The sequence below is a fragment of the Malaclemys terrapin genome, chromosome 13 (assembly GCF_027887155.1).
Source record: "Malaclemys terrapin pileata isolate rMalTer1 chromosome 13, rMalTer1.hap1, whole genome shotgun sequence".
Classification (NCBI taxonomy): domain Eukaryota; kingdom Metazoa; phylum Chordata; order Testudines; family Emydidae; genus Malaclemys; species Malaclemys terrapin.
In genome coordinates this window covers 27,182,265-27,293,886 of record NC_071517.1, presented here as the reverse complement: position 1 = coordinate 27,293,886, position 111,622 = coordinate 27,182,265, and the positions used below count along the sequence as shown (strand labels likewise).

General features: G+C 46.9%; 3 protein-coding genes across 6 annotated transcripts; 2 read left to right on the top strand and 1 right to left on the bottom strand.

Annotated features, from left to right (window-relative positions):
• The first annotated feature begins 16,561 nt into the window (after positions 1–16,561).
• On the top strand, positions 16,562–19,131 carry LOC128848336 (syncytin-1-like). The gene has a single exon (XM_054048310.1). It carries the CDS (start codon positions 17,018–17,020, stop codon positions 17,930–17,932), a length of 915 nt encoding a protein of 304 aa, XP_053904285.1. The 5' UTR covers positions 16,562–17,017; the 3' UTR covers positions 17,933–19,131.
• Positions 19,132–20,105: 974 nt separating this feature from the next.
• On the top strand, positions 20,106–74,080 carry LOC128848283 (butyrophilin subfamily 1 member A1-like). Of its 4 annotated transcripts, XM_054048192.1 has the most exons (12): positions 20,106–20,310; positions 29,653–29,750; positions 30,283–30,393; positions 38,243–38,590; positions 51,733–52,014; positions 52,879–52,995; positions 55,724–55,744; positions 60,407–60,427; positions 62,245–62,265; positions 62,378–62,404; positions 68,683–68,927; positions 71,567–71,647. In XM_054048192.1, the coding sequence occupies exons 3-12, from the start codon at positions 30,294–30,296 to the stop codon at positions 71,573–71,575; spliced, it is 1,191 nt and encodes a 396-aa protein (XP_053904167.1). In that variant the 5' UTR covers positions 20,106–20,310; positions 29,653–29,750; positions 30,283–30,293; the 3' UTR covers positions 71,576–71,647. The 4 variants fall into 4 exon arrangements, with proteins under 4 accessions (XP_053904167.1, XP_053904163.1, XP_053904164.1 ...); XM_054048188.1 differs by lacking the exon at positions 68,683–68,927 and having other exon boundaries at positions 71,567–74,080; XM_054048189.1 differs by lacking the exons at positions 20,106–20,310; positions 68,683–68,927 and adding an exon at positions 23,170–23,278 and having other exon boundaries at positions 71,567–74,080.
• A 14,330-nt stretch (positions 74,081–88,410) lies between these two features.
• On the bottom strand, positions 88,411–104,580 carry LOC128848268 (E3 ubiquitin-protein ligase TRIM39-like). The gene is given in 9 exon segments (XM_054048165.1): positions 88,411–89,207; positions 89,210–89,695; positions 91,277–91,405; positions 94,008–94,067; positions 96,583–96,698; positions 98,809–98,831; positions 99,160–99,390; positions 100,260–100,355; positions 104,136–104,580. Coding segments are annotated over 9 exon segments (1,692 nt in total). The 5' UTR covers positions 104,553–104,580; the 3' UTR covers positions 88,411–89,073.
• Between the last annotated feature and the right edge of the window lie 7,042 nt (positions 104,581–111,622).

The window sequence follows — 111,622 nt, the reverse complement described above, 5'->3', positions numbered from 1 at the left end:
CACAGTTAACAGTTCAATTTTGCATTTGAGTTCCTTCAGAACTCTTGGGTGAATAACATCTGGTCCTGGTGACTTATTACTGTTTAGTTTATCAGTTTGTTCCAAAACCTCCTAAAAGGACACCTCTATCTGTGACAGTTCTTCAGATTTGTCACCTAAAAAGAATGGCTCAGGTGTGGTAATCTCCCTCACATCCTCTGAAGTGAAGACCCATGCAAAGAATTCATTTAGTTTCTCTGCAATGGCTTTATCTTCCTTGAATGGTCCGTTAGTGGGGCCACTGAATGATAGAGATGCTGATTGTTTAGCAGGCTTCCTGCTCCTGAAGTACTTAAAAAAATATTCCCATTCTGATCATCTAGTCTGGTCTCATATTTTTGAGCACAAGTCAGAGAACCTCCCGCAGAAACTCCCGCATCATACACTTGTGGCAGAGTTAGAGCAGATCTCTGAGAGATGCCCAGTACTGATAAGACTCCAAGCGATGGGGAACCCATCACAACCCTTGGTAGTTTGGTCCAATGGTAAATCCTTCTCAGTAAAACATGTGAACCTTATTTCTAGCTTAAACCTGTCAAGCTTCAACTTCCAGCCATTAGATCTCACTCTTCCTTTATCTGCTGGATTAAAGAGCCTCTCACAGACCTGCCTTCCCTCTGCAGGGCTCATAGGGTCAAAAGGCAGAAAAAACATCTTAGTAACTAAAACCGTCAGCTCTGAGTCTGAGCTCAGAAGAATTCACTTTGACAAATGAGGGAGATCCCGAGAACTCAGATGCTCCAACATGGCATATGGCAAACCAGGACAGAGATTAGATTGAAGAGGGGGTGCTCTCAGAGCAAGAGGGGTGTAGAGATCCGGACTCATCCCTGCAGCGCCTTCTACTGGTCGTCCAGGGAATTAGCTCACCAGCCTCTGGAGCGCCCTCTGCAGGCCGGTGATCCACCTTGTCCTCTGCTGGAAGCAGCTCTTCGGCCCCTTTCCTCCAGAGCACTGCCTCCAGGCCCCACCCAGGAATGGTATCTGGGGCCTCTCCATAATAAACCCCCACGTACCCAGGGTCCATCATCCCCTGTCTCGGTTTCTCCACCTTCCAGGCAATAGTCCCGCCTTGCCCCTTGTGTCAGGGGCGGACCGCTTATGTCCACATTCTCCACCATATGTAGAGATCTGGACTCACCCCTGCGGCACCTCCTACTGGTCGTCCAGGGAATTAGCTCACCAGCCTCTGGAGCGCCCCCTGCAGGCCGGTGATCCACCTTGTCCTCTGCTGGCGCCCATATCCCTCCCAGGACCCGGTGCCCCTATTACTGGGATGCTGCCCCCTGGCAGTACCCCATAGATCTGGGTCTCCCCTCCCTGGGGAACCCCCACCCACTATCCCCACCTTGCCTCAGCACTAGGCTACTGCCAGTCACCAACTAGCCCCCGCTCCCTGGGGCAGACTGCAATATAGGCCACTCATCACTGGCAAGGAGGGTTTGGACCTGCTGCCTTATAGATTCATAGATTATAGGACTGGAAGGGACCTCGAGAGGTCATAGAGTCCAGTCCCCTGCCCGCATGGCAGGACCAATTACTGTCTAGACCATCCCTGATAGACATTTATCTAACCTACTCTTAAATATCTCCAGAGACGGAGATTCCACAACCTCCCTAGGCAATTTGTTCCAGTGTTTAACCACCCTGACAGTTAGGAACTTTTTCCTAATGTCCAACCTAGACCTCCCTTGCTGCAGTTTAAACCCATTGTTTCTGGTTCTATCCTTAGAGGCTAAGGTGAACAAGTTCTCTCCCTCCTCCTTATGACACCCTTTTAGATACCTGAAAACTGCTATCATGGCCCCTCTCAGTCTTCTCTTTTCCAAACTAAACAAACCCAATTCTTTCAGCCTTCCTTCATAGGTCATGTTCTCAAGACCTTTAATCATTCTTGTTGCTCTTCTTTGGACCCTTTCCAATTTCTCCACATCTTTTTTAAAATGCGGCGCCCAGAACTGGACACAATACTCCAGCTGAGGCCTAACCAGAGCAGAGTAGAGCGGAAGAATGACTTCTCGTGTCTTGCTCACAACACACCTGTTAATGCATCCCAGAATCATGTTTGCTTTTTTTGCAACAGCATCACACTGTTGACTCATATTTAGCTTGTGGTCCACTATAACCCCTAGATCCCTTTCTGCCGTACTCCTTCCTAGACAGTCTTTTCCCATTCTGTATGTGTGAAATTGATTTTTCCTTCCTAAGTGGAGCACTTTGCATTTGTCTTTGTTAAACTTCATCCTGTTTAACTCAGACCATTTCTCCAATTTGTCCAGATCATTTTGAATTATGACCCTGTCCTCCAAAGTAGTTGCAATCCCTCCCAGTTTGGTATCATCCGCAAACTTAATAAGCGTACTTTCTATGCCAATATCTAAGTCGTTGATGAAGATATTGAACATCACCGGTCCCAAAACAGACCCCTGCGGTACCCCACTCGTTATGCCTTTCCAGCAGGATTGGGAACCATTAATAACAACTCTCTGAGTACGGTTATCCAGCCAGTTATGCACCCACCTTATAGTAGCCCCATCTAAATTGTATTTGCCTAGTTTATCGATAAGAATATCATGCGAGACCGTATCAAATGCCTTACTAAAGTCTAGGTATACCACATCCACCGCTTCACCCTTATCCACAAGGCTCGTTATCCTATCAAAGAAAGCTATCAGATTGGTTTGACATGATTTGTTCTTCACAAATCCATGCTGGCTGTTCCCTATCACCTTACCACCTTCCAAGTGTTTGCAGATGATTTCCTTAATTACTTGCTCCATTATCTTCCCTGGCACAGAAGTTAAACTAACTGGTCTGTAGTTTCCTGGGTTGTTTTTATTTCCCTTTTTATAGATGGGCACTATATTTGCCCTTTTCCAGTCTTCTGGAATCTCTCCCGTCTCCCATGACTTTCCAAAGATAATAGCTAGAGGCTCAGATACCTCCTCTATTAGCTCCTTGAGTATTCTAGGATGCATTTCATCAGGCCCAGGTGACTTGCAAGCATCTAACTTTTCTAAGTGATTTTTAACTTGTTCTTTTTTTATTTTATCCGCTAAACCTACCCCCTTCCCATTAGTATTCACTATGTTAGGCATTCCTTCAGACTTCTTGGTGAAGACCGAAACAAAGAAGTCATTAAGCATCTCTGCCATTTCCAAGTTTCCTGTTACTGTTTCTCCCTCTTCACTAAGCAGTGGACCTACCCTGTCTTTGGTCTTCCTCTTGCTTCTAATGTATTGATAAAAAGTCTTCTTGTTTCCTTTTATTCCTGTAGCTAGTTTGAGCTCATTTTGTGCCTTTGCCTTTCTAATCTTGCCCCTGCATTCTTGTGTTGTTTGCCTATATTCATCCTTTGATATCTGTCCTAGTTTCCATTTTTTATATGACTCCTTTTTATTTTTTAGATCGTGCAAGTTCTCGTGGTTAAGCCAAGGTGGTCTTTTGCCACATTTTCTATCTTTCCTAACCAGCGGAATAGCTTGCTTTTGGGCCCTTAATAGTGTCCCTTTGAAAAACTGCCAACTCTCCTCAGTTGTTTTTCCCCTCAGTCTTGATTCCCATGGGACCTTACCTATCAGCTCTCTGAGCTTCCCAAAATCTGCCTTCCATTGTCTCTATTTTGCTGTTCTCCCTTCTACCCTTCCTTAGAATTGCAAACTCTATGATTTCATGATCACTTTCACCCAGGCTGCCTTCTACTTTCACATTCTCAACGAGTTCCTCCCTATTTGTTAAAATCAAATCTAGAACAGCTTCCCCCCTAGTAGCTTTTTTAACCTTCTGAAATAAAAAGTTGTCTCCAATGCAGTCCAAGAATTTGTTGGATAGTCTGTACCCTGCTGTGTTATTTTCCCAACATATATCTGGATAGTTGAAGTCCCCCATCACCACCAAATCTTGGGCTTTGGATGATTTTGTTAGTTGCTTGAAAAAAGCCTCATCCACCTGGTTAGGTGGCCTGTAGTAGACTCCTAGCAATGACATCTCCCTTGTTTTTTGCCCCTTTTAGCCTAACCCAGAGACTCTCAACACTTCCGTCTCCCATGTCCATCTCTACCTCAGTCCAAGTGTGTACATTTTTAATATATAAGGCAACACCTCCTCCCTTTTTCCCCTGTCTATCCTTCCTGAGCAAGCTGTACCCATCCACACCAACATTCCAATCATGTGTATTATCCCACCAAGTTTCAGTGATGCCAACAATGTCATAGTTGTATTTATTTATTAGCACTTCCAGTTCTTCCTGCTTATTCCCCATACTTCTTGCATTTGTATATAGGCATCTAAGATACTGGTTTGATCTTTCCTCCCAGTTTTGTCCTGACTCTCCTTTCTCTCTGCCAATATAGCCCACACTCCCTCTCGTTTCCAACCCATCTCCCCGGTCTCCATGTTCCCCACTTACCTGTGGGCTTTGCTCACCTGTCCCTGTCGAACCTAGTTTAAAGCCCTCCTCACTAGGTTAGCCAGTCTGTGCCCAAATAGGGTCTTCCCTCTCCTCGAAAGGTGAACACCATCTCTGCCTAGCAGTCCTTCCTCGAATAGCATCCCGTGGTCTAGGAAGCCAAAGCCCTCCTGGCGACACCATCTTCACAGCCAGGCATTCACCTCCATGATGCATCTGTCTCTGCCCGGGCCCCTACCTTTGACAGGAAGAATTGAAGAGAATACCACCTGCGCTCCAAACTCCTTCAACCGTACTCCCAGAGCCCTGTAGTCACTCTTGATCCGCTCAGTGTCACACCGCGCAGTATCATTTGTGCCCACATGGATGAGTAGCATGGGGTAGTAGTCAGAGGGCTGGATAATCCTCAACAATGCCTCCGTAACGTCTCGGATACGGGCCCCCGGCAGGCAGCATACCTCCCGAGATGAAATGTCAGGGCGACAGATGGGTGCCTCCGTCCCCCTCAGCAGAGAGTCTCCGAGCACCACTACCCTATGTTTCCTATTCGTAGTGGTGGCAGCAGACTTTCCAGCCTTAGGGGTACGAGGCTTCTCCTCCTTTACTGTAGGGAGTGATTCCTTCTTTCCTGTATCAAGAAGAGCATAACGGTTACCTATAACCACGGCAGGAGTGTTCGGAGCAAGGGTGGAGCACTGCCTGCTGCCAGAAGTCACCAGCTACCAGTGTCCACCCTGAGCCATCTCCTCCTCCACCAGTGGTGTATCAGCAGTCCTGTGTACTGGGACAGCTACCTCAGCTGTCTCCACATGGACACTGTCGAGGAATTGCTCGTGGATACGGATGCTCCTCAACCTAGCCACCTCCTCCTGTAGCTCTCCCACCTGCTGCCTGAGAGATTCCACCAGCAGGCACCTCTCACATTGGATGGTCCCCGCATCCTGGATATCAGCAAGAGGAAATTGCAAGTTACAGTCTTTGCAAAACCACACCAGGATCTGGGTAGAGGCATCCATGCTCAGGCGCTCTGTCTGGCTACAGGCACAGGTGGAGGAGACAGTAGCAGTGCTGGCACAGGTGTTGCGGGTCTTCCTAACCATCGTAAGCCTCCCTCTGTCAAACTCCCGTCTGCAGCCCCCTGGCAGCTGAAAGGGTTGTTTAAGCAAAAAGTTATGAATGTAGTTGCTTTATAGGTATTAAGGGGAATCAAGAGAAAACAGATGGAACTGGCAAGGGACCCTCGCCCCCTTCCTGCTCTCCTTCCAAACTCCCTTGCGAAACTCCCTGTTAGCAGCCCCTGGTCGCAAAGCTCCCTGGTCGCTTGTGCGCTGCTTTATAAAGCCCTGGCCTGTATGAATGCCCTGCCCACTGATGAAGGCTCAGCCACTTACCAGAGGCTTCTAGCTTTCAAACCTTCCTTTGAAGCTCACAGATTCCAACTGCCAGCCACAGCACACGGTCCTTCAAACAACCAAAACAAACAAACAGACTGACAAACACAAGCTCAGCACACAGCAAGTAACCCTCAAACACAAACACACACACACTACAGACAGTCACTTACCCCAAAAGGGTGCTGTATTGCTCCTCCTTCACCTGGAGAACTCCCTTGCGAAACTCCCTGTTAGCAGCCCCTGTTCGCAAAACCTAGCCCTGGGCTGCCCTCTGCAACCCCCAGTACCCCTTGGCCTCCTACCAGGCCGCAGCCTGGGGCTATCCAGGCTGGAGCTCCCCAGCTCCTCAGCCTTTCCCCAGCCCTGCTCCACTACAGGTATCCTGTCTAGCTTCCTGCAGCCAGGCCCTATCTGAAGGCAGAGAGAGACTCTGGCCTGAGTTCCTGGCTCCCTGCCTTTATAGGGCCTGCTGAGGCTGTCTGGGGCATGGCCCCAGCTGCAGCCACTTCCCCTAATCAGCTCAGCCTTCACAATGCCTGCTCCCTGGGCTATCTCAGGCCCTTCCAGGCCGGAGCAGGTGTCCACCCTGCTACACCCCCTACCACCCCCCCCAGATCACCACCCCTGGGGGTAAGGGTGTCTCCTGGCCTGGACCAGTCGCCCATGCACCTCCAGAGCCGCCAGCTTCTTTTCCGAGTCTTCCAGCTGTTTCGGCAGATGGGACTCCTGCTTGATGATGGCCTCATACTTTTTCGCGAGGTCCACCCCACTCGCTTGAGCCTCGCGGAGGGCTCGCTCTGCAGCCTCCAGCCGCACACGCAGGTCAGACTCCCCCTGAGCCTCCACCCTCAGGGTCTGAGTCCATTTGGTCTTCTGTCCCACGGCCACCTGGGTCCCGGCCTCTTGCTGGACCCCCTCGGTCTGGGTTTCCCTATTGGCAACCAGCTCAGTGATGGTCTGGGTCCCGACTCCCTGCTGGGTCCCCACCATCTCCACCTCAGCCTCTGTCACCTTCTCCAGGTCCAGTGTGGCCCCTCCCAGGCCTCCAGGCCCCTCCATTGGCCGACCCTCAACTCCCTTAAGAGGGCAGTGCCTTCTAATGTGGCCCGGCTTCCGGCAGCCCCAGCAAACTTTCCGCTTCTTGGCTGTCATGGGCCTTTCAGGATCCCTCCAAGGTCCCGCCCCCTAGCTAGGGCTGACCCGGACCCTTTGCCTCAGGCCTGGGCATGCCCACCACAGGTGACCTTCCCGCCCACAGGCCCAACATATCTTCAGCGGCCTGGGTTCCCTCACCCAGCTGGAGGGACTTGCCGCTTTCCCTGTTCGAGGCGAGGCACCCTGCCTCCAACCTCATAGGGACAGTCCCATCTTATATGTCCTCTCACGCCGCAGGCGTAGCAAGCCCTGCGCCCTCCTACAGGCCTCCTGCCCTCGGCGCGCCGCTGCTCCCGCCCTCCGTGGTTTCTTCTTAACTCCTTCCCCAGGAGTTTCCGCAGGGACCGCTGTTCTTCTGCCAGCCGGCCGACCTGCTCTTGGAGGGCCCATAGCACCTCCCACAATTCCTGTTGGGTCTCCTGTAATCCCAGCAGCTCTTCGGCCCCTTTCCTCCAGGGCACTGCCTCCAGGCCCCACCCAGGAATGGTATCTGGGGCCTCTCCATAATAAACCCCCACGTACCCAGGGTCCATCATCCCCTGTCTCAGTTTCTCCACCTTCCAGGCAATAGTCCCGCCTTGCCCCTTGTGTCAGGAGCGGACCGCTTATGCCCACATTCTCCACCATATGTAGAGATCCAGACTCACCCCTGCGGCACCTCCTACTGGTCGTCCAGGGAATTAGCTCACCAGCCTCTGGAGCACCCCCTGCAGGCCGGTGATCCACCTTGTCCTCTGCTGGCGCCCGTATCCCTCCCAGGACCCGGTGCCCCTATTACTGGGATGCTGCCCCCTGGCAGTACCCCATAGATCTGGGTCTCCCCTCCCTGGGGAACCCCCACCCACTATCCCCACCTTGCCTCAGCACTAGGCCACTGCCAGTCACCAACTAGCCCCTGCTCCCTGGGGCAGACTGCAGTATAGGCCACTCATCACTGGCAAGGAGGGTTTGGACCTGCTGCCTTGACCTAGCCCTGGGCTGCCCTCTGCAACCCCCAGTACCCCTTGGCCTCCCACCAGGCCACAGCCTAGGGCTCCCTAGCCTTTCCCCAGCCCTGCTCCACTACAGGTATCCTGTCTAGCTCCCTGCAGCCAGGCCCTTCTCTCTCAGAAGGCAGAGAGAGACTCTGGCCTGAGCGCCTGGCTCCCTGCCTTTATAGGGCCAGCTGAGGATGTTTGGGGAGTGGCCCCAGCTGCAGCCACTTCCCCTAATCAGCTCAGCCTTCACAATGCCTGCTCCCTGGGCTATCTCAGGCCCTTCCAGGCCGGAACAGGTGTCCACCCTGTTACAAGGAGTCATTGACCACTATATGCCGGAAGACAAGGCAGGAGCGAGAGAAAGCAGGAGGGTCTCTGCCTTGCCTCAAATGCTGACCAAACCTCAGAGTCACTAAAGGGGTGAGATCAGACACAGGGGGTTCAGGGCAGTTTGTCTGAGGACAGTTTGTTATTTTGCGAAGATCTATAACTCTCCAGTGCTTTTCACAAGTACAAGTGCCGTGGGTGGCAGGTATAATAGGCCAGGGGAGGCTAAGCCTCCCCAAACAGGATGCTGTGTATCTCCCTTTTGAGGCATGCTGCCAATCCGCTGCCTTTGGAGCACTGCTACTGAAAGGAGGCCTGGGCCATGGCCCCACCCATGCTCTGTCCCCAGACCCCACTCCTTCTCTTCCCTCCCGCACTCCACCCCTTCCCCGAAGGCTCTCATCACCTGCCACTCGCTATTCTCTCCTCTCCTTTGCCCCCTCCTCCAAGGTCCCCACTATTCACCACTGGCTCCTCTCCTCTCATCCTTCCCCCAGTGAGCGGTGAGGTCTTGGGGAAAGGGACAAAGGAGAGGAGGAAGCGATGGCAGTGGGGGCTTCGAGGGAAGAGACAGAGGATAGGAGCAAGTGGCATGTGGCAGGCAGGGGAGTCTTGGGGAAGGGGGCCCAGTGGGAGTGGGGCCTGGGGTGGAGCTAGATGGAGTGTGGGCAGGGCCTCGCACCCAGCCCCCCCAAATGCCAAAGTCACATGCCACCCATGTCCTTTGCTTAGCCAGTGTTCCCGGCTCACCTGTGCACACAGAGTGAGCTGGAAATCTGCCAGAGCGTGTATACACAACTGGGAGCTTGGGAGGGCTGAGGTGCTGGTTCTGGGGGGCTAAGCCAGCTCGGGTGCAGAGGACACACCCCAAAGAAGGGTGGCAGACATGGGGTCTGCAGCTGGGAGTGTATCTGAGAGGCCCAGAAGCACCTGAGATCTTGGGGTTAGGCCCACTCACAACCAGGGATGAAAATAACTTAAAGGACTTACCGGTACTCCGGAGTCCTTTGGAGGAGGCGGGCCCTCAACCGGAAGAGGGGTGGCCTCTACCAGAAGAGGTGGGGCTTTTAAATCCGCAGGCGCTTTAAATCAGGATTTAAAGGGCCCAGGGCTCGGGCTGTGGTAGCAGCAGCTGGGAGCTGTTTATTTACCTTCACGGGGAGAAAATACTGGGCATTCAAGGGCTCTGTAATCTAGCAGACAAAGGCTGGACAAGAATCAATGGCTGGAACCTGAAGTCAAACAAATTCAAATTAGGAATAAGGCACAATTTTTTAACAGTGCTGGTAATTAACAGAGACCCAAGGGGCTGGATTCTCCATTCCTTTATGTCTCCTGGTCCAAACTGGGACCTTTCTGGAGGATGTTTTAGTTAAACACAAGTTATTGGGCTCAGTAACCAGGTGAAATTCACTGGTCTAGTGTTACACAGGACGTCAGACTAAATCCAGGTTTAAAATATATGAATGTATGAATTTCGGCTGGGCTGAGATCACCCGAGGCCTCAGTCCTGGAGAAACAGCATGAATAATACCACACTCAGTAGGTTGTGGGTAAAGTGTGCCCATCCCTAGGAGCTGTCCTGCAGGTCCTTGAAAATGCAGGTAGAAGCTAGGGAAGAAAACCCATGAGTTTGAGGGTTTGAGACTAGCACAGTGCTTCCAAGGGGACAATGAATGTTCACTGGCCTCTGTGATTTTGTGTTCACATTTAGAATAAAACATTGATCATTGCACCATGACCTGAAACAACAAGAACACACTGTTATTCAGTAGTGCTGGGGCCTGGTTTTTCTGCTCCTAAAAACGGACAAATAAGTGTGGTCAGTGCTCACAGCCAAGTTCGGTTCAGTGTTTCCTCACCCACCTGTGCTGGGAGTCTCTGTCACCCTTATTGTGTCCGTCATTGTGAGCTCCCTGGGCCAGGGATGTCTCTTTATTACACATCTGTGACTGGGGTTCCTAGGCACTAACACATCATCACTGATACTGATAACCATTAACAGCAAACAGGGTATAAACAAATGTGCTGACTGTACTATGACCAGGCTGGTTCATTCATCACTAAATCCCCTCAGAGTAATAGAGCACCACCCCCCGCTCCTGAACTCCCCAGAGAGGGACCCCAGGGGCCACCGGCACAAATGTGGACAGGGGAGCTGGGTTGGGCAGAGGGAAGGTATTGGAGGGATTTACTGAGCTCCCGGAGACAGAAACGTCCAGCATATTGTGGGGAACAGGAGAGGGCAGGGAGCCATTAGCTCAGTTGTAAATAGGGCAGAGATCTCCTGCTTTAACCGCTGGGCCTGCTGCCTTTGCCTAGCCCCTTTCTAGCAAGGTCCCAGAGAAAACGCACATGGTGACAACACAGCCTGGCACACCCACTCCAGCTGCCTCCCCACCTCTTCCCCTGGACACTGCTCTGCCTTGTTCCTATCGAACGTGGCAGCTGCGTTATAGACACACATGTTACATCTCAGCAATAACGCCTGTGTGCCCAGCACCATGTGTACCTGTTGGGCTCCCCGCTGAACCCCTCTCCCTTCCCTCCCTCCCTCCTGCTGTTCTCTGCTACCCCCGACTTGCCCAGCATGCGCCCATACACATCACAGTTGTGCAGGGAATATGATGCTTTGCAATTTGTTATTTTACTGCAGTCCGGAGTTATTTCCAAAGAGCATTGTTTTTCATTTACATTATATAGATAGAACTAGCTACCTCCTTCAAATCTATCAAACCTATCTTACCATTTGTTGAGTCTCTGTATCCTCTCGAAAATTTTCCCAGAGCCTGGGTGTTTCTACTTTACAACTTGGTGGTTATAACTCCCACTAGGGACATTCCTGAGGTGGGGGTGCTTTATCAACAGCAGAATATTATTTTTTTCAATTTTAGTGGTGAACTCCCTGAGTTTCACCAAAGGCTGGTTTACTATGGGGAGGGGGGTTAATCAGATCCCAGGCCTATATCCTGATGTCCCTGCCCTCCAGGGCATGCTGCCCAGGGCAGGTACAGGGTTTGGGGTTCCCCACAGTAGCCCAGCTCCAGCTTCTGACCTGGCCTGTGGAGGGGACCTCAGGGGGAGAGGAGGAGCATGGGGCAGAGCCCTGTAGTGAGGCCCACCCCAGCCCACCCAGCCCTGGAAAGAGGCTGGTGCCACCCCGAGCCTTGGCCAGGTGCACAGCAGTGCCACAGGGAATCCAGGACAAATGCTGTCCCGGAGTCATTCAGCACGGGACTGGGACTTGAACTCTGTATGTCAGGACTGTCCCATCCAGTTTGGGATGGGTGGTTACCCTACTGAAATAAAATTATTCTACTTAACTGCCAGGGGGCAAATTTGTCACGTACACATGGAAGATATATAGCATAGCTATGCATAGTCCTAACTCAGGAAGTTCCTTCGAGAGGAAATGTAGCCAAACTCCAAACCTGGAGACAATGGAATTTTCTGTGCCTGCATCCTGTAGATAACTAACTGCTTGGTTTGCAAAATAACGCAAGTGGGGGAGAAGTAGATGAACAATAAGGGGTCATGAGAGGGGTAGATATATGTAGCTTGCTAATTATGTATGCTAATGATGGCAAATTTTAACCAATTTTGGAGCGATAGATTATCATAAGCAACTGCATATAATGCTTTGGTGTAAGTGTTTTCTTTGTTCTTGCTGACTTATGAGCTCGAACCCAATTGCAATTGAAATAAACGGATCGTCCCTCCTGGGGCTCCTTGCTTGATTAACTGTGTCCGCCTCTCCTTATTCCTCAGCTGGAACGGACAGGAATTTCTATGACAGTTTTGGCGACCATGAAGGGACTTCTCCAGCTCGGAACCGCTTCGGGGCCCCTCCCTCGAGAAGGACCAGTGCGCGCCGAGGTGAGTTTATCTTGGGTTGTATTGTCTTGGAAGTTGGCCCCCGGCGGGGACGATAAGGAGGACTCTGAGAGATGGACCACAAGCACCGAGACAGATCACGTTGGAAGAGGCCTCATCAGGAGACGGGTAAATTGTCTCTGTTTTGTGTTACGTGTACACGGGGGTCTTAGACCCGACGATTTCCTTGGGACAGCCTCGGTGAAATTACTGGGACATCTGTCTGGCAGTTAAATACTCTTAGAGTGCCAGCCCAGTATAAAAACAAGTTTTGGATGACAGGAGATTACCCAGGCAGGAACAGAGGCTGACTGGATAGCTGGGTGGTCTCCCCGGGACATAAAGGAAACTGTCACTGACTCCAGGGCTTTGTTCTCGGTAACACTGCGGATGGTGGAGAACTGAAGCAGGGAATTTAGGAGTCACTTAGACCTGACATGGGAAATTGTCAGGGGAAATTCGATGCCGGCACACTTCTGGGATGTGTTCTCAGGAATTGGGGAAGACTTTGCCTCAAGACCTTGAGAACCATCCTGGAAGATTTAAGACTAGAACAAATGAATTATTTGTATTTGTTTTATAATGCTGCCCCAATTTGCAAAGATAAAGAGTGCACTCTCATGTTACAACAAGCTAAACCTCCTCCTTATCGGCAGTGTAGAGTAGAGGAAAATGAATATAGGCCAGTTCCCCCACCAGCTGCGTCCCCTCAACCCCTTCCCGTTCAGGTAAATCAGGTAGTCCCAGGGCCCGCCTCTGCACAGGTGCAGGATCTGCCTCCAACCCTATCCCGACCCCGAGCCACATTGTATCCTGATCTGCCAGTGGCCTATTATACCTGAAGCCATGTTTGCAGGCGAAGTCTGCCCGACTCCTCGACTGGCTCATGGGCTTGGTCTCCCAAGTTTGTTCCTGGAGACGTCAATTTCAAGCTCATTAAACAAGAAGGACAAGACCCTCTGGCACTCCAATTGCCCTTAAGACAGTACCCTGTTCCTACCGGAGTGGGTGAGGTTGTTGACCGCTATGTCCACACTCCTTTCTCTATCAGTGACCTATTGAATTGGAAGATTACCATCCCAAAGGTCAGGGACGACCCAGAATCTGTATATAGGACATTTGAAACTATTTTTGCCACTCATAACCCTACGTGGCAAGATATTCATGTTCTTTTAAAAACCCTACTTTCTGAGGAAGAAAGGAAACAAGTGCTCAGTCGAGCTCAGGAGTCTATAGGTGATTTACCCCCACTGCCACCAGGACGGAATGCCCTGACAGCAGGAGATGTAACTGGGGGCGATCCTAACTGGGATTACAACAATGCTGAAGATCAATATAAGTTAACCTCTTTAAAGACTGTAATTTTAAATGGAATCAAGAAGGCTGGGCAGAGAACTACTAATTGGAGTAAAGTAACTTCTGTCCATCAAGGCCCAGATGAACACCCCTCAGACTATTATGAAAGACTGATGAAAGCTGCTAGGTTGTTTGGGGGTCTAGATCCTGAAGCAGAAGCAAATGTGTCAGTGATAAGAGGATTGTTTAAAGACCAGGCTGTGGAGGATATAAGGTGGAGATTAAATGATGTGGAAGGATTTGCAGGGATGCCTCTCTCTCAGATAGTGGCTATTGCCACCAGAGTGTTTAATGGGTGAGAAGCCCGATGAAAGGCTGAGAGGGTGAAGGAAGAAAAAGGGAATATAAGAATGTTGGCGGCTGTATTGAAGGGAGCAGAGCCTAGCGTCAGCAGAGGCCGAGGAAGAGGACAAGGGTTTGTTGGTAGAGAGGGACCCAGTAAAGAAATTTGTTATTTCTGTCATCAAGAAGGGCACATGAAGAGAGATTGTAGACTGAGAGCCCAGGGACAATTTAAACCTCCTCAAGATGTCAATAAGGGCCAAGGTCCAGTTTGGACACCGCCTAATCAACCCTTCCAGGGAATGATGCAGGATGAGGGACTTTATGACTGACGGGATGAAGGGGGTTCCACGTTGTTATGTTGCCCAGTGTTTTCCTTATCCCGCAATGATCCCCTAGTTCCTTTGATGATTGGAAGAAAACAGTATAATTGCTTATTAGATACAGGCGCCACCCTTTCCACTCTTACTGATTTGGATCTTCCTAAGAGTGGCAAAATTGAACGTGTTATGGGAATTGAAGGAAATCCTTTCCGTTGTCAGATTTCCAAACCTTTAAACATACACATAGGGTCCCTGTCTGAGGAACACGCCTTCCTACTTACCCAAGGACCAACCAGTTTATTGGGATGCGATTTGCTGTGCAAACTTCAGGCTACTATTCACTGCTCTGACCAAAGCATTCTTTTGAGCCTGCCGAATGACTCTGTCATTCCCTTGATGGCTCTAATGAATCCCGAAACGCCTTCAAATTTAGCAATGCTTCCCAGGGATTTGGAAAATGCTGTCCCACCTTAGGTATGGGGAACAAAAAACACTGACGTAGGATTACTAAAGTCAGTTTAGATACGTGTTAGGACAGACATGGACCCCGCTCGCATTCCCCAATACCCTCTCCCATGAGAGGCAATAGAGGGACTGACTCCCTTAATTGAGTCATTTTTAAACCAGGGCATTTTACTTCCCTGCCACTCACCTTGTAACACGCCCATCTTGCCAGTAAAAAAGCCTAAACCTGATGCCCAAGGGAACACTGTTTGGAGATTTGTACAGGACCTCAGAGCTATAAACAATTACGTAATCTCTAAAAAAACAACAAGGAGTCTGGTGGCACCTTAAAGACTAACAGATTTATTTGGGCATAAGCTTTCGTGAGTAAAAACCTCACTTCTTCGGAGACATCCTGTAGTTCCTAATCCTTACACTATATTGACCGCTATACCTCCAACCACAAAATACTATACTGTTCTAGACCTGTGTTAAGCATTTTTTAGCATACCCGTCCACCCTAATTCCCAATATTTGTTTGCTTTTACCTGGGGATCGTCCCAGATATCATGGGGGCGTCTCCCTCAGGGGTATGTGGAATCCCTCGCTATATTTTCAGCTGGCTTGCACAAAGATTTGCAAGATGTAATTCTCCCAGGACAATCCATGTTGCTTTTGTATGTGGATGATCTTTTATTATGCTCAGAAACACAAGAGACTAATAAGCAGGACTCGATAGCACTTTTATGTGCCTTAGCAATGAAGGGACACAAGGTGTCACCCTCAAAGATTCAATATTGCTCACAGGAGGTGAAATATTTAGGGCACATACTAAAACCAGGAAAGAGAAGCCTTGCTCAGGAAAGAATAAGTGCCATTTTAAATGTACCCCAGCCCAAGACAAAGAGACAGTTAAGGGGGTTCCTCAGCATGGCAGGATTCTGTAGGTCCTGGATTCCTGGGTATGGGGAAATGTCAAAACCATTAGTGCAGATGACCACTAAGGATGAACCTGACCCAGTGAAATGGACTAAAGATGCTATCAAATCCTTTGAAAATATCAAGACAGCCCTTGCATCGGCACCTGCCTTGGGATTCCCGGATTATAGGAAACCTTTTACCTTATTTGTTCATGAAAGGGCAGGGATGGCCTCTGGTGTTCTTATGCAAGCTTTAGGATCTGAGCAACGGCCTGTGGCCTATTTTTCAGCATTACTGGATCCCGTTGCAAGAAGAGCAGTTGGATGTCTTAAAGCCCTAGCTGCTGCAGCTTTGTTAGTTGAGAAAGCTCAAGAGTTGGTACAAGGACACCACCTAGTGGTAAAGTTCCACATGCTGTTGCTCTCCTTTTAAATCAACGAAATACCCAACATTTTACTAATGAAAGATTGACTAGAAGCAGCTTACCTACATTCACAGGTACGCCTGCCATTTCCAAGGACAGCCCCTGGACGTGAATGCCCACTTGTTTCAGCCCGGTGATTTTGTGCTTGTGAAAACTTACAAGAAGCAGACACTCCAACCTGTCTGGGAGGGGCCGTTCCAGATCCTGTTGACTACTCCTACTGCCATCAAAGTAGCTGAAAGAAACTCTTGGATTCATTACACCCGAGCCAAGAAAGACTATTCTGTTTCTAACATTTTGCCTCCACAGGTATCCATAGGAAATAAACCTCGTGTTCTCTCTCCAGAGGATCAGTGGATGGTGCAGACCTTGCCTGGACTGAAACTTAAATTCACTCGAAAGAGAACTCCTGGATAAGGTCCCCAGAGAGGGAGCAATGCTTGTTTGCCGACCGGCAAGGCCAACCCGAAGGAGATGACTACAGGGCAACCAAGGCCCTAAACAACTGATATCAGAGTTTTCGATGGATATAGAAGATTGGACTGTATTATTTGGATTGGCGTTTATTGCTCTTTTTTCTTTTATTTGTTGGTATTTTAACTTATTGTGAAAATGTTTCCTCTGTTAATTTTGTTGTTTTCCCCTTCCTGTTCTTATGAGCATAATAATTTCATTAGATTTAGCCATGTGGTGAGGAATAGAATCCCAGAATGGAGGAATGACTCATGCTGGGTGTGCACCTTGGTGCCTCCCGATGCAGAACGAGGACTTTCTTTCCTTCCTATCCCTTTGACGGCTGCAAATATTACTCATTCAAATGTTACTCTCCATCGGGCTACAACTCGTACCTGGCAACAAGAAGGTATAAGCCCTAACTCCAGGTATTTGTTAACCTTCAAGGTGCAGGGTGAGTGGTGTCTCCTGGCGAATGAGCCAGGCCTGTTTTTAGGGAACAGTACTTGCAAATACTGTGTGGGCCTGGATGGTGACAGAGAGTGGGTCACTCCCTTTGTTTATTGTTTTGACACCACTGACGACATTGACCGCAAAAGTATTTGCGCCAATAGTCTCTGCTATGAAAACTGCACCATGGTATGGGAAAACTCCGATGGAAAATGTCTGTATGCAGGCAAAAATGTAGAGACGGAGACATCTCCTCGAAGCACGGGCCTATTGGGTTTACGGGTCGTTATACATTCCTGTTACAAAAAGCGTTGGGAGTAACACGGGATGCACCTCCAGGCCCTGTTCCAGCAGGGTTCGGTTCTTACTGGGTGTGTGGGAATAAAGCCTATCATACCCTTCCAGTACACTTCTCAGGTTCTTGTTATCTTGCCTGGTTGTTACCCCCCACTCATGTTGTGAAACAATTACATGAAGGCAAGATTAGAAATGTAAGGGACACTAGCAAACCTCAAGCTGAAGAGGATGCAGCCCTTGAACCAATGACGTGGGCAACATTTCCTAGTAATCGCAGACTTAGGAGAGGGGTTATAAGACTCCAGGGTATTTTAGAAATTATAGCTAATGAAACTGCTACCATAGTTACAAATCAAGCTACTGAACTTAAGCAGCTTAGACAGTTAGCTTTACAAAATCGTATGGCTTTAGATATTCTATTAGCAGCTCAAGGAGGAACTTGTGCCCTTATAGGCCAAGAGTGTTGTGTATTTGTGAATGATACCTATAAAGACACCTTTAACAGAGCAGCCCACTTAAGAGACATCGCCCGAGAAAGGTCTGATGAAGGTAGCTGGACACATGATTGGTTTGATAGTTTATTTTCCTGGTTTTCTTCCCTAACAGACTGGCTAAAGGGACTCCTGAAAGAAGGTGTTATGATTTTACTGATGATTATGTTTATTTTTTGTGTGTTTAAACTGTCCATGTGCATAATGTCTAAATGTGCTAGGGCAACTAGCAAACCAAAGGGAATATTTCTCTCTTTACAAGAAAGACAGGTTTTGGCAAAGGCGGGAACCATGCCAGATACCGATATTCTATTCTGACCCCTACATATTTGCTCTAACACTCCTATTGCTGTGAAAAGTCTGATCATGAACCCATTATATGGGTCATGATCAAAGGGGGGAAATTGAAATAAAATTATTCTACTTAACTGCCAGGGGGCAAATTTGTCACGTACACATGGAAGATATATAGCATAGCTATGCATAGTCCTAACTAAGGAAGTTCCTTCTAGAGGAAATGTAGCCAAACTCCAAACCTGAAGACAATGGAATTTTCTGTGCCTGCATCCTGTAGATAACTAACTGCTTGGTTTGCAAAATAACGCAAGGGGGGAGGGGGGAGTAGATGAACAATAAGGGGTCATGCGAGGGACAGATATATGTAGCTTGCTAATTATGTATGCTAATGATGGCAAATTTTAAACAATTTTGGAGCGATAGATTATCATAAGCAACTGCATATAATGCTTTGGTATAAGTGTTTTCTTTGTTCTTGCTGACTTATGAGCTCGAACCCAATTGCAATTGAAATAAACGGATCGCCCCTCCTGGGGCTCCATGCTTGATTAACTGTGTCCACCTCTCCTTATTCCTCAGCTGGAACGGACAAGAATTTCTATGACACTACTTTATTAGACAACACTCTTTGAATGTTACTGCCAATGCTTGCTGAGGTGCCTTAATCCCTGAAGAGTAGACAAGTCTCCATCAGGAGCCTATCTCAGCTGGAATTGCTGAACAGGGCTTCTGGTGTGAAGCAGGAGTGCTGAAGGTCCGCAGGTCCAGTCTCAGGAGGCAATGAAGCTGCGTGTCTTACCCTGGGGGAAGAATGAGACCTCTAGGAATCTGGCACATCAAAGGGCTTCCTCTGAGAGACTGCTCCAAACCTGGAGCATATCACCAATCCTATGGATCCATGAGAGTAGGCGAGGGGACATTAGGGCAGCTCTATGCAATGACCCCTGCTTGCTGCAACAGGAGGGCTCTGGGGGATCTGTTCATGTAGTCCCAGTCCTTGGCTCCTCTCCTTCCCAAGGAAAATGGGTTTCTTCCATAGGCATTGGGGTGGGGGGCAAAGGGCCATTGCTTCCATAGGCTTTTGAGAGGGGAGCAAGGGAGCCTCCTTGGGGGAGCTCAATCTCCTGGGCAGGCTGGCTGAGTCATGGGACACTTCTGGCTGGAGGAGATGAGGCAGGAGTTAAAATAACTGGTGCCCCCTGACAATTCTGACACCTCCCCTAGAGGAAAACATGCAAGACCAGTTCTGTTATTTACTATTTGCCTTTCTGTAGAGTAATATACCAATAAAATACCCCTCCAAAATGCTCTGGGTGCCTGAACAATTCATAAGGGTTACAAAAGCTCATGACGCCCACCCAGCAGGAAAACATTATCCCACACAAATGATGAATGAACTCAGCCAGCCAATAAATCGGAGGAGCCCTGTTAGTCCCCCAGGAACAACCCTCAGCCTTCCCCCGTAAGTCTATCAAATAAAGAAGGGCCTGTTAGGCTCAGCTGAAGGGGCTGGTCCTTTCTCGTATACCCTGGAGATAGGGCGTTTCTGCTTAGAAGCCAGCTCTGGAGGTATGAGGATATTGGTTGGGTTACAGCACATGCAGTGGGAGCATGCCCTAGTCTTAACAGCACAGGGTGCGGGGACTTTATGTTGGTCATGCAAGGAGGGAAAGCCTCTCTGTGCCCTCTGAGCTCACACTAAACACCTGCAAGAAGGCCAGGCAGAATATGGCTCTTGGTGTTTATTGCTCCACTGTGAAAAAATGTGGCCTATTTCTCAGAGAGTTTGTTTTATTTGTACCAGAAAACTTGTGAATTACTTGGAACCCCAGGGAGGCCTTTCTTGCCTTGGCCAAGGACTACTACTGAGGTCTTACTATTAGCTCTGCACCCTGGTACACTGCTTCAGTCAGAAAAATGTAGTGCTTGTGGGGGGCAGAAAGCCTTGGCAGAAAATACAATTGACAGAAATATAATTGATTGTTATGACAGTGACTCAGAGGGAGCTGGGAAAAGCCTTAAAAACTAAAACTGTTGCCTTCCAAACCAGGGAAAATTGCATTTTCTCTCCCTTAAATTGTCACCTTCCTGGGACTGTGTGTGTGTGTTTCTTTAAGTCGTATATCTCTGCCTACCATAAATGGGATTCCTGTAACTTTGGTTTCACTTTCATTTGGAAGCTGCTGGACGCATAGAGAATGTTTCAGTTCAGCTAAAATTGCAGTAAGTTAACCAGCAGTAGCTGTATGAACAGACTGGAGTCAGACGTGCCTGCCTAGTGGGAAATACAGCTGTAACTACAGAGAAGTTCACTTGTAATGCAGACCTGGCAGTTCTGAAGCTGGGAGCCCTTCCTCTGCCGCTAGCCTGTGCACTTCGCTGTAGGATCTAGCAGGCCGGTGAGTGTCAGCCCTCAATTGCTCTGGGTGAGGCTCTATTATTCTGCACAGGAACTGTTCTTATGGCAGGGAGTCCATCCAGGGCTCTCACTTTCCTACTTTAAATATTGCTGCAGAAATGTCTAAAATGCTCAGAGATCTGCGGCCCTTTTCCATTATCCTGTAATACAGGCTGAAATAGTGTCTGTTTATTCGCTCTTCTGCATGAAATCTGGAATTACATTTACACTTCTGCTCTGGTGACTTTCCTGTAAGCTGTCATCAGAGGAGTTTGTGCTCTCTCGTTCTCCTTCTCCATTGACTGTGTGTATTTGCCATTAGCTCATGCCACTGAAGTTCTGCTCTAAGAGATTAGAAAGGAAATGGTGTAGGCCAGATTAAATAAGGCTGCTGCAGGGAGGGCCATGACCTTTCTATGCCAGGAAGAGGGGAGAGTTACCCAGACAGAAAGCTGATGATGTTACTTCTGCTGCTGTCCTAAGGGTTCTCCCAGGAGAGGATTCAGCTTTAACACCTGCTAGAGCCCCATCAGCAGTAGTCGTTGAGTGCAGGGGCTGAGACAGTGCATTCCCTGGCTGCCCTGGTTGTACCCACTTCCCTGGGCTGCACTGACCCTCAATGGCTGCCTGAGCGTAGGAGAAATTAGAGATCCGCAGTGTACTGAGGTCCAACTGTGTTGGAATTACCAGCCATCGCTTTAAGGGCCCTGGAGGAGGGGTGGAGGTAGGGTGACCAGACGTCCCGATTTTATCGGGACTGTCCCGATATTTCCTTGTTTGTCCCGCGTCCCGACCGACGTGCAGTCGGGACACTGGACAAACAAGGAAATGCGCCGGAGCCTGGAGCCCGGAAGTGCTCGCACCCCCCGCTCCCGCCCCGACTCCACCCCCTCCTCCTCCGATTGGCTCCCTCCCCGAATCCCCGCCTCTTCCCCGGGCTCACCATTCCTCCTCCCTCCGCAAACGCTGGAGGAAGGCCCGGGAGACTCAGAGGGAGCGCGGGGCTGGGGTGAGTAAGAGTCCGGCCTGGCCCCGAGCAGGCAGGACTCAGTTGGGTGGTAGGGAAGGGAGAGGAGGGGGGCGGCCCGTGGGGCCAGGCGGCAGCTGTTGTTCTCCCCCCCGGGCAGCGGGACACGGGAGCAGCCGCTGCTGCAGCTCCCACTGCCGCGGGGGAGGAAGCGGCCATGGCGCTCGGCGGCTGCGGGGGCCCCGAACCTCCCGAGCCGGGGCCTGCTGCAGGGACCCAGTAGCGCGCATGCTGGGCCCAGCCCCTGGCCAGTCGCGTCTGGGCTGCTGCCCAGCTGGTGCTATCCTGCGGCGGCCCCAGGGCGGAGGCATCGGCATCCCAGCCCCGTTCGTTCCCCTGCGGGACCCGAGCGGGACGGGGGGGCTGGGGCCTGCTGCCCCCGCTCCGGGGCCACCGCGGGATAGCACCAGCTGGGCAGCAGCCCAGACGCGACTGGCCAGGGGCTGGGTGCAGCGTGCGCGCTGCTGGGTTCCCGCAGCAGGCCCTGGCTTGGGGGGTTCGGGGGCACCAGAGCCGCAGCCGCCGAGCGCCATGGCCGCTTCCTCCCCCGCGGCAGTGGGAGCTGCAGCAGCGGCTGCTCCCGAGTCCCGCTGCCCGGGGGTGAGAACAGCCGCCGCCTGGCACCGTGGGCCGCCCCCCTCCTCTCCCTACCACCCAACTGAGTCCTGCCTGCTCAGGACCAGGCCGGACTCTTACTCACCCCGGCCCCGCGCTTCCCCTGAGTCTCCCGGGCCTCCCTCCAGCGCTTGTGGAGGAAGGGTTGTTTTTTTTTTTTTTTTGGCCCGCCACGCTTCCTCCCCCCCCCCCGCGTCACCCTCCTCCCGCGTCCCGATATTTGACTTGGGTGATCTGGTCACCCTAGGTGGAGGGAGGGGGAGGAATTCCATGGTCCCATTTGCAGGCTAGAGGGCCCTGCAGCAAAGCATGTGACTGTGCCAGCAGTCACTTTACAGACAGACAGCTTAATGCAGGGGTCTCAAACTCAGATGACCCCAAGGGCCACATGAGGACTAGTGCCCCGCCCCCACTCCACCCCTTCCAATTAGGCCCCGACCCTGCCCCACCTCTTCCCACCCCTTCCCCGCCCCATTCCAATCCCTTCCCTGAAGTCCCCACCCCAACGCTGCCCCCAGGGGGTGCAGAAAGGGTGCAGGGTGCAGCAGGGGCTGAGGGCAGGGAGTTGAGGTGCAGGTGGTGTGCAGGGTGCTCAGGGCAGGGAGTTGGTGTGTGGGGTACAAGAGGGGTGCGGCAGGAGGTCGGGGTGCAGGGTGCAGCAGGTGACTCAGGGCAGGGAGTGCAGGAGGGGTGCGGGATGCGGCAGGGGGCTCAGGGCAGGGAGTTGGGGGTGCAGGAGGGGTGTGGGAGGTGGCAGGGGGCTCAGGGCAGGGAGTTGAGGTGTGGGATGTGGCAGGGGGCTCAGGGCATGCAGGAGGGGTTCAGGGTGTGAGCTCCAGCCTGTTGCTGCTTACCTAGAGTGGCTCCGGGGTGGCAGCGGTGCTCACTGGGGCCAGGGCAGGCTCCCTGCCTGCCTTGGTCCCCAGCTCCAAGCTGCTCCATTCCAGGAAGCAGCTGGAACCGTGTCCCTGCAGCCCGAGGGGGAAGGGCTCAGGCTTCCCTGCTTGTGCAGCTCTTGCCACTCTTCTAGGTACCTCCCATGAAGCTCCCACTGGCCGTGGTTCCCTGTTTCCGGCCAATGGGAACTGTGGGGTGTGGTGCCTAGAAGGAGGCAATGCCGGAGCCCTCTGCCTCCTTCCCCCTCCCCCCGTCCCGAAGGGGCGTGCTACAGGCCTGCTGCTTCAGAGAGCAGCGCGGCGCTTGCAGCATCAGGAGGCAATCCCACGGGTAGTCAGAGGGGCGGAAGGGTGCGGGGAGCGGCGAGCTTGGCGGGCTGCACACAAGAGCCCCACGGGCCACATGTTTGAGACCCCTGGCTTAATGTAAGGTGAGGAGAATTGTAGCTCTCTGTTTTAGGGGGCAGGCAGCTTTGTTTCTCTTCTTAGTGTTGTGTTCTTGTGTGTTCTGAATTCTAAGAAAAAAAATTAAGTTTTTATTTAACTTCTCTGTGTGTGTGCTGTGAACACAAGAAGTGCCAATGTAACCTGGATTCCTGGTAAACCCTCCACCATCAGAAGCCCTTATGAGGATATCAGCTGGCATAAATCAGTGTGAGCCCTGGAGGAGAGCTGGAGACATAGGCAGTTTTTGTTTAAAGGCAGCTTTTGCATCCTCTCTAAATTCCAAAAGATAAGTCAGCTCAGCATGATTGGGGGGAGGGGGAAGGAAGGAGGGAAGTGAGATCGAATTTGTGGGAAAATCTGGAGTTATTTGAGCTAGGGCACCTTACAAGTGAGCTGATTTCAACAACCCACAAGTCTTTGAATGCTTTTTAACCTACATCATAGGAAAAAATGTAGACCCCTCCTGGGACTCCCCAGATCCCCAAGAGAGGGACAGCCCCTTATTCCTCCTGCTTTGGGGGCTCAGTGACTCAAGCTAGGACCAATGGGCCCGGAGTTCTTTGCATGTGGTGCCTCCATCTAGTGTCAAGGTGCATGCTGGTCAATATTGTCTCGTTTCCTTGTGCTCCCCCATTTGTTTGTCTGGCAAGTGTACTATGCGCTGAAAGAGATGAGACACGTAAACTCACACCACTGGACTCCCACGGCTGAGATCTACTGTGTGGGTGTGAGGCAATGCACCCTGTGTTCACAGCCTACACACTATTGTAATAATCTTTGTACAAAATATGCCTTGTGAGGTATCATTTGAAAACAACTCACTGGTCAATAATATAATGGTGAAATGTATGTAGCAGCATTATATGTAAAGTTATGACATCCCCCTGTATTAGCACATGTTCAAAACCATAGAGACCAGCCTATACAAAAGTTGTTAAAGAGGTCTGTCTTAAACAAAGGAATGTGTGATTACCTCAATTTACAAAGTAGTGTTGTGTGCCTGAGTTAATGACTCAAGATTGTCCAATAATAGGCTCAGGTGGAATTATTTAATCTAAGATTATCAATCAGAGATCAGTACAGCATTATATAGAATTCAGAAAAAGAAATACATTACCACTTTTTGTTGTTAGACCAAGAGCTGGATCTGTGTCTCTGCTTCACTGTGGGAGGCTCAGTTTTCACTCTCCAAGTTCCCATACCATTTGTTGTGGAGTGCACAGGCTCAGTGCTCTGGAAATGCTCTGACTGAAGTTCAGACAGGGCCCTCTTGTAGTGTGACTCCCCTCAGGGCGCACACTCACTAGGGCAAGCCTCCTTGGCTTCAGTGCCTCCTGGATCTGACCTCGGAGTGTTCAGCACCCCTGTTTCACATTGTGAGCTTTCCGCAGTGAGTCCACCTGGGGAAGCCTTACACTCCCCCCAAAGGGGCCCTGCACCCCAATTCTGCAGTCAGCTGTGACTCTCAGCCAGCGTTGTAAAACAGAAGGTTTATTAGTTGTCGGGAACACAGCGTAGAACAGTTCTTGTTAGCGCAGAAAATGGGAAGATTCAGCAAAGTCCATCTTAAGGGGATCCAGTCCACAGAGCCCTGGGCTCTCCCTCCGAGTCCCAAACCAAGAGACTGACCAGCTTCCAGCAGCCCACCCTCAGTCACGCCCTGTTGCCCCTCCTCTGTCCTTTGTCTCTTTCCTGGGCAAACTGGTCACTTAACCTTCACCTCTCACTTTGTTCTCCAACTCCTTCAGCTTGCTCCTTGCAAAAGATGGGGCCTGGCCATCAGTTGCCGGGACACAGAGTATCCAGCTATTGCTTGGGCCCAGGAAGCAAGACAGAAGTCACACCTGCCCTCTACATTCTCTGCAATGATCACACACCCTTGATTCCACCACCTAGATACTTGTGCAACACATAGAGGAAACTGAGGCACACTCAAAGTATTCAAACAGAACATTAAGAGAATCCCCACTTCATCACTCCAGTATCATTCTATAGGGTTGTAGACAAAGAAACCCTCTTTGCCAAGACTCCCAGAGAAATATGTTGTGATGTCATTTCTATACATTCTCATTTTACCTGATTTATGTGTGAAGGCATGATTATTTACATCTGAGGGGACTAACAAGTCTTCAAGATAACATCTTTCAGTGGGTCCTTCTTACCCTGCAGTCATTCTTCCCTGTGGATTCCCCAGCAGAAAATATCTGCTCTAACTATCATCCCTTATTAGTTTCCCAAGTTTATATATGCTTATATAACCATTATCTATATCTATATTTATCGATAATGGAGATGGTTTTCAAGAATATCTGAAGTTTTATAGACATGAAAGTGCCCAAGATTGTTAAAATATAGCATAATGAATAACATTCATGAATATGGTTACTTATCAGTCAAGGACCAGTGTTCTGGACCTTAGAGTTCAGACATACTCTGTTGAAGACAAAGATTCTAAAGAATCTAAAGATTCTAATAATAGAATCATAAAAATGTGAGGCTGGAAGGGACCTTGGGAAGTCATAAAGTCCAGCCCCCTGCTCTGTGGCAGGGCCAAGTAAACCTAGACCATCTCTGACAGCAGCTTGTCCAACTTGTTTTTAAAAGGTTCTAATGATAGGGACTCCACAACCTTCTTTGGAAGCCTATTCCACAATTTAACTACCCTTATAGTGAGAAAGTTTTTCTAATATCTAACCTAAATCTCCCTTGCTGCAGATTAATCCCATTACTTCTATCTAGAAATGAATCAAATATACAAAAAGAAAGAACAAAAAGGGTTAATATTTACTAACAGATACACTAGTAAAAAGGCAAGGGGGGGAATGGCAGGAGATAAGCCAAATCTGCATTTCAGCAAAGAACAGGTGAGAAGAAAAAGCATGGTGCCTCCTTCACCCCAGACTCTATGTTGCCTTCTTTACTGTTTGACCAAACTTTTTTTGAGGTGTAATCTTCAGAAGAATCCACTTAAAAGGGTGTCTGGACTATAAAAGAGGCAAAAACATCCCAGTTCATGTTTCTGTCTTCCACCTAAGAAGACAAAGGAACTAGCCCTTTGACTTTCCAGGTAGAGCCTGACCTGTGAATTTGCTCATTGCTGTTGTGGGAATATGTGGCAGGATTTTACCTTGAACCAAGTCTAGCTTGTTAAGTTTTAGTTACTAGTAAGTATTTTATCTTTATTTTTCTTATAACCATTTCTGACTTTAATGCCTTATATTTGTACTCAAAATGTATGTCTTTATAGTTAAATAAACTTGTTTTATTTTTAATTTAAACTAATCCAGCGTTGTGTTTAAACTGAGCTGTTTGGTAACTCCAGTTAAAGTTATAAAATGTTGTGCACTGACCCCTTACAAGGGCCATGGATCTTTAATATCTGCACTACCCAGGAGTGGGGTGGGCAGTACAGAACACACATTTGGGGGGAAAATTTGGGACTGGGAGTGTGTTGGGGTCACCCTGCAGGTAGTAAGCGAGGCTGGTGGAAGCCAGCATGTAGCTGGAGTGTTGCTGCCAGGGTCACAGTTGCTGGACCAGGGCTGTGGTGATACACAGACACTCAGGGTGTGACCTCCATGCTGGCAGGCTGATTGTGAACAACCCAGATTGGGATTTACAGCAGCAAGGCATTGTGAAGTACCCCAGGTTGCAGAGCAGGCAGTGACACACCTCCTGACTGGTATGGACTGCACCCTGGAATGTGCCAGTGGGACCTGAACCAAGGACCATAAAATTTAAAATAAGAAGCCATTAGTCCTTATTTTTCAAACCACAGAATGAGAAGGCCCAGTGCTAATCCTTAAATTGTACAGAATCTCAGTTTTTGTTTTCAATAATTCTGTTTAAACCTTTGACATACCAGGGTACAATCCAGATCAATGAACAGCAGCATCACCCCTGCCCTGTAACCTAGGGGCCCTCTACAATGCCTTGCTGCTGTAGCCTCCAACATGGACTGCTCACTAACAGCCTCCAGTGTGTAAGTCACTCCCAGCTATATCTGTATGTGCTACAGTCAGTCAGCCACACCTTGGCTCTTCCCAGCCTTAAAATTTACTATAGGGTGATCCCGGCATACTCCCAGTCCCAGACTGTCTCCCAGAAAAGTACTGCCCAGCCCTCTCCTGGACAGTACAAATATACTAAGTCCATTATTCCTTTAAGGGAATAATATAGCAGTTTATTACTTTAAATCGAGTTATCCAGACACTTCAAGTTAAACACATTGGATTAGGTAAAACATTAAAACAAGTTTATTACCTACAAAGAGAGAGATTTTAAGTGAGTACAGGTAATGAGGCATAAAAGTCAGAAAAATAAAGACAGAACACTTACTAGTGTCTAATTTAACAAACTATGCTAGATTCAAGCCAAGTTTTTCACCTATGCTTTCAGCAGTCTTGCAGACCAAACTCTTTAAGTCAGGACCCCTCCCCCAGAGTCCAACAGTTGCTTCCTATGTCTTTTCAGGTATAGAGAATGTGATGGGCGGGGAGAGATCTTTATAAACCTGCCCCCCCTTTGAGAAGCATTTCCAGCTGGGAGCAAGGCGACAGGCAGTCTGTGTGGATGGAACTGCGTGCTTTTTCTTTGCCAGGATGTAGATTTTTGTCCTGCCCCCTTGCCTGCCAAAGAATGGCCACTAGAATATCCCATAGACTGGGACAGTTATCTGAGACTTGGTCAATTCCCTACTCTTCTGGCAGAGGGGGGATTTGAATTGGAGGTCTCCCATACCCATGATGTATGCCCTAACTATGGGGCTAAACATTGTGAAGGAAATGAGCTGCTCGCTCCCCCACAACTGCTTTGTGTGGAGCTAGGCAGCCTCTCAGCATGCCTCCCAGATCAGGTCTAATAGACAAGATAGGTACTCCTCCGCTTATCTTTCCCCAGGTTGTGGATTGTTTTGGAGGTTAGCCAGGAGATAGGCATCTGGAAACCTTGAGGGAGGCAGCAGTGCACATGCATGGAGGCAGAAACTTAGGCACCTGGGGAATTTGGGCTGCAAAAACTTAGGTGCTGAGCAGCCAAGTGAGTTAAGGCACTTACAGGGTTGGGCAGCAGCCAAGACGTGGTTTCATGGGTCACAGCAGTGCCTAAAAATGGGACTCAGGCACCTAAGTACCTTTGTGAAGACCACCCTCTGTCCTTATCCTTGGATGCCAACAAATATCATTCTCCCCTGCTGGGGAGGGATAGCTCAGTGGTTTGCGCATTGGCCTAGTAAACCCAGGGTTGTAAGTTCAATCCTTGAGGGGGGCCATTTAGGGATCTGGGGCAAAAATCTGTCTGGGGATTGGTCCTGCTTTGAGCAGGGGGTTGGACTAGATGACCTCCTGAGGTTCCTTCCACCCCTGATATTCTATGATTCTATAATAGAGGCAGTAACTGAGGACCTGAGATATTACCAGAGGTGAGCTCTAGCAGAGTTAGGAAGAGAACACAGGTCTCTCCTGGGGCAGATCCAAGTCACTCCCACTTAGCCACACTGCCTTATGGAATGGGTGTGCTAAATATATGTGCTTAGCTTTGCTGTCTGTACAATGGACTTACTTCTGCCCAACCATGTGAACGAGGCAAGAGGCTGCAGGAAGAGCCAAACATTGGACAAGTCTCATAAACCAGAATGTTCAGAGGGTTAGAGTAATGGTGGGAGGGTTAGTGATGAGGTATGTGGGGCAGCCCCTTAACCTCTGTTGCTGAGGTTAGGGGGAGCAGAGGGGCCAGGCAGCCATAGGAAAATGGAGTTTGTTTGTTTTTCATGCTATAAAGCAGCAAAAAAAAGATGTTTTTAAAACTCTGGTGAACCCTCTTTTCCTGGTTGTTATAATCCAGCAACCACTTGTCCAATTCACATCAAATTTGGTAGAAATAGTTTAACTCAGCCCCACACCTAATGTTCCAATTTTGAGGCTGATAGGATCGTCCTGTAGTTTATAGATGTAGGGTTAGAAAGCAGGGTTATAAAGGAAACGATTACAGTCTTAATTATGGAGTGACTACCATCACTCCATCATGCTGGGGTGGAACAGCCTCTTCCAAAGTGGGAATGACTGCTCAAGCCAGGATGTGTGTGAGGCTAAACCTGCTGGGTTTAAGAGAATAAGCACATTCTTGTGTGCAGATTTCCGTAAGGGTCTTTAATTTCATATCACCATCTAAATGATAATGGTGGCTTTCTGCTCTACAATTTCACTTGCATCTTCAACCTTGCTACATGCAGGAGAGAAGAGTAAATTCTGCTGCTATTTAAAAAGCATTATCATAAAATGGCACAAGGACAGACGATACTGAACTGATTCTCTTTTCCTAAATAATTTTTATACCCTAACTTGAATTCTTTCATTGTAAGGCACCTCCTGGACTAAGGGTCCATTTCACTGGCTGTAGAGAAGCTGGAAATGTCCCAGTGATCCTGAATTGCTGAGAAGTTTCTCCTGGGCTCATGAGGTAGGTGGTAGGAAGTTTTCATCCCTTAATTTGTTTTTAAAATGCTCATTTTTCTACTTGAAAGGGTGCATTAATGACTTTAGATGATCTGTATGTATCCAAGTGACACAGACCCAGAAATTGCAATGCCTTTTCTCACACTGCAATATAAAAATAGACACAAAATACGTTAAGGTTTTTTTTTCTTCTTGGTGACTTTCTCTTTGTAAATTTTACAACTGGACTGTTACTCTACAAAAGTTAGTGATTTTTGTGATAATATTTTTCAGTGAATTTTGCAAATGCTAGTATTAAGGCCTTTGCCCAGAATATTGGACTGTAATTTGAGATGGTGAACGGGGAAACCCAAGTTTTGCTTTGCCTTGTAACATGTCTTATGACAAAAGCAGTAGCAAACATGCACATTTTGATGCAATTATTAACTAGCATATGTCCTAGGATTCATATTGTGCTCAATGAATTTTGCCCAAATTACAGCGTGTTGCTCAGTTGGAATTTGTTTTTTCTTTTCCTTTCTGATGTCTGGATCAAGTTACAATCAAGATGAGGATTTCCTTCCACTCCTACTGTGCAATGGGCAACCTCTCTCTGTGCAGTTACATCATTTTCTTTTTTATGCTCCATGTTTCTACACTGGAATCAGGTAGGAAGTCTCTTGTCACAGAGTGTATTCTACTGTTTCTCAACAGTTTTAATATCATTGATCTTTTGTTATTTTGAAACAATTCATAATAAGAGCATTTTATGTAAATTTGAGAAATACAATCCTTTTTTTGGAGGGGAGGCAGGGGAAAGATATCGATTTTTCTCCCTTTTTACTCCCCTTGGTCTCAGTGTAACCTGTACTCAGTGGATTTTTACATCGTGTTTCACCTTAAACTTTCCACCTGCCTCATCTTAAACTTCTGCAACTCTGCCTATCACTATTCAGTATTTTCATTAATTACTTGGATAATGGACTGGAGAGTATGCTGATAAAATCTGCAGATGACACCAAGCTGGGAGAGGTTGCTAGCACTTTGGAAGACAGGATTAGAATTCCAAATGACCAGCACAAATTGGAGAATTGGTCCAAAATCAACAGGATGGAATTCAGTAAAGACAAGTGCAAAGCACTTCACTAAGGAAGGAAAAATCAAGTGCACAACTACAAAATGGTGAATAAATGACTAGGTGGTAATGCTTTGCTGCTGTAGTCTCCAACCTGGACTGCTCACTAACAGCCTCCAGCATGTAGGTCACTCCCAGCTATGTCTGCGTGTGCAGACTTAAAAATTGGCTCTTACCAGCCTTAAAGATTGCCACAGGGTGACCCCAACACACTCCCAGTCCCAGATTTTCCTTCAGAAATGTATGTGCTAAAATATTGTTTGTTATTCCTTAAAGTGAATAATATACACACAACTTGTTACTCCACATAGAGTTACCCAGACACTTCAACTCAATCGTACTAGGTTATATAACACAATGAAAGAAATTTATTAACCACAAAGAGATATACTCAATTAAGAGCTAATTACTGAGGCATAAAGATCAGAAATGGTTAGAAGAAAAATAAAGATAAAGCACTCAGCAGTGCCTAACTTATCAAACTACATTAGATTCAAAGCAAAGTTTTTTCATCACATGCTTTCAGCAGTCTTAATGACCAAACTCTTCAGGTCAGGACCCGTTCCCTAGAGTCTACAGGCTGCTTCCTTTGCATTTTCAGATGTAGAGAATGTGATGGGCAGGGAGACAGATAGGGGTCTCTTGGGGTGTCTGCCTCTCCCCCACTTTGAGAAGTATTTCCAGCTGGGAGCAAAGCAACAGGTAGTCTTATGAAGAAAGGAAACTCCACAATGTTTCTTTGCTAAGATGTAGATTTTTGTCCCGCCCCCTTTCCTACCAAAGAATGGCCACTTAGCAAGTAATGATCCATCAGCTTTGTTTTTATCTGACTGAGGCATCAGCTTGCTCTTTGTCTCTGACGAACTGGCTTAGTCACTCCCCAGACTTAACTGGAAGTTATGATTTCAGCTTATGTTTATAAGATCACATGTAACGCTCCCACATGTATTTTGCCATGATATTGATCAGCAAATGATGAGTCTTTAAATGATACCTCACATGGCATACCCTGCACCAAGATTATTACAATAGTGTGTAGGGTTTAAATACAGGGATGTATTCCGTTATAGCAGGACAAGAAGTAATAGTCTTAATCTTCAGCAATGGAGATTTAGGTTATGTATTAGGAAAAACTTTGTAACTATAAGGTAGTTAAGTTCTGGAATGGATTTCTAAGGGAGGTTGTGGAATCCCCATCACTGGAGGATTTTAAGAACTGGTTGGAACACTTGTCAGACATGATCTAGGGTTACCCCTCCTACCTCAGCACAGGGGACTGAACTTGATAACCTCTAGAGGTCCCTTCCAAGTCCTATAATTGTCTGAGTCTATGATTTTTTTTTCAAAATTGAGCTTGTATGTCACTGTTCCACAGATCTGTATACAAATCTACTTTTTACTTAAAGAACTGGAGAGATACAAAAAGAGAACTCAGAAAGAATAGCAGAAAATGTGGTTATTCATACATTCATAGATGATTAGGCCAGAAGGGACCCTTGTGATCATTTAGTCTGACCTCCTGTATAACACAGGCCAGAGAACTTCCCTGAATTAATTCTTGTTTGAATTAGAGCAGATCTTTTAGAAAAACATCAAGTCTTGATTTTAAAAATTGCCAGTATTGGAGAATCCACCATGACCTTAATGATCTACTGCATCTTCATAAACTGTTCCAATGATTAATTCCCTCACTGTGAAAAATTTGCACTTTATTTCCAGTCTAAAGCCTGGGCAAATTCTATATGTTGTACAAAACTTCTTCAAAATTACATATAAGAACATAAGTATGGCCATACTGGGTCAAACCAATGGTCTGTGTAGTTCAGTATCCTGTCTTCCAACTGTGGCCAATGCCAGATGCTTCAGAGCAAATGAACAGAACAGGCAATCATCGAATGATCCATCCACTGTCATCCAGTCCTAGCTTCTGGCAGTCAGCTGCTAGGGCCACTCATAGCATGCGGTTGCATCCCTGACCATCTTGGCTAATAGCCATTGATAAATCTGTGATATATCACACACAAGTAACAAAATATATGTTTCCCAATTATATATACAGCTGTGATTCAAGAAAATAGACCATTGGAAGAGATACCTAAAAGACACAAGAATTAATTCATAGCTTCATAGATTTCTAAATTCCAAGGCCAGAAGGGATCACTGTGATTATCTACTCTGACCCTCTGTAAAATACAGGCCAGAGAACTTCCCCAAATTCCTTAAAAACAACATCCCCTTTCTTAAAAAAAAATCCTATATTGATTTAAAGATTCCTAGTAATGGAGAATCCACAACAGCTGTTGGTAAATTGTTCCAATGGTTAATTACTCTCACTGTTAAAAATGTACACCTTATTTCCGGTCTGAATTTGTCTACCTTCAACTCATAGACATAGACTCACAGATTCATAGACTTTAAGGCGAGAAGGGATGATCATGATAATTTCCCATTCCTCTGATCATCCTAGTAGCCCTTTTCTGCCCCTGTTCAACTTTGAATTAATCTTTCCTAAACATGGGTACCAGCATTACACACAGTATTCCAGCTGGGGTCTCACCAGTGCCCTGCATAATGGTACTAACACTTCCCTGTTTCTACTGGAAATACCTCGCCTGATGCATCCAAGGATTGCATTAACCTTTTTCACGGCCACATCACATTGGTGGCTCAAGGTCATTCTGTGGTCAGCCAATTACACCTTTCTCCTCCTTTGTCACTTCCAATTTAAAAGTCACCAACTTACAGCAAAAATTCTTGTTGTTAGTCCCTAAAAGCCCAAAGCGCATGACCTTGCATTTTGCACTATTAAATTTCATCCCATTTCTATTACTCCAGTTTTCAAGGTCATCCAGATCTTATTGTATGATATTCTGGTCTTCCTAGGTATTGGCAATACCTCCCAACTTTGTGTCATCTGTAAATTTTATTAGCACACTCTCACTTTTTGTGCCAAGGTCAGTAATAAAAATGTTAAATAGGATTGGTCCCAAGACTGATCCATGAGGAACTCCACTAGTAACCTCCCTCCAGCCTAACAATTCACCTTTCAGTATGACCCACTGTAGCTTCTCCTTTAACCAGTTCTTTATCCACCTTTCAGTTCTCATGTTAATCCCCAGCTTCTCCATTTTAACTAATTCCCATGAGGAACTGTATCAAATGCCTTACTGAAATCCACGTAGATTAGATCTACTGCATTTTCGTTGTCTAAAAAATCAGTTATCTTCTCGAAGGAGGAGATCAGGCTGGTCTGGCACAATCTACTTTTTATAAAACCATGTTGTATTTTATCCCAATTACTGTTTACTTCTATGTCCTTAACTACCTTCTCTTTCAAATTTTTCCCCAAGACCTTGCATACAATTGAGGTCAAACTAATAGGCCTATAGTTTCCCAGATGACTTTTTTTCCAATTCTCCAGTCAAAGATGTACGACCCCCAAGTTTACAGATTCATTAAAAATCCTTGCTATTGGGCTTGCAATTTCATGTTCCAGTTCCTTTAATATTGTTGGATGGAGATTATCCAGGTCCCCCAATTTAGTCCCATTAAGTTGTTTGAGTTTGACTTCCACCTCAGATATGGTAATTTCTACTTTCATATCCTCTTTTCCATTAGCCTCCCTGCCACTACCCCTAAGCTTCTCATTACCCTTATCAAAAACTGAGGCAAAGTATTTGTTTATGTGTTACGCCATGCCTAGATTATCTTTAATCTTCACCCCATCCTCAGTGCTTAGTAGCTCCGTTTCTTCTTTCCTTGTTTTCTTTTTATTTATTTGGCTATTGAATATTTTACTATTGGTTTTAATTGCTTTTGCAAGCCCCAACTCTGCCCCATCTCCCAACCTCACAATATATTTCAGTAACACATATAGCAATGCTTCATAACTTCACATCCAATGATGGACCTTAATATGTTGTTGGATTTTATGTACTAGCAAATCCAGACTTTTAAAATGATTCCTCACAAGGCATACTTGTACAAAACAAACCATAATCACATGGCAGTGGTGAATATAGGGGTTCCAGGGTGCTAATTTGAAGTACAAAGTGTCACAATGATTCATCCCCTCTTCCATTCCTTGTAGGCCTTCTGCTTTCTCTTAATAGCCTGTTTGAGATGCTTGCTCATCCAGCTTGGTCTGTAACCCTTCCCTACAAATTTTTCTCCTTGCTTGGGATTCAGGCTTCAGGTAGCTTCTTCAACTTTGACTTAAAGTAATTCCAAGCCTCCTCCACATTCAGATCCTTGAGTTCCTCAGTCCAGTCCACTTCCCTAACTATTTCCCTTAATTTTTTAAGTTTGTCCTTTTGAAATCAATGACCCTAGTTGCAGATTTATTTTTTATCTTTCCATTTAGTTTAAATTGAATTAGCTCATGATCACCTGAACCAAGGTTGTCCCCTACAACTAGCTGTTCTCAGAAGTCCTCACTGCTCATGAATGCCAAATCTAAAATGGCATCGGCTCTTTTGGTTCAGTGGCTATTTGGTGAAGAAATCTGTCAACGATCACATTCAGGAAAATCTGGGCCCTACTATTATTAGTAGCACTTGTCCTCCAATATATATCTGGGAAGTTAAAATAATACTACTGGGAATTGTGTGATTACAGGAGACTTTATTAAAATCATTAAAAAGGTCTCTACCCATATCCAAATCAGATGGTGGGGGTCTGTAGCATACCCCAAGCACTATCCCAGGGAAGCCTCTGGTAGTTTTCTTCCCCAACGTGTTTTTGACCGAAGTAGACTCTGTTTTATCCATTCTGTCACTTCTAATTTCTTTACAATCTCATCATTAATGTATGATGCAACTCACCTACCTTTGCCTTTATTTCTGTCTTTCCCAAACAGCACCTGCACTCCAGTCATGACTACTATTCCATCATGTTCCTGTTATCCCTATAATATCTGGTTTCACTTCCTGCACTGATAGTTCTAGTTCCTCTATTTCGTTACACAGGCTTCTTGCATTGGTGTACAAACATCTTAACTGTTGCTGCTTGGTTTCACTCAAATTCTTCACCTGATTGAGTACAGTTATTTTACTTACAGTATTGCCTACTTGACTGTTAGCTTCATTGGTATTGGCACTTTCTCCTACCTACTGCTCTTCCTTTCTCCATTGGTGTATTCTCTCTTGATTTTCTTCCTGGTCAATATTAGGATAAGGTGTGGGGATTACGTGTGCATCGCCCAGCTGTCAAGTTCCTAGTTTAAAGCTCTGTTAATCAGTTGTGCCATCCTCCATCCCAGAAGTCTATTTTCCTCCCTACTCAGGTGGAGTCCATCCCATGAGAACAGTCCTCTGTCTGTGAATGTCTCTCAGCCATGAAATATCCCAAAGCCCTCCTTATAGCACCACTGCCTGAGGCATCTGTTGATCATCATAATCTTGTCTTGCCTTCCCTCTTCTCCTCTAGGGACAGGCAGCATCTCACTGAAGATAGGGTGACCAGATGTCCCGATTTTATAGGGACAGTCCTGATATTTGGGACATTATCTTATATAGGCACCTGTTACCCTCCACCCCATGTCCAGATTTTTCATACTTGCTGTCTGGTCACCCTAACTGAAGATCATCTGAGCCTCCATTTCTTTAGGCGTCTTCCCCAGCTTGGCATAGTCTCCTTTGACAGGTTCCAGTGAGAATCTAGCTGTGTCATTTGTTCCCATATGAAGGACAATCAGTGAATTCTTTCCTGCTCTCATTAGAATCCCCTTCAGCCTCAGATCCACAAACTGTATCTTAGCTCCTGGCAGATGGCACACCCTTTTATTCTCTGGATCAGCTTTGGTGACAGTCTGTTGAAATGGATCTTCAATGGCTCACAGCTGGGCAGATTGTTACCAGCACCAGTAGAAATTCAGAAAACAATATCCTTAATGCATAGTAATTTATTTGAGAAAGAATCATACAAGCAGTAAAGGTTACATAATGCCCATCTCCTTAATAAGCTTCAATTCCCTGAGCATAAACCTTCAGTAACTGTGTTGGCCTTACACAGTATCTTGATTAGCAAACAAAGCAGGTATAACTACTGATTCTAGATGGAGACTTCTTTTCTTCCGTTCTTTCCCCTCTCAGGTACTTGGTCTGTCAAATGTCCCCTGGAAGCAGGGTCTTGGTTACTCCAAGGCCCTCTGGTTCAAAAGTCCCACAAAAGTCCCTCAAAGCAGCATCTTAGTTACCCTGTGGCCTTCTGTCTCACAGCGTCATGAACCTCTTTAAATGTTAATCGGGGAACTAACTTAACTAATTTACTTAGCTTAGCATTTATAACTTTTGTTCTCAAAGGAGTCACATGTTCCAGAAATATGCCCTGTCGTTTTCTCTAATTAATATTTTAGAAGGGACTGCAAAATAGGCACAGATCAATCAATTGTTACCCTCTCATCAATCATTCATTTAAGCTTTTAGCATGATGCCATCCAAAAAAGGGTCATTTTGACCCTGGGTCAGCCTGTACCAAGCCCACTGATTGTATGATTTTATGTCTTCTTTACTTTGGTGAGCTGGTTTCCCCAGCGGATATATTCCAAAGTTTGATGTTGAAACATAAATGCAGCTAGAACTTTTATTAACTATTTAAGTACAATTTCAACACGTCCAGTACATTTTCCACACCATCTATATAATGCTAAGCGAATGCTGCTCCCAGAATCCTCTAGCAAATTCAGACACACCAAGCCATATCAAACTCATGCTTGCCACATTTATTCATATCAATCACAGAATTTCATAATAATTCAGCATCATCCCAACTCAGGCCTGTCTGTTCTTCTTAGTAGGGAGTCCCCAATCACATAGACCTGCTTTTTCCTGGTGTTGGTGTGATTTTCCAGCCTTCATCCTGTTCCTTCTGGCTGTAATTCCTCTTGTCTTTTGTTCTCCCTTGCAATCTTAGCACTTCTTAGGAATGTGTATTTTTGCAATATTAGCCCTGTTCTCGCCAGATTCTGTGAGCAGGTCCTGCCTCATACCAGGCTTCTGATACAAGGGCTTATGTCTCAAGCTCTCTTCCTACTACAGGTTCCAGTCTAGCAAACAGTTTTCCACAGGTTAATTGTTCTGGTTGCAGGCATTAGCCAGCTCACAAAATTTAGAGACAGAGCTCACCCATTTTTTAATCCTCTATGGATTGGTCTTGACTAGGAAAAGTGTCTGAGTTTAGTGCAGGGTCAACTAACACGTGCTGGCTAAGCCTGTCCTAACTTGACCCGTTTTCCAGTGCACATACACTGAGACACCATTAGCTCAGTTTTAGCTGGTCAAGTTGCAGTCTAGGCGGTTGTGAGAGATCAGCATGCATTACCTATGAAAGCAATCCACCTCCCCTCTGGTCTAACTTTCTGTGTGTCTTGGTTCCTTTAACAGTGAATTTCAAGGTGATTGGACCTGATCATCCAATCACGGTCTCTGCAGGGGAAGATGCCCTGTTACCCTGTCACCTCTCCCCCAGCATGAATGCTCAGGAGATGGAGGTGCGCTGGTTCCAATCCAAGGACTCTGAACTTGTCCATCTGTATCAGGATGGAAAAGATCAGACTGAGCTGCAAATATCAAAATATCGGGACAGAACAGAGCTGCTGAAGGACGGTATCGTGGATGGAAGAGTTGCCCTGCATATACGCAACATCACCCCCTCTGACCAAGGACAGTTTATCTGTTTCTTTCGATCACCCAGCTTTTTTGGGGAAGCCACTCTGGAACTGAAGGTGACAGGTCAGTAACTTGGCTGCTAATTTGAGTTCCCAGAAGAAGAAGAATTTATTTTGAGGTGTAACTTAATGTGTCTCATTTTCATACCAGTATCCAGAATTCTCTTCTATCTGTCTAGCAGAGAAAGGTGTAATACACCTTTGGCTGGAAGTTGAAGCTAGAGACATTCAGACTGGAAATAAGGCATAATTTTTTAATAGTGAGAGTTGTCATAAACAGACAGTTAAGGGTTAATGCCTCTTTTACCTGTAAAGGGTTAAGAAGTTCACCTAGCCTAGCTGACACCTGACCAGAGGAATCAATGGGGGGACAAAATGTTTCAAAAGGAAGGAGGGAAGTTCCCTTTGTCTGGGTCAGTTTTCAGTTTTGACCGGAGTGGGAAAGCTCCAGAAATCAGCCTCTTATCAAATAGTGAGTATTAGTGAAGGGAATAAATAGGTTTATGTTTATTTGCTTTGTAATTTGTCTTGGGCATTAGGGAATAATCAAATTGGGTAATTTTTGTGTAACTAAGTTTTGGCCCAGGGGAACATCCTCTGTGTTTTGAATCTGTTGTCTGTGAGATCAGCTTGTATGCTATCTCCCAGGGGGGTTTCTTTTACCTTCCTTAATTAAAAGTCTTATTTTTAAGAACCTGATTGATTTTTCCTTGTGTTAAGATCCATGGGGATTGGATCTGGACTCACCAGGAATAGGTGGGGGAAGGGAGGGGGGATGGTTAAATTCTCCTTGTGTTAAGATCCAAGGGTTTGGATCGGTGTTCACCAGGAAATTGATGAAGAAGTCTCTCAAGGCTACCCAGGGAAGGGAGTTAGTACTTGAGAGTGGTGGCAGCAAAACCAGATCTAAGCTGGTAATTCAGTTTAGGGGTTCACATGCAGGTCCCCATATCTACTCTAAAGTCCAGAGTGGGGGTGAAACCTATGACAAGAGTAATTAACCATTGGAACAGTTTACCAAGAGTTGTGGTGGATTATCCATCCCTTGCAATTTTAAAATCAAGATTGGCTGGTTTTTTTTTCAAAAAAACCTGCTCTCAGAATCATTTTGGGGGCAGTTCTCTGGCCTGTGTTATGTGGGAGGTCAGACCAGATGAAAATAAATATATAACTGTAAGGGACAGTACTTGGTCCTGCTAATGAAGGCAGGGGACTGGACTCGATGACCTTTCAAGGTCCCTTCCAGTTCTGTGAGATAGGTATATCTCCATATATTAGATCTTTAATCTTTGAGAAAACAGCAAGAGGAGATAAAAAGGTGAATAAAAATACTTTAAAATCAGCTCTAGTTTCTTGCTGCACAACTTCTAAGGGCATGTGTAGGAGTAGGATGGCTGATACTCACCTCTCATCCAGGTGCAGTGCATCACAAGAGGAGCGAGACTCAGTGGTATCAGCCATCAGTAAGGCTATATTTTAGTCACGGGTATTTTTATTAAAAGTCATGGACAGGTCACAGGCAGTAAACAAAAATTCACGGGCCCCTGACTTGTCCATGACTTTTACTAAAAATACCTCTGACTAAAACTGGGAGGGGACTCAGGGGGCACCACGGGTGCTGGGAGGGAAGATGTAGTCTGGAGAAGTGCCGTGGGTGCTGGGGAGGGAGGCTCAGCTCGGGGAAGTGTCACGGGTTCTGGGGAGGGGGACACAGCCTCGGGGGGCACCTTGGTGCTGGGGAGGGGGGTACGGGTGCTCAGGAGTGAGTCACGGCACTACTCCTACACTATGGTTGGACGTATCTGTGGATACGACAAATGGTTGGTTGAAGTCCGTGGCCCTCAGTACAGGGTCAGACGTAAGGGCTGCCTTAAGCTGGTTAAAGACTTTGTGACACTTCTTAGTCCACTGAACTGCATTTGGCTGTTTTTTCCTGGTCAGGTCTGTCAGTGGGGTGGCAATTTGGCTGTAGTGTGGTACAAATCATTTGTACCAAGCCCAGGAAGGTTTGGACCTACTCTTTTGACTTAGGGACAGGCCAATTTTGGATAGCATTTACCTTATCCTGTAGGGGGTTGATAGTACCTTGACCCATGTGGTGTCCAAGGTACATTACCCTGTTTAGGCCTATTTGACACTTTTTGGCCTTAACAGTTAATCCTGCCTCCCTTATGTGCTGGAAGACAGCTTGGAGGTGTTCCAGGTGTTCTGCCCATGAATCTGAGAATATAGCCACATCGTCAAGGCAGGTGACTTCAAATTCCCCAAATCCAGCCAGAAGGTTATCTACCAGTCTCTGGAAGGTGGTGGGTGCATTTCACAGTCCAAAAGGGAGAGCATTAAATTCATACAGCCCCACATGGGTGATGAAGGCTGACCTTTCTTTGGCTGGGTCATCTAGCAGCATTTACCAGTATCCCTTAGTTAAGTCTAAGGTGGAGATGAACTGGGCACGTCCTAGTTTCTCCAACAGCTCATCTGTGCATGGCATTGGATAGTTTTCTGGGCGAGTTACAGCTTTTAGCTTATGGTAGTCCACACAAAAGCGGATTTCCCTATCTGGTTTGGGAACCAGAACCACTGGAGAAGCCCATGCACTCTCAGAGGGGCGGATTACACCCATCTATAACATGTCCTTGATCTCCCTTTCTCTTGCGCTTTTGGCTTGAGGAGCCATCTGGTAGGGTTGGGCTCTAATTGGGCGAGCATCACCTGTGTCAATGGAGTGGTACGCCCGTTCTGTCCATCCTGGGGTCACTGAAAACATAGGCGCGAAGCTGGTACACAGCTCCTGAATTTGCTGTCGCTGCTTACGCCCAAGGGTTATGGAAAGACTCACCTCTTTCATGCCACCGTTGCTTTCTTCTTCATAGTATATTCCTTCAGGCCACTCAGTGTTCTCTCTCCTGAGCTGTAAACTGGAGAACTTTGATTTCTCGAGAATAAAAGGGCTTTAGAGAATTAACATGGTATACTTTAGGTTTTAGAGTAGGGTCTGGGAACGCTATGATGTAATTAACAGTTCCCAGATGTTCTCGGACCATAAATGGACCTTCCCACAACGCTTCCATTTTATTGGCCTGGAGTGCTTTCAGTACCATGACTTGGTCACCTACTTATAAGGAACACTCTCTGGCAGGTTTATCATACCAGGCCTTTTGCTCTGGTTGAGCATGTTGTAGGTTTTCTCAAGCAAAGGCTAGAGAGTCTTTGAGGGTGTATTGCAGCTAGGTTACAAAGTCCAAAATGTTAGTTCCTGGAGAAGATGTAACCTCCTCCCATTGCTGCTTCACCAACTGTAATGGCCCCTTAACTTCATGGTCATAAATGAGTTCAAAGGGTGAAAATCCCAAATTGGGATGTGGTACAGCCCTGTAGGCAAAGAGCAACTACTGCAACACTAGGTCCTAATAATTGGAGTGTTCATTCACAAATTTATGTATAATGGCCCCCAAAGTCCCATTAAACTTCTCCACTAGGCCATTCGTTTGATGGTGGTAAGGTGTGGCAACCAAGTGGTTCACCCCATGAGCTTCCCAAAGATGTTTCATGGTCCCTGCCAGGAAGTTAGTTCCCGAATCTGTAAGGATGTCGGAGGGACAACCTACCCTGGCAAAAATGTCTGCCAATACCTGGCTTACACTTTTAGCCCTGGTGTTGCTTAGAGCTACTGCTTCTGGCCATCGGGTGGCAAAATCCATGAAAGTCAGTATGTACAGCTCTCCTCTGGGTGTCTTCTTAGGGAAAGGACGCAGAATATCCTCAGCTACTCACTTAAATGGAACCTCAATTATGGGGAGAGGCTAGAGAGGGGCGTTGACCTGGTCTCGGGACTTTCCCACCCTCTGGCACAACTCACAAGACCAGACATAGGTAGAAATGTCCTTGCCCATTCCCTCCCAGTGGAATGACTTCCCTAAATGGTTCTTGGTCCTGTTCACCCCAGCATGGCCACTAGGGTGATCATGGGCTAAGCTCAAGATCTTTCCCCTATACTTAGCTGGAACTACCAACTGTCTCTGAGGATGCCAGTCCTCCTTGTGTCCACCAGAAAGAGTCTTTTTGTATAAGAGTCCTCCTTCTATAACAAACTTGGATCTGTTAGAAGAGCTGAGAGGCAGTGGGTTGCTCTGTGCTGCTGTCCAAGCTCCCTTGAGTCTCTCATCTGCTTCCTGCTCTGCCTGGAACTGCTCCCTTGATGCTGGAGACATTACCTCATTGCAGTTCCAAACGGACCAAAGGAATGGGGGTGACTCACTCGAGAATCTAACAGATTCTTTTGTTGCTGCCTAGGCCAGCGTCCTTTATCCCTGTGAGGCTGGGCTGGGTTTGTCCCATACATACCCTGATCAGGTGTGAACTGCCTCTTTGTTCTTGGAGAGTTTTTGCCTGGGCTTGCTTTAAGCCATGAGGATACATTTTCAGCCTCATAACTATATACATGAAACTATAACCTTACTATAACATCACTATAACAACCATGCTCAGTGCATCATGAGCCTTCGGAAGACCTCCCACATGACAAACTTTGCATTGGATACCACACAATCATTTTATAAAGTTCAACATGGGGGTGTAGGGTGTTCCCCCGAGGTACAGAGCGTCACAATCTATGTACTTTCTGTCTCAATACTCTGTATCTTCTGCTTGTTTCCTGCAGGTCTGTAGATTGTTTCCTGGCTCTGAGTAGTCGTTTTCACTATATCTGGCAGCAGAGAGGGGCTTCCTTATGAGTCTGCTGCAGACTATGGATCTCAGGAAACAGAGTGGGACTAAGGATATAAAGTTTAAACCACAACTCTCTCTGTTAGTTACACAACAATATGGCTGCTACAGACAACTGAGCCTACAGAGACTAGAGAGCCCCTGCATCTTGTGAGATTCCTTGTACCTGGAGGCCCTCTGGTGATTATGCAGGACTAGATTTAAAGACACAATACTACAATATACTAAAGGGGCTTTTACCAGCACAGCTGTGTCAGTCAGACTCATACCTTTTCACACCCCTGGTGGGTAGAGCTATGCCAGCAGAAGTCTGTAGTGTAGATGTGCCATCAGTTTCATGGTCATTACACTTAGCTCATTTAAAACATTCCAGGAAGCCACTCTGTATTTAAATACTAATATTTTATTACTTGCATTTCAATATTCATTCTTAATCCATTCTGATGGTTGATTTCTATTGTAACCACTTATTTTCCACTGAGGAGACAAAAACAAGACCAGCAACCTTGTCAGTGGATCTCAGGATGCAGCATCTGTGGACTAATGGGTCTGTCTGTAAATGAAAAGGGCTTGAATAATGCAGAAGATGGTGAGCCCTTCACCTTCCCTGGTGTACCACAGAGCCAAGGGCTGTGGTGGCTCCCTAATCAGCAATTTATGTGGGGGAGCTCAGAGGAAGGAGATAGGACTTTGGAAAGTGTATTGATGTGCTGGGGTCAAGGCCAATGTCATCAGATGTTGGCTGCGCGTGTGTTCTCTCTGCGTGCTGCTCTGGCTCGATAGCCCATACAGCAGCCTCCAATTGAATTGCCCAATAACAACAGACCTGTTAGTAGCAAAGGGACTCGCGCAGGTTTATAGTTGATGAAGCATGGTGTTAAAGCCCTATACATGCTACTGGTGCACTTAACACATGTATTACAACGGACGCAACTCAGTGGCGGGATTTTCTGCTCCCCCTTGGCCAAAGACTCTCCCTCTGAGACTTCATTTATACACCAATACAAACAAGTTATGTGTTGCCCCTCTGATGTGGCTAGTCGCCCCACCCATCCCATGTGGTTTGTTACCACCCATTACCTTGTACATGTTGGTTTGATCAAAATATCTCTATCCATCACACTGTCATCCTGACCTTATCTTTAGGAGGGGTCAGTGTGTTCTCATTATCTTTGGGAGGGTAGGGTTGCGAGGTGTCCGGTTTTAGACAGGAGCAACCGGTCGAAAAGGGACCCTGGCAATCCGATCAGCGGCGCAGCGGAGGTAAGGCAGGCTCCCTGCCTCCTGTGGCTCCATGCAGCTCCCAGAAGTAGTGGCATGTCCCCCCTCTGGCTCCTATGCATAGGGGCAGCCAGGAGGCTCTGCATGCTGCCCCCACCTCAAGGCCTGGCTCTGCTGCTCCCCTTGGCCGGGAACCTTGGCCAATGGGAGCTGAAGGGGTGGCACCTGCAGATGGGACAGTGTGCAGAGTCGCCTGGCATCACTTCCGTGTACGAGCCAGAGTGGGGACATGCCACTGCTTCCGGGAGCTGCTTGAGGTAAGCACTGCCTGGAGCTTGCACCCCTGACTCCCCCCATGCCCCAACCCCTTGTCCCAGCCCTGATCCCCCTCCTGCCCTCTGAACCCCTCAATCCCAGCCTGGAGCACCCTCCTGTACCTCAAACACCTCATATAATCATAGAATATCAGGGTTGGAAAGGACCTCAGGAGGTCATCTAGTTCAACCCCCTGATCAAAGCAGGATCAATACCCAACTAAATGATCCCAGCCAGGGCTTTCTCAAGGCGGGCCTTAAAAATCTCTAAAGAAGGAGATTCTACCACTTCCCTAGGTAACCCATTCTAGTGCTTCACCACCCTCCTAGTGAAAAAGTTTTTCCTAATATCCAACCTAAACCTCCCCCACTGCAACTTGAGACCATTACAGTTTTTCAAGGCTTATTTGGTATTTGTACATTAAATAATATGAAAAACATCATTTAATATTACATAATATATGAAGCCGGAGAGAAGCCGCGAGGACAGAGAACACCGGCGCCTGCAGCCCCGGAGTACTGTGTCCCCAGTAGGCACGGGGCCCTGGCTTCTCTCCCCTGCTGGGCACTAGGCAGGCCCCGTGCCTGCTGGGGACAGAGAACACTGGTGCCCGCAGCCCCGGAGTTCTCTGTCCCCGGCAGGTGCGGGGCCGTGGCTTCTCTCCCCTGCTGGGCACTAGGCGGGTGCACATAAATGCCCCGGCGGGCGCCATGGCACCCGCGGGCACTGCGTTGGGGACCTCTGTTATAGTCCATTCATCCAGCCCATACCTCTTTAACTTGCTGGCAAGAATACTGTGGGAGACCATATCAAAAGCATTGCTAAATTCAAGGAATAACACGTCCAGTGCTTTCCCTTCATCCACAGAGCCAGTTATCTCATCATAGAAGGCAATTAGGTTACTCAGGCATGACTTGCCCTTGGTGAATCCATACTGACTGTTCCTGATCACTTTCCTCTCCTCTAAGTGCTTCAGAATGGATTCCTTGAGGACCTGCTCCATGATTTTTCCAGGGACTGAGGTGAGGCTGACTGGCCTGTAGTTTCCTGGATCCTCCTTCGCCTTTTCAAAAATGGGCACTACATTAGCCTTTTCCAGTCATCCGGGACCATCCCCTATGGCCATGAGTTTTCAAAGATAATGATCAACGGCTCTGCAATCACATCCGCCAACTCTTTTAGCACCTTCGGATGCAGTGCATCTGGCCCCATGGACTTTTGCTCGTCCAGCTTTTCTAAATAGTCCTGAACCACTTCTTTCTCTACAGAGGGCTGGTCACCTCCTCCCCATACTGTGCTGCCCAGTGCAGTAGTCTGGGAGCTGACCTTGTTAGTGAAGACAATGCTTTTTTTGCCTCTGAGTACATTAGCTTTTTCCACATCCTTGTTCACTATGTTGCCTCCCCCATTCAGTAAGGGGCCCACACTTTCCTTGACTTTCTTCTTGTTGCTAACATACGTGAAGAAACCCTTCTTGTTACTCTTAACATCTCTTGCTAGCTGCAACTCCAAGTGTGATTTGGCCTTCCTGATTTCACTCCTGCATGCCTGAGCAATATGTTTATACTCCTCCCTGGTCATTGTCCAATCGTCCACTTCTTGTAAGCTTCTTTTTTGTGTTTTAAGATCAGCCAGGATTTCACTGTTAAGCTAAGCTTAACACCTACCATATTTACTATTCTTTCTACACATCGGGACGGTTTGTTCCTACAATCTCAATAAGGATTCTTTAAAATACAACCAGCTCTCCTGGACTCCTTTCCCCCTCATGTTATTCTCCCAGGGGATCCTGCCCATCAGTTCCCTGAGGGAGTCAAAGTCTGCTTTTCTGAAGTCCAGGGTCCATATTCTGCTGCTCTCCTTTCTTCCTTGTGTCAGGATCCTGAACTTGACCATCTCATGGTCACTGCCTCCCAGGTTCCCATCCACTTTTGCTTCCCCTACTAATTCTTCCCTGTTTGTGAGCAGCAGGTCAAGAAGAGCTCTGCCCCTAGTTGGTTCTTCCAGCACTTGCACCAGGAAATTGTCTCCTACAATTTCCAAAAACTTCCTGGATTGTCTGTGCACCGCTGTATTGCTCACCCAGCAGATATCGGGGTGATTGAAGTCCCCCATGAGAACTAGGGCCTGTGATCTAGTAACTTCTGTTAGTTGATGGAAGAAAGCCTCGTCCCCCTGGTCTGGTGGTCTATAGCAGACTCCCACCACGACATCACCCTTGTTGCTCACACTTCTAAACATAATCCAGAGACTCTCAGGTTTTTCTGCAGTTTCATACCGAAACTCTGATCAGTCAGACTGCTGTCTTACATACAGTGCAACTCTCCCACCTTTTCTGCCCTGCCTGTTCTTCCTGAACAGTTTATATCCATCCATGACAGTACTCCAGTCATGTGAGCTATTCCCACCAAGTCTCTGTTATTCCAATCACATCATAATTCTTTGATTGTGCCAGGACTTCCAGTTCTCCCTGCTTGTTTCCCAGACTTCTTGCATTTGTGTATAGGCATTTAAGATAACTCGCTGATGGTCCTGCTTTCTCAGTATGAGGCAAGAGTCCTCCGGCTCGTTCTTCCTCCTGGTATCCCATTTCCCCACTTACCTCAGGGCTTTGGTCTCCTTCCCCCGGTGAACCTAGTTTAAAGCCCTCCTCATTAGGTTAGCCAGCCTGCTCATCCCCAGCCCCACCCCAGAGTCTGCACACCCATCCAGAGCTCACCCCCCCACCCCATGCCCCAACCCCCTGCCCAGGGCCTCATCCCCCTCCCGCACTCTGAACCCCTCAACCCCAGCCCATAGTCCCCTCCTGTACCCAAACCCCCTCCTCCCCAGCCCCACCCCAGAATCTGCACCCCCAGCCAGAGTCCTCACACACCCCTGTACCCCAACCCCCTGCCCCAGCCCAGAGCCCCCTTCTGCACGCTAAACCTCTCAGCCCCAGCCCAGAGTGCTCTCCTGCATTCCAAATGCCTCATCTCTGGCCCCACACCAGAGCCCGCATCCCCAGCTGGAGCCCTCACCCCCGAGCCTGGAGCCCCCTCCCACAACCTGAACCCCTCTGTAACAATGTGGGACTCACCCCTGCAGTGCCTCCTGCTGGTCATCTCAGGAATTAGCTCTCCAGCTGTCAGAGTGCCCTCTGCAGGCCGGTGATCTGCCTTACCACTGGCCCCGTGTCCCTCCCAGGACCCTGGTTCCCCTTTCTCTGGGGTGCTGCCCCTCTGGCAGTAACCCCCAATCTCAAGGTCTCCCCTCCCAGGGTAACCCCTATCCCCACCTCACCTCAGTGTAAGGCTACTGCCAGTCACCAACTAGCCCCCATTCCCTAGGGCAGACTGCAGTATAAGCCACTCATCACTGACAAGGAGGGTTTGGACCTGCTGCCTTTCTCTACAACCTAGTACCTCTATGGGGCCTTGGACAAGGCCCCTGCCACCTGAGGAGTGCCTGGAGCTCCCCAGCCCCTCTGGCCTTTTCCCAGCCCTGCCTTACTCTAGGTACCCTGAGCTTCCCAGCAACCAGTCCCCCCTCTTTCTGAAAGCAGAGAGAGACTCTTTGGGCTCCTGGCTCGCAGCCTCTTATAGGGGCCAGCTGGGCTCTGTTTGGGGTGTGGCCGCAGCTCTGCCTGCTTCCCCCAATCAGCCCAGTGGCTGCCTTCTCCTCCCACAGCCCTTTCCTAGGGCTGTTTTAAGCCCCTCAGGGAAGGAGCAGGTGTCCGCCCTGCTACACCCTCATTACTGGCCCAGAACCCACACCCCCAGCCCAGAACCCATACCCCCTCCTACACCCCAACCCCCTACCTTATCCCGGAGCCCCCATACTCTGAACCCCTTGGCTCCACCCCCGAGCCCGGAGCCCCCTCCTGAACCACAAAACCCTCATCCCTGGCCCCACCCCAGAATCCACACCCCAAGCTGGAGCCCTCACCCTCACCCCCTCCCACACCCCAACCCCCCTGACCCAGCCCGGTGAAAGTGAGTGAGTGAAGATGGGGAGAGCGAGCAACAGAGGGAGGGGGGATGGATTGAGGGGGGCAGAGCCTCAGAGAATGGGCAGGGTATGGGCAGGGACTCAGAGGAGGGGTGAGGCAGGGGGCAGGCCAAGGGTGTTCAGGTGTGTGCAGGGCCGGTGCAACCTATTAGGCGACCTAGGTGGTCGCCTAGGGCACTAGGATTTGGGGGGGCGGCATTTTCTTCGGCGGCGACCGCAGCGGCCGGATCTTCGGCCGCCCTGGTCGCCGCTGGCATTTAGGCGGAGGGAGCTGGGGCAGGGGGGCGCAGGGAGGGCCGCCTGCAGCAAGTAAGGAGGGGGCGGCACGCAGGGGAACTCCCCGCCCCGGCTCACCTCTGCTCCGCCTCCTCCCCTGAGCACACCACCCCGCTCTGCTTCTCTCCCTCCCAGGCTTGTGGCGCCAAACAGCTGATTGGCACCGCAAGCCTGGGAGGCAGAAGTGGAGCAGTGACGGCGTGCTTGGGGAGGAGGCAGAGCAGAGGTGGGCTGGGGTGGGGAACTGCCGCACAGCTCCCCAGGCCAGGGGGGGAACTGCCACGAGGGGGGGGGGTCTCAGGGCGGAGGAGGGGTGGGGAGCTGCCGCAGGGCTTGGGGAGGGGGTGGAGTAGAGGTGAGCTGGGGTGGGGAGCTGCTGCACGGCTCCCCAGGCCAGGGGGGGAACTGTCACGAGGGGGGGGGGTCTCAGGGCGGAGGGGGGTTGGGGAGCTGCCGCAGGACTCGGGGAGGGGGTGGAGCAGAGGTGAGCTGGGGTGGGGAGCTGCTGCACGGTTCCCCGGGCCGGGAGCTGCCGCGAGAGGGAGGGGGCAACTCAGGGTGGAGGGGAGGGTTGGTAGCTGCTGCAGGGAGGGCGTCTCAGGGGTGGGGTGGGGGAAGCTGTCGCGGTGGGGGGGGCCTCAGGGTGGGGAGCTGCCGCAGGGCTTGGGGAGGGCGCAAGGTGGAAGTTTCGCCTAGGGCATGAAACATCCTTGCCCTGGCCCTGGGTGTGTGATCAGAAAGTTGGCAAACCTAGGGGGTGTTCATACTATGCTTGGTATGGGGTACTGTGGTACCACCCTTCTGGAATGTCTTTGTGTGAGTGTCCTGTGCCTAGCACTTCTCAGGAATGTGTGTGTTTCTGAAATATCAGCCCTGTTCTTGCCAGATTCTGTAAACTTAGAAGCAGGTGTGTTTTATAGCAGGGCCTGCCTTCTGCTCACAGCCTGACTTTCGCTAACTTTGCTTTAGATCAGCAAAGCTTGCCCACTACTTTATTCATAGATTCATAGATTATAGGACTGGAAGGGACCTCGAGAGGTCATCGAGTTCAGTCCCCTGCCCGCATGGCAGGACCAATTACTGTCTAGACCATCCCTGATAGACATTTATCTAACCTACTCTTAAATATCTCCAGAGACGGAGATTCCACAACCTCCCTAGGCAATTTGTTCCAGTGTTTAACCACCCTGACAGTTAGGAACTTTTTCCTAATGTCCAACCTAGACCTCCCTTGCTGCAGTTTAAACCCATTGTTTCTGGTTCTATCCTTAGAGGCTAAGGTGAACAAGTTCTCTTCCTCCTCCTTATGACACCCTTTTAGATACCTGAAAACTGCTATCATGTCCCCTCTCAGTCTTCTCTTTTCCAAACTAAACAAACCCAATTCTTTCAGCCTTCCTTCATAGGTCATGTTCTCAAGACCTTTAATCATTCTTGTTGCTCTTCTTTGGACCCTTCCCAATTTCTCCACATCTTTTTTAAAATGCGGCGCCCAGAACTGGACACAATACTCCAGCTGAGGCCTAACCAGAGCAGAGTAGAGCGGAAGAATGACTTCTCGTGTCTTGCTCACAACACACCTGTTAATACATCCCAGAATCATGTTTGCTTTTTTTGCAACAGCATCACACTGTTGACTCATATTTAGCTTGTGGTCCACTATAACTCCTAGATCCCTTTCTGCCGTACTCCTTCCTAGACAGTCTTTTCCCATTCTGTATGTGTGAAATTGATTTTTCCTTCCTAAGTGGAGCACTTTGCATTTGTCTTTGTTAAACTTCATCCTGTTTAACTCAGACCATTTCTCCAATTTAGTTCAGGCCTCAAACCAGGCCTCTGATACAAGGTGTGTCTCAGACTCTCTCTTTCCACTACAGCCCGTATGTCGACACACAACAGATCCACCGGCCGCAAATGTGTGTGTGAGAGAGGGTTGACAGAAGGCAGCAGGCCACATGTGCTCCTCTCCCTTACTCTGTACTAGGGCTGTGGAGTAACTGCTTACCTGCTACTGCAGCTTGGCACTTGTGGTTTCTAATCCTCAGCCCCTCATACATTCCATAGAGTCATAGATGTAAGGGCCAGAAGGGACTTTTATGATCATCTAATCTGACATTCTGTCTGACACATGCCAGAGAATTTCACCCTGTGATTCCCGCATCCAGCCCAGTAACTTATGGGTGAGAGAGAGCAATTTTTAATTTTTTTCTTTTTAGGAAGAGACTTACAATTCTGATTTAAGGACTACAGGAAATGGAGAATCCACCATGTCCCTTGTTCCAGTGATTAAGTACACACACTGTGAAAAATTTGCACCATATTTGGTTTGTCTTCAACTTCCTGCCACTGGAATTGTTATTTCCTGGAGCTCACAGCCAGTTTAGTTGGGCTGCTCTCTCTGTTCAATGATATAGTCTATCATTTTATTCTTGATCTGAAATATGCTGTTCACGTTGAAATAGGCTTCCAGCTTTAGGTTTTAGGCAATAGTGAAACACTTCTCATAACCAGAGCTCAGCAGTGACACAGTGAAAGGCTCCTGCATTTCTGCATAATCTCTGTAGAAGGGACAACGATCCACTTTTCTCTTCTCCTGAAGGATTAAACGCTCGCCTTCCAGGCTGAAGAGATCCATATAGCTTGTGTAGGGTTCACATGTGTCATTCCATTCCCCTCCAGGTCTGGGCTCTACTCCTCGCATCTCTATTGACAGCTACCAGAGCAGAGGGATCCACATGGTGTGTGAATCTGCTGGATGGTACCCGAAGCCCCAGGTGCAGTGGAGAGACCTGAGGGGGCAGCACTTACCATCCCTGACAGAAAAAATAATTCAACATGATAATGGCCTGTTTGAAGCACAAATTTCCATTATTGTAACAGAAACTTCCAGTCAGGATCTGTCCTGCTCTGTCAGCAATTCCCACCTCAACCAAGGGAAAGAATCCATGGTCTACATCGCAGGTTGGTGTCCATGAAAGCCACACAGTTCAGCAACTCAGAAAAAATGTGATATGTTTAATTTAATTTAAGTATTGGATTTACAATGTGCATGTGCATAGAGCTGCTCTGAGGCTATTCATTAAACGCAGCGTGTGTTGAATTTAGGGACTTTATGAACCTGCCTTCCAAACTGCAGATGGAGTATAATGAAACATGACTAATTTTGGTGGGGAGTGTTCAATAGTGTGTTTTATTGCTAACAGTTGCGAACACTGTTAACATGCCTGGAGTTGAATTGGCATTCACAATGGAAAGGGAGTCTTGAAAAAATTCCGTAGTGTAGAAAAGGCCCCTTTGTGCAGCCAGAATGGGCTCTCCAAACTGGAGCTGGGAAGGAAATAGTTTCCTGTCCCATGAAGTTTTTCAAATTTTCAAAAAATTTCCTTTTCCCCATGGGGAAAAAACTGACACGTTTCAAAAGTTTTCATTAAAACAAGAAAGAGAGACCCCCCACTTCACAATAGCCTGCTGGTCAGGACTCTTACCTGAGTTTGGGGGTCAAATCCCTGCTCCAAATCAGGCAGAGCAGGAATTTGACTCTGGATATCCCCTGTGAGTGTCCTAGCCACTGGGCTACTGGCTATTCAGGGGTTTTGCTCCTCTGGTTTTGACTAGAAATCCCATCCTGGACCCAAGAACCTTTTCCTGTAAAATATTTGGTTATGATGAATTGGCGTTTTCTGACAAAACAAAAGCAAAAAAATTTAGTTGAAAAATTCCTGATAATTTCTACTCCAACCAGTGGCATATGATCACCACAAAAGTCCTACTAGTGATACATCTGTTCTATCAACGTTTTCAAGTTAATGAGGCTTTGTCTTGCAGATTCTTTCTTCCTGGGGGCCTGCCCCTGGAATGTGGCTGTGTACATACTCCTGGTTGCTTTGGGTTTGCTCATTTTCACGGCCAGCTTCTTCTTCTGGAAGCAACACAAGGCAAAAGGTAAAGTTATAAGGGGAGAGTACAATGTACTCAGAGATTTCCTTTAAAATATAAATTAGTCTAGAGTGGAGGTGGCTTCTCCATAGTTAAAGATGCAGCTACATTTTTATTTGAAGCCATATTTTGCATCATCTCTAAATTTCCCAAGAAAAGTCAGATTACCATAAATTGACAAGGAGTCTGGTGGCACCTTAAAGACTAACAGGTTTATTTGGGCATAAGCTTTCGTGGGTAAAAACCCCACTTCTTCAGATTTTTTACTCACTAAAGCTTATGCCCAAATAAACCTGTTAGTCTTTAAGGTGCCACCAGACTCCTCATTCTTTTTGTGGATACAGACTAACACGGCTACCTCCTGATACTTGGTACCATAAATTGGAAGTTCTAGACAGGCCTTGGGTGTAATTTGTGAGAGATATCTGAAGTCTTCCATTACTTTTTGGCCATATCTTGGGAAATAAATGAAGGGCCTAGGAGCCACATGAAACATATCACTTGATTCCCATTGCTAATGTCTAGTGTGGATGAAACCAAATGATAAAGCCAGTGTCGATAATTTACAATATGAAATGATTAGATCTTCACTTTAGAAATACAGAGTGCTAATAGAACACCTGCGCAGTGCAGCGAGAGAGACACTTTCCCGTCAAAATGCCCTTAGCCTAAAAAAGCTGCACTGGGCTTGGGAATAAGAGTTCTGGGCTCACATATGCCACTGATTGGTTTTATGCACTTCACAGCCCTGATCAGAGAGCACAGCCAGATATTCTACACTAGCAGGGTTAAAGCAGCAAATCTTTTAAGTGAAGACAAGCCCTTGATGTCTTGTACTAACTCACACAGAAGGTCTGTGGTAGACCCAGGATTTGGACTAAGGTCACTGAAGTCCCAGGCTATGGTTCTAACCCCTACCTCTCCGAGGCCTGTCTGCAAAGGTTGCCACCCCCTTTCTTAGCTCATCAAGCTTTAATGCAGAGGACCAATGATTAGCTAAATAGAGACCACTTTAAAAGTAACACCTGCAATTATTATTTCCATTTCCCTTCCTGCAGCCTGGTGTTATTCACTGTCACCACCCAAACCCTGCTCTGCATAGGGAGCTATTCATTTCTTCATGGGCTTTCCCATGATGCTCACCACTGCAGTGTCTGAGCCTCACAAATTGCCTGCTAGCTCTGGTAGTATTAGTCCTTTTCCTCTCCTGTAGCTTGTTTTTTCAAAGAATCTTTTATCCTGCACAAGGGTCAAGCAATGGTGCCTGATCCTATGGGGCTGCTGAGGGTCCCTTCCTGAACTGTCAGACAACATGCCATTCTCTCTCTGTCACTATTTTCCTTTCCAGCAATTCTCTGTTTTTCTGTACTCCCAAGTCCAGCGTGGATAGCCATTCTCAGGGGCTGACTCCCAGTCCGTTACAAGAGGCTGTTCTCCACAGGAGTATTGAAATGGGCTGTGACTGAAGTCTGGGTAACTGAGGAGATTTGGTGGTTTTCATGCTGTTGGGCCTAGCTCAGAACCAGTCCAATACAGCTAAGCTGATCTTTATTCCCCAAGTCAGTTGAGGAGGATGCACAAATAATTTACAGGGTTTGGGTTCCAATTTTGTTTTAAAAAGTTAAGATTCATAGTGAACAGGAGAACTTTAACCACAGGTGGGAGGAGCGCTACGACAGGCAAGTGCAGGCCCCTCTGATACGCAGAGCAATGGGAGTGGTTATATGGAAGCCTGTTGATACAGTTCATTACCAGCCAACCAGTGCTCTGTAGAATTTGCAGCATTTGTACTGGACTCTCCCCCTTTCTAACAAGTCTCTCCTCTTCTCTCATAGCAGCACATGTTGCAGAGAGAGTTAAGACTCTTCTATGGGAACTGCAGTGCGGGGGAATCTCAATCTTTGGAACAATTTGCCGGTGCCTCCCAGGCAGCTGTTAGGGGATCTGATGAATGAATGCTCAACATGGTGGTTATTACATGCAAAGCACTTCTTGCCCCCCTCCAACCCTACAGTGCCCCCCAGAGAGCCCCAAGGATTGCAGGAGTTTGCCCCACATGAACAGGCATAGGGTGTAAGCAAGTGTATGTTACAGTGACGCTTCATTCTGTCACTGACTGGGATGTCAATGATGTGAAAGTGTTCTCACTTCCTACTAAGTTTATAACATAACCTTTATGTAGATGGTGGCCAGGGTAGAGTGGCTTGGGAATGGTCAGTCTTAAGGCTTTGTGTAAACTGGACTTTCGTCAGCAAAACTTTTGTCGTTCAAGGGTGTGAACCCCCCCGTCCCCCCCAAAGGACAAAAGTTTTGCCGACGAAACTACTGCCGCTCGTTTGGGGTAGAAGTTTTTTGTCGGCAGGAGAGCTCTCTCCTGATGACAAACAGTGGCTACACCGCACGCCTTTTAGTGACACGCCTGTAGCGGCACAGCTGTGTCACTATGTCACTAAAAGGTGCGTAGTGTAGACATAGCCTCAGAAGCAGAACTGTGAATTTTCAGCCTGACCTCTTAAGCTTGTGTTTTGGTAAATTTTGTCACTAGAACATTATTTTATGGTTTGTTTTAACCACAGCCTCAAGTTCTTAAAGTTAACAGTGTTTTCCATTTGGGATAATTATCTTTCCATTGACTTTTATGGGACAAAAGTAGGCCCTAAATCCAAACTCTTATGGGATTATTTATATGATATGCTATTTATAAATCTACAATATATTCTGTTTTTGTTTTTAGGGAAACTTGTTGCGGATCTTGGTAAGTGTCACAACCCTCTCCCTGTTATAAACTTGTTCCTTGTTCCACCAGGGGATGGAGCTTCCCTGATCTATGCACCCTCCTGACCCGACACTCTGCACCCCCCCTGCCCTTCAACTTTCTGATGGTCACCATTAGCTGACAGACTCTGCCTCTATACTCTTGCTCATGAGTCCCACCTTGGCCCATGACTCTTATTTGCCTATCCACATTTACATGGCCACAACATTCATTTCCCACAGTCTCCCCAACATTGACTCTTGCCAACTCCATTCACACCTACTCTCCCTACACTTAAACAGAACAAGGACATTCCAACACAAAACCATTCATTTCCAGTTAAGCATTTATATATAAACTCCAAGGCTGAGATCAGAGCATTCTGGTACTAATACAGAATGAGGCCAGTGTCATGTTGAAGGATCACACTTAGTATCAGAGACAAGTATGCTTTAAAACCAATACCAAGAATTCAGTTCTCCACTCACGAACTTTACTCCAGTATTGACTTCTTCAAATTTAAAGCTAGGAGGGAAGAGAGAAATGCAATCGTGCCACTATGTTAGAGTTCTGTTTGGGTGACTTAAAAAAGAAAACAACTGCAAACTATACTTCACATTTTTTAAAGTGTAACCTTAAGTTTTAATTTCCATGATTTTAAAAGTTTGAGAGTTTAAAATAGTTTCTTGTCGGGGTTTTCTGGAAGAGGTTGGTGGCACATCTGCTCAGCCTGAACTCCAGAGTTTTGGGTGGTTATGTGCGCATTGTAATGTTCTTTGAAATGTGCCCAACAGAATGGTATGCAAGATATAAGGAAGGGCATATATGCATTTTTTGACAAATTGGTGAAAAACAAGCTGATAGGCTGAGGATCTCATAATAATTGAAATAACAGATCAAAGTACATCTACTTACAAAGACATAAAGTAAAGCAAAAACTAAATCTAAGATATTCTAGATTCTGACTGATTGTATTGTGGCCTCCATGAAAAGGTCTATCTGTGTCACACTGTCAGTCAGTCTCTTGTAGCAAGGCACCTTCTCTACCTTGGTGGGCTCAGCACTTCCCCCTCTGACAGTGTGGGAGCCTGGAGTAAGTCATCCCCACTCTGGACAGTGTTCATTTTCCCACTTGGGGGTGTTATTTCCCAATCTTTTCCTGGGAGGTCTCAGGGCAGGCCTCAGCAGTGCTCCTTTGCAAGACAAATAAACAAGTAACTAATTCCAACACAAAAATGAAGGTGATAACTTTTCCTACCCCCCACTCTGAGGGCAGGTGGCCGCTGTTTTCCCCCACCTCTCCAATCCCTGCCCAGAAGGCTGTGGCCACAAGAAAAGACCCTAGTGGCCGCATTTGAGAAACACTGCTCTAGAGACTGTCCAATCTGAAATGGAGAGCGAAAGAGGTAAACATCTCGGCCATGGCAATGTGTTAGCAATTGCATGTACTGTCTTCATGAAGAGGGAAAATGAGAGTTTGTATCTTTATCTCTGGATCATGTGGTTAATGGGATGAGGGCTCATGGAAGATCCCTGCTATTGATGCAACAGCCTCATGATCCTGCCTAGGAGCTATAGCAGCAGACTCCACTGCCCTGCTGCAGCCACTGCAAACCCAGCTCTGTCAGCAGCAAGAACAGTTCATGGGCTGGCAGCAGGAGGTGCAACTGGCCCAGCAAGAAAGGACTCGCCAGCGAAGAGAAGGTCTCCTGCAACAGTTCACAGATCTGCCCAGGGTGGAAATTTGAAGACCACTGGGGAAGTGTCCTGGGTGTTGGAAGCCCAGCCTGTCCAACCTGGCCTGAGAGATGATATGGAGGATTTTCCAAAAACACCCAAGAAGGCTGCAAACCCCCCTGATTGGGAGGAGGGGGGCTGGATCAGCTTGGTAATGCTTTTCTCCATGGTTGAGGATCAAGCTCCCTATAAGGCTTTAAGTAAGAAAGAGGCCAAGTCATGCCCCTCTCTGACTCTGTCAGCAAAGGCACCATGAATGGTCTGAGTCAAACCCTTTCTTCATGGGGTTTGTCCACAGACAGTAGCCCGGTGATTCCTGGACAAAGCTATTCCCTGAGTTAAACCTTGAGTTTAGGACAATGAACAAGAGTATGAATGCATAGTCTTGCAACAGTTAGGGCTGGTCAAAAATTCCAATGGAACAGTTTTCCATCAAAAAATTCAGCTTCATCTGAATGTTTTGTGGGAACGTTGATTTTGATGAATTTTTTTATGGGAAAAAGTTGAAATGTCACATTTAAAAATGTCAAGATGTTTTGTTTTGGCATCATCATTTTGACTCATTTTGTTTTTACTTTAATATGGATATTTTAATATATTATAGTATTGTATTTCCATAATATATGTAGTATTATGTCTACAATCTATATTATATTTAATATTTTAATATAATATACATGTTTAAATTAAACATTTTAACACTATAGAAACAAAGCATATCTATACTTTTGAAACAAAATGTTTTGATGGACCTGAATTCAATGTTTTTTTTTTAACGTTCATAGGAAATTTCAAAATGTGAGGGTGTTATTCTGATTCTGAGCATTTTTTTTCTGCAAAGTTGGAACTTCCCACTGAACAGAAATTCCTGTTTTGATCAGCTCTAGGAACAAAATGTGAGGGTCTAGCCAACAGGGGCTCAGAACTGAAAACAGGTCTTCCAGCTGAGCTCAGTAAATGCAGTGCTGGAAAGAGACAGGGACCCAGCTGCACCTCTTGTACTGTGGCATCACTGACATTATATCTAGGGATTGAAAAACACTGTCACTCTTTGAAGTTCCACCCACAAACCAAGCTCCTCCCATTTGACCACTTGGGATGCTGTGACAAAGTGGGGATTTTCCCTTGTTATGTTGTATGTCAGTCTTACTGTTGAGCCTATGTGAGTTTTACTGTTTTGCATGAATACTGTGTGTGCCTCAGTTTCGCTGTGTGCTGCACCAATACCTCGGTGGTGGGAATAGGGGTGTGTGACTTTGGTTGAGACCTCTAGGGCAGGTGAGGCTGCTCCCAGCTGCTTGCATGTATGCTATGACCGGTGCCCTTCATAACTTGAGACCCAGGAGGGGGATGAAACCAGGTGATGACCAGGTGACTCTTTGCTCAGGAAGCGAGACCAAGTCAAGGAGGAGGAGCAACAGGGGTGTCTGAGGTCAGGTCGCTCGAAGCTTGCAGTCTGCTTGGGGGGACTGGAAGAGGGGGAGTCCAGGGCTTCTGGCCCAGGACTCCCCAAGATGGACTTGGCTGAAAGTCACTGACTTCTGTGCTAACAAGTTCTGTTCTACGCTGTGTTCCTGTCGACTAATAAACCTTCCATTTTACTCTGGCTGAGAGTCACGGCTGACTGCGGAGTGGGGGTGCAGGGCCCTCTGGCTTCCCCAGGAGCCCCGCCTGGGTGGACTCGCTGTGTGAAGCACGTGGTGTGGAAGGGGATGCTGAATGCTCCAAGGTCAGATCCAGGAAGGTTGAAGCTGTGTAAGCTTCTTGCCCTAGTGACAGTATGCTCAGAGAGAGGAGGCATGCTCCCCCAGAGTCCTGACTGGCTTCATATGGAGTAGTGTCAGACTCCGTGACAGATGCCAAAAGAAGATGTCGCTCTCAGTAGATTGTGCTGTCAGGCGGATTCCAGTTCCAGAGAGCACATGTACCAATATTATCATGCACACTCTTCAGGGCTATAGTGGGAGCTGGTAGCAACATCCTTCTGTGTAAGTTGCCTAAGGCTTTCCATTATAAAAGATTGTTTCAAACTTTTTCAAATGTTTATAATTCAGCCGAACCTGAATGGAATATCATGAGACAAGTGAAAAGCACTTCTCTAGCCCCAGGGCTTTGTTCCAGCGAAATAGCAAAGTCTACTGCAAACAGTGGAAGTGTTAGACTTTCTCCAAAAGAAGATTCATGGATACTGTGCTTTGACTTCAGTTGGTGAATAAAGTTTTTGTTGCATGTTAGAGTCTCTCTGTAGGGGCATTCATAAATGTTGAGGACAGAAAATACCATTCTGAGCATCCATCCTGACCTACTGATTAACACAGGCCAGAGAACCTCATGCATGGACTGCTGCCTCAAGATCATATCTTCTGGTTGAGCTAGAGCAAATGTTTTAGACAGAGACGTGATCTTGAATTACGTGGATGGTTTCTTCTTGAATAGTCAGACAATAGACCAGACATTATCAGTCACAGCCTTAAAATTCCCTTCCTAATAATTCCATATTTTTCAATATTGCGAAATCCCGATCAGCTCTGATCTCACAGCAGACAGTCTCTAATCCACACAGCATTTTCATGCCACTACGAACATGAGTCACTGACTGTGAAGACTGGGTTGCTGTGCACGGCTTCAATGTTATTGACCATGTCCAAATATTTTATATCCTGGGGAACTGTAGACTATCTGTAGAGCTCAGCTTAGAAGGAAGCTAGTATATTTCAGATATTTATTTATCTTGCATCATGGCATTTTGTAAAGATGGGATTTGGGTTAAAAAACAAGACAAAACTGAGGCCCTTTTGGCTATATAGTAACTATAGGCAATGGGAGTAGATCTAAAGAAAGGTTGCTGATAGAATTAATTGTTTAATAAAAAATGCAACATTTAAGAAACATTCTTCTCTATATTTCTTTCCTATTTTCTTTTAGAGAAACATCTTGCAGAGAAAGGTAAGGTTTCTTTGTTCATTTTAATGGGAGAAATCAAAGTTTGCAATAAGTTGCCTATATTATTATTATTTTATTATTTATTTTTTATTACTTATTATTTGTATTGTGGAAGCACCAAAGGGGTCACGGCCCTATTGTGCTAGGTGCTGTACAAACATATAACAAAGAGCTGGTCCGTGCCCCAAAGAGCTTACAATCCCAAATATAAGATGCAAGACAACAGGTGGATATAGACAGACTGACGGGGCTCATCATGATTGTGATAAGTACCAGTCACAGCTCCCCAGCTGTCAAGTGGTTCATAGGCTTTCTGGCAGAGGTGAGTTTTAAGAAGTCTTAAGGTAGCAGCCTCCTACTTCCCAGCTGGCTACTAAGAGATTTTCATATAGACCAGTTACAGTTGCATAAAGGCAAAACCCATCCACACAAGCCCTTAACAGTAAGCAAACAACAAGTGCAGAGAACTCTCTGAACACTGATGCATCATGGTACCCATTCTTTCTAGTAGCCCCCTCTAACGGACAGGGAAACACCCCTGTATGTGTGACAGTTCCCTGACTGACTCACACTAACTCTTAGCCCTGCCCTCAGCAGTGTTAGCAGGTGCTTGCTCTGGCCCAGTGTGTGCTGGGGAAAGGGTGAGGCAGGAGTTAAGCTTTGACATTCTAATGCAGAATGGATTAATGGGTGTGTGTGGTTCCTTGCCTGGGGAAGGGGGAATGGAGCTCCCAGCCTGAGCCCAAGGAGGCACTGAGAGATGTGCCAGTTCTGTCTCCACAGCCCCACCCCATCTCTGCTTATGCCCCCTGCCCGTACTGTCTCCCCCAGCCACCCTCCCCATCCCTGCTCTGGCCATCTCCCCACACAGCATGGGACAAGTCAGGGGAGCCATCCCTGTCCCCCAACCTATGTTCCCCTTGCATGTTCCCCCACGTATCCCTTTCATCCCAAGCAAGGGCGGAGAGGCCTAGGCAGCACTGTCACAGGAACAGGCAGGCATGGAGGGAGGGAGGGTGCTGCAGTTGGAGGTGGTGCCAGGGCAGAATCTCCCAGCTCAGCAGCAGAGGCCTCTCCTCCCTCAGAGGAAGGGACTGGGCTCCCCAGCTCCGCTGTGCCAGCAGTCCTGTCTGCTAAGACTCCTCCCCATGCCCATGGGGACACCCCACCATCCATCCATGCCCCATCCCTGGTGATTTTCCCTCACTCAATATTATCATCCCTTCCTGCCCACATCACTGGTCTAAGCAGCCTCCCTTAGCTTGTATGAGGAAGGGTAGGTGTAGGTTTTGCTCTGTCCTTTAATCACTGCTGTGGGAATGTTCTTCACTTGTAGTAATAGTTATAAAATTCCCATGTGGTTCACATTGGCCAGGGATACAGTAACTGGAAAAATTCATAGATCCCAAGGCCAGAAGGGACCACTGTGATCATCTAGTCTGACCTGCATAACACCTGGCCAGAGAACTGCCCAAATAATTCCTAGTGCAGGAAAAACATATCATCTTGATTTTAAAATTTTCATTGATGGAGAATGCACCACAATCCTTAGTAAATTGTTCCAGTAGTTAATTACGCTCACTGTTAAGTTTATGAAAATAAAGCATAATTTTTTTTTTAATTTCGTTAATTTTTAATTGAGCATTTCCAACCTTTCTGACACTCCTTGTTGTTATTAGTCTTATTTAAGTATATACTTAACAAAGATTTAATTTGTGATAAGGTCATGAGAATTCTTATAATGTAAACCACCCTTTAAATGTATGTTTGTTTCAATAAAATTTCTTACCATATATCTATTTCTATTGATTTGTTTTTAGAGAAGCTCCAGAATGAACTTCGTAAGTGCCATTCCCACCTTCCCCCGATATAAACTTTATTATACACTATTTTCTCTTCTGGGGGGCTGGTGCACAGGACAGCTCTCACCTCCCTATATCTACTTTGTTTCAGAATTGAGAAGAGTTCAAATATATCAAGGTAAATTCAGCTGATATTTTATTCATGTCAAAATTGGGGAGATCTTTGCCCCCTTTCCTTTTGCAATGAACAGGCTCATAGCAAGAGTGACAGGATTCAAGTAGTATTTTCAGAGAGATGGGACAGATGTTCTCCTTCGGGTAAAGTGGTGATTAGTGAGAGGGGATTTCCAGCCTTTCCGGGCTTACACTGTTCTGACAGGATCATTTCTATTACACTGCTCAATATGCTCTGCTGAAGAGCAATTTTCCACACTCCCTGATTTAACTCTCCATCCCCTTCTAATGGAATATGAAGAAACAAGGAGCATGTTGGTCGTCCATGGTGCTGGGGAGTTGGACTCTCTAAGGGATGCTGAGGGTCCCAGGGAATATGGTCATCTATTTTACCTTATACACCTGTACCCCGATATAACGTGATCCGATATAACACGAATTCAGATATAACGTGGTAAAGCAGTGCTCCGGGGAGCGGGGCTGTGCACTCCAGTGGATCAAAGCAAGTTCGATATAATGCGGTTTCACCTATAACGCGGTAAGATTTTTTTGGCTCCCAAGGACAGCGTTCTATCGGGGTAGAGGTGTATTTAAAGATTTGCAATGTACAGTGGACGGGGGATTGCTAATCAGATGTGTAGCCTTTCCCTGGTAGGCCACTAGTCTCAATGTCACCAGGTGAGGCTGATTGTATGGATCACAGTGCAATGAATAGCTGGTGACAGTTCATTTACAAACAATTAATGGCTGTGCTCATTATCCTGAAAGACTCATATTCATGGCAGAACGCACCACAGAGACTCACCTGCCCATTACCCTTGGAAATGAATTTTGCATGTGTCAGGTTTGAGGCAGATTGGCAGGATAGTATAGGAGAATCTTGTACTGCCGCTATCTGTACCGTACCTGGACAGTAAATACGGAAAGAGCTTTAGCAGCCAGTGTTTAAATGCTTCTCTCCTTCCCAGAACTACATTCATGTAGCACTCTGGCTCAGTATCTGTCAGCAGAGTGTCAAGTGTGCCCAGAAGAAAGGGTGAGTGAAGGAAAGGAGAGTGGGGTGGGGCTCTCGGATGCAGTTTAAGTTGTTACCATCACAGAAAGTACCACAACTTTAGGGTTAAATTTAAATCATAATTCTGGAAAAGGAAACCTGGCAGGCATAAATTAAAATGACATGTGGTGGAAAACCTAGAGAGAGAGGGATGAAATGGAGACATAGAGAAAATATATACCTGAGGCTTCTGAAATGACACCTTACAAGATGCCTCAGCCTCCAGTCAAGACTCCATCCACACAGTCATGGAAATGGAAGGACTCAACAATCTGCCCATGAGAGGGGGTATCTTGGGAGAGGGAAAGCAAAAGGTTAATCTTGATGGAAAACATCTTGTGGTTATGAAATAAAAGTAGGTAAGAAAAAAATGACAGGTCAGAAAAAGGCAGTGAAGGATGGTATTTTTTAAAAACTGAAACTAAAAACCTGTGGTGTTGATTTTAATTTTTAAAGAAATAAAAATTTGATAAAGTATAGCCAGATCACTGCTAACACCTCTAGCCAAGGTTGCCAGAGTGTTTCCATTCCAGCATCTGAATTCAGTTGCTTCTGAAATGTTCACCTCTAGGACTGAGCTTTTCCATTCCCGTCTCTGCCCTAAGGTGATACCTTTTTATAAAAAAAAAAAAAAAAAAAAAAAGGTTTCAGCAAAATGGTCCAGTCGGTCTTTAGTAAGAAAAGAATCAGCAAGAAATTCGTTTTCCTATCCCCATGAAACTTAAGTCTTGGTGCCCCAGTCACTCACTCACACACACATCCACTGCACATGTTCCTTAGCAATACTACTACATTAACAACTTTTGTAACTTCACATTAATTCACTAAATGTTAGTCCTGGGCATTAGATCCCGCCTAGAGGAGTCCAGTAGATGAGGTTTCATCTTCTTTCATTTTATGGTACAAAGTGGTAAATAAATGTCAGAAGACCTAGGATTCTGTTTGACAGCCCCAACACAATTAAACAGCCCCTTGTCGCGTTCATTACAAATTTTCTAGAATTAATCTATTGTGCTGTGGGACCTTGCCTATCAGTGAGGAGGCCAAGATGACTCTTTGGGAGGATTTTACAGCAGGAGTGAGGTCTGCGTGGACTCAGGCTTATAATAAAAATTCAGTTTCAGCCTTACCTATGGAGTGACTAGGGACACTCCCTAATATAGGAAAAAAACAATGTCCTAATGTTTTAAGTGGCTTCTGTGTCATTTGTTTCTCATATGATGCACCCACGTCACTCATTCATGACAGACTATCGTCCCTATTCCCATGCCAGGTACCTGGGAACCCTGGACACAACCCACCCGACTTCTCCTCAGGCTGGAGCCCATAAGGGCCTGGCTCTCCCAGGAATGCAGTGAGAGGCAGTGGCAGCCAGAGCAGCAGTGGGTTGGGGGAGTTTCACCTTCAGCAGCTTGGAGCCCTTTAACATGGAGCCACCAGCCAGACTCGAAGCTGAATGAAAGGGGAAAGTAGCAGAGCAGTGTGTGGGTGTAGTGGGGAAGGTTTTAGCTGCTTTTCAGGGGTTAAAATTTCCCTTGGAGGGAGATGCAGGGAAGAGTGAGACAATGAGGATGATAGAAACCATAAATGGTGATAAGTAGATAGAACAGGATATGTCCATGGTGGCAGGGAGAATGAGGTGTAACGATGCGGTTCTGGCGGGACCCAACTGAGAGTGCCAATTCAGGACAAATTGCTTAAACAGGGCAGTTACAGCCCAAGGCTGGGGTTTTTCCACCTCTAAGGCAAACCAAACCAGCCAGACAAAGAGGACTTTGGTCTCACCCCACTGGCTAACCACAAGTCACACAAGCAATTCCCTTAGACACTCTAGTTTCCCAGTATCACCACCAGTGCCTCTCGTTATGGGGACAAATGGTTATGAAAACCAATACCTCAGTAAAAGAAAAATGGTTCTCCTGATCCCATAGGACCAAGCCCCAGACCCAGGTCAATATACAAATTAGATCTTACCCACAAATCACGCTATTGCCAATCCTTTAGAATCTAAAATCTAAAGGTTATTCATAAAAGGAAAAATATATAGATGAGAGTTAGAATTAGTTAAATGGAATCAATTACATACAGTAATGGCAAAGTTCTTGGTTCAGGCTTGTAGCAGTGATAGAAAAACTGCAGGTTCAAATCAAGTCTCTGGAATACATCCCTAGCTGGGATGGGTCATCCTTTGTGTAGAGCTTCTGTTTGTAGCAAAGTCCTTCCAGAGGTAATAAGCAGGATTGAAGACAAAATGGAGATGAGGCATCAGCTTTTTATAGTCTTTTCCGGGTGTAAGAACACCTCTTTGTTCTTACTGTGGAAAATTACAGCAAAATGGAGTCTGAAGTTACATGGGCAAGTTCCTGCATACTTTGCTGAGTTATAAGGCATATCTGCCTTCTCTCCATGGGTCTATTGTATAGTTGATGGTCCTTAATGGGCCATCAAGCAGGCTAGGCAGAGCTAACACCAACGTGTCTGGGATGTCTCCCAGAAGCATAGCATAAGTTTGTAATAGAGAGTTTAGAGCCAATATTCATAACTTCAACTACAAAATTGATACACACATATAGACAGCATAATCATAACTAGTAAACCATAACCTTGTCTTAGACACCTCATTTGACCCCCTTTATACAAGATATGGTGCCACTACAGGACTTTGGTTGCAACCATGTTCTATATGGTCCCAGATTATGTCAATAACATCACGTGGGGAGCTGCAGTGAATCTCTGCTCGACCCCAGCATTGCTCCCTGGGGCCCAGGACCGAAAGCCAGTAAACCAGGGATGGGGCCGGTGGCTTGGAGTAAGTACCAAGAGCCATTATTCAAATGGGTGAGGGGCTCTAAGAACAACTGCTGCTGTCGGTTGGGTGGTTCTGAGCTCATTATTGGTTTAAGAAGAGCACTTGGTGACCAGGCCAGGTGTAGGGTATAGGCCATTAGTTCCCCCTGACTTTGGACACCTTCCACATGTGTGGAATGCCAGAGAAGGAGTTTGTGAGGGAGACTAGCTGTGAGTGAAGGTCATGGCTGTATGAGTAAAGTGAAAGGTATTACAGCTGTATGTATCCTAGCTGTTCTAGACTGAATTCACTGTTAACCCTGGTGCTACCCTGAATGGAGAGTAGTTTCAGAGTCAGCAGCTGCGCAGACCATTCCCCATTGCTCACTGAGCATTGCCACTGGTATGTTTGCTCCTGTGTTGTACTGAAGCCTGGTGCAAGGTAGGGGCAGGAGGCAGGATTCATTTATTCAGGGGGAGGGATAGCTCAGTGGTTTGATCATTTGCCTGCTAAATCCTGGGTTGTGAATTCAATCCTTGAGGGGGCCACTTAGGGATCTGGGGCAAAAATCTGTCTGGGGATTGGTCCTGCTTTGAGCAGGGAGTTGGACTAGATGACCTCTTGAGGTCCCTTCCAACCCTGATATTCTATGGTTACCTTTATTTTTATGCAAGTAGTTCTTTTTTTTGTTTGACAACAAATCAGCATGCGCTGTTGGCCAAAACTGCCCAACTCCTTCCGATGCTGCCTACTCCTTCTCCCTGCTCAGCTGCACCCAGAGCACATGGGATGTCCCTGCCTCACCCTGTCCCCCCCACTCCCCCCACTTACTCGGTGCTCCTACAACTGATGGGATGTCCCTGCCTCACCCTGTCCCCCCAATTTGCTCAGTGCCCCTAGAGCTCATGGGGTGTCCCTGCCTCATCCTGTCTCCCCCCCACACACACACCTGCTCAGCTGCATTTAAAAATCCCAAGGCACAGTTAAGAATTATGGGTCAAATCCTTAGCTGTGTCTATTGACGTAACTCCACTGCAGTCAATGGCATTAATGCCGATTTACACCAGCCGAGCATCGGTCACTGCCATGATGACTACTACTGGGATTGGGCCTGAAACAGCCCATAGGCCCAGATAATCTAGGACTGTTTGATGCAACTGTCCTATACATTTAGAAACCTGTGTGTGCCAGAAGTGTAATATCAAAACAATACATTCCCTTTACATATTTCCTTTGAGACGTCGTAAGGTATGATCCAAAGTCCATTGAAATCAATGGGACTCTTTTTGTTGACTTCAGTGGACTTCGGTTCATGCCCATAGTGAATAAAGAGGGCCTAGGTGACTTGGTTTATTTGGACCTTCAAAAATCCTTACAAGAAGGTATTAAGGAAACTGAGTAGCCATGTGGAGAGATGTAAAGTTCTGGCACTGGATCAAACTGGCTAACAGATAGAAAGTAAAATGTGAGACAAAATGGTCAATTTTGATACCAGCTAGAAGTTGTGTGTGTATTACAATGTTCCATACTAATACTGGAGTTATTTACTTTTATCAACTCGAGAAAGAGTCTTGGGCATCATTGTGTGCAGCTCAGTGGAAACCTCTGCTTAAAGTGCAGCAATGGTCAAAAAGCAAACAATGTGCACATGCATATATATGCAATGGAGAATAATATGAAAAATATTACACCACTATATAAATCAACTAAATGCTCTTGTAACACCAATAGGCAGGGGGGATTGAACCTGGGACCTCTGGAGCTTAGTGCATGAGCCGCTACCGCATGAGCTAAAAGCCATTTGCTTGTTAGCTAAGGCTGTAGAGCAGACTCATAATTGCTCTCTCTCTCTCTCTCTCTCTCTCTCTCTAAGTGGTCTTAGTGCCACTAGACGGGACAGAACACCACACCCAGGAGGTGTGTGGATTACACTCTCACCCTGATACTATATGATAGGGCCCTTCATTTTTGGTTTTTATTTTATTTTATTTTTCCCAGGAATTTGTCAGTGTTTAGTAATACAACAAACACAGGTGAAAATTAGTGGAAAAAACTACTAATAATGTTCTGGGTAAATATCGGGGTTTATTTTGGTGGACAGAAGGACAGGGGAAAAGAGTATTTGGTAGGTTAGTGCTTTGATGAATGGAATTCAATATGGTTTGCTGCGGAACTAAAACATAACTCAAAACACAATTCCACGTTGGAGTTTAAGAAAACAATCCCCAAATAAAACTTTTCATTTGAATAAACAGTTTATTGTTGTAGACTTAGAACTATTAGCCTATAAATGTTTACATTTAATAATTGGGCCACACTATTTGCAGCGTATACACTCAACTTCATCCTTTCTCCTGTTTTTGTTTTTTAAAACTTTTGAATACTTCCTTGTGTTCTGAAACGTATTCTGATACAGATTTTTGTTTTCTTCCCATTTTAGTGTGTCAAATCTTTAAATTGTTATCTACTAACAGCTTGAAATGTGTACATGGTTGGCATGAGATTCATCAGTATGTTCAGATGTGCATGCACTTCAGAGCTTGCATATGTGCCTGTTTGTTTATTGTGTGTATCCTTAGACTAGTAAGTAGCTGTGTGACTCATGCCCTCTCACTTGGGGTGCTCTTTTCATTGCTTTGCTGCTGTGTCCTCCAGTCTGGACAACCCACAAGTGGCCTCCAGCATGTAAGTCACTTTCACCTATGTCTGTGTGCACTTGCAAACTGCCAGTCACACTCGGACTCTCACTAGCCCAGGGGTGGCCAAACTGTGGCTTATGAGCCACATGCAGCTCTTTTACTACTAAAGTGTGGCTCCCGGAGCTCTTCATGCGCCCTCCCCTCCATTCTCCACCTACCAGACTGGGGGTGGGGGGAGAGCTCGGGACCTTCGCCTTGCAGCAAGGTGGTGGGGTAGGGGCTTCAGCCCAGAAGGGAGGGGGGTCTCGGGGTTTCTGCCCAGTGGGGTGTACCTGCCTGGGCTTGGGCTTCAATAGGAGCAGGGCTGAAGCCCTGAGCCCAGGCTCCAGCAGGTGCACCCCAGCTTTTGAACTTCTGAAGATTGTTGTATGTGGCTTAGAGGGCCAGTAAGTTTGGCCACCCCTGCACTAGCCTGAATTACAGTGCAGGGTGACCCCAGCCTACTCCCAGTCCCAAACTTTCCCAAGAAATATATGTTTTATACTGTCCAGCTCTCTCCTGGACAATGCAAACGTATATAAAGTCCATCATTTTATTAATAGAAATGAGATACACAACTCCTGTTATTCCAAATGGAGTTCCCAAACACTTCAAATCAAACACACTGGTTTAGATAAAACAAGTTTGTTAACTACAAAGAGAGAGATTTTAAGTGAGTACAAGTAATGAGGCATAAAAGTCAGAAATGGTTACAAGAAAAATAAAGATAAAATGCAACTAATGCCTAACTTAACAAACTGTGGTACATTCACAGCAAAGTTTCTCTCACCACATACTCTCAGTATTCTTATTGCCAAACTTCTTGTCCAGGAGCCCCTTTTCTGTGTAATGGCTGCTATTATTTTTTTCATTTTCACTACATCTCTTTTCCTCCTTATTTCTTACGTTTTTAATGATAGTTTATCTTTTATTGTAGCTTATTTCATTTTCATTTCATTCTTGCTTTACTTAATAGTTTTCTAACAATGTTTTTCTAATAATTTCTTAGATTACATCAAGACTAGTTACTTTTTCCTCTCATTCAATTGTACTATTCTTCCTTTAACGTTCCCACTTTTCCCCTTCTATCACTGCCTTTTTTCTTTCAAAGTACTGTCCCATTTGTCACTGTTCCTACTATTTCTGTCTGTCCTGTCCCTCCTGAACTGGATTTTCTCCCTTCCGGCTCTATTCCTGGAAACCCTCTGATGACAACTCGCCAACTGGGGTCTGTATCCACTGGTTCCCCACTTACTGTGTCCCTTCTTTTCTGGTGTTGGTTGCTGTCTCTTTTGCTACTGGCGCCTCTCTCTCCCAGTACTGGGAAGCTTCCTCCAGACTCCACCAGCCTTTCTGCTGCTGTCCATTTAGCCTGCACTCAGCAGTGCTCTGGGAGAGCTGAGGCCTCTCTCCAGCATTGTTTCCCCCCCTTTTCCTTCCCCACAACCCATCCCAGCTCCAGCTCACCCCTTTTCAGTTGCCCTGCAATCCTTGGAGTTCTTGAGACTCTCCCCAGAACAGTTATTTTGGGCTCCCCTCTTTTTAAAAAAAAGAAATTCTAAACCCAATGAGGCTGCCTCCGAGCTGCCAACCTGTGTTCCTCCCATCACTCCTTTGACCCAACATTGTCCAATAAAGGCAGGGCAGAGAGTAGGCTGAGTGGGACAAGGGGGGGATATTAAGGCAGGAGGGAGGCTGAGGGGGGTGCACAGGACAACAATGGGGCGGGAGATGGAGGGGATTGAATGGCAGCTGGGGGCGGGGGAAGGAGAGTCCCATCCCAGCAGCCAGGGAAGATAGTGTTGCCAGTTTTTGCCAACTGATCAAGACTCACAGGATTTTGGCATCTGCAGGGAGAGCTGTCATGATGACACAAGAAGTTCCTCTCATCCTGTGATTTTCAGGGCAGGCATGCACCCCGAGCTCTGTGTGAGAGCCTCCAGGCTGAGGACACAGATCTGCCTTGCCATACAGGAAAGAGGGGAATGGGGAGTCAGGGTAGTGGTGCTGCTGGCACTTGGATGGAGAAGTCCCAAGGCAGGCAAGTGGGAACTCAGAGAAGTGGTGTAGCTGGGTTCCAGTCCTAGGGCAGTGGGAGGCAGAAGTGTTGCTGCTGGATCATGATAGCACAACAGTAAAAAAACACACAACCTAGACTAAAAAACTATTTGATTTTAAGAAAGCCTCATGAGTTGAGGATCTGGCTCCTGACTTTTGAGGTCTTGAGGCTGGCAATACTGCTAGCATGTTTGCACATTAGTAGGGAAGACAAGCCCTTCCAGGGCATGGCAAGAGGTGTTTCTCTGCAGTGGTGTTCTCTTCCTTTGTTCCCTATTATTACTTTCTATATAATTTAATGGGAAAACATAGTAAAGCTGGTTCATCTCTCTGGAGAGGCTGAGGGAGAGATAGGGAAGGTTTTGAATCTCAGGCCTGAATCAGTTGATGCTTTTACTCTGCCAGTAGAATGAATCATTCTGGCACTTTCCTGAGCTCTTTGATCTACTCCCTGTTCAGAGCTGGGTAAACTGGAGGAAGAAATCTCTAATTTGCTGACAGCTCAGACAGATTATGTCACAGAAATGAATACAACCTTGCCTAGAGACAAGATCTGCCTCTAAAACTCTGATTTTTCTCTTTCTGCAGCCAGCGTGATTCTGGATCCAATCACTGCTCATCCTGATCTCATCCTGTCTGAGGATCAGACATGTGTAACAAAAGGAGATATAGCACAGAATGTGCCAAACAATCCTGAGAGATTTGATTCTTCTGTGTGTGTCCTGGGTTCTGAAGGTTTCACATCAGGGATACATTACTGGGAGATGGAAGTGGGGAATGGTGGTGACTGGTGGGCTGTAGGGGTTGCCAGAGAGTCTATAAAGAGGAAGGGATGGCTCAATTTTAGCCCAGTGGAGAAGATCTGGGCTGTGGAGTGTGACTGGGGTAAATACCAGGCTCTTGACTCCTCTGTGATCCATTTGCCTCTGAATGAGCGACTTGGGAAAATTGGGGTTTCTCTGGACTTTAAAGAGCACCATGTAGCATTTTATGATATTGATAACATGGTGCCAATATACACTTTCAAAGAGGTCTCTTTCTCTGATGAGAAAATCTTTCCTTTCTTCTGTATCTGGAGAACTCCAGGAAAATATATCAAACTGTGTGACCGAGAAAAGAGTTAGCCCTACATTTTCAAGTGTCCATTATTTTTTGGTGCCAGCACTCAAAATTAGTGGGCACTTATGAAAATTTAGAGCAAATTACCTCACTGTGCCCAGAATTCTGTACCTTTCAAAACTATAGAAAACATGAATGGTCAGGAGAAAATGTCAATGGAACAGCATTTACCCAAGTTATTTTTCTCACTGTGACGGGTTTGATCACAGAAACCCCCTTGGGAACTGCCACCTGATGTGCAAAGACTACCTCTGCTCCTGTTTTCCCTGCCAATTCAGGACTCCAGCACCCTGTCTTGCTGAGCCAGACACTCCGGTCTGCTCCAACACAGACCCAGGGTCTGAATTACTTGTCCCAGAGTTGCAAATTTACCCGAAAACTGCTCACAGAAGTGTGCTTCTCTTTAGCACTCAGATTCCCAACTCCCAATGGGGTCTAAACCCAAATAAATCCGTTTTACCCTGCATAAAGCTTATGCAGGGTAAACTCATAAATTGTTTGCCCTCTATAACACTGAGAGAGAGATATGCACAGCTGTTTGCTCCCCCAGGTATTAATACATACTCTGAGTAAATTACTAAATAAAAAGTGATTTTATTAAATACAGAAAGTAGGATTTAAGTGGTTCCAAGTAGTATCAGACAGAACAAAGTAAGTCACCAAGCAAAATAAAATAAAATGTGCAAATCTATGTCTAATCAAACTGAATACAGATAATCTCACCCTCAGAGATGCTTCAGTAAATTTTTTCTCAGGCTGGACACCTTCCAGGCCTGGGCACAATTCTTTCAGCTGGTACAGCTCTTGTTCCAGCTTAGGTGACAGCTAGGGGATTCTTCATGATGGCTCCTCTCCCCCTCTGTTCTCTTCCACCCCTTTATCTATCTTTTGCATAAGGCGGGAACCCTTTGTCCCTCTGGGTTTCCACCCCCCTCACTGGAAAAGCACCAGGTTAAAGATGGATTCCAGGTCAGGTGACATGATCACATATCACTGCAAGACTTCATTGCCCACTTGCCAGCACACACACATACAGGAAGACTAACAGGTAAACACAGCCATCTGCAGACAATGGTTCTGGTTAATGGGAGTCATCAAGATTCCAAACCATCATTAATGGCCCACACTTTATATAATTACAATAGGCCCTCAGAGTTATGTTTTATATTTCTAGTTTTAGATACAAGAGTGGTACATTTTTACAAATAGGATGATCACACTCAGTAGATTATGAGCTTTTGAATGATACCTTACAAGAGACCTTTTGCACGAAGCATATCCCAGTTGCATTATAGTCACTTATTATCAAATCTTTATAAAACTATTCCAGTTACATTATATTCACTTATTATCATGTTTTTATAAAACCATATAGACTGCACAACGTCACACTAACCTCTAGTATTCTGGAGGCCAAGTGTGATAAATGAAGGGTGGAGAGAGGGGAGCTCTCTTTTATGAACACACAGCCAGCCAGTTAGCTGTAAAATCCCTCTTGGTAGCTGTTCTCTGCTTGCTTTTCCTGTAAAGGGTTAAAATGTCCCCAGGTTAAAAAAAAAAAAAAAAAAGGAGTGGGCACTTGACCAAAAGAGCCAATGGGAAGGCTAGAACTTTTTAAAATTGGGAAAGAACTTTCCCTTTGTCTGTTGTTCTCTGGGCTGCAGGGATGGAGCAGCAATGCTATAAGCAGGAATGCTATGTAAGGTTTGAATCAGATATGAAAAATTATCTTCTGTACCTAGGATGAATTATTTGCATAGGGAATGTTTAGATAAATGCCATTAGATTTATTTCTTTATTTTGACTTGTGGATCTCCTCTCTGCTAACCCCAGATGCTTTTGTTTGGTTGTAACCTTTAAGCTGAACCCTGTTTTGGGTGCTTAATTTTTGGAATTTCTCTTAAAATCTAGCAAAAGCCTAAATTCCAGATGTATTTTCTTTCTTTTTGTTTTTAATAAAATTTACTTTTTTTAAGAACAGGATTTGGATTGTTGGGTCCTAAGAGATTTGTGCCTGTGCTGTTTGATTAGCTAGTGGCAACAGCTAATTTCCTTTGTTTTCTTCACAGCTCTTCCTGGAAGGGGGGGGGAGTGAAAGGGCTTGAGGGTACTCCACAGGGAGGAATTCCCAAGTGCTCCTTCCTGGGTCCAAGGGATTTTTTTTTTTTTTTTTTTTTTTTTTTTTTTGCATTTGGGTGGTGGTAGCATTTACCAAGCCAAGGTCAGAGAAAAGCTGTAAGCTTGGGAGTTTAATACAAGCCGGGAGTGGCAAATCTTAATTTTTAGAATCGTTGTGGGCCCCACTTCTGCACTTGAAGTGCCAGAGTGGGGATTCAGCCTTGACACCAAGTCTACACAGGGTCTGAATGAGCTCTTCCCTGTCCCCTCTCCTATTAATGGGCTGGGGGGAAAGACTTCAGGAGCAGACCGTGTTCGCATAGGCACACCTACTCTGTCTACGTGCACACCATGATTGAGCTTCTTTGCCAAAATGATCTATTATGGTTGGTTTGGGGTTATAAATCACTTTAGTACTTGAATACAGGGGTAATGAAATGTTATCCTGATTGTATGGGTAAAGGACAGCAGAACTGTTCATAGCATGCTCTGACAAGGTTTCATTTAGGGTGACCCCCCTCACTCACTAAGCAGGGGTAGGGATGCTAAATCCCAGTGAAAGGGAAAGAGGGTGGGGACAGGTGGTTGTACCTGGTGGCATGGGTGTTGCTGAAAGAATCCTAGACACTATTTGACTTTCACCAAAGAGCTCATTAGACTCAATTAAAGACTGGAGAGGTAATCCCAAAGCAAAGGGGAAATAAGGTGGGATAGTAAAATTGGGTGTAGATAGGTCCTGGAGAGAGGAATCTGGGAAAGAGAGAAGGTAGGGATTGACTTTTTTTTCTGGATAAATGTTGATAACTGTGAAGTAATGCACATTGAAAAACATAATCCCAGCTATACAAAATGATGGAATCTAAATTAGCTCTTTTCCCTTGTGATGCCATATGATTGGAACATGACCATTTATATCATTAATATTGCAACAAATCTTGTACAAAGTATGTCATGTGTGGTATCAATGGAAAAGTTACAATCTATCAAATATCACTATCCTGTTTGTATGCACATATCATTTTTGTATCTGAAGTTATGAATATTGACTATATACTGTATTTCAAATGTGTTTGTTCCTGGGGTAACACCTACAAGGTAGTTTGCATCAAGTCTAGCCAGCACTAAGCTCTTGGAATTAGAAAAAAAACTTTATTTGATTAAATTGTTTTTAAATAACCACTCATCATTAAGTCTAGTGTCTGGGTGATGAAACAAGGCCTGGGATACCTAAGGAGACTGCATTTCTGACTTCTTGTTAACCAGTGTGATGAGACAAACGTTTATTCTTCCATAGGATATACCAAGCCAGTCACAAAAATAATCAGCAGTTTGGGGTGGGTCTGCCTCATTTCTTGGCCGTTTGTCCTGAATTTTGTATTCTCAGCTGTGACCCACTGAAAGACAGTCAGTGACATTTGGCATACTTTTTGCAGGATTCACAGAACCAGGTCAATTAAGCTTTGGATTAGAACCCCACGCTATTCAAAAATTTGATATTGAGTGTTTTAAGGGTTGAAGAGTAATTACAATGAGTGAGCAATGACCATATGATGGTCTTGACAGAAAAAACTCTGGAAGGTTTATGCTCACAAAAGAGGTTATCCTTTAGGAAGAAAGCAACTGATCAAGAACTGAAAAATCTGTTAGCCCCAAATGCAGCTGCTGAAGCAGAAGCAGTAGCAGTGGGAATGCTAGCAGTGGAAAACTAACAACAATTTGAACATGAACAAAAACTGGCAGATCTTCAATTGCAGGAAAAGCAAAAGATAAGCAGCTCATCAAAGGTGGATGGAACAGATGGCTGCTGAGGAAAGAGCTCATCAAAAACAGCTAGAAGCTGCCAACCTTCGACTCCAAGTCTTGGAAAAGGAAAAGGAAAAGAATCTGCCACAGCCTGAAACTCCATCTCCCCTCCTCAACAGCAAAAATTGGGAAAGGATTTGTCCCATTTACAAAGATACTGAAGACATGGAGGAATTTTTGTCTACCTTTGAACACCTATCCAGTCTTCACAAGGACTCAGATGAACAATGAATGCCTGTCCTCCTTAACCAGGTTGACTGGAAAAGCGCAAGAAGCATTAGATTATGTGCTGTTTAACAATCCTGTGTTTAAAGTGATTCAAGGTGACTCCTGAAACTTGCAGGGTAAAGTTTAGAAAATTTAAAATGTCTAATGACTGTACTTTTGTGGAATGTGCTCATAAATTAATAGGTTTTGTTTAAAAGTGGGTTGTGGGAGCAAAGGCTCATGGGAAGTTTGAGACATTTTTGGATGTAATCACTTTGGAACAATTTTTGGGCATTGTTTCCGAAAATATTAGAGCAGCTGTTTGTGATAGAGAACCTTCAGTCTTAATTGCTGCAGAAATTGCTGGTGTTTATCTACATAATAGAAATTATGAAAAGTCTAAACCCCAGTTTAAAAGGAGTGAAGGTTTTAAAAATAGGTCCAGCCCTACTTCTATTAGAAAAGCACATTGGAACCCAGAACATAAAAACTCTTATTCTAAGGGAAGACAAGTGGTCTATCATTTGTCTGGTACACATGGATTTATCAAGCAGGAGTGTCCAAATTTTAAAAATAACCAGCAAGGAATTTTCCTCCAGGGCAGATTGGCAGAGGCCCTGGAGGTTTTTCGCCTTCCTCTGCAGCGTGGGGCACAGGTCACTTGCTGGAGGATTCTCTGCACCTTGAGGTCTTTAAACCACGATTTGAGGACTTCAATAACTCAGGCATAAGCTAGGGATTTGTTACAGGAGTGGGTGGGTGAGATTCTGTGGCCTGCGTTGTGCAGGAAGTCAGACTAGATGATCATAATGGTCCCTTCTGACCTTAAAGTCTATGAGTCTAAATACCACAAAGCCCCCCAACATAAACTCTATAACTCTTTAAGCATAGAAGGTGACCAGATAAAGCCCAATGCTGCCACTTTGTGTGCAAATGCTGTTACTGTTGTCGCTGAAGGAATTAGCCTTAGGATCCATATTAAAGCTAAATATGGGAAGAAGAAGAGTGAGTTAATTAGCAGTGCAGAAATTAATGGAAAAAAGTGTATGGCATGGAGGGACACCACAGCTGGTATTACTTTGGTAAAGCAAGTCTTGTCAGAGAGGAAGATTATTTGCCATATGAAATATCCACTGGGCAGCCAGAAATCAGCCTCTCTAGCCTCACACATCCTAGTCTCCATGACCCTGGAGGACTTCTCTCTTCCTGAAGACTTTCTGCAGTACAGTGTCAAGGACCCTGGATGCTCCATGGGCTCTCAGGTCTGGACTGTCGAACCACAGAGATCAAGGAGTGATCAAGGTGGAGAAGCCAATCTCATTACCACAGGGACTGTCCAATCTGTTTCTCTCTGTTCTCTGTGGTCCAGGAGGACTCTGGGTGTCCTGGGTCACAAGAGTGTCACTGAGACATGGGAGGACTAGGCCATTGGGAATGTAAAAAAACAGGCTTCTCTAGCCACAGTCATCCTAGTGTCTATGGCCCTGGAGGATTGTCATCTAACTACCCCTCACTCATGACCTCCTGCGGTCTCTTCCAACCCTAATCTTCTGGTTCTATGATTCTATCCAGGGCCGGCTTTAGCAAGAGCGGGGCCCGATTCCTGGGGGCGGGGCTTGCTGCAAGCCCCGCCCCCAGGACCCGAGCCGCACCGCGCCGCACGGGGGACGGGGGGACCCGAGCTGCGCCGTGGGGGGGGGGGATCCGAGCCGCGCCGCGGAAGCCGCGCCAGGAAGGGGGGACCAGGCCAGGCCGGAGCCGGGCCGCGGGGCCCGGGCTGGAGCCAAGCCAGGCCAGAGCCGCTGGGGCCTGCGGGAACAGGCCGCGCCTCCCCGGAGCCCTTCTCCCGCCCCCACCACCCCAGCTTACCTTGTGCTGCCGGCCCACCCCTGCTTCTTTTCAGACTTCCCGCGAATCAGAGATTCGCGGGAAGCAGGGGAGGGGGCGGAGCGTTCAGGGGAGGGGAGGAGGGGGAAGTGAGCTGGGGGCGGGGTGGACAGCTGCAGCACGGGGCCCTCTTGGCGCGGGGCCCAATTCAGCCAAATCGGCTGAATCGGCCTAAAGCCGGCCCTGATTCTATCTCTCTGTCGGTGGAGGACTCCTGGCTTTCCAACCCCCTATACCTCATCTCTGACACTTGGGAGCTGATTCCCCCTCACTCCCAGGAACACAAGGAAGGGGTGAAAAAATCCTGGACCTGCAGAAGGATTAGATAGGCCTGGAGGGGGTAGCTGTGGGGGCTGCACAGTCAGAACTGATGGAGGTTCAGGGTGAGAAGTGATGTGGGCACTGGTTCCCTAATTGATAGCTGGGACGGCTATTAATAGACAGGCAGATGTGGAGTAGCAGGGACACAAAATTAATTAATTGGGGTTTGGGAAGTAGCTGGAGACTCCGCATCTGCAGGGAACCTGTGAAAGGGAGACCCAGGAACTGGAGAGTGTAACCTCCAAGGAAGGGATGCTACTGTGGGAAGGAGTTGGGGGTGGGGAGATGTCATGTGGATGAAGTTGACCTGGCTGTGTGGAGGGGAGAGGCAAGTACAGGGCAGGTTTAACCAGAAAAGAGAGAAGAAAAGAAAGTGAAAAAATAAAGTGAAACAAGGGTAAAGAGAGAAACCTGAGGAAAATGGGGGAAACTGAAATGAAGAGTGAAAGCAAAACAATCCTGAGAAGGGAAAAAGCTCAGGGAACACAGAGAGGGGAAAGGAAAAACTCAGGGGAGAGAACAGGAACCTGAGATGGAATGATCTATGAATGTGAATAGAGTAGAGCTAAGGAGACAGAAAAATAGGTGGGAAAAGTGTGCTATAAAAGGTGACGTGTAAAACTGGATAAAATGAACGAAAGGAGTGAAGAAAAGAGAACATGAGGGATACGGAGATTTATGAAATGCTGCTAAAAGTCAGACTGGTTATGAAAATTCCCTCTCGGCTCTTTTTAAGCCTGACATTTACTTAATGTAAACGAAGCATATTTTTTCCTTTTCCTTTTAATTTCCCAGGTGTAATTTTGAAGGCAGACATGGAATTCCCCCTCACCCCCAATTGGTTGTGTTACCCCAACAGCAATGAGGGGGGGTGTGGGTGTGTCAATCTCATGATAGCCTGGGCCTTACTGTTATATGTTGCGATCCACTCTACATTCTGGGGCATGCACTTTATATCACATGTACGTAAAGAATTGCTCAGCTGTGCTCTGAAGAGAGCTGGTTTGGTCACTTCACCTCCCAAGCTACAAACCTGCTGGTGTGTGACACAAGCAAAATAAATATGTGACAGATATTTGCAATGTGGGACACTTGGGCTTTATGGCTCATCACACTAGAATCAACAGCCCATACTGGTTTTAATGGTCATGTGAATTAAACTATTTAAAAATGAAAACTAAGATATATACCAAATGGAGCCGCACAATCCCCACTCCCATGGCAACAGGGTTTGTACTATGACCTCTCTGGTCCCCTGCACTCATCTCCACCACTGGAACTTTAGGAATAATTGCTATTATGACTGACGGCCAACCACTGGAGGGGGACTTAACAGACACTTTGCCAGTGGGCCTACTAGACAGCTTATAATATTAGAGATCAAGACACCTGGGTTCTCTTCCTGGCCCCAGTGTGGGGTAATGATAGGTAACCAAATTATTTCTATTTTATACATTTATTCTGCAAGGCAGTAGAAGGGAGCAGCCATTGTGCAGTAGTGGATAATGATAAGTGTGGTTAGATGTTGATAGATGTTGGGCTGTGTGTGTGTGTGTTCCCTCTGTGTGCTGCCCCAGCCCTGTGCAGACAGCTGGCACGGCAGGCCTCGAGCAAACAGCCCAATGACTACACGATCTATTAAGGGATGAAGGCACCCAGCCAGGTTTATTGTTGATGAAGCACAGTATTAGTATCCCGCAGACTCTACTGGACCACTAATACATGTATGCCCGTAACAATGGACCAGCTCAGTGAACAGTGGTACTTTCCGTTCCTCCCTAGGCCAGACAAAGATACTCTCTCTGAGATCCATCTTTATACCCCGATACAAACAAGTTAGTACTGCCCCCTGACGTGGCTCGTTATCACCCATCACCTTGGACATGCTGGTTCAATCAAAACATCTCTATTACGTACTGTCATCGTGACATTATCTTTTATGAGGGGTCAGTGTGTGTTCCTGTTATCCTTGGGGAATGTTTTTGTACCATCCTTGATATTGGGATGTTCAGGTACCACTTGATATCGGGATGTGTTTGTGTGAGTACTCTGTGATTAGCACTCCTTAGGAATGTGTGTATCTGGAATGTGTGTTTCTGTAAAAACTATAACTTTTACCTTTTAAAACAGAGAGAGAGAGAGAGAGCAGAAGTGAGGAGAGGAGGGGGAAGAGGGGAGTGAAGAGTAACCTAGGAAGATAGGGAGACCTGCGCCAAGAGAAATTAATTCTATAAAGTTATCTTAAGATACATGAAGCAGCAGCAAGTTTAGCAAACCGAGAAAAGATATAAAGGAAAACTTAACCGGTATATAAAAATATTTGAGAAACGTTATATTTTTAGCCATGAGCATGGAGTGTGGCTCCAGGGGTTAAAGCAGTTGGGAACCTGCCCAGTTGGGACCCCACCCCTGGTTTTATCCTGGCTCTAAGAGGAGAGTGGGATTGTTACCTGCTCTTGCAAAGCCAGAATTTGTTCCCACAGTGTCTGTTGCTTTTGTCCACATGCCAAATGCCAAGTGCCCTTTTTTGCTGCAGTTAACTGTTTTTGGGCAACTCCATCTTTAATGCAATTCTAGGTGTTAACCCACTCAATTGTGTTTTTTCACTTTGAAGTTCTTTTTTATTCTCTCCCCTGCAACTGAGTCACAGTTCCTGTCTCCTAATGTACTTTCTGAACTGTTCCATTTTCCTCTTCATCTGATTTAATAATTCAGTGAAAGTACTGTTTGCTACTTTTTCCTTCTGTGCAATTACTTGTCCTGTTCTGACAGGCACCAGTCTATGTTTAGTTTTTACTAGGGCTCTTGATTAATCACAGTTAACTCATGCGCTTAACTCAAAGAAATTAATCGCGATTAATCGCAGTTTTAGTTGCACTGTTAAACAATAGAATACCAATTGAAACATGTTAAATATTTTGCATTTTTCCACATTTTTATATATATTATATTCCGTGTTTTAATTAAAATCAAAGTGTATATTATTTTTATTACAAATATTTGCACTGTAAATATGATAAACAAAAGAAATAGTATTTTTCAATTCACCTCATACGAGTACTGTAGTGCAATCTCTTTATCGTAAAAGTGCAACTTACAAATGTAGATTTTTTTTTTATGTTAGATAATTGCACTCAAAAACAAAACAATGTAAAACTTCAGAGTCTACAAGTCCACTCAGTCCTACTTCTTGTTCAGCCAATCGTTAAGACAAACAAGTTTATTTACATTTACATTTACAGGAGATAATGCTTCCCTCTTCTTATTTACAATGTCATCAGAAAGTGAGAACAGGCATTTGTGTGGCACTTCTGTAGCCAGCATTGCAAGGTATTTACGTGCAAGATATGCTAAACATTTGTATGCCCCTTCGTGCTTCGCTCCTCATTCCAGAGGACATGCTTCCATGCTGATGACGCTTGTTTAAAAAAAAATGCGTTAATTAAATTTGTGACTCAACTTCTTGGGGGAGAATTGTATGTCCCCTGCTTGTTTTACTCACATTCTGCAATATATTTCATGTTATAGCAATCTCAGATGATGACCCAGCAAATGTTCATTTCAAGAACACTTTCACTGCAGATTTGACAAAATGCAAAGAAGGTACCAATGTGAGATTTCTAAAGATAGCTACAGCACTCGACCCAAGATTTAAGAATCTGAAGTGCCTTCCAAAATCTGAGAGGGACGAGGTCTGGAGCATGCTTTCAGAATTCTTAGAAAAGCAACACTCCAATGCAGAAACTACAGAACCCGAACCACCAAAAAAGAAAATCAAGCTTCTGCTGGTGGCATCTGACTCAGATAATGAAAATGAACCTGTGTTGGTCTGCACTGCTGTGGTTTCTTATTGAACAGAACCTGTCATCAGCATGGATGCATGTCCCCTGGAATGGTGGTTGAAGCATGAAAGGACATATGAATCTTTAGTGCATCCGGCACGTAAATATCTTGTGATTCCGGCTACAACAGTGTCATGAGAATGCCTGTTCTCAGTGTCAGGTGACTTTGTAAACAAGAACCGGGCAGTATTATCTCCTGCAAATGTAAACAAACTTGTTTGTCTGAGAGATTGGCTGAACAAGAAATAGGACTGAGTGGACTTGCAGACTCTAAAATTGTACATTGTTTTATTATTGAATGCATTTTTGGACATAATTCTACATTTGTAAGTTCAACTTTAATGATAAAGAGATTGCACTGCAATACTTGTTTTAGGTGAATTGAAAAATACTATTTCTGTTGTTTTTTTATAGTGCAAATACTTGTAATCAAAAATAAATACAAAGTGAGCACTGTACACTTTGTATTCTGTGTTGTACTTGAAATCAATATATTTGAAAATGTATAAAACATCCAAAAATATTTAAATGGTATTCTATTATTGTTTAACAGTGTGATTAATCGCGTGATTAATCGTGATTAATTTTTTTAATCGTGCGATTAATCGCGATACATTTTTTAAATCACATGACATTGGAAGTTTTTACCAGTATCTAGCTTTTATCGTAAGGTGGTGGTTGCAATGCAGTGGACTCCATTTCATCTTTTAATTTTGCTAGGGCAGCTTTTTCCATTTCTGTCCCCATTCTTCAGGCACAGGGGAGCTACCTGAAGCCTGCTGTTAATGACAAGTATTTATAACAGGGGATGGCACATCTCTTTTTTGTAGTTTTTTTACAGTTGCTTCCAATGTTTTATTCTGTTCCAGTGCTTGCTGTCTCTGGACTGCTTGTCACCCTGCAAGGGGAGTGGGAACGTTCCAGGGTTCTGTAACTTCTCCTGCTTGTTTTAACTCTTTGTTTCTGCTCCTTGCCCTGCCAATTTTGTGGCATGTTGTTTTAACCATTTAACAGCCATGGTTATAGTTTGCAATATTCTACATTTCAAGGCTACAGTCTCTGCCCTAGCCTTACAGATTTCATTCCATGTTTCTTCTACACTATGTTTTTTAAATGCATATGGGCCCCCCTTGCTAGCAATCAAGCGGGTGCAAATTTTACTCTGTGGGGATTTGCGGGGAGGGGATAAGGGAGTTCCCTAGCTTGGTTTTCTGTCATGTTAGATCATGATTCCTACAGAGGACAGCTCGCTTATTTACCAGATCAGCGGTCGTAGGTCACCAGTGTACTTAGATGTTGACAGATGTTTGGCTGTGTGTGTTCCCTCTGTGTACCGCCCCAGTCCTGCGCAGACATTTGGCATGGCAGACCTTGAGCGAACCACCCAATGACCACAAGATCCATTAAGGTTCAAAGGCACCCAGCCAGGTTTACTGTCGATATAGCACAGTACTAGTATACTGCAGACTCCATCAGACCAGTAATACAAGTATCCCCATAACAGTGGACCAGCTCAGTGAATGGCGGGACTTTCTGTTCCTCCCTAGGCCAGACAAAGACACTCGTTCTGTGATCCATCTTTATACTCCAAAACAAACAAGTTATTACTGCCCCTCTGACACAGTTACTGCCCCCTGACATGGCTATATGTATATGTTGGTTCAATCAAAGCATCTCTATTACGTATTGTCATCCTGATCTTATCTTTTAGGAGGGGTCAGTGTGTTCCTGTTATCCTTGAGGAATGTTTTTGTACCATCCTTGATATCGGGATGTTCTGCTACCACTTGATATTGGGATGTGTTTGCGTGAGTACTCTGTGATTAGCACTTCTTAGGAATGTTTTTTTTCTACAATATCATCCCTGTTCTTGACAGATTCTATGAGCAGGTCCTGTCTCATACCAGGCCTCTGATACAAGGGCTTATAGAATCATAGAAGATTAGGGTTGGAAGAGACCTCAGGAGGTCATCTAGTCCAACCCCCTGCTCAAAGGAGGACCAACACCAACTAAATTATCCCAGCCAGGGCTTTGTCAAGCCAGGCCTTAAAAACCTCTAAAGATGGAGATTCCACAACCCCCATAGGTAATCCATTCCAGTGCTTCACCACCCTCCTAGTGAAATAATTCGGAAATATTTCCGAATATCCAACTTAGACCTTCTCCACTGCAACTTGAGGTCCCTTCCAACTCTGATATTCTATGATTCTATGTGGCCTGTTATTATAGCCAGTTACAGAGCAGCCTGTGTAACTACTAGCATCCCTAAGAGCATCTCTAGACAGAGCTTCCTTCCAATCACAGTTGGCTTCCCTTTCTTGGTCCTAGGCAGCCACTCCCCAGATGCTTCCAGGCCTCCTGCAGCTGGGATGGACAAATGGCCAGAGAGTCTTGCAGACTGGAGTTCTCTGTTTATCCTGGACCTTGTATGGGGGCAGGAGCTCCAGTATTGGCTGCTCTCTGCAGGGTGCCAAGTCTTTGCTAGAAGTGATGATAGTGGCAGAGGAACAGAAGTAGTTGCCAGGCCAAGAAGAGGGACCAGAGGGAGCCAGAGTTTTAAGGAACCTGAGACCAGGTTGGAAGGGGGCAGTTGCAATCATAGGTACAATTCTCACCCTCTTCCCTGTTCTGCTCCTCCATTTTGCCCTTTTTATTTTCTTACATATCCTACAGTGCTACTCGCCACCTTATGCCGCTATGACTTCTGCGTTGGCAGAATGGCTTGTAGCTCATCATGGATGTAGGCTCAACATCTCATGATGCATTGTTTTCTGTCCCAGTATTCCATGGTCTTCCAGCTTCAGTTCATGGCATTTTTCAGTGGCCCTTTTTCACTGTCCACCAGCCATGTGTGTGTGAAAGGATGAAACCCACACTGCTCTCCAGTGATCTGCTAACTATCATTAACACATCACAGATGGCAGTGCAGTTAATCATAAAGTTCCTTACCGAACAGGATTCAGACTTGCCTGACCTGATGGGTGACATGGATAGGGATGAAATACAATTACTTTTGCCATTCACGGAGCAGCTGCACAGGGTGGGCCATCACTTTTGGGCTCGGGAAACAAGCACTGAGTGGTGGGATCACGTTGTTATGCAGATCTGGGATGAGGAGCAGTGGCTGCAGAATCTTCATATGAGGAAAGCCACCTTCCTGGAACTGTGTGTGGAGCTCACCCCAGCACAGTAGTGTGAGTACACAAAAATGAGAGCAGTCCTATCAGTGGAAAAGCACATGGTTATTGCGGTGTGGAAGCTGGCAACTCCAGACTGCTACCAGAGGGTCGCTAATCACTTTGAAGTGGGGAAGTCGAATGTTGGGACCGCAGTAACACAAGTGATTAGTGACCCTCGGGTAGCAGTCTGTCTGTCATCAGCACAAACACACACTACAGACAGCCACTTACCCAAAGGGTGCTGTATTTGCTCCTCCTTCACCTGGAGAACTCCCTTGCAAAACTCCCTGTTAGCAGCCCCTGTTAGCAAATGTTCTACTGATGACCAGCAAATACTTGTGTAACCCACTGGCAAAGTGAGTGTCAAGTCCCCCTCTAGTGGCTGGTCTATAAACAGCACAGCAATTATTTCCAGAGCTGAAATGGTGGAGTGTGCATTGGGTATCTGAAAAGACATGATTCAAATTCTGTAGCTGAGCCAGGGAAGGGAACATTATATAGTTCAGTGTGAGTTTTTTCTTTGTTGTATTCTTTAAAAAAAATCTTTGTTTCTGATTTTAATGGTTTGTTTTAGTCACACAATGTGGAAACATCTCAAACAGGCTCAGAGTTTATAAACAATTTTATCTGTAGTTTATGGGGTGAAATGCAACAATGAACTGCAGCTGTTCCACATCTCAGCAATTCATCACATAAATTGCTTGTTAGTGTCAAACTCTGGCACGTTTGAAAGCTAAGTATAGTGACCAGGAGGGCTCCCTCCAGAGCACACTGACCAGTTCCTGGTTTACATGATTATATGTAGTATAAACCCAGACAGGCTGAATAGCAACCTGTCATTGTAAAGCCAATACTCTCATCATAGCGACAGGCACAGTCCCCACTAGTGCTGGGGTAACACAACAACATGGAGTACTAAATCCCATGATCCTACCCCCAAAAATATATTCAAATGGAAAATTAAAGTGGAACAAAAAAGAATTAAAAAAATATTTTATTTATAGTAAGTAACTCGGGCTTAAAAGGAGCCAAGAGGGATTTTTAAGAACCAGAAAATTACCACGAATATTGTGAACAGATTTTAAAGCACTTAAAAGGCTTCCCATGGGATAAATGAGAGACAGTCTCACTTGCTGTAATATTTTGTAAATCTCTCTCTCTTGCTCTGTTTCCTTTTCCCTTTCTTTCATTCTATCAATACTTTTATATATCATTTTTTCCAGCACTCATTTCCTATTTCTGTTTATTTCTCTCTTTTTCCCCAACAGTCAGCTCATCGTCTCCAGTTCCCTCCTGTAGCTCCTCCCCACAGCAGCTTCCCCTCCCCAGTGTCTTCAAGGTATCACTCTCCATTCACCATATTGCCATCCCCTTCCCTGAGTATCCCTCTCTCAGGCTTTGACCCAGCAGCCTTTTAGAGTCCTTCACAGCCATAGAGAATAGTGACAAGCAGACTGAGTGATGAGGGCTGCAATGGGATTGGATTGTCTATCCAGATCACTATGCGCTCTCTGTTGTTATGACAAGCACCAGGACCCACTGACAGGTTTCAGAGTGGTAGCCGTGTTAGTCTGTATCAGCAAAAAGAACAAGGAGTACTTGTGGCACCTTAGAGACTAAAAAATGTATTTGGGCATAAGCTTTCATGGGCTAAAACCCACTTCATCAGATGCATGCAGTGAAAAATACAGTAGGAAGATCTATGTATATATATATATATACACACACACACACACACACACAGAGAGAGAGAGAACATGAAAAAATGGGGGTTGCCCTACCATCTCTAATGAGAATTGGCACTCTGTAGCAGAGCCGGATGGAAGGGTAGCCCAAGAGGGTAGCAGACCCTTTTCAGAACATAAGAACAGCCACTGGTTCAGACCAATGATCCATCTTGCCCCAGTGCTTCAGAGGGAATGAACAGAACAGGGCACTTTAGTGAGTGTTCCATCCTCTTGTCTGATCCCAGCTTCTGGCGGTCAGAGATTTAGGGACACCAAGAGCATGGGGTTGAGTCCCTGACCAACTTGATTTATAGCCAATGATGGACCTGTCCTCCATGAATTTGTCTAATTCTTATTTGAACCAGATATGCTTTTGGCCTTCACAATCTCCGCTGGCAATGAGTTCCAAAGATTGACTGTGCAGTGTGTGAAGAAGTATTTCCTTATATTAGTTTTAAACCTGCTGCCTATTAATTTCACTGGGTAACACCTAGTTTGTCTGTTAGGTTAAGGGGTAAATAACCCTTCCTTAGTCATTTTCTCCATACAATTCATAATTTTATAGACCTCTATCATATCTCCCCTCAGTTGTCTCTTTTCTAAAACGAACAGTCCCAGTCTTAATCTCTCCTCACATGGAAGCTGTTCCATACCCGTAATTATTTTGGTTTCCCCTTCTCTGTACTTGTTCCAATTTTTTTTTTAGATGAGGGTGATGAACTGCATGCAGTATTCAAAGTGTGGGCATACCATTGATTTATATAGTGGAATTATGACATTTTCTGTTTAATTATCTATCCCTTTCCTAATGGTGCCTAATATTCTGTTAAATTTTGTGACTTGCACTGCACTTCGAACAGCTGTTTTCAGAGAACTAGCCACAAGGACTCCAAGATCTCTTTCTTGAGTGGTAACAGCTAATTTAGATCCCACTGTTTGTATATTTTTTGTATTTTTGTATTTTTTCCCCAAAACCTCCTCTAGTGACCCCTCAATCTGGGACAGGTCCTCAGATTTGTCACGTAAAAAGAATAGCTGATGTGTGGGAATCTTTCCCACACCTTTGCAGTGTTAACCGGAATTTTATGGCTCACCACTGATGTGATCAGAAGATAATTTAGGTTCTTGTCCCAATTCAGGCTACAGGGATGGAGACCACAGAGAGTTCAATATCGTGAGAGGACTCTCGGGGTATGTGGCGAGGACACTTATACTGAGGAGAATACCAACTCGTTAAGATCTTTATTATAAAAGAAAGAAGCATAAATGCTACAAAACAAAGAGTCACAAAGAAGTAATACAATTCTATGATCCCTGGTGGTAACATTTCTATTCTAAAAGACTACTAAAGCTAGCATACTCACACCCTTCCCTGAAGACCTAGTAGTATGAGACGGAGGACCAGCCTTGTCTCTGGCATGCCTGAGGAATTGACGGTCCAGGCTTCCCAAATTGTTAGGGATTAGGTTTGAGTGTTGAGTAGCTAGGATATATTGCGAAACTGAGCCGATAGCTTGATAGGCAATTCTCCCTCAAAAACCCCACATCTCTGCCTACCCCTCAGTGACCCTCTGCTTCTGCTGCAGCTTCAAGGGTTCTTCCCTCACTCCACCCCACCCACCTCCCACAACCCCTGGTTCTGCAGAGATGGAGGGGGAGGAGATGGAATTATGAACCAGAGGGTTGGGTACAGGGGAGTCCTCCAGGGTCATAGAGACTAGCATGACTGCAGCTAGGGAAGCCCATTTTTTTTATTCCCCCCATGTATTAGTGACACTGTCTGACTGAAGATCCCAAGAGTCCTCCTGGACTATAGAAGATAGTGACAAACAGTCTAAACAGTTCCTTGGACAATGAGATTGGCTTCTCCATCTCGATCACTCGCTTCTTTCTATGGTTTCACAGTCCAGACATGAGACTCCAGGGTCATAAAGACTGGAGTTTCTAAGGCTCGAGAGGCTGATTTCAGGGTCCCCAGTGCAATATTCCACCCCCTGTGTCTCAGGGACACAGTCTGAGCTGGGATCCTGCCCCCACCCAGAGCCAGGGGTAGATTCTCTCCCCAGGGACAGAGGCTGGTGGGAAAGTGAAGATTGGGACCTTGTTATCAGCATCAAAAAATGTCACCTGGCCCCATTCACAGTCCAGACAAATCTGGATCCTCCTGGGCACCTGGCTAAAGGGCAGGGCGGTTGCAGGGGAGGTGAGAGCCTGGAACAGACCCAACCACTGCACAGCCCAGATCCCCACTTCAGGGTTAAAGCTGACTTCTCCCTCCCTCCTCACAGACTCTCTGGCCACTCCCACAGCCCAGAATCCTCTGTCCCCCACCTCCACCTCCCAGCAATGTCTCCCCGAGATGAATCCCTCAGAGCCCAGCACACAAGCCCAAGAGTCAAATCTCTCAGGGTTGGTGGTCAGAAGCTGACATGTGTCTCCCCATCTCACACTTTTCCGATCCTCAGACAGGATGAGTCGGGGATGAGCCGTGTCTGGATCCAGAGTCACATTCACTGGGAAGAGAGTCAGAGCGTTAGGAGCAGAGCTCAGCCCTGGGGGAGTCTGGGACCATTTCTCACAATCCCTAACATCCCTGCTTTGGCTGGGACAGTCCTGGATCCCAGGGAACTGCCTGAGCCGAGCTGTCATGGCAGTACCTCAGCCTGTGTAATGTAGGGTGACCAGACAGCAAATGTGAAAAATTGGAACAGGGGGTAGGGAATAATAGGAACCTATATAAGAAAAAGACCCAAAAATCGGGACTGTCCCTATAAAATTGGGACATCTGGTCACCCTAGTGTAATGGGATCCACTTCTGTACATTCTCATTTGGTTATAGAGGCTGCAGCTCCCTACTCCCCAGCGGGGGCTGCTTCATTCCCAACAACAGAGACTTGGCAAGGAAGGTAGCAAAAGCTTGTAATTAGGAGAGTCCTGAGGAGGCAGGTACCAACTTTAAATCCGAGAGGGAGTCTCCTCCCATAAATGCATCCTCCACTTCCAGGCCTGGGAGCAGAGATGAAGATGCAGCACGGGGGAAGAGTCAGTGGTTCAAGGTCAGTGAGCTGCAAGCAGGAGGTGCCATTGGGTGGGGTAGCCCCTTCCCCAGCCCAGAGAGGTGAGAGGGCTGCAGGTGGCAGCACTAGAGAGACACCATCTCCCCAATCCCACAAAGCACCTGCAGTGGCAGAGCCCAGCCCTACCCAAAGGACAGGTAGGATGTTGAAGAAGAGCCAGGTGAAATGGGGAAGGGTGTGACAACCAGGAGGCTCTCGCTTCTGACCACCCTGAAGGTAATATTAGAAAGGCTTGTCAATGTCAATACAAATTCTCAGGTCACAATTAAGGTGGCTCAAGGGCTGGGCAGTGTGAATGTCTTTGGTTACTGCTGTGCGGGAGAGTTGCTTTCATGGGCATTTTCTGTTAATGGAAGGACAAACTCCCCCAGAGGTCACCCTGGGGGTGTGATCCCAGAGATCATAGAATCATACAATATCAGGGTTGGACAGGACCTCAGAAATCCAACCCTCTGCTCAAAGCAGGACCAGTTTCCAACTAAATCATCACAGCCAGGGCTTTGTCAAGCCTGACCTTAAAAACCTCTAAGGAAGGAGATTCCACCACCTCCAAAGGTAACCCATTCCAGTGCTTCACCACCCTCCTAGTGAAAGTTTTTCCTAATATCCAACCTAAACCTCCCCCACTGCAACTTGAGACCATTACTCCTTGTTCTGTCATCAGGTACCACTGAGAACAGTCTAGATCCATCCTCTTTCAGGTAGTTGAAAGCAGCTATCAAATCCCCCCTCATTCTTCTCTTCTGCAGACTAAACAATCCCAGTTCCCTCAGCCTCTTCTCATAAGGCCAAGTCAGAGAACTAGAGGGACTGGATGGAACCCACAGTGCTCAGCCAGTGCATAGGGCTGCCCACCCTGCATGTCCCCTCTTTTGTGCTCCAGAAGGTGAGGACAATCTAGACTTTTGCTTTCCTCAACCAGGAAGGTGCTTCCCACCCACCCCTCACAGCTGGCCCTCTGTAACTCATCATCGCCCCTTGCACCACAAGCCTCCCCTGCCACCTTTGACATGCCACCTGTATTGGCTGCAGGACATCCAGCTGGTCCACCTCTGTACCAGTTCCCGAGAACATCTGTACATGTTCGTGCTCCACACCATCCACTTCCTTGCCTTTGTGCTCCATCCTGACCCCAAGTGGCGGGACCTACAAGAGAGAAAGTGAGGAACCCTGGTGGGCCAGCCTCTACTTCACTTTTGTTCCACAGCCCACTGGGGATATTAGGTGGTGTATCAGCTTGCAGCCCCTCTTCCAGCTCCTCCTGAACCTCTTACTAAGGTTCTGGCTGCAATATTCCCCGCCCCTCCTGATGTATGCACACCCCATTTGTGACTTCAGAAAGTGGCAAGGCCTCCTTATTAATCTCCTCCTGGTGATGGTCAAGATGGCTACACATCACTGTAGGAGGACAAATCTGTGGGGGGGGGAGAGGCGCTCTGAGACTGTGGGGTCTATATCCATTCCCTTTTTAAATCATGTCTCCAGGCACAGTTCCTCTGGGCAGTGTTCACTGACTCCTTAGTCCACATCTCCTTAGTCCACTCTTTGTCCCATCTTTGAGGAGCAATGGGTGCTGTTTGGGGTTCTCTGCTTGGTGTCCCCTTCTGGCTCCCTCATTATCCTGGTTTCTCTTTCATTGTCCCAAATACTCCATTGTTGCCTGGGCTTCATGGTTTCTCCCCCTTAGTTGAGGGGGCTGGCCTTTAGTTTCAGGTAGGTGTAGATCCACCTTGTCCCAGTACATGCAAATAGCATCTCCCTCTTTTCTTGCTGGAGCTTCTCCTCTGAGGATAAGAGAGGAAGGTGAGAACCTGAAGTTACAGGGAGGGGAGTTAGAGGAGGGAGGCAATAGATATAAACCTGCAGGAAGCTCTATACAGAGCCTGTCCTTCTCTCCCTGGCATGGGAGAAGAGAAGGGGATGGGTATTGTGGATGATCCACTCAGGCCAGAGAGTGGCCTCTTCCCCAGCCCAGAGAGTGGCCTCTTCCCCAGCCCAGAGAGAAGGGAGGATGCGGCAACATCACAAAGGGACCGTATCTCTAACAGAGGAAAAAGTGAGTAACTCAAACGGGAGATCTCAGCCCAGCCCAGCTGAAGAGAAAGATGGGATGCTGGTGAAGAGCAATCGGAGAGAGCCCCTCACACAGGGGAAAGAAAAGAAATGTGGCAATTCTTTGAATTTAATATTTAAAGGGCTTAGACATGTATGGAAATGCCAGGGTCAGCATTAATGACATTTCTGTGTTGGTGAGTGAGAGTTTATCTACACAGCAATTTAAGCCTTGGCTCAAGCCAAACCCCCATTCCATCCACACTGCAAATATGCTAATCTAGGGCTCTGATCCAGAGTCCCAGGACCCTGCAGGTCTGGAGGGTCAGAACCCATGTTAAACTGGGACCTAGGGTCCAAGCCCTATTGGTTTCCTATATGCATGCATCTGTGGCTTGACTTGGGTCCTGGAAGTCTTCTGGGTGTATCCTACACTTCCTGGAGGAAGAGGAGTTGTGCTGCAGGCAGCCAGCATAGCATGCCAGACACAGCATTACTACCTGGCTGAGAGGTCCCCCTTCCTGCTCCTCCCATGGTGGTGGTGGAAGCTCCTTCTCACTGCTGCATGGAGTTTGCTTGGAGCAGGGAGCAAAGTTAGCAGGTGGGTCATCCTTCCCCCAGCCATACTGAGCGGAGAGCTCTGCCACTCCTTCTCCCTGCAGGTCAGCTGCTATGGTCCCTGCTCTGCTCACTGGCCCTTACTCCAGGCCCCCCGGCAGCTGCAGGTTCAGGGTCACCTGGGCAGCATGCACTGTTAGGGTGATCAGTGGGAGCCAGTGCCACAAATTCTCCTCAGTGGTGATAGCAGGGATAAGGGATCCCCAAGGGTTGCTGGAACAAACTGCACCCCAAGCCCTGGGCATGTATTTTACCACTTTGCAGCAAGCAGCAGCCAGATTTGCATGTGTGAGTGTTTTCCCTCTGATACCTTCATTTTATATCAAACTTCCAAACAAACTGAAAAAAATCAATAAAGCAAGCAAACCCTCCCCACACACCTTCATTGATCTTCCTATTTGAAAAATTAAGAATTACAAAGTTTCATTTTAATAGTTTGACACCCTGGAGACTGATGTCCTAATTATCCTTAGAACAGGCACAGAGGCATTTTTCTGCCAATGTGACTGAGCCTAGAGCTGGAGAACCCAATTATCCAATTAGATGGTAATTCAGTATAACGCCTTCTCAAATGGAGACAGCTGCCAAATGAGCTAATTATGCAGTGTATGTAGTCATGTGCTCCTTATAGGCACCTGAGTCCCATCAATAGCACCACCATAGTTAGGAAACAGGGTAGGCAGTAGAGTTTTCCCACAGTGCAGAAAATTTTTAACTTAGAGTTAAAATGCAATGATGTTGATGCTCAAGCCCAGGATTCCCTAACAAGAGGTCAGCTGACTCAACTCCTCTACGCTTACATTACTGTGTAGGCATAGCCTCAGAGTGTTTGTTGGTCAGTGAGAGTGTTTCTGTTCATTAGTGGGTGCAGGGACTCAACACTAAAGATGGTATCAGGATTGTTTGTGTGATTTCAGCTTAGGATCTCTTAGTATTTTATGTTTTTAATTTTATTTTTATGGGGGGGGGGTTTCATGGTCAGTGTTGGTTTGGTTTGTACATTTATCTACAAGTTCATGAAAATGTTTTCATGGGATTTTTCTCTTTATTTAATGATAATCTCCACCTGAAGTCTCACCTGGTCTGTGTGATCCTAAGGATTTCCCTCTTATTGTCTCCAGTTCAGATTGCAGAGTGTCTGGAGGGGGAAAGGATAAGATCGATGTTATTTCATGCTGTCATATTTGTGACATCCTCACTCTTAATTGACATAATTGTATTTTAATTATGAGAGAAAAACAGTTGAAGAGAGACAGAAACACACCCAAATTTTTAACAAAGGCTAATATGAATCATACTATTTTCTCTTTCATTCAAGCATCTCAAATCAACAGAACCAATATCCATTAAGCCCCAGAACCACCCAAAGAGACACTATGTGGAAGACAGATTTCCTGTTCCTTCATCCTCCAGACCCAACTGGTTTCTCATTCTCCTTTTGCATTTTGTCATAAACTAGGCCAGATTCTGCAAAGATTCTAGCATTAATGTAACTTTACAAATATTGGTCTCTTTTACATCAATGGGATGCTGAGGCTTTTCAGGATGAGGAGCATGAATTGTGAGCTCTTTGGGTCTATTTACTCAGTATATGTACAGAGCTCAGCACAATGGGGCTTTCATTCTGCATAGTCTGAAACACGAATAATATTAAAGTTATTTCATAGATCTGGAAACTGAGTCAGGGAGAGAATTGGCTCAATGGGCTTCATTCACCCCTGCATTGGTAAAGGGATGGAGGAAACAGTTTGTAGTTCTCCTATTCAGTAGCTGCCGGAGCCAGTGCAGACATTGGCACAGGCTGCGAAAGTCCGGAGGTCCAGCCTGAGTTGCACCTCTGGTCCAGAGGCAGTGTCAAAGGCACAGCTTTACCTGGGTCACACCCCATTATTCCTGCTCCATCCCTTCCTGCTCTGCCCAGCCCTCAACAACTCCACTGTATTCCCTGCTCTCCCAGGAACGCTCCTTGTGCCTGCAGCTGCTGTGGAGGAGCTGGAGGCACAAGAGGCTCCTGTGCTGGGGGGATTCCCCTGGGTTTACACCTTCACTACAGCCCGTTTAGCCCACACAAGCTGCCATATGGGGCCAGAGCACAATGGTGAGCAGGGTCCACATTTAAAAAGTGGCCTTAAATTGAGGGTTTAAATTTTGGGTGCCAATCTTTAGGCCTTGTCTACATAGTTTTGTTGGCAAAACGCAGCTTTCATTGACAAAACAGTGAAGGTGTACACACTACAATGCTCCTCTTGCTGACAAAACTCTCCTGCTTTCCTGACCAAATAAAACCACCTCAATGAGAGGCATAGAGATTTTTGCAGCAAAGTTAGATCAACAAAGTGTCAGTGTAGACACCGTGTTTGTTACGTTGCTGTAACTGGCCTCCGGAAGGTATCTCACAATGCCCACCATGACCGCTGTGCTCACTGTTTTGAACTCTGCTGCCATTCATCTAGCTATGTAGACATGTGTCCCTCCCCTTTCAAAGCTCCAGAAAGTCCCCAATGCACAATTTGTCTCTCTTTCTCACATACACACTCCACACACACAGTTTCTCACACACACACCCAACACACTCTCTCTCTCTCTCTCTCTCTCACACACACACACACTGTCACACATGCTTCCCCCACACAAACACACACTTCTGTGGACTTCTTGTATTACTGTTCAACAGTGTTAGTTTGGTCATATTATCAAGCGTTACTTTAAAAAGTGATTTAAGATGTGTAACTTTTCAGGCACACACAGAAATCATTACAAGGTTCATAGCACGGTGCAAACAAACAATGCCAGATTCAGCACACTACAGCAACACACATTACTGTGGCTCAGTGTTAAAATGCTCCTTCAAGGCATCCTCCAGCCGAATAGCCCCTCCATTGGGCTCCTCCTATAGCCTTGTATTCAATACAAGCACAATACTGACCAGCAGTGTAGGATCCAAGCTTTCTGACAGAGATGGCTGGGGTGAAGGTTGCCAGAGCAGTTGAAAAATGGCAATATGGTAGGATGCCCATGGAACAATGAGATTGAGAAACCTTCATCATGTGACTCTGTACCTGCCCCCATGAGGCATTGCAAACCCTTCACAGAGCACCTTGTGGCCAGTTGCACAGTGGGATAGCTACCCAGAGTGCACTGCTCTCTGTGTCAATACAAAGCTGCTATTGTGGATGCACTCTGCCGACACAAGGAGCACAGTGTGGACATGCAATAGTAGTTTAATTATAGCAGTGGCTGTTTGTTGGTGTAACTTGCATTGACAAAAGTCTGTAGTGTAGTCAAGGCCTTAGGCACCTGGGGCCTGGAGCTCCTTGGTAATGGCCACCTGCAGATCCTACTGACTCCAGCTGCATGTGGGACTGCTAAACAGCTTTGGAGTATGTGCCCTGTAGTTCTGTAGTTGGGAGAGAGAAACTGAGGTACCCCAAATTTTGTATATTTTTACCTTAATGATTGTACCAAAGTTTACAGAGTGAAACTATTTGAGAGATCCTAGCACCTGGGCCCTTACTTCATCGCTCAGTTTGTCTGCTTTCCACTTGTTATTAAATAGGTACATAATCTAATTATGAACCAGTTGGCCAGAGCCCATCTCCACCCACAGTCCCAGAGACACACCCTGGTTTCCTTTCCTAGATCCTTCTCAGTACCTTTGAACTTCCACAGAATCTCCATTTGAGCAATATTTCTCTGGGATAAATCACTGAGTCTCTTTTCCAGCTCAGGAGAAATCTCCACTGGCTGCAGGAATTTCCCCTTCTCACACCTGGAGAGAGAGAATTTCATGGTATTATATTTCTTTTAGTGACTCATTATAATTCCTTGCTAGTGGAAGTTGCTGCTCTTATGGGCCTGGAGTTAGAATTCCTCCACTTCTCCCAGCCTCAGAGCAGGCACAGACTGGCCATGGCAGTGCAACCTTCCACCAAAGGCCCCATTAATATTCTTCATGTCTGGACAGAGCAGATCTGGACATCAAAGAGGAATCACGTCTTCATGACCAAGTCACTCCTTCACCTCCATGCACTAATACTGGTATGATCCCTTATTTCGTGTGCACAGGGTTATCGGATTGTTCTTTCAGGAACTAGATTGAAACCTCAGTGTCCCCCGACCCCCCAGCTCCTTCCACACAAATCTCCAAACAGTCCTGAGATGGTAAAGACTCTTTATTCCTGCTGTCCAGGGCATGATTGTAACCACTGCCTTGAGGTGAAAGGGCCATATTGTATCCTCAGGATTCTGAGGGAGCCAGTTCCCCAGGGATGTAACATCTCTACGAAATACTATAGGCCAATCTTTCCCACTGAATAGATAATTCAAGAGTCCTGTGTAAAAGGGTGAGGATTAAATGCATAAATGGGAATTATATTCAGAATATGACCCTGCCCCATATATTTTGCTTCAGCGCCCTGGGGAACTATAGTAAAGAACAGAATTATCAAATGCATAAATCAACATGATTTGTTGGGGAAGAGTCAACATGGTTTTTGTAAAGGGAAATCATGCCTCACCAATCTGCTAAAATTCTTTGAGGGGGTCAACAAGCATGTGGACTAGGGGGATCCAGTGTACTTAGATTTTCAGAAAGCCTTTGACAAGATCCCTCACTAAAGGCTCTTAAGGAAAGTAAGCTGTCATGGGATAAGACGGAAGGTCCTCTCATGGATCTGTAACTGGTTAAAAGATAGGAAACAAAGGGTAGGAACAAATTATCAGTTTTCAGAATGGAGAGAGATAAATAGTGGTGTTCCCCAGGGGTCTGTACTGGGACCAGTCCTATTCAACATATACAAAAATGATCTGGAAAAAAGGATAAACAGTGAGGTGGCAAAATTTGCAGATAATGCAAAACCACTCAAGATAGTTAAGTACAAAGCAGACTGCGAAGAGTTACAAAAGGATCTCACAAAACTGGGTGACTGGACAAAAAATTTGGCAGATGAAATTCAATATTGATAAGTGTAGAGTAATACATATTGGAAAACATAATCCCATCTATACTTATAAAATGATGGGGTCTAAATTAGCTGCTACCACTCAAGAAAGAGATCTTGGAGTCATTGTGAATAGTTCTCTGAAAATATCCACTCAATTTGCAGCAACAGTCAAAAAAACTATGTTGGGAATCATTAAGAAAGAGATAGATAATACAACAGAAAATATCATATTGCCTCTATATAAATCCATGGCATGCCCACATCTTGAATATTGCATGCAGACCTGGTCACCCTATCTCAAAAAAGGTTCAGAAAAGCACTACAAAAATGATTCTGGTTATGGAACAGCTTCCATATGAGGAGAGATTAATAAGACTGGGACATTTCAGCTTAGAAAACAGACAGCTAAGAGGGGGCTATGATAGAGGTCTATAAAATCATGACTGGTGTGGAGAGAGTAAATAAGGAAGGTTATTTACTCCTTCTCATAACACAAGAAGTAGGGGGTCACCAAATGAAATTAATAGACAGCAGTTTTAAAACAAACAAAAGGAAGTATTTCTTCACACAATGCACAGTCAACCTGTGGAACTCTTTGCCAGAGGGTGTTGTGAAGGTCAAGACGCAAACAGGGTTGAAAAAAGAACTAGATAAGTTCGTGGAGCATAGATCCATCAATGGCTATTAGCCAGGATGGTATCCCTAGCCTGTGTTTGGCAGATGCTGGGAATGGGTGACAGGAGATGGATCACTTGATGATAACCTGTTCTGTTCATTCCCTCTGGGGCACCTGGCATTGGCCACTGTTCAAAGACAAGATACTGGTCTGACCCAGAATGGCCATTCTTATATTTTTATGAAATGTAGAGTCAATACACTCTCCAAGCCCTTCACAGCATCGTGAAGAATGAGGGGAAGCGAAATAGAGCCACATACCTGCTCAAGCTGCTTCTGACATCCTAGAGGAGAAAGAGACAGAAAAACAATCTTAGTCCCAAATACTGCCCACTGGGGATCCCAGAGAAGGGATTTTGCGGATATGGGGAAAAGAGGCCCTGCCTTGGCCCTAGGGACATGGATTTGCTGAGCTAATATAATACAATATAATATAATTAATAATGTAATATAAATGATTCTGTAATTCTTCAAAGCGAAACAATAATTCACATTTCAGCAATGCATACATTGAATTACACTGTGATCTCTGACTGCTGGTCTCCAGTGCCCTGGCATTGGAGCTATCCTGTCCCTGTGTTTGGATCAGGGATGTTGCTAACTCAGTCTCACCTGCAGGAATTCACTGGCTGGCTTCTGACACTTCTCCTCCAGCTCACTGATCAGGTCGCTGAGACGGGAAATCTCCTCCGACATTTTAGTGACATTGTCATTCTGTATCTTCACAATCTCCTTTTCCAGTTTTTCCAGCTGGGCCAGCAGGAGTTGCTCTTCTTCCTCTAGAAACTGCCGCAGTTGCTGAAATTCAGATACAACCTTCTGCCTCTTGTTTTGTGTCTGTATCTATTTTTTTAAAAAGAAAGGACAGGTAAGAGTTAGAGAAAGAGTCTAGGGTCCGTTCATGGAGTGCTGACTGTACAGGAGAGAGAATTTGTTTGAAAACTCTATGATGTCTAACACATGATTATGCCCTGTGGTTACTAGGGAGAGGATTTTCTAACACTTTCCCATTTGTCCCTAACATTTTTTCATGGGCTGTTTCTACGTCTGACATGGTCAGCACACTATGTTATCAGAGGCCTGTGACAAGCCAGACCCAGAGGAGCAGCTGGCAGGACTGAGCACTACATTAACAGAGATGTGAGGGGAGAAAAATAATTAACAATGCAAGAAATGCCTGCAGACTCAGGCAGACAGCACTGCACAGGATATAGCCTGCTCACCTTGGGAGGAGTTTTGTGAAAGACACAAGGGCTAGAAATTAACTCGTTAATTGGAATGGAAGTTTAGATTCTACAGAATATGATGTGGCCCTGCTCCTGAGAGAGGGTTTTTCAGGGCTCGTGTGTGTATGTGTGCAAAGACACAGGATTCTAACACAGACATCCATGCTTATGAAGAAATACAAAGCCCACATTCCCTAAGGTCACAGAGGAAGCTGCCTACAAACAGATGTCCCACGAGGTGCAGCCAAAAAGAGGAGCCAAGGGACCTGGCCCATCCATTTTTCACCACAGGCCCAGCCCTCTGCCCCTTCTCTTCTCCCCGAGGTCCAGCCCGCACAGACAGGCTGGAAGCTGGAGCCCAGCCTGTGTAAAAGAGGCACAGGGAGCCATGGGCCCTCCACCTGTCTGGATGGTGGGTCACGAAACCAGCCTCCAAACTGATGGCCCACTGCAAGTCCCTGCAAGTTAATAACAACAGACACCTACCAGATACTCCAGGCTTTTCCCCTCTCCGGTCACGTTAAATCTCAGAAGCTTTTCTCTCTCTTCCCTCAGAATCTCCAAATGGGCCTGAATCTTTTCCTGAAGAAACAGAAATGATTTTCCAGATAATTTTCATTATGTTAGCAACAAGAAGAAAGTCAAGCAAAGTGTGGGCCCCTTACTGAATGAGGGAGGCAACCTAGTGACAGAGGATGTGGAAAAAGCTAATGTACTCCATGATTTTTTTGCCTCTATCTTCACGAACAAGGTCAGCTCCCAGACTGCTGAACTGGGCAGCACAGTATGGGAAGAAGATGACCAGCCCTCTGTGGAGAAATAAGTGGTTCGGGACTATTTAGAAAAACTGGATGAGCACAAGTCCATGGGGCCGGATGCGCTGCATCCGAGGGTGCTAAAGGAGTTGGCGGATGTGATTGCAGAGCCATTGGCCATTACCTTTGAAAACTCATGGCGATGGGGGGAGGTCCCGGATGACTGAAAAAGGTTAATGTAATGCCCATCTTTAAAAAAGGGAAAAGGAGGATCTGGGGAACTACAGGCCAGTCAGCCTCACCTCAGTCTCTGGAAAAATCATGGAGCAGGTCCTCAAGGAAACAATTCTGAAGCACTTAGAGGAGAGGAAAGTGATCAGGAACAGTCAGCATGGATTCACCAAGGGCAAGTCATGCCTGACTAACCTAATTGCCTTCTATGAGGAGATAACTGGCTCTGTGGATGAGGGGAAAGCAGTGGATTCCTTGACTTTAGCAAAGCTTTTGATACGGTCTCCCACAGTATTCTTGCCAGCAAGTTAAAGAAGTGTGGGCTGGATGAATGGACTATAAGGTGGATAGAAAGCCGGCTAGATCGTCGGGCTCAACGGGTAGTGATCAACGGCTCCATGTCTAGTTGGCAGCCGGTTTCAAGTGGAGTGCCCCAGGGGTCGGTCCTGGGGCCGGTTTTGTTCAATATCTTCATTAATGATCTGGAGGATGGCGTGGACTGAACTCTCAGCAAGTTTGCAGATGACACTAAACTGGGAGGAGTGGTAGATACGCTGGAGGGTAGGGATAGGATACAGAGGAACCTAGACAAATTAGAGGATTGGGCCATGTCATAACTATAAAGGGAAGGGTAACAGCTCTCCTGTGTACAGTACTATAAAATCCCTCCTGGCCAGAGACTCCAAAATCCTTTTCCCTGTAAAGGGTTAAGACGCTCAGGTAACCTGGCTGGCATCTGACCTAAAGGACCAATAAGGGGACAAGATACTTTCAAATCTGGGGGGGGGGGGGGAAAGGTTTTTGTTTGTGTTCTTTGTTTGAGAGTGTGTTCGTTCTCGGGACTGAGAGGGACCAGACATCAATCCAGGTTCTCCACATCTTTCTAAACAAGTCTCTCCTATTTCAAACTTGTAAGTAAATAGCCAGGCAAGGCGTGTTAGTTTTCCTTTGTTTTCTCAAATTGTAAATGTACCTTTTACTAGAGTGTTTATCTTTGTTTGCTGTACTTTGAACCTAAGACTAGAGGGGAGTCCTCTGAGCTCTTTAAGTTTGATTACCCTGTAAGGTTAATTTCCATACTGATTTTACAGAGATGATTTTTACCTTTTCTTTAATTAAAAGCTTTCTTTTTAGAACCTGATTGATTTTTCCTTGTTTTAAGATCCAAGGGGTTTGGATCTTGATTCACCAGGAGTTGGTGGGAGGAAGGAGGGGGGATGGTTAATTTCTCCTTGTTTTAAAATCCAAGGGGTTTGGATCTGTATTCACCAGGGAATTGGTGAAGGTTTTTCAAGGCTTCCCAGGAAGGGAATCCATTGAAATGGTGGCAGCGGAACCAGAGCTAAGCTGGTAGTTAAGCTTAGAAGTTTTCATGCAGGCCCCTACATTTGTACCCTAAAGTTCAAAGTGGGGATACAGCCTTGACAGGCCAAAAGAAATCTGATGAGGTTTAACAAGGACAAGTGCAGAGTCCTGCACTTAGGACGGAAGAATCCCATGCACTGTTACAGACTAGGGACCGAATGGCTAGGAAGCAGTTCTGCAGAGAAGGACCTAGGGGTTACAGTGGACGAGAAGCTGGATATGAGTCAACAGTGTACCCTTGTTGCCAAGAAGGCTAACGGCATTTTGGGCTGTATAAGTAGGGGCATTGCCAGCAGATTGAGGGATGTGATGATTCCCCTCTATTCAACATTGGTGAGGCCTCATCTGGAGTACTGTGTCCAGTTTTGGGCCCCACACTACAAGAAGGATGTGGAAAAATTGGAAAGAGTCCAGCGGAGGGCAACAAGAATGATTAGGGGGCTGGAGCACATGACTTATGAGGAGAGGCTAAAGGAACTGGGATTGTTTAGTCTGCAGAAGAGAAGAATGAGGGGGGATTTGATAGCTGCTTTCAACTACCTGAAAGGGGGTTCCAAAGAGGATGGATCTAGACTGTTCTCAGTGGTACCTGATGACAGAACAAGGAGTAATGGTCTCAAGTTGCAGTTGGGGAGGTTTAGGTTGGATATTAGGAAAAACTTTTTCACTAGGAGGGTGGTGAAGCACTGGAATGGGTTACCTAGGGAGGTGGTGGAATCTTCTTCCTTCGAGGTTTTTAAGGTCAGGCTTGACAAAGCCCTGGCTGGGATGATTTAGTTGGGAATTGGTCCTGCTTTGAGCAGGGGGTTGGACTAGATGACCTCCTGAGGTCCCTTCCAACCCTGAGATTCTATGATTCTATGATTTGGGAGGTTTCAGTTTGAGAGTGTTTGCGGGGGAGGGGTATGTTTTTCCATGTCAGATCCAAGACTCTGTCGGTGACTGTCAACCCTGCTAGGTTTATGACATCAAGGACACCAAGGAAATGAAACCTCATTAACAGAGACAGGGAGTGTTTTATATTCAGACTGTTTTGAATTATTTGTCCTTTTTCTCCATAGAGTTAAACCAGCAAGAAACTGGAGTCACATGTTTTTGAGAAGGTTTAACTCACAAAATGATACAAACCCTGTTTTTAAGAAGGTTTAACTCACACAATGATACAAACCCCAGATGTTGTATGCACTGTTGTATATGTGTTGGTCCCCGGATATTAGGTGTTAATGGGCCACGATGGGGAACAAATAAATCTATTTTTGAGAAGTTTTAGCTTACTTTGTGATACAAACCACAGGACCATTGAACTTCAGCCCTGAACCCCTGGGGAGTATACTGGTTGGGCAGAACTTGCTTAAGCACTAAAGCAAACCCCACTAGAGGTGCTGATCTGTGTTAAGAACGGCTGGAGTTTGACTTAGTGCTGTTCTTAACACTTTGAGTGGCAATGCCCTCTGTATATGTACCCCAGAGTCCCTGGAAAAGTGCCCAGAAGCAGTGGATTCTGGGAGATTTCAAAAGGCTGCAGTGTAGGACTAATGGAACCACTCTGGCTGGTCCTTGCCCACATACACAATAAAACAGTTCAGACTGGCACAGGACAGTTCCTCCAAGGTTAGTTTTGCTGCTATCCAGTCTAATCCCAATGGTGTTTAGCATGTACCTGTGCTGTCTGGAGCCCTTTTGTGTGTGGACTCAGGGTGCTCAGGGTCCACATAGTTTAGCACAGTGACCTCCTCTAGTGCAGGCTGGCATCTGATTTTAACCCCTCATGGAGCAAAACAAGAATTCAGAATCCCAGTGAGAAACCTCATCTCCCCTGCTGGGCCTGAGGCCTTTATCAAGGAGTTGCTATATAATTTTTCATACATTTTTTCTTTACAGAGCTGAATGATGCAGATACTCTCTCTCTCCTACAGCTATTGATGTATGTGTGACTGGCAACTTGGGATTAAATGAACCTGTAACTAAAATTCAAAGTTATTTCTCATTAGGCAGGAGAGAAGTTCCCTACCTTGTACTCCTGGGCAGCCTCCTCTATGGGAACCACAGTGTGAGCTCTGTGCGTCCGGGATCTGTCACACACCACACAGATAGGGGTTTGGTCCTCTTCACAGAACAGTTTGAGAGGCTCCTGGTGCTCATCACACACACTCTCTCCTCCTGACCCTGTTCCTGCCTGGAAACTCAGCCGTTTGACTATTTCTACAACATTTGCCAGCTGCCTGTTTGGCCTGAGGTTTCTCTGCTGAGCAGTTTCTCTGCACTGAGGGCAGGATACTTCTGTGTCAGGTCCCTCCCAGCACAGGCTGATGCAGGCTCGGCAGAAATTGTGCCCACAGTCTGTAATCACTGGGTCTTGAAAATATTCCAGACAGATGGGACAACTAGCTTCATCCTGGAGACTTTCCACGGGGTTCTCTGCGGCCATGGCTCCCTCTGGACAGTGTAAATGTAAGTTTCACTTTCCTAAGCTCAGAAATATGCCCCTCCTGCAACAACAACAACTGGGCGTTTCCCTACCTGGCACTGATTCATGCTGTTTGCTGAGCTGGAAGGTGCCAGTTGATAACATTATAGCCCCAAAGTAAGGTGACCAGCTGTCCCGATTTTATAGGGACAGTCCCAATTTTTGGGTCTTTTTCTTATATAGCTCCTATTACACCCCACCCCCGGCCCGATTTTTCATACTTGCTGTCTTGTCACCCTACCCCAAAGGCTTTTCTGAAAAATAAACCACTAGGGGTCTGGTGCTGCAACCAGCCCCCTGTGTGGTGTGAAAGGTCACTGGGGCTTCACAAAGACACCAATGTCCACCTGTGATGGTGAACTTGCAGAAGCAGGGTCTGTGTGTTTAAGGAAGGAAATTATTAAATTCACAGGCTAAAAACTTGGTTAAGTTGGAGTGTTTCCAAGGACTGATTCTCATTCATACTAAGACTGTTCTTGTTCGGTGTAAAAGGGCCTTGTGCAGTGTTGCCAACCCTCACAATTTTTTCATGAGTTTCATGACAGTTGATGTGTTTGTTAGAGCCCCAGCTCCTGGAAGCTTGTGATTAGGTGAGACTCTAGCAACTTCTATCTAAGCAGAGCCCTTATGCCTACAGTCCTCCTAATGTACAAGAAATTTTTAGCATACTGTTATTCCTCCTGCAACCTGGGCCCTGACCGTGTTCCAGGTATAAGCAATTTTTGCTCAGGTCAGAATTCAGGATTTGCTTTACAATGAGAGTAAGATGAACACACTGAGTGTTGTGTGTAGAATGCTTTCTGTCGAAGGCACTTACCTGGGATGGGGCAGTGTCCTATTGCCAATGAATGATTTTAGGAGTATGTAGCCAGGAATGGGGTAGGTATTCTCTTTAAATCTATATTTCTTTGTATGAAGGAGAAGAGAAAGTGTCGCCTGGCACATCAGGGGTTAAAGAAAATCTGTGGGTTCAGCTAGCCCCGCCCTGCTATACTTGCAGCCAATGCCAGACCTGGAGGGAGGAGAAAAGAAGGGAGCTAGCCTCAGTCAGAGGCTGACTAGTGAGGGAGCAGGAGCTCCCTATTTGTCTGCCTGAAGGGATGGAGTAGCAACTTACCAGCCAACACAGCAACTGGAGGCAAGTAAGTAAGCCAGCTTTCCCCTTGCCAGGAGGTGGCCCTGCCCCCTGCCAAGGGGAGCCTGCAGATAAGCTCCAACTGTGGGACAACTGGACTAGTGGGGCTGTGCCCCAAACGAAAGAGACTTTAGTAAGAAGCAGCCCAGGGAAACTGGTTTTGAAGCCCCCCTTCCCCTGGCAGGGAGGGAGACTCATCTCCCCTGTTTAGGGGTTGAACCACACAGGGCCCTGGGATGGGACCTGATGGAGAGGGAGGGCCCAAATTCCCCTACACCCTCTTTGAGCCACGAGCTAGCCACTAGGCCATCTGGCCACTGAAGGCTCTATCACACCTTCCTTTTAAAGATTGGGGCTGTGGTGGGAAACTGCACATGAGTAACCTTATCTGCCTTTTACCTAGGATTTGTTTCTTTATATACATTATACATGACTAAAATTTCACTCACTAATTTCACCCAGATGGGGACGAGGGGAACAACCTCTACCAGCTGTTGGTGACATTTAGTTCTTTCCAGGGGGGAGGAGTGGGGACGTGGCACGCTCAGGGGAGGAGGCAGAGAAGAGGCAGGTGTCACGGAGTATTGGGGGACTCAGGGCCCTGCACCCCCGACTTCCTGCGATTCACCATGACTCTCAGCCAGCCAGTAAAGCAGAAGGTTTATTTGGATGACAGGAATACAGTCCAAGACAGGTCTTGCAGGCACAGACAACTGGGACCCCCTCAGTTTGGTCCATCTTGGGGTCCCAGCCCCCCTTGGGAGGTCAGAGCCATCTCTCCCCCCCAGCCATCTCTCCAGCCTGCCTCCCCCACTCTGCCTTCAGCGACCCCTCCCACAGCCTTTGTTCAGTTTCCCGGGCTAAGGAGTCACCTGGCCTTCAACCCCTCCCTGGGTTCTCGTGTTACACACTTAGGTATGCGCCCTCGGGCTGTCTCCCATCCCCCAATGCAGACTATTCAGCCACACTTCCCTGTCAGCATTCACAGACCACAGTGAGAACAGGCCCAGTTCGTCACATCTCTCCCCCCTTCGAGACCGAACTGAGCAGGGTCACTTTAGCCAGTGACCCGGGGAAGTTCGAACCTACCCCCGTTCCCATGGATGCCCCCGCATCCCTCCAGTTCCTTGGTGGGAATTACACCAGGCCCCTTCAGTTTCACGCCCCCCCCTTAGGTCGGGGTGCTTGATGGCACTCGCAGTTCGCATGTGGGAAGGTTTATGCGGCCTGTGCCCTTTTCCCACCCCCATACCTCTGGGGTTCCAACTGGGCTGTGGTCTTCTCCCAGCGCTCCAGTCTGGAGGTCTGTGCTTTGGGCTCTCTTGGTTTAGAGCCGCCCTTTTAACCTTGGCCACCCTCTGGAAAGGATCCTTTATGCTGGGCAAGGGTCCTAAAGCTGTTTTCCCCTTGTCCCAGGCCTTCCTCCCCCTCTGACAGGGGTCACAGGATCCGCAGTACTGTCGGACAGTAACAAAGACCCCAGGCCAGTAAAAGCTCCGTAGCAGCCTCTGCTGGGTACGCCAGGTTCCCTGGTGCCCTGAGAGGGGAATATCATGGGCCCGGCACAGCAGCTGGCGGCGATACTTCTGGGGTACCACCAGCTGCCTCCTGATCCCCCCTGACTCCATTTCCCCTGGGGGAGCCCATTCTCGGTACAGGAACCCCTTCTCCCACAGGAACCTTTTCCGGCCACCTCGTCCCATGGTCTGTACCGCATTGAGGTCGGCTAGGTCCCTTATCTTCCGCAAGGAGGGGTCTCTCTGTAACTCGGCCTGGAACTCAGCAGCTGGGACAGGGATGGCCACCTGCTCTTCCTCGCCCGCTGGGCCTGAAGCTGCAGCCTCCCTGAGCCGTGTCCCTGGGCGTTCCCGCCCCACCAGGTTAGGGTCCTGCGCCTCAGGCAAGGCACCCCCCCCAAGGCCAGGGCGCAGTGCCCCTCGCCGGCTCTGACTGCGGGTCACAACCAGTGCCTTTTGGGGGTTGCTTGGCCAGTTCTCCAGGTCCCCCCCCATCAATACCTCAGTGGGCAAATACGGGTGTACCCCCACATCCTTGGGGCCCTCCTTGGCCCCCCACTTCAGGTGTACCCTTGCCACGGGTACTTTGACTGGTGTTCCGCCCACCCCCGTCAGGGTCAGGTAGGTGTTGGGCACCACCTGATCTGGGGCCACCACCTCGGGCCGGGCCAGCGTCACCTCTGCGCCCGTATCCCAGTATCCATTGACCTTCCTCCCATCCACCTCCAGGGGAACAAGGTACTCTCTCCGGAGGGACAGCCCCGCGCCTACCATATAAACCAAAAACCCTGAGTCTGGAGCATCCAGCCCCCTAGAGGAGCTAGCCTGGAGCTCTCCTCCCTCCTTAGCAGGTGGTACTCTGCCAGCCCCTCTTCCCTGGGAATGCTGCCTTTCGCCGGGCTGGGTCTCTACCCAGTTAACCCTCTGTGGGTTCGGTCTGCTCAGTCTGTCCCTGAGCCTAGGGCACTGGGCCCGTATGTGGCCCTTTTGGCCACAGTGGTAGCAGCCCATGTCCCATGGGTCCCCTTGAGTAGGTCGGATGGTCCTGATGCCGGATGCTCCCCTCTGATGGGTTTTTTCTGTATTTTCCCATGGGGAGGTCCCATGGTGACTCTCTCTCTGCGTTGTGGTGGGACTGTTCCTTTGGGACTCCTCCCTTTTATCTCCTGACCGGCTCTTTACAAACTCATCAGCCAGCTGCCCGGCGTGTCGCGGGTTCTCTGGCTTTCTGTCCACCAACCACAGCCTCAGGTCGGATGGGCACCGGTCATACAGTTGCTCCAGTACCAGCAGTTTAATCAGGTCCTCCTTCGTCTGGGCCCCACCAGCCCACTTGCTGGCGTATCTCTCCATGCGGGCGGCTAGTTGCAGATATGAGATCTCAGGGGTTTTATCTTGACTCCGGAACCTTTCCCGGTACATCTCAGGAGTCAGCCCAAACTCTCGTAGCAGGGCCCTTTTGAATAGTTCGTAGTCCCCTTTCTCTGCCTCTCCCAGTTGGCGGTACAATGCCACGGATTTGGGGTCCAGTAAGGGGGTAAGGATCCGGAGTCTGTCCGCGGGGTCCACACGGTGCAGCTCGCAGGCCGTCTCAAAGGCCTCCAGGAAGTCATCCATGTCCTCCCCCTCCTTGTATGGGGCCATGATGCACTTATCAAAGCTCCGTGCAGTCCTGGGTCCCCCCTCACTCACCGCAGCCGGGGGTTCGCTGCCCTTCAATCTCGCCAGTTCCAGGTCATGCTGACGCTGTCTCTCATTCTCCTGTCTCTGTCTCTCTTCATGCTGACGCTGTCTCTCATTCTCCTCCCGTTCACGCTGATGCTGTCTCTCTTTCTCCTCCCGTTCATGCTGACGCTGTCTCTCTTCACGCTGATGCTGTCTCTCTTTCTCCTCCCGTTCACGCTGATGCTGTCTCTCTTTCTCCTCCCGTTCACGCTGATGCTGTCTCTCTTTCTCCTCCCGTTCATGCTGACGCTGTCTCTCTTCATGCTGTCTCTGTTGTTCACGATCCTCCAGCTCTCTCAGTTTTAGCTCTTTCTCCCATTCCAGCCAATTCCGCTCCCCGGATGCCGAACGCCGCCGGGAGGATCCTCTGCTGGCCGGCGAGCTTCGCCGGGGGGACCCCCTGCTGGCCGGGGGGGTCACCGCGCCTTCGGTATTTGCTGGGCTCCTCCCCACCCTTCCCCTAGGCATAGGAAGGAGGGGTCTCGGGAAGCCCTCAGCAGCCGGCTGACCACTCCCAGCTGGGACAGACACTGGTGCCTGCGCTGCATTTGCCAGGCTGCTTCCCTGAGACACAGGGATCAGTTCATTCGCGCGATCTTCCGCCTCCAGCTGGGCAATGAGCTGTTCTTTGGTGAGCCTCCCAATGCGCAGCCGCCTCTGCTTGCACAGCTCCACCAGGTCGCTCTTAAGCCGCTTGGCATACATCTTCCTGCTGGCCACTCACCGGCCTGTGTGCTCACAGCTCCCCACAGTTCCCAGGGGGCCCCCTAGTGTGCCAGCCCTTCTCGAGGTCACCGCCTCTCTGCCAGGGTCGAGCTGCAGACTCCTCCGCCCCTGGGACCACTCGCTGCGATCCCCCCGGGGGACCCTGTTACTGCAAAAGTCCTTCTCGCTGGTCACACACTCCCAGGGGTAATAACCGTCTCTCTCTCACTCTTCAGCACGCCTGGTCCCCGTCAATCCCCCTTCGTTTTACTGCTCCCCAGTCACTTACTGCAGGAAGCGCCGTCCACGGGGTGCAGTAGATCCCGCCGCTGCCACCAGTTGTCACGGAGTATTGGGGGACTCAGGGCCCTGCACCCCCGACTTCCTGCGATTCACCATGACTCTCAGCCAGCCAGTAAAGCAGAAGGTTTATTTGGATGACAGGAATACAGTCCAAGACAGGTCTTGCAGGCACAGACAACTGGGACCCCCTCAGTTTGGTCCATCTTGGGGTCCCAGCCCCCCTTGGGAGGTCAGAGCCATCTCTCCCCCCCAGCCATCTCTCCAGCCTGCCTCCCCCACTCTGCCTTCAGCGACCCCTCCCACAGCCTTTGTTCAGTTTCCCGGGCTAAGGAGTCACCTGGCCTTCAACCCCTCCCTGGGTTCTCGTGTTACACACTTAGGTATGCGCCCTCGGGCTGTCTCCCATCCCCCAATGCAGACTATTCAGCCACACTTCCCTGTCAGCATTCACAGACCACAGTGAGAACAGGCCCAGTTCGTCACAGCAGGATTGGGCAGGGATTTGGGGAAGGGGTTGGAATTAGGGTTACCATACGTCCGGTTTTTTGGTAATCAAACCTCCGTCCAGGGGGAATTGCCAAAAAGCCGAACATGTCCGGGAAAAATACCGGCCGGGCACTTCCCCTCCCGGGCTCCAGCTGCTCTGCTCCGGCGGCGCAGGGTCCGGAGGCAAGGGGGCTGCCCACAGCCGGAGCGCTCGGGCAGCTCAGCTCTTTAACAGAGCCGAAGAGTCAGGGGAGGAGCACAGCAGCCGGAGCCCAGCAGGGGAAGTGCCCGGCCGGGGGCGCAGGGGCCGGAGGCAGGGGGGCTGCCCGAAGCCCGAGCGCTACCGGTTTCATGGTTTGCCGGGCAGCCTCCAGACCCTGCGCCCCCGACTGGGCGCTTCCCCTCCTGGGCTCCAGCTGCACTGGGGAAGCGCTGGCCGAGGGTGCAGGGTCTGGAGGCTGCCCGGCAAACCGTGAAGCCGGTAGCAATCGGGCAGCCCTTTTCACGTGGCTGGGAGGGGAAGTTAGGGCGGGGACTTTGGGGAATGGGCGGAGTTAGGGCGGGGAAGGGGTGGAGTTGGGGTGGGGCCGGGGTTGGGAAAGGGGTGGGCCAGGGCCCGTGGAGTGTCCTCTTTTTTTTATTTTTTAAATATGGTAACCCTAGTTGGAATAGGGGCGGAGAGGGGGTGGAGTTGGGGTGGGGACTTTGGGGAAGGGGTTGGAATGGGGGCAGGGAAGGTGTGGGCATCATTGAAGGGATGGAGTGGGGGTGGGGCAAGGGGCAGCAGGGGGATGGGGGGCTTTTGTACCTTTATATGAAAAGGTGTCAGTGATATGGCCCTTGGGCTAATGTACTAGTCCTCATGTGGCCCTCATGGTGACTTGAGTTTGAGATCCCTGCTCTAAAATATTAACCATGGAATTTAGCAGATGCCCTAAAAGGAGGTTATGTGAAAGTCCTCTTAATGTGCCAGAGGTGATTCTGGGTGTAAATGAAACTCAAAAGGAGTTTGTTTTGGCTCCATAGAGCAATGCTTGTGTGGTGCAGAAAAAAGACGGGTTCTTGCTTAGAAAGATTCCTGAAGAGAAAAATCTTCAGAGTAGTTTTTGCAAGCAGTTTGCTGCAACTGATGGGTGTGGAACAGACATGCCAAACCCACC

Coding starts and splice junctions, on each gene's coding strand:
- LOC128848336 (XM_054048310.1), top strand. CDS start 17,018: ATGGGAAAACTCCGATGGAAAATGTCTGTATGCAGGCAAAAATGTAGA.
- LOC128848283 (XM_054048188.1), top strand. CDS start 30,294: ATGAGGATTTCCTTCCACTCCTACTGTGCAATGGGCAACCTCTCTCTG. Junction 52,996..55,723: donor GAAGCAACACAAGGCAAAAG/GTAAAGTTATAA, acceptor TTTTGTTTTTAG/GGAAACTTGTTGCGGATCTT. Junction 62,266..62,377: donor GAAGCTCCAGAATGAACTTC/GTAAGTGCCATT, acceptor ACTTTGTTTCAG/AATTGAGAAGAGTTCAAATA.